Source organism: Mchenga conophoros, linkage group LG16 (assembly GCF_057382185.1).
Source record: "Mchenga conophoros isolate Kocher_MC1m ecotype Shallow Benthic linkage group LG16, M_conophoros_male_GT1.1, whole genome shotgun sequence".
Classification (NCBI taxonomy): domain Eukaryota; kingdom Metazoa; phylum Chordata; class Actinopteri; order Cichliformes; family Cichlidae; genus Mchenga; species Mchenga conophoros.
The window spans coordinates 10,808,860-10,953,038 of record NC_140541.1 but is presented as its reverse complement, the minus strand read 5'-3'; the positions used below and the strand labels follow the sequence as shown (position 1 = coordinate 10,953,038).

At 40.8% G+C, this 144,179-nt stretch overlaps 5 protein-coding genes across 8 annotated transcripts; 2 read left to right on the top strand and 3 right to left on the bottom strand.

Annotated features, from left to right (window-relative positions):
- Positions 1–43,750: 43,750 nt before the first annotated feature.
- Positions 43,751–75,580, bottom strand: sucla2 (succinate-CoA ligase ADP-forming subunit beta). 2 transcript variants are annotated; one of them, XM_085248420.1, is made up of 11 exons: positions 75,442–75,580; positions 72,355–72,550; positions 68,233–68,332; positions 66,742–66,904; positions 61,040–61,168; positions 56,676–56,814; positions 52,354–52,515; positions 51,086–51,228; positions 50,829–50,949; positions 47,250–47,338; positions 43,751–45,968 (listed from the first exon to the last, which is right to left on the bottom strand). In XM_085248420.1, exons 1-11 carry the CDS (start codon positions 75,523–75,525, stop codon positions 45,894–45,896), a joined length of 1,401 nt encoding a protein of 466 aa, XP_085104546.1. In that variant the 5' UTR covers positions 75,526–75,580; the 3' UTR covers positions 43,751–45,893. The 2 variants fall into 2 exon arrangements, with proteins under 2 accessions (XP_085104546.1, XP_085104547.1); XM_085248421.1 differs by lacking the exons at positions 72,355–72,550; positions 75,442–75,580 and adding an exon at positions 70,290–72,334.
- Positions 75,581–76,873: 1,293 nt separating this feature from the next.
- med4 (mediator complex subunit 4) lies at positions 76,874–80,575 on the bottom strand. Its single transcript, XM_085250186.1, has 7 exons — positions 80,316–80,575; positions 79,528–79,594; positions 78,762–78,932; positions 78,349–78,406; positions 78,157–78,243; positions 77,941–78,072; positions 76,874–77,562 (listed from the first exon to the last, which is right to left on the bottom strand). Exons 1-7 carry the CDS (start codon positions 80,384–80,386, stop codon positions 77,390–77,392), a joined length of 759 nt encoding a protein of 252 aa, XP_085106312.1. The 5' UTR covers positions 80,387–80,575; the 3' UTR covers positions 76,874–77,389.
- A 2,376-nt stretch (positions 80,576–82,951) lies between these two features.
- itm2bb (integral membrane protein 2Bb) lies at positions 82,952–104,199 on the top strand. 2 transcript variants are annotated; one of them, XM_085248615.1, is made up of 7 exons: positions 82,952–83,200; positions 99,222–99,380; positions 100,478–100,546; positions 101,622–101,765; positions 102,139–102,249; positions 102,948–103,098; positions 103,349–104,199. In XM_085248615.1, exons 1-7 carry the CDS (start codon positions 83,117–83,119, stop codon positions 103,435–103,437), a joined length of 807 nt encoding a protein of 268 aa, XP_085104741.1. In that variant the 5' UTR covers positions 82,952–83,116; the 3' UTR covers positions 103,438–104,199. The 2 variants fall into 2 exon arrangements, with proteins under 2 accessions (XP_085104741.1, XP_085104742.1); XM_085248616.1 differs by having other exon boundaries at positions 82,953–83,200; positions 99,222–99,353.
- A 2,477-nt stretch (positions 104,200–106,676) lies between these two features.
- nek5 (NIMA related kinase 5) lies at positions 106,677–133,972 on the top strand. 2 transcript variants are annotated; one of them, XM_085249273.1, is made up of 24 exons: positions 106,677–106,790; positions 107,533–107,660; positions 108,209–108,305; positions 108,385–108,482; positions 111,376–111,459; positions 112,194–112,264; positions 115,363–115,449; positions 117,339–117,393; positions 117,655–117,768; positions 118,150–118,236; positions 118,813–118,909; positions 120,105–120,217; positions 120,557–120,615; positions 121,447–121,611; positions 122,318–122,396; positions 122,654–122,767; positions 122,925–123,005; positions 123,157–123,258; positions 124,245–124,325; positions 124,517–124,615; positions 124,864–125,038; positions 125,139–125,249; positions 125,353–125,491; positions 133,071–133,972. In XM_085249273.1, exons 2-24 carry the CDS (start codon positions 107,538–107,540, stop codon positions 133,363–133,365), a joined length of 2,526 nt encoding a protein of 841 aa, XP_085105399.1. In that variant the 5' UTR covers positions 106,677–106,790; positions 107,533–107,537; the 3' UTR covers positions 133,366–133,972. The 2 variants fall into 2 exon arrangements, with proteins under 2 accessions (XP_085105399.1, XP_085105400.1); XM_085249274.1 differs by lacking the exon at positions 133,071–133,972 and having other exon boundaries at positions 125,323–125,452.
- Positions 133,973–135,393: 1,421 nt separating this feature from the next.
- On the bottom strand, positions 135,394–139,344 carry LOC146556328 (GDP-Man:Man(3)GlcNAc(2)-PP-Dol alpha-1,2-mannosyltransferase-like). The gene is made up of 6 exons (XM_085249275.1): positions 139,194–139,344; positions 138,693–138,914; positions 138,184–138,386; positions 137,684–137,852; positions 135,883–136,502; positions 135,394–135,722 (listed from the first exon to the last, which is right to left on the bottom strand). The coding sequence occupies exons 1-6, from the start codon at positions 139,247–139,249 to the stop codon at positions 135,439–135,441; spliced, it is 1,554 nt and encodes a 517-aa protein (XP_085105401.1). The 5' UTR covers positions 139,250–139,344; the 3' UTR covers positions 135,394–135,438.
- Positions 139,345–144,179: the final 4,835 nt, after the last annotated feature.

Here is a 144,179-nt window from a genome sequence, read left to right as displayed (position 1 = left end):
CTTGTATTCTTTGCTCATTTGTATAACTGCCATGCTTTCTTTGCTTGTATTTGTCTTTTCCTTCCTAGCGTGTGTGTATTCCTCATGTTTGTTTTGCTAGTTGGTGTTCTTTGTTATTTATTGTTTGTTTGTTTTTAGGTTTCCTCATGTGTATTTGTTCATTCAAAGTTATCTCCTTGTGTGCGAGCTCTTGTACTGTTTTTGGACTTTGCTCTATCCTCAGCACCTTCCTGTCTTGTTTGCCAAAACCGCTCCCGGGCGATGAAAGTTTCAGTGCTTGAATATTACTTTACCTTCAGGTGTGTTTCGTTTCTTCCTTAGGCCCCATTTTTGTTTCACTAATGATAACTCAGGAACAATGCATAGAAGGTAATTAAAACCATATTAAGCACACATTTGAATATTAATGAGGTAAATTAAGAGTATTATGATCACATGAGTTTTGGCCATGGAGATCGCACAGAGACATAAGGCAGTCCTTCTTGTTAACTTTGGTTTGAAAGTCAGCATAGTCCTGAAAGAAGGACATGTGCACACCCATGTGTATGTGTGTGTATGTGTGCACATGTGTGTGTGTGAGAGACAGCTCTATCAGCAGGCAGCCTCATTTATCTATATTTATGAAGGCAGGGTCCGGTCACCCCTTTCTTCTCTCTTACACTGAAGCTGAGAGAAAAACAGTGCAATGACTCATCACACACTCCTCCACCTGCAGAGATCCAGAGAGGATGAACAAGCTTCCCTGATGACCAGTGAAGGACAGCGTGTAATGGCTTTTTCATTGAAGAAAACGGCTTGCTGTTGTTGAGGATGACAGCTTATCACGAATCACATTACGATCAAATACTTGAACCTTTATTGGCCAGAGACACACTGAATTATGATATTGAACAGCCTCCTTTTGTTGCTTTCAGTGAGCGTCCAGGTTGGAAAGCAGCTACTCGTCTCACAGGCCAGAGTGCAGAAATATTTTGTGTGGCCTCAGGGTATATCTAATGACTTTATCGATCCTTTGAGTTTTATGTTCCTGTGCTGTGGACAGAATCATTAGGGTCTTTTCGGATTGGTTATCTGTCCCACGCTTGTGGATGTGCTATGTTTTAAAAGTCTTGAGGGAATTTGTTCAGATTTGGCAAAGACATTCATTGGATGACAAAGATGATTTGAGGACAGCTGTTAAAGTTGTTAAAGTTGTTAAAGGTCAAGGTCACTGTGGCGTTATCACGTTTTAAGACAAATAAATAGACACGCTAAAAATGCATTTCACACAAAAGTTAATTGGATGAAATATTACTGTGATATCGTTTTGGCATTGTGGTTTTTTTAGGTCATTGTATGTTTTGCAACTTGATCTGTATAGTTTCCAATAAGATCGACTATTGTAGATAAATGTAGCGAAGTTAGAAGAAGAAGATTTTTTTTTTAAATCTTGGTAGATTAAACAAAAATGTATTTAATGAGATTTTTCCAATGCCTGACTAAAGCTGGCAAGGAAACAAAAAAATTGTCTGCAGTTTGTGGAAAATTGTTTATTTATAGAAGTGTAAATGCAAAACTAAATGGAAACTTCAGAACCTCCAGTCCATCTGGTCTTCTAGCAGAGCCCTGGGAGTTTGAGGGTTTGTCAAAGTATTTTAGCTGTTTCTAGGTCTGCCTGTCAAATGCGGTCTTCTGCTCCATGTCAGCCACCACTATGTCTGGTTGATTAACCAGCAGCTGATTGTCTGTCTGGAACTTCCACAGGATTTAGCCCTGCTATTCTTAACCATCTTTTGTGGGATTCCCCATCAGGACTTGGAGACTTTGAGTCCATACGTGCCGAAGATATTTCTGTACATTAGTCCAACCATTTGGTTGTGACTTTCACTGTACAATGTCCCATCTTATATTCTGCTACTATGTGCCGGATAGTCTCCGGTGTAGCTTTTCATAGTCTGCAATTTGGGTCCTGTCGGCTGTGGCAGACTCGTTCCTCTATGGCTCTGGTGCTTGAGGCCTGTTCTTATGTTGTCATGATCAGAGCCTGTACTGTCCTCTAAGCCACCCTTTTTTAGCCACTTGTAGGATTTCTTTATGTCAGCCACTTTCTCTAGCTGTCAATGGAAGATCCTATGTAGGGACTTGGTTGCCCATTAGAGGTTCCTCCACCTGTTCCTCATCACAGTCTGTCTTCAGCAGCCTTCGGTATTCTTAAAGCAGCTCATCTCAGGGGCCGTCTTTCTGATGTATTTGCAGATGCTCTGATTTTCATCCTCTGTGTGTGTGTGTGTGTGTGTGTGTGTGTGTGTGTGTGTGTGTGTGTGTGTGTGTGTGTGTTCCTGTCTAGCTATCTTTGTGAGGACGAAAATTTGCATTCTACTATACTTGTGAGAACCAACAGTCACTTGTGAGGACACACACACCGGTCCTCACAAATCTTAAGGGCTTTTTGAGGCTCAAAATGTGGTTTTAATGTCAGGGTTACAATTAGGTTACGGTTAGGGTTAGGCATTCATTTTTAATGGTTAGGTTAAGGGGCTAGGGAAAGCATTATGACAATGAAGGACCTCACTAAGATAGCTGTGTGTGTGTGTGTGTGTGTGTGTGTGTGTGTGTGTGTGTGTGTGTGTGTGTGTGTGTGTGTGTGTGTGTGTGTGTGTTGCTTCTACTTCCCCACACCACTCTTGTGCGCCATTCTCCAAAATGTCCTTTTCTTCTAAAAATAAAGAAAAATCAAAGCACTGATGCATTCAAACTCCTACAGGTCCATGATCTAAAATTATGTTTCTAGGTATACAGCACATTACTGGAGCCTGGATTATTATAAATTATTCAATACAGCCTTTTTAAATTAAAGGAGTTTAGAAAGTCTGGATGCAATAACCCAGGGGAACCAAGAGCCTCCTTATGTGACAGCCACTGACCTCTCCACACACTTTGAGGTAGACAGTAGAGATGGACCGATCCGATATTACGTATCGGTATCGGTCCGATACTGACCTAAATTACTGGATCGCATATCGGAGAAAAATTAAAAATGTAATCCGATCCATTAAATATCACGAAAGCACCTCACAAAACTTGCAACACGCTGTAACTCACCTCAGAACGTTAGCAGTCGGAGCAGTATGCATCACGTGATAGAGCGGCTGTGGCATGCGGGACCTGTCGGTGGTCTGGATAGCATGTGGAGCTTCGCTAGCAACCCGGCATTTCATCTCCGACAAAGTTATCCCCGAGAGAAGTAAAGCAAGTGTGTAAGTCCATCTCTGAATGTTTGTAAAGCATTCCCACGTTAAGCTTAACAAGCGACTGCCTCTCGCTCTCCGGCTGCTACTTCAATCATGAAACTGCTTAATGATCAGCTGATCGGCTTTTCTGTCGCGAGTCCGTGTCTCTTGTTTGCTTTTGGCCCACTTTGCACCAGAAAGAGGAAACCAGCGGCTGAACAACAGCAGCACGTTTAAGCTTGATCAGCTGTTGTTAGAATGTATTTAATATTACTTTCTACACCAGGATCCTTTTCTATGTAGCTGACGCTGGTAACTGTGCAGGGGCGCATCTAGCAACGTTTAGCCAGGGGGGCCGATAGGGCATTAACAGGGAAAAGGGGGCACAAAGACATACTTTTCTTTCTTATTCTCATTTAAAATGTCTCGCTTTTAATTATTTAATATTTATCTGAATCTTACACCTAAAGTTTTAATCTGATGTAAAATGTATAGAAGTCCATTACTGCATATAGTAACTGTTAAGTCTAATATACCCTAGTAAGCTATAGTACTTTTTCCTTTGGGAAGGTACCATCTGTGCAGTCTGCAATTTTGTTGAAGAAAGATGTTGAATCTATTTAATATTTCTTGAAAAAGAATTGATTTCTGTGCATTTTTTTTCCACACTGCATCAAATTAAGGTTGATTACGTCGATTAAGCATCATGAGGTGGAGCGTGAGGGGTGGTTCCCTATTTTTTATTTATTTATTTTTGTTGTTGCTGGGAGTTGGAACCCTATTAGTTAGGTTGCTTAATATTTATGCTAAGTACTCTTTAAAATACCAGAATAGGGAGGATGATGTAGGTTTAAGTTTATTAGATTGATCAGTATTGCTGAACTATGAAATATTTTTTTTTTTTGCATACAGGTATAACAGAATAGCTTTAGTGTAGTTGTTGTTTTAAACTTGAGTATGAACTTATACAAAATGCAGCAAGATATTTAAAAAAAACTGTTTTGTTGATTAAAAAACACTGTATCGGATTCATATCGGTATCGGCAGATATCCAAATTTATGATATCGGTATCGGTATCGGACATAAAAAAGTGGTATCGTGCCATCTCTAGTGGACAGTAGACAGTCTATCCAGGGTCTACTCTAAAATGAACAAAATCAGCCAAAAATACACTTACTGCCACTTCATATAACCGAAAAAGCAGGTATATTTAAATTTTCATGCATTTTTGTCTCCAAATTCTGCATGTCTACATTTTTTTAGACATTTCTTTTTTTAATTAGTGAGTGATGGTTTACCTGTAATTGCATTTCATACATAACGTAGGCATCTTCATTACTATCTTCTTCATCTCACTGTCTTTCACCGTCTTTAATAAATTCAAACCAATGTGACACTATTAAATATGATTTAATGAGGCACCGTCTGATGAGGCGATGTTAAACAGATGGTTTTACAATCCCATCAGCGAGGAAACATCTGGCGCAGTGTCTGCTTTCTCATCCCACCGATCACTGTCTGAATGTTGGCAGAGAGCTGATGAGAAGATGAAACAGAGTCACGCGAGCCATGGCATCTGCGTGAGCAGAGATGCTAGCATGAGATGGAGTCATCATGGTAGCTGGTCAACCGTCGGCCAAAATCCTGCACGTCTGAAATGCAACAACAAAAATCCACCTGTGTATTAATTCTAAATAGAAAAGTAGAACTAGTGCTTTCTATTTATCAGTCACGCTCCGATGGATGCAACAGAGAGCAATTTTTTGCCCAAGGATATTTGGCACACAGCCTGGAGCAGCCAAGGATCAAACCACCAACCTTCTGATTAGTAGGTGACATGCTCTACCTCCTGAGCTACAACCTCCTCCAAAACGGGGAAAACTGTAGCTCATACTCTGCGAGTTTAAATCATTATACAATTAGATCCAATAGAAGTTCAGACTTTCAGTTTGTTTGCCACTTTTTTCAGCTGTTCCTCTCTTCTGTACTTTTTACTTTTTTCCTGGGTTTGATCTGTCCTAACACTTCTTTGTCACAACAGGGTTGTTTAGATGTTTTCTACCAGTCTGCTCTTCTTGTTCTTGAATCTTGTAACCCAATTCATTCATGAAGATGTCTTTTGAACGTAGACTATAGACTGTAGATATGTTTAGCTTGGTTTTATTACAAGTTTTTCTCACAACCATGGAAATAATGTAATCATACACTTTGTTGTTTTGTGTGGTCTGTCATGGATTGCTGTGTGGCAGGCAGGATGAGGACCCAATCGCAAAACTCACAGACTCAGGGGATGAACTCAAAAAGCAGCTTTATTGCTGACAAAAGATGACCGGAAATACAAAACTAAACTGGGAAAAACTAACATAAAGCTCACCAAGGAACACAGGGGAATCACACATAACATGAGGGAGAACGCGACCCAGAACTGAGGGAGACGCAGACATAAATACACAGAGGGTTAACGAGGGAAGTAGGAGCACATGGGGAACACAGGTGACACTGATAATCATAACGAGACATGGCAGGAGTGAACACAACACTGACGGGAGACGGGCGAAGTAAAACAGGAAGTACAGAGGTTCAGACAGGAGGAGAGAGAGCGCAGGGAGAACACAGACATAACGGGCTGGGGAAAAACATAGAATAAACACAAAGAGAGACGAGGGCTCATGAATACCCACACTGTAAAAAAGAAAAAGTTGAGAAAACTTTAAATTTCAAGGCAACATGATGCAAGAGATTTTTGAGTTTTCTCAACTTCTGCCAACTGTAGTTGACTTAACTAATATTTTCATGTTCTGCCAACTTGGATCTACTTGTTCACCTAATTAGGATAATCCTGTAAGTCTAACAAAGAAATTCTGGTTTTAATGCCATGTATTTCTGCCTTCACCAAACAAAGATATTCCTGTTGAATTAACATACAATTATTCCCTCCAAGGCCATGTATTCCTAAATTCACCAAACACAGATATTCTTGTTGAATAATCATACAATTCTTACTCCAGTGAGTTGAAAATTTACCAATATTAATAAAGAAAAATGTATGCTGTTATCGTACTTGAAAAAACACTCAAACAGATATAGAATAAAACAAAGCACAACTGAATGTTATGTAAAAACGTATTTATTTTTTTCAACAGTGCTTTCAGTATATTTCAGAAGGTCATGGGCAGTGGGGTGAATTTCTGTAAAAAAGCAAACAAACAGAAAAAAACGTGTTGCCAGTTTCTTTAGGGTGCTTTGAGCACCCCAGCAGAGACATTAAAATTCCAGAGTCCAGAAAAAAAGAAAAGTGTCCAGCAGCTTAGTCATTCACGTTCACACCCTGACTGTCCTGTAAAAGCTTAACTTAACTATTGCACACTAAATAGGGTAGTGCAACAAACAATTGCCTATGTACCCAGACATTGACATTTTACATGGGCTTACGATGATGAACTACAGAAGTCAAAAGTCATTAGAAATGTTACCATCAATGAACAGCGAACTATCAGGTAAAATACCAGTTCCATGCTTCAGGTGGAGTGAAAAACACTATAACAAATCTTTTAAAATCCTACAAGACAAAATTTCACCATAGATTCTCAATAATACAGATTCATCTGACTAATATTTACATTTCAAATAATCACTTATTCACTTCACCTTCATATTGACCGACCAGGTCAAAATGAACCATTCTGTTTTGACTGTTCCTTCTTTTCTCCCTTCTTCCTTTCCTCCCTCTTTCCTTCACTTATTCGTAATTAATTTTAACAGTTCAAACACTAAATATGCAACTCTTTGTAACAGGTGAACGATTATATAGAGGGAAAGGGGTTGAACTACTGTTTTTTTTTTTTGTTTTTGTTTTTTTACATGACTCTACAATGCACTTGAACATGTTTAAGAACAAGTTAAACTCATGTCTGGCTTCCCCATTAACAGACACAGCAAAAGCTTTGTTTTTAGAGACCTTATGCGCTGTGAGCATCGAGAGCCACCGAGTTCAAAAAAGATGCCCTGAATTGCTTCAAAGGTAAACTCATCTGCTTTGGATAATCAATGTTGAGGGCATACAGAAGGCCAAAGAGGTATGCCAAGGCAGTAGAGAGGTCTGGAATGTTATGTAGCACGATGTCCCCTTCCAACACAACAGCCTGTTCTCAAACAGAAGTATTGGCATCATCATCTTGCAGGATGGTCAGGATGGCAACTGATGAACCGTTCAACACTGGTTCCAAAATGTCAGTGTCCTGAAGAGAAGAAAAGTAAAATATGAATTATTGAAAGCTAAGAAAAATTAAAGACAAAGTACATTTCTAAAGATCTTAACTTTAACCTCTATACCATGATGCTCATTTGACTCATGGAGGTTTTAAAAAGAAAAAGCTTATTTTCCTTTAATTAACGGCACAATATCTTTCACCAACCAACCTTGTGCTTGTGATGAGTTTTGTACAAAAATATTTTCTGCTGTTGAACTCCCACTAAAAATGCCCAGGTGCTCCTCAGCAGGAAAAAAAAGCAGCGAGAGTTATGACAACTGCAATCCTCACCATAAAATTATCTGGACTGCACTGAGGAAGTGGACATTTCCATTTTGGATTAAATCATCTTTTAAAAACATCTCATAGCAATTAGTTTTGCTTGCATTACTTTTTTGTACTTACTAAGCACTTCAGGAAAACCTGTGTTGCATCCTCTCCGAGGAAAATGGGCAGGCCTCTCAGTGCTGCTGTCTTTCGGTGGGACACAATGTCAGATATCTAAAGAGTATTCAGTGGAAAACAAGCATTTAAATTAGTATAGTAACATGGTGTACCTACACACAATGCAAAATCAGAACTCTTATAGTAATGAAAATAAAATACAGATCAGGCCCAGCAACATGTAAAACTTAAAAAAACAAAACACCATTTTAACGATTTTACTTTCTTTTTACAAATTAAATAAAATACCGCCAAATAAAAACAAAGTAATGACTGATGACATTCATTTCCATTGATGTGTTTTGGCTGAAGCCAACATTTTTTTCTGTTATGACCAAGGTATACTCTCTTCTAAAAATGTCAGGTAAAGGAGCACTTACCTGTTCATCAAGTTTATCCAAGATGTCTTCCATGTCCTCACCAAGAGCTCCCTTCTTAGACCGGTATAGTTTCAGCAGGCCAGGCACAAATTTGTCGAGGGATGCATTGAACGTCCCCAGGAGGTCTTTGCTTGTGATCCGATGAAATTCTTCAGATATCTAAACAAGACAATAACCAAAATATTGCCATTTATTCAGCACAGAAAATTTCTGGGTAGCTGCCTTGTACAGTCTGCACCATGTTGTATGCCTGACTGTGTTATCAACCGCAAAATCTACTTCAAAAATCTCTCATGAATACACATTTTTCACAGGAATAGAAACACCCTCCACAAAAAACAGTATCAATATGCAAATACATATTATGTTCACACTGAAATGTGGAATTTTTGTGGATTTTTACTATTGAGTGTGACCTTGAGAGGTGTGATCGTAATGCTCCAGGTGTTTTAAATACACATACACAGTCTGTGTGAATGCATGGCCAATGTGCACCTTGTCCGTGATGAAGGCGGAAATGTTTCAAAAGAGTCTCTTGATTGGAGCTTGTGAATTTGCAAAATCGGCATTGCATGAAACCCACCCCTGAAACACAAGAGACATAGTCAATTTTGCCAAAAGCACTTTTGCAATGGGATAAAACATCCATATCTAACACACAGAAGGAATCCATAGATGCAGGAGCTGAATACATCAACAAGCCAAAACCAGAGACATCATGAAAAAAATATGTAAGGAATCATATTAACTTACATATAACCACTTGTCTACTATATCAAGTATATGATTGATAACATACATGACATGTAACATAAATGCAAGCTTGAATTCAAACATTTGTTTTGTTACTATGTTAAAAAAAATGCAATAACTCTAGAAAAAATAATACTATCTGTAACACAATATACATCAACAACACACAATCATTCCTTAAATATTGTCTCCTTCCCCATTATGTAAAAAGCTCTGAAAATGTAGCAATCTTATAATATAGAGCATGAAGTACAACTTTAATTTGCGTGTGACAATTAACTTACAGTACATTAGGCAATCTTACACCAGCTGACAAACTGTCAAGTCAGCTTTAAACATTACTTTAAAGTAACAGTGCTATTGAAAAAGTGAAAAAACAATATTAGACAATATGCAAGTTACTTATATCACTGTCATATAATTGGCGCACATATCCTACACCGACCCATGAACGCGTCTCCATGACAACGCGTGCTTGGCCCAGTTTGTTGTCAAGGTTAACATAACGTTTTCATGCAAAGATAACATTGAAACTGGTTACAAAACGGGTAATAAGCTAATAAGTTTTACCATGGCAGAAGTGCTGTAAAAAGCCAGTGTGAGATACCGTCATTTAGTGATGTCTGTCTAAATATCAGAGTGTTTAACATTAAACATTACTTTTTGCGCTGGGCCACTACTCTGAGCTAAAACCTTCAGAGGCTGCTTGTAGCCCGATTACGACACAGCGGCGCCACGAAGGCTGCCCAAATTCATAGTGGACTCCTCTAAATGTGTCCGAGAAATACGTCCTCCTTACAATAAGCATCACTTAAAATGTTTGCAATATTGAAACATTTCAATATAATGTAGAAAAAAAACGAGAAAAAAAAAGTACGGATCGGACTCCCCGATCCTTATTGCGCATGTGCAAATTCTACCTGTGGAATTAGTTTTAATATTACTCTTTCTGGGTCACAAAATAAACTTTTAAGATATTTTCAGGCGTTAATGTAGCTGTGTAAATTGCTAATATCTGTTCAGTTTATTAAGACAACATATGCTTGCAAAAGCGCTCCGACGTTTTCGGAGACGTCTGTTACCCACCAGCTCGATAGCTAGCCGGGGGGAAATCAATTAAGTCACTTAGATAACTTAAAAATGCTATTGTTGGCCTTTTTCAGTGTTTTACTAGTTCCATCCTCCCGGGTCCTCAGGAGGATGCAGCCTAGGTGCTTGTAGAAAATCTTAATAACACATGTAGTTAGCTTACCTGCTAGGGTAAATGGTCGGAGCTCCAGCACCTGTCCAAAAGAATTATACACTCCAACTGCAGAAGTGAAAATCCTCAATGGTCGAAAAATTGCAATTTACATCCAAATCTAGCCACGATGGTTCAAATTTTCTTAGGAGGTTTTTAGTCTAGAACACATGGTAAACCACTATCACACAGCTCAGGTCTGCTCAGGCTCAGTTGAAAGTTCGTTTGGTTTAGTTCAAACTTGTTCAGACCACATGTGCCAGTCATCTACGGGGTTTCCCACTGGTTCCCAACTTGACTCAGAAACTCTGCTCAAAAGTTGATAATCTTTGTTATGCTGTCTAGAAAATCTTAGTTAGGACAACAATGAAAGAAATTTGTTGGGTAGACAAGCTTTTTTAGGTTGTAAATGGAAAGTTTTATTTCTAAGTCAGTTTAATTTAAAAACTTTAGTGAAATCAACAATTGCTAGTTATCGTTTTTACAGTGCAGAGGGGCACACAGGGGGTAAGAGTCATGAAGGGAAAACACTTGGGGAACAACACACCAGGGCAACTCAGGAAACATGGCCTAAATAAGGAACAAAATACAAGGGCTGGCTCCCAAACCCGAGAACCGAAAGACAAGAAAAAAAAGGAACAACCCACCCAGGGCGGGAGGCGGGGGACCAGGATGGAGGGAACAAAACCAAACAAAAGACAAGGAGCACGAGAACAAAACTGAGTCCACAAATACACAAAACAGGGCAAAACAGGGAAGCAAATGTCCAAAGAGGTCAGAAGGTCAACCCGGGAGGTGACAGCGCAACAGTTCAGTTCGGCTGTTCCGGGGGCCGGCCACGTGTAAAGTGGCAGTGGCAGCAGAGCAGGTCCGGAGGCCGGCCGCGGGGAAGACTGCGGCGGCTGTAGAGCGGGTCCGGAGGCCGGCCGCGTGGAAGACAGCGGCGGCGAAGGAGACGACGGAGCAGTTCAGGGGGCGTGGAAGACAGCGGCGGCGGCGAAGGAGACGAGGGAGCAGTTCAGGGGGCCGGCCGCGCGGAAGGCAGCGGCGGCTCTCCAGTGTCAGGCGTACTGGCCGAGGCCCGGTGGGCACAGGACCAGTCGAGGCAGGACCAGACGAGGCAGGACCAGACGGACCAGACGAGGCGGGACCAGGCGGTGGCGTGGCAGCCACAGGCGAAGCGGGGGCCGGACCAGGCGAAGCGGGGACCGGACCAGGCGAAGCGGAAGCAGATGCTGGAGCTGGACCAGGCGAAGACGAGGCTGAAGCAGATGCTGGAGCTGGACCAGGCGAAGCTGAGGCGGAGGCCGGACCAGGCGAGGATGCAAACTCTGATGAAGCTGGACCAGGCGAAGACGGGGCCGGACCAGGCGAAGACGGGGCCGGACCAGGCGAAGACGAAGACCCGGCGGCGGCCGGACCAGGCGGAGCTGCAGAGGCTGGACCAGGCGACGGCGAGGCGGCCGCAGGTGGCAGCTGGACGGGCTCCTCGGGCCCTCCAGCCGACGTGGCGTGGGGCTGAACGGGCCCCTCGGACCCCCCAGCGGAGACAGGAGGCTGAACGGGCCCCTCGGACCTTCCAGCGGAGACAGGAGGCTGAATGGGCCCCTCGGACCCTCCAGCGGAGACGAGGAGGTGCTGGCCGGGCTGACCAGAGCCACCAGCGGAGACGAGGAAAGGCTGGAGAGCTTCTCCTGAACCCCCAGCGGAAACAGATGCAGAACCAGCAGGTGCGGGGACCTCTGGCTCAGCGGATGCTAACTGTGGCGGCACAGGGCACGCAGTCGGCTTAGGATGCAACGGCTGGGGCTGTGCAGGGCAAACAGTCTGTCCAAAGTGTGTCAGCACCACGCAGTCCCCAGCTGGCGGAGAAAGCTCACCAAAGCTTCCAGCTGAGGTGGGCAGTGTCTGAATGGGTTGCTGAGCAATGAACTGAGCTGATGACTGTGCTATCGATTGAAGTGCAAGTTGTAGTTGTGGTTGTAGTGATGGTGGGACAGCAGGTAGTTGAACCGGTGACTGAACAGGTGACTGACTCTTGGCTGCTCTCCTCCGAGGAACAGGAACGGGTGCTGGGCCTGGCCGAACACCAGTCATCCCCACCCGAGAAACAGATACGGTGCAGGGACGAGATGGGCTCTGGCTGCCTTTACCCTGGGGGCCGGTGTAGGTGCAGGAGCTAGCTGGACCTCTGCTGCTCCCACCCGAGGGACTGAGACGGGTGCAGGAGTCGGCAGGGTCACAGTGGACCTCGCCCAGGGAACCGGAACTGGCGCAGGCATAGGCTGGGCGTCCATCAACCCCACCCGAGGGGCAGGTACGGGTGCCGGGATGAACGGCGCCTCTGCCAGACTAGGGACAGAAGCAGGGACCAGCGGGACCTCAGCCACCCTCACCCGAGGAACTGATACGGGAGCAAGGGAAAGCCAGGCCCACGCTGCCCTGGTTACAGGAACTGGAGGCGGAGAGCGGAGTTCGGGAGCAGTAACAGACACTGGGAAAATCAAGTTAGTGGAGCCAAACACAGTTTTAGCAAACAGAGACTTATGGTGGGCTGGTTCTAGCAACTCTGCTGTACTTAAGTTGTCCATGTCATGATTAGCAGCCTTAGAAAGAGTGAGTTTAGGAGCAGTCACAGGTACTGGAGAACTCACACAAGCAGCATCTGGATAACCTGGATGTGAAACAACACTACACACAGTTGTACAGAATGTAGTCCGAGACGTAGCACACACAGAGTCCATGGAACTTGGCCGAAAAGCATGGCGCACAGAGTCAAACTGACATGACCAGGGAACAGAAAAGTTAACCTGTGCAACCAGCTCTGCAGTGCTCAAACTAAAATCCTTTGCCAGTCTATGTATAGCAGATGAAACCTTGCGGCTCTTAACCTTAGCAGGCATTGAATACACAGTTTCAAGGAGTCCACGAGGAAAAACAGAAGCAGTCTCCTGCTTAGCAGGCACGAGAGAAGGTGAGGTTACACAGGTAGCGTCCGAGTTAGCACTTTCAAGTTGTGGCACAGAAAAAAACCACAGCCTGAGAAACTGAAGGAACAACACTGGGAGTCACAGATACAAGAGCTGGTTTAAAGAGTAAACTGCTCATAGCAGAGGAATGGCTAATAGTCTCTGTGTCACCTGGCTCAGGCAGAACGCTAGGCGTAGACTTTAAGTTGGCTGGCTCAGCAACACAGGTCTCATTCTCAGTAACTCTTTGAGGAGCTGCGAAAGCAATGGCTGGTTGAGGAGTTGGCTGAGAAATACCAGGAATGTCTAAAGACAAAATAGGCTGGAACATGAAACAGTCACTAGGAGGAGCATTAGCTATAGAACACACGGTTTCAGGGGGTATGTGTTTCTCAGCATGCACTGTTACATCTAGAGCTGATGATACTGGTGGTGTGTGGCTGAGCTCAGACTGGGAAACCTCAGAATCCAAAGGCTGAGTAAAACAGTTCTGCGGGGCTACAGTGCTAGTAGCAGTATGTACAGTGGGGCAAAAAAGTATTTAGTCAGCCACCGATTGTGCAAGTTCCCCCACTTAAAATGATGACAGAGGACAGTAATTTGCACCAGAGGTACACTTCAACTGTGAGAGACAGAATGTGAAAAAAAAAATCCATGAATTCACATGGTAGGATTTGTAAAGAATTTATTCATAAATTAGGGTGGAAAATAAGTATTTGGTCACCTCAAACAAGGAAAATCTCTGGCTCTCACAGACCTGTAACGTCTTCTGTAAGAAGCTTTTCTGTCCCCCACTCGTTACCTGTATGAATGGCACATGTTTGAACTCATCATCTGTATAAAAGACACCTGTCCACAGCCTCAAACAGTCAGACTCCAAACTCCACCATGGCCAAGACCACAGAGCTTTCAAAGGACACCAGGAAAAGTATTGTAGACCTGCACCAGACTGGGAAGAGTGAATCTACAATAGGCAAGCAGCTTGGTGTGAAAAAAATCAACTGTGGGAGCAATCATCAGAAAATGGAAGACATACAAGACCACTGATAATCTCCCTCGATCTGGGGCTCCACGCAAGATCTCATCCCGTGGGGTCAAAATGATCATGAGAACGGTGAGCAAAGATCCCAGAACCACACGGGGGGACCTGGTGAATGACCTGCAGAGAGCTGGGACCAAAGTAACAAAGGTCACCATCAGTAACACACTACAACGGCAGGGAATCAAATCCCGCAGTGCCAGACGTGTTCCGCTGCTGAAGCCAGTGCATGTCCAGGCCCGTCTGAAGTTTGCCAGAGAGCACATGGATGATACAGCAGAGGATTGGGAGAATGTCATGTGGTCAGATGAAACCAAAGTAGAACTTTTTGGTATAAACTCAACTCGTCGTGTTTGGAGGAAGAAGAATACTGAGTTGCATCCCAAGAACACCATACCTACTGTGAAGCATGGGGGTGGAAACATCATGCTATGGGGCTGTTTTTCTGCCAAGGGGACAGGACGACTGATCCGTGTTAAGGACAGAATGAATGGGGCCATGTATCGTGAGATTTTGAGCCAAAACCTCCTTCCATCAGTGAGAACTTTGAAGATGAAACGAGGCTGGGTCTTCCAACATGACAATGATCCAAAACACACCGCCCAGGCAACAAAGGAGTGGCTCCATAAGAAGCATTTGAAAGTCCTGGATTGGCCTAGCCAGTCTCCAGACCTCAACCCCATAGAAAATCTGTGGCGGGAGTTGAAAGTCCATGTTGCTCGGCGACAGCCCCAAAACATCACTGCTCTCGAGAAGATCTGCATGGAGGAATGGGCCAAAATACCAGCTACTGTGTGTGCAAACCTGGTAAAGACCTATTAAACGTTTGACCTCTGTTATTGCCAACAAAGGTTATGTTACACAGTATTGAGTTGTATTTTTGTTATTGACCAAATACTTATTTTCCACCCTGATTTACGAATAAATTCTTTACAAATCCTACCATGTGGATTCATGGATTTTTTTTTTTCACATTCTGTCTCTCACAGTTGAAGTGTACCTCTGGTGCAAATTACTGACCTCTGTGCAAGTTCCCCCACCTAAAATGATGACAATCGGTGGCTGTCTAAATACTATTTTGCCCCACTGTAGATGAGTCTGGTGTGAAGCAACAGTCCTAGGTTCAGCTATCTCTGCAGGTAGGGTTGCCAACCGTCCCTTAAAATACGGAATCGTCCCGTATTTAGAAACAAAAGTACACGTCCCGTATTGAGCTAATAAGGGACGCACTTTGTCCCGTAATACAGTGAGAATCAAAAGTAGTCTATAAATGTTTATGGAATTAACACTTTGTTTGAAAACATAATTCCCAGCCCCTCTCCTGCTTTGTGACCAATGAGCTGACAGCACACTTATGACAATTCGAGTATGACAATTCAGATTACCGCTCATCTCATTGGTCGAGGAAAGGTCGCTTGCGGAGAAAATACCGGAAGACAACAGATGACCACAACAAGAAGCATGGCCAACAGGGAAATAAACGCCGACACTGCGGTGCAAGTCTCGGATGTCAGTACACCTAATGCTGGGCAGACACTGTGCGATTTTTTTTCAGTCACGTTATTCAGCTCCTGCTCAAACTGCACGATTGACTCGCAGGGGTTAGAAGTTGGTAGGTCACGATGCAGGTCTCACACTATACCGCCCGATGCTCTGATGCGACCTGAGTGCTCACACTGTGTCTCCATAAAATGAAGGTTATAACAGAAATTCTGTCGCTCTCTCTCTCTCAGTCTTTCACTCACACAGACACACCACCACCATCAACTTTGCTAAATTGCTAATGAAAAACATTGTTCAGGCAGCTGTGATTGAGCAGCAATGTAAATCCAACTATTTTCACGGTTGTTGTGGTCGTGATAATTTTGTGATGCCACATCGAAAAGGCTCGGATGAGCTTTCCAAAGTTTTCCAAGTTGTGCCTCCATCGCTTGTGTCCAGATCACACGCTGCACAGCCGTGCTGCAACGTCTTTTTCATCGACGTTTACGTGTTTGCGCGTGAGCAGTGTGAGCGCCTGCGGTGACACCCTCACGAGCGATTGATGATCGGGAGCTGGTCGTGAGGTGTTAATCACTTCTCGTTACCCCACGTATACTACACGATGAAGGCCAAAATCGGGCCGATCACTCAAAAATCGGCTCAAAATGGGCCTAAAATCGCACAGTGTGAGCCCACCATTAGAGCAGCAATGTTTGTTCCCCTCAGAGAAAGGGAAGAATGGGAAAAGGAAAACACCTGGCTGGAAAAAGTTAATATGGGCATGTGCAGTGAATATCAGCGCTATGTGGCCAGAAGTGTGATAATATAATTTATTTTGTGTAATAAACAACTGCAAGGATAGATGATTACAACAAATTGATGACTAATACATAAAAGTAATACATAGATGAATAATGATGATGAGTTAAGATGCGTAATCATGGGAACAAGCGGGTTTTCAAACAGGAGCAGCTGATTAGCATTAGAAAAGCTGAAATAATACCTCAACTGAAGCCAATTGTACTAAATGCACTAAATGTGCACTGTTACAAGAATATTTTTCTTTCTATTGTTTTCTATTATTTTAAGTTAAGCAGGACAGAGTTCTTTTAAAGAAAGATTTACTTATATTCTCAAAAGTTAAGCATGACAGGCTTCTGTTTAAGAAAGAGACCTGTTTTATTGTGTTAATGTTGTAATTTTGAGCTAAAAATAAATGGCTAAATGATCATTTGTTTCACATGTGTTCATATCACAAAGAATAGAATATGCATCTACTTAAATCAACTTCAAGTCAAATGGTTAAAAAAATAATTTCACACACAAAAAAAGAGCTAGAAAATTCACCACACTGGGAAGGGTGAAGACAACTGGGTCGCCCGGCCCTGGCCACGAGGTGTCCCTTATTTATTTTTCAGGGAGTTGGCAACCTGCAGGTGACACATTCATATCAGCTAAATCAAAGCAAATACTGTGAGCATTACCAGAATCAGAGGGCTCAAAAACACAAAGGCTACTAGCGAGAGCAACCGGTGAATGATCTGACACTGAGGTGCCTCGCTGTACAGTGTCTCTGGAGTCCAAACATAAGGTGACGGAATTATCCGAGTCAGGTAACACAATGGCGGGCAAAACAGAGTTACTCACAGTAGTGCATAGGTCATGAAGTCCGGGATCAGAAAACTTGGGCTGCGAGTGTGACGCACAGTCACTCTCTCCCACAGGTGCAGCCCGCTCAGCAGTACTGGCGTGACGGCGCGACGGGTGTTTCGGTGTTGCTAAGCTGGGCTATGCTTTCACTCTGTTTCTAAATGCACTAGTTTGTTTATTTGGCCACTCCTGGAATTTTTACTCTCTCTCCCTCATGTGTGGTGTTGGGGGGGGTTTCCAGCCTAATGCCGTCTCCCTCCCTTTCACAAGCATCTCTTTAGGACACATATTTAAAATAACAGTGAAAAAACTCAAATAACTTTGAGCCTCTAAAGATCAGGGACTATGGATAAAAATGACTCTAATTCCTAAACAATCAACACAATACTTTTATTAAAGCCCTTGAATTAAAGCTGAAAGTCTGAACATCAATCACAACTTGACTATTTAATTTATCCACCAAATCACCAGTGGTGGTGTAGACAGGCAAAACTAGGGGGGGGAAGTGTCTTTGATCAACAAATTACTGACTTATCTGTAATAAAAACACACCAGACATATGTATAATATGTACAGGAACACTGTGACACATATGGAAGATGAATTTAAAAAATACCTGCACAAATCATTACTCGGGTATGTATGAATGACATCACAAAGCCCTTTAAATGTCACAGGTCTTAAACAGCTGATCAAACACACTGTACAAGATCAATGATGTCTTGGCTGGAGAACTTCCAGCCTTACTTCATACTTTTGATAATCACTGCTGACACCTTTGTGGTTAAATGTATTTAATGTATTTTCCGCATTATAAGGCGCACTTAAAAACGTTTAATTTTCTCAAAAATCGACAGTGCGCCTTATAATGTATGAATTCTGGTTGTGCTTACTGACCTCGAAACGATTTTATGTGGTACGCGGCGCTCAAAAATCTGTCAAACAATGTTTTAGTATGACTTTGTTAAGATACAAAGCCGCACAGCTTGATGGATTGTCGGAGCATTATGGCTACTGTAGTCAGGAGCCTCACGGAGTAATCTGGGTCCAAAACACTGTCAATTTCAGGTCCCAAAGTTAAACAAACACTGCAGCATCACTGAGAGTTAAAAACTGTCTAAATTCTTTCATCCTTAATAAAATAATCAGTGTTGCTGCTTTACCAGGTGTAACAATTAAGTTAAAACATCCAATCATCCATTAAAATAGAACTTATTAAATTTAACAGAGTTAAAAGTTAGCAGGAAGTTAGCTCGCTAGTTTCCACCTATAGCATGTTCTGACTGAGAGATTTCTGAAAAAATTAAAATGTGCAGCTCTGCTATCACTTTCAACATGAATGAAGACAGAAAACTAAACAGCAGTGACGTTTGTAGGGTTACTGAAGTTGGGCTAGCTGGTATATAATGATGTGCTACATGATCACTAGCGACACAGCTACGTTAGCATAACATAAACACAGTGGAAGGATGCTAACTTTTTACCATTTGATAAAAGTTAACGTGAGGGTTCCCGATGGTTAGGGACAAATGCAATCGCATGGCAGGATGCTATAAACCACATGTGTCAAAGTCAAGGCCCGCGGGCCACATCCGGCCCGGCGTACATTTATATCCGGCCCCGAGATCATTTTATATAGATGTACTAATATTGTTATGCATGGCCCGGCGATATGAGGCGCTAATAATCAGTGTTGGGACTAACGCGTTAATAAGTAACGCGTTACAGTAACTACGTTATTATTGTGGTAACGAGCACGGTAACTAGTTATTATGCCAAAACCAGGAACGCGTTACTCGTTACTGGGATTTAGATAGGGTCGTTACTCGTTACTTCGTGTGGTGGCTATCGCGGAGCTTCCACAGATTCAGTAACATTAGCAAGTGGTGGAAGCCAGCAGGTGGATGAAGGAAAAGGGACACAGAAGGAAAAGAGACCCGAGGCGGCCGCCGGTCCAAGTGTGAACTGAACTTCAGGTAAGAAGTTATGACCTGCAGTCTCTCTGGGTCAGATATGAACCAAGTTTAGGTGGAGTTTATTTTCGTTATTCTGACTTTTTCCGTACTGCGTGCTAGCTAGCATGACGGAGTTTCTATACAGCTGGGTGGTGCTATGAAGTTAATGATGTTGAACTTTATTTTGTTCATAAGTTATTAGAGTTTGGTATTCAGAGAAAATATTATGCGTTTCTTATTGAGGTGAAAAGGAACAGTTTGTCCCGTAATTCAGCTACAATGGAAAAGGCACAAAGCTGGAGTTATTCTGTGTTTACGCTGCACAGCTGCCTCTTCTTCTCTCATTCTCTCCCCCTCCCTCTCCTGTTTCTACTTCAATCATTAAACTGATCAATGATCAGCTGATCGGCTTTTCTCTCTTGTTTGTTTATCGCTCACTTTGCGCCGAAAGAGGAAACCAGCGGATGTCGCGCTAAACAACAGCAGCACGTTTAAGCTTGATCAGCTATTGTTAGAATTTATTTAATATTAATTTCTAGTATCAGCTGATGTTTGCTGGAGCCACAGCTGCAAAAAAGCTGCTGGTCAGGATGTCAGTTTGGATATGTGGTGAGAGGGAAACATGAAGATGAAACCAGGAGATGTCCTTACTGGATCATCAGAGCTGAACAGGTGATGGAGAAACAGGTTTACCTTTTAGGTGACATGAATGAGTTGAAGGGAAGTTATGAACTGTTTCTGAGAGACAAATAACCCCAGGATCCTTTTTTAGGTAGCTGACAGCTGGTAACTGTGCAGGTGCGGATCTAGCAAAGTGTTGCCAGGGGGGCATGTAGGGCATTAACAGGGAAAGGGGGGCACAAAGAAATACTTTTCTTTCTTATTCTCATTTCAAATGTCTAGCTTTTAAAAAATAATTATCTGAATCTTACAACAAACGATTGATAGATTGATGCATATATACCATCAAAACAGTGCACATCACTGTCACAACAGCGTTTGTTTTCATTCAAAGGCTTTATGATTTTTCCTATAATGGTGGGCCAGTCTCTAGTCAAAATGCCCGGGACGATTTTCTGTCCCAGTCCAGCTCTGTATGCAGCTCATCTGCAGTCTGGTGTTACCTACATCTTCCTATTCAGAAGGCAGAATTTCCGAGTTCTGAGTACAATCGAAAGCACCACGACTGCAGTTTTTGTGTTGGATGTAAAAGACGCACATGACACTGTGACGTAGGCTAGAATCATGGCAGCAGTCAATGACGGTCCAGGTGTGGGATTTCTCTCGTGGAAATATGCACATTATCTTTTCCTTTCTATTGGTAGGTGGCACAGTGCACTTGTGGCAAGTAAGCAAGCTAGAAGACTGGCAAAGTTATGGAAGAAACACATTAACAAGAGAATTCTGAGTAAAACCAAAGTTACTTTCCCTAGTAACTAGTTACTTTGAAAGTAACGAGTAACTTGAAGTAACTGAGTTACTTTTGAGAGAAGTAACTAGTAATGTAACTAAGTTACTATTTTAAAGTAACTTACCCAACACTGCTAATAATATACAAACTACAGATCCCATAATGCAGTGCTGCAGCCTCCTTACTGAACGCTAGGCAAACTTGGAACAGTCCCGCGTCAATCAAGTCAAACTTCTGTTATTAGGAAGCTAGCTGCTCACAATGGTGGAGAGAAAAGTTGATTCTGAAAAAAGAGCCTTTCAGCGCCAGTGGGTGACTGAATATATGTTTACAGACATTGCTGGTAAACCATGTGTCTTATTAGTGGAGCTTATGTGGCTGTAATTAAGGAATTTAATCTACCAGACAAAACGTCAGGATCAGAGGTGGGTCGAGCACCCAAAAATTGTACTCAAGTAAGAGTAGCATTATTTTAAAATATTATTACTCAAGTAAAAGTGAAAAGTAGTCTTCAAAAAAGTTACTCGAGTAAGAGTAAAAAAGTACTTGGTGAAAAGACTACTCAAGTAGCGAGTAACTGTTTGAAATGTCCAATTTATTTTATAAATAAATGCTATCAGACAAACAAAAATAAATAAATATACAAATTTGAGTATTTTCAAAAGGAATATATGTAAAAAGATCAACAAAATAAGGCACAACAATTCTAATTTCAAGAATTTTACAACATTTTTTACAACAGCTGTAACTGTTTAGCAGTGAACAGGAGTCCTGCATGACTGAGAAGTCCTTCACAAGCTCCAGATGCAGGAAGAGCTATTGATTGTGATGGACAGCTTCTTGATATGAGGAACGCCATGCAATAGATCCACACCTCCAGTGAATGGACATGAAAGGTACCTCTCCAGCTCCCTTGCTTCTGGCTTTCCTGACCCCATGGATCCATCATCTTAGTTGGTTAGGCCGCTGTTTGCGCTGGCCTCATCCAGCTCTGTGTCTAGGTGATGTCTGATAAAGTGGAGACCTGTGGAAAGATGTAAGGTTTTCAAAAGAATTAGGTCTGGTCATTATAGTGCTGTATACACTGCAAAGCTGCGGATGTTTGGCAAGAAGATTTGATCACACTGGAGATATTTTTTACTAACTCTTGTAGAAAAACAAAATCTTGTCATTCATATCCCGCACAAACAGTTTGCAATGAATTCCAGATTAAGTTTAAAATAAGAATGCGTGCAAGGCTAAGCAGTGCTAGCCAATAGATCCTCCTGTTTGGCTGTTACTCTGTGAAAAGACAAGAAAGACGGTGATGGAAGCGTGACTGGAGCTGTGATGTAGCCTATATAATATTTATATTGTACGAACGTGATAATTCTGTATATTGTAATAACGTGATATTATATTGTTCAAACGTGAAAGGTATATTGTTAGAACAATATACTTTTCACTTTTCTATTTATCTTTTGCCTGGGTGGCAGCTCTATGCTTCCGTACTACGCTTCCGTATCCAAGGCTTTTCAATGTGGCCTCACAAAATTATGATGACTACAGCAACCATGAAAAGAGTTGGATGGACATTGTTGCTCAATCACAGCTGCCTGGTCAATGTTTTCCATTAGTAATTTGGCAAAGTTGACGGTGGTGGTGTGTGTGTGTCTGTAAGACAGAGAGAGGGAGAGCGAGAGACAGATTTTGTATGATAAGCTTCATGTTATGAATGCACAGTTTGAGCACTCAGGTCGCATCAGAGCATCAGGCCGTGTGAGACCCTGCATCGTGACCTATGAGCTTCTAACCCCTGAGATTCAATTGTACAGTTTGAGCAGGAGCTGAATAACGTGACTGAAAAAAATCGCACAGTGTTTGCCCAGCTTAATGCAGACTGTTTAAACTAAACAAGCTGCTGTTTCACATAACAAACCCTGTCAGCCGCAGTATTGCCTTGTGTTTTAACAGTTAAAGCAGTAGAGACGAGCTGTTTGCATGTGCGTGGAACTCTAGCGTCATTAACCATGCTAGCTGTTAGCTTATAGCTCACGCTAGCTAACCAGCGAGCAGTTAAAAGATCGTCCTCAGATCATCTCATTATATTAGCCCCGAAGCATTGCTTGGAGTTAAATTACATCTACCTGATGTGGATGTAGCCGGATGGGCTACTCGCCCTTCTTTTTCTCTCTTTCTCGCTCGCTCTACCACCCTCGTTCTCTTTCCGCTGCACTCGCTCCTTGTATCCTTGTATGGTTAATTAGGAACCCACCTGCATATTGATTACAGGGTGGTGTTTACCTGTATAAAGGGAAGCCGGTTTTTTTGTTGGATCATTCCTCCCGAGCTTCTGGTGCGATACAGCAGTAAATGCTGGCCTATTGGTTAATTTACCGATACGATCGGATTGTGTGACTGCTACAGGTAGGCCTCCTTTCGACCTCTGATTTGTCTCAAAAGTCGGTAACTAGTAGATTAGATTAGATTAGATTAGATAGAACTTTATTAATCCCTCGGGTGGGTTCCTCTGGGAAATTCGATTTCCAAAAAAGCACAGCACCGACAGAAGTTACAGAATTACAGAATATTATATATATATATATATATATATATACACACACACACACACACACACACACACACACACACACACACACACACACACACACATATATAAATACAGAGACAATATAAATAAAATATACGAAGGGGATAAATAGAAGAAATAGGAATAAAAAATAAAAATACAAGTGAATTGCACATTTCAAGTATTGAGTCTATTGCACTGTTGACTATTTACAAAAGTATTGCACAAAGGGTATTGCACAGTGAGGTGAAGAGGCACTACAGCTTAGTTGTTCCCCCCTCCTTTGTCCCCCTGTTTCCCCTCCCTCTCCCCTCCAGAGAGGAGTTAAACAGTCTGATGGCGTGTGGGACAAAGGAGTTTTTAAGTCTGTTAGTTCTTGTCTTTGGGAGAAGCAACCTGTCACTGAACAGACTCTTCTGGTTGTTAATGGCCGTGTGCAGAGGATGCCTGGCATTGTCCATTGTCCATAGTAGTCATAATTCTCCGGCCCGCTACAGCGCGGCTGTTTCTCTTTTCTTTACTCCAGCTGTGGTGGAGAGACGCGTGAGTTGCGTTCACCGTACAGTACAGCGCCTCCAGTCTTGGAGTAAGCCGCTTATATTATAGCTGCTAGTATTTGTAAATTAGAGACGATTAAGGTTATCTTTGCCTTTTTTGTTTGTAGGGTTTGATTGCTGCCGCACCTTCTCAGGGACCAACTGCCTGATTTTAAGCAAAGAGTCGAGACACCTGCCTAGCTGCTGTCTTGTCTTGCCCTGTTTTATCTTGTGTTCCGATCTGTTGGCCGTCCAGTTTTGTTCCTGCTGCTGGCCTCGCCTCGCCCCTGGGGGCTTTGGGTCTCACGCTAAGCCCCTTTTTGGACTATCGTTTTACTCCAGCTTTCGCAGCTGGTCGAGGCGATCTTCAGCTGCATATAGAGATTGAAAATGTGACGTCATTCAGGGGTAAAACCGCAAAGAATTCTGGGAACTCGTGGCAAGAGGTACTAGTGCACGCAGGCTTTCAATTGAAATCAGTTATACAGCGATAAAAAGAAACCCAAAAAATGGCAAGAAGCTGTTGTATTATTAACTGCAATAGCCGGTCGCATGACAGCCACGGGAAGCCGACGGGTAAAGAGATCGGTTGTTATCGGATTACGTCGTTGAAGAGAAATTGTTCGAGCCATGTTTCCGAAGTAACAAAGAGGTGACGGGTGGCCTGGATTGCAGCCATTCAAAGACAAAATATAACATCCCAGAACTCTCCAGCTCACAGGTTAGTCTGCTCCAAGCATTTCCACAAAGGTCAGTCTGCTGTTGTAGTTAATGCGTCATTTTTCTTAACATAATTGGTGATATAGGTTACAAGCAAGTCTGGCGCTGAAAAGAAATTGTCGCGCTATGCTCCTTTGTTTATTGTGCATAAATAGTAAATTGTCCTGACACAATATTGCGTTTCGCTTCTTTTATAACCATGGTACATTGACAAAAACATATACTTTTATTCACAGGATAAAACAGGTTTTTTGTATCACTAATTGTCCAGTACGATTACAACATACAATATTATTGTCACTGCTACATTTCTGTGATGCTACCAGAAATTATTTCCACTACTAATTAATTACCGTTGAGCTCAAAGGTCCTATTAATAAACGGTTAACGAATGTGTATTCATGAAGACGACTTGTGAGACTGGTAAACTTATGATACATATGATGGTCTTTCGTTCTACACGGTGCCTTTCAAGGTCCTGTACCCATCCGTCGGTAAACTGGGGCTTGTTGCAGTGACCTGAAGTTACTAAACTTCACGAGTGTATGCCCTCACTCCAAGAACCGTAAAATTATAAATATGAGCGTGGTGAAGTTGGGCAGCACGCTAACGTATTTTGTCTCTCTGTGTGCTCGTAAGGGTCTGACCCTTTCACTGGTTTGATTTTTTTCCTCGTATCTTTTCTTTGACTTTTCATCAAGTCTGTCTTTGTACGGACCGGCATTGTTCTCCTTCGTTTTGTACATACCTTTTTGGGGGGCAAAGAAAAATGTAACTCGTTACTACCCACCTCTGGTCAGCATAAGCTGAAAAACCTAAATGCAGAGCAGAAACTACAGAAAGTAGAAGAGCTAAGGAAGAATCTAACATTTCAGCAGACTTTTTTTCACCAGAGCAAAATCACAACGTGAAGCTGTTGTGAAAGCAAGTTTTACTGTAGCAGAGGAGCCAAATCAGCCACTCTGAAGAGCTGCATGATGAAGCTGTGCGACGTCTTGTGTCCAGACAAAACGCAGATTTTGGCAAATGTGAGCCTGAGGAGAAATACGATTGCTGATCGGGTTTGTGAGATGGCCACTGATTTAAGAACACAGTTGTGTGAAAGAAGCAAAAACTTTATTGCATACTCTCTTGCTGCTGAAAGTATAGACATGATGGACATTGCACAGCTGGCCATCTTCATCCGTGGAGAGGAAATATTGAACATTAAATCGATGCACGGGACAACGATAGGAAAAGACATTTTTTAAAAACGTATGTCAAAGTGTAACTGACATAAAAACTGCCCTGGGACAAACTTGTTGGACTTACATATATATATATGCTTGCTTGGAAGTTTAGGGGTTTTTTCGCTGTAAAAAGAAGTTTTCTTCCCACGCACGATGGACGCTAATGTTTTTGTCACTTTTTATGGAATCAAACTCAAAGTAAGGTCAGTACTTCCACGCTTTAAACGCTGCACGCTCATACTCTCTCCCACAATCGATATGTGATCCATTGTTGATCTGCAGACAGCTGTTGTTACAAACGGCGCACTCGCTTACATCACTGTCATGAGACATTCTCGCAAAAAATCAGGTTTTAGTAACGCAGTAACGCAGCGTTCCTACGGGAAAGTAACGGTAATCTAATTACCGTTTTTGCAATAGTAATCCCTTACTTTACTCGTTACCTGAAAAAAGTAATCAGATTACAGTAACGCGTTACAGCCCATCTCTGGTGGTAAAGTCCTAAAAATGGAGCATGTAATGATCACCGTAACACAAACGAAATTTTATTTGAGCTAAAAGTTAAATCACCGTCAATTTCAGTCTTTTATGTGGGAAATAGATTCAGAGTTTGCCAACATTCCTTATCATACAGAGGTACGTTGGCTGAGTTGGGATAAAAATTCTCAATAGAGTTTTTGAGCTCAGCAAGGAAATCTGTCAGTTCATGGACATGGCATGTATGAAGGCATTTCATGTGTAGCTGTCACAAATGCACCAGTACAACCTGCCTCACTTTCCCTGTTGCCAAGTAATGCTGAACCAAGTCAGCGGACTTTGCTGAAACTTAATATTATATCCACTCAGTCGAGCAGGGATGGCATCAAACATGTGCAAAAACTATGGTCATTTCTGAATTTGGTGTAATTAATAGAAATTTCTAAGAAATATTTTGGCATGTTAAACATTTACTTGCTCATTAGGCACCCTGCCTACAAGCTTTTGAAAAGCTGTTTTGCTCTGCGGCAGTGGTTTTCTTGCAAATTATAAACTGCTCATTTCTCACAGGCATCTCTCCAGCATCATTAAAAACTGCAGGCCACTCCTGAAAAAGAGAAATCTGGATGCCCCACTAATAGCATCCTTGACAGATTTTAATCAGGTCTCTGCTCATATTATTGTAAATTCTGGACTTACTTACCAAGGTAACACATTAATGCTTTCTACAACCCAAAATCACTTCAAAAGGACCACGTGGTTATCATTTATTTTTACCTCATGCTAACATGCTTTCACCTTGTCTCATCTTGACTGTTGTAATCATGGCACAGCCAGAAGGTCGTATCCAGCTCTTGCTCATCCAAAAATCAACTATCAGACTGTAAACAAATTTAAAATGATCTTTTGAGGTTATTTAATAGGAAAACGACTAATAAATATATATACAATTTTCATATATGATATATATATATATATATATATACATTTTATAACAAACAGATGCTTTTTCATAAGTTTATAACTAATTGATAAAAATATATAGGAACAGGTTTGCAATTTTTGAGAGCCTTCCCCATATTTTAATACAGTGGCCGTGAAGGACATCTCCCTTCAGATTAATAGCAATTTACGCACATGGCTAGAGGCCAGCAACAGATGGTCACAACAAAGATGAAAGAGAAGCTGTAGGCATTCATGTGCACTGGCAGACCGTTCTCACTCCCGAGGCGTAACATCCCGACGTTTTGTGACCTTCCGCGTTCTTATGGTACGCGCCGGGTTATGGCAGAAATCCAGTGGAATGACGGTCCCGCGGTAATAGACGTTACAGCCCTGTATTCCAGCCCTAAACCTAACCTTCTCCCTAACGCTAACCATAACCTTGTTCCTAAGCTTAACCACCACTTTAATGACGTTAAATAGTGTTTTCCCAAGCGATTTGAAGGAGAAGAGTAAACATGTGTAGATTGAGTCCAAACGGTTGTCATAGGTCCTCAGTTTTCCGATGTCGTCATGTAGGAACGTGTTGGGTGCCCGAAAACGTAATATGTTGACGATTTGTCACCTAGCGTAAAATGTTACGCTTTGGGATGAGAACGTGTTGGCACTGGAGGGGCATTTAAATGAATGCCCGAACCTTCAACCTCAAGATATGTAGGTCTCCTTGAACTAAGAAGCAAAAACATGAAGAAAAGTGACAACGCCACTGACATCTTCATAAAACTCTTCCTCCACTCCTCAAGCCTAATGTCCTGGATTAAAGTCATAGCTCTAACAGAAAAAATTGCTTAAATATGTTCATTTATTTCCAATGTTGTCACAATTATGTCTCATCAGTAGATTATACATGTGACCCTCCCACCTCCGGACAGCTGACAAGAGCCAAGCAAACAACAACAAAAGGAGGTTATAAGCTAACATTAGCCTAAAAATCCCAATTTCCCTCTGATAACAGTTTGTTTGCATTCTTGCATCATATGAGAGTTTATTAACTAAGCATCAGAGTTCAGCTATGTCACATCCACTTCAAAGACAATTTCACTAACGCTAACAGCGGCTAACATAGGCCAACAGCAGCTAACCGAGGCTAACAGCAGCAAAAATAGCAGAGCTACCAAAAGTTCACCATATCCACAATCCGATCCTGTCTGGTCAGTATTGGATGTAATGACCCAGCTCACATTGCTCAAAAGGATCAAGGCTCTTTGCCTCTAGTCACTCGAGCTCGGCAAGTTCAGGAGCTCCTGGATCTCTGTAGCTTTTTCAGTTCAGAGATACTTGGGGGCTCAGGATACTCAGGGAGCTCAAGAAAAACAGTCAGCTAGAAAGCTGGCACAGTAAGCATGGGGGCTCAGGCAAGCCAGTCTCTTAGAGGGTATTAATACTAGGTGCAGGAACAGTCTGGGCCCTAGTGACCTTCCTCCTCAGAGTGGGGAAGAATTTAAGAATTTAGACCCAGCCCTGGCTGACCCAGGCAGAGGAATAGACGTGGACCTGGCATCAGTTGTCCTCAGCAGTAGAGATAAAGGGGTGCTGGGACAGGCTTCAGGCATCTCAGACTAGGCTTGTGTGCAGGGTTGCTGGGCTGCTGCACTAAGGAGGAACAGCACTGCCAAGGATGCTTCATCCTGAAGAAGGTGAAACAGAGGAAGTGGGCTCAGGCAGGCAGGGGCACATGCCTCAGTAGGTGGCTCACTGACTTCATGCTTAACCAGCCCACACTGACATGTGAGGACAAGCTCCCAGTGTAGAACATTAAAGCCAAAATGGGTGCTGCTTAACATCCTGCAGTATTTCATAAGACTGGCTTTATCTTTGATGATATTTTGGTAAATTTATGCAAGGTCACAACTTTTAAATCCATCCAGACATTACATGAATTTTTTACAAAAGTCTGGGTGATGGGAGAGTCAGACCACTGCGTAAAGTCATCTTTAGCCCATCCCAAAGAAATCTTGATTATTATTATTATTATAAATCTTTATTATTATTATTATTATTATTACAATTATCCCCAATATAAAGATTCTTTAAGAGTTATTCCTCCAAATCAAAGGTCATGTGCTGTACAGATGATATTATATTATGATATTAATCAGAAGTCACTTGCATTGAAATATATAGTTATATATATGTGTGTGTGTGTGTGTGTGTGTGTGTATATATATATATATATATATATATATATATATATATATATATATATATATATATATATGTATATGTATGTAGAGAGAGAGAGAGAAAGAGAGAGAGAGAGAGGCACCAGATCTGATTATTTATCTCCTTGCTGTTTAAAAAAAAAAGCCTGTTTCCAATTAAAACTGGGTTGCATAGCTGTGCTAATGTGCAACTTTTATGTTGTAAATGTGCCTCGGGCTCCCAGAAGGTTGATTCTGTTCATCTGGACGTAGCGTTTTCAGTAGTTTCTTTAGTCTGTGAGGTCTTCAGTGAGACTGAAGAAGTCACTTGGATGAGTGACAAAACATATCTTCCACTGAAAATGCTACGTCCAGATGAACAGAATCAACCTTTTGAGATTTACATACCTTGATGATTGAGCATGAATCAAGACGTGCCTCGGGTTGTTTGAGGTTTTTTGTGTATCAGCTTGTATTTTCTGACTGTGTGTCAGTATTCAGGGCTTTCGTCATCAGTGAGGCCGTGTACTGTGAACTAAAATGAACTGTGTCCTTTGTCTGCAGCAAATGTTCTGATGTAAAACAGTTTTCACTTTAACATCTCAACTGATTCCGGCTGAAAATGATGAGCCTCGCTTGAATTTGATAGTTTTATTAGGTCACAAAAACTCAGATAAACAGTTTTCTTTCCATCTGTGCTCCTCCTCTCGTCCTCTTGCTCACTTCCCTTTCTCTCCCTGCTATCTCCACGCTGGGTGCAGACAGTGATGGAGTTCCAGCAGTGTGAATACAGGTGGCTTGGCTCCCTGGCTGCTTGCTCTCAGCTGGCGTGCTCTGATAAGGTTCAGAGTTTACAGAAGTTGTGCTGCTGCTGCTGCCAGTTCATTTACTTAACTTGTGATAAGGCCAGTCAGCTGCAGCGAGCTGGGTGGGATGGAGGTGGCAGGCAGTTGTTGGTCAATTTAGTCCATTCATAAAAAAAAACACGCTGTCGTTCTGTGATGAAAATGAGTATATTTCACCAAGTTTCCAGACTAAGCCAAAAAGAGAAATCTACAGTGGAGTGTGTGTGTGTGTGTGTGTGTGTGTGTGTGTGTGTGTGTGTGTGTGTGTGTGTGTGTGTGTGACTTAGAAGAAGTACATTTCAAATTCACTGGAAAAATAATACACATGTATCAACACAAATAAACATATAATCAGAGCAAAATCAAGCAAATTGCTTTGGATTCCACTTTATAGTAGGAAGTTATAATAAAACATTACAAAATGTTGCCCACAGTCACAGCCGCTCTGTAATGCAATGCACGATAATCATCTGCATCATGAAATCTGTGTGTTCAAAATAGAAAAATTAACAGCTTAAAAAAAGACGAAGGCAAAAATGGTTTTTTTCCTGCATTGTAGTGTGATTGACTTTTCATTATCCAATTAAATCATTCATTGAAATCAAGGTTATGTTTGTGTCTACTCTTATTCAACTGTCCAGTGTCCACAAGTAAGTTGTGTTCCTATCTAAGTATATGAAATTTAAACCTTATTGTAAAATAATGATCAATTTTCTTTGAAATGTAGGTTTTTTTACCAAGAGGAAACCTCAAAAAGTGGCCAGCTATCACTCACCTCATGTCTAGCCCTACATAGATATCCCATAATGCCAGTTATTTATTAACGGGCGTCTTAAAGCAGTGAGGGTTCACCTGAGCAGTCAGCCTTCTTTCTCCATTCTCTCTCATTTCTAATTAAAAGACCCTTTTCTTCATCATTTATGGCTTATGCATGCTGAATGAGTGACACTTTTATTATGACTTTCCTCTCCTGATATAAGGGTCTCCCCATCACTGAGCCCTACAGGAGTCTTTAAGTTTTTTTTTTTAATTTTGAATTTAACAATAGAGTACAAAGGTGATGCAAAGTTTTTCTGGTATTTTGGAAGTGGAATACTGTGTATTTTGCACACAGCGATCAGTATCAGGCAATAATAAATAACTCTGCTGCCCAGAGTGACAAACCAGTCAACCAAAGTCTTATCATGCTTTACAGCATTCACTGAAATAAGACTTTAAGTAAACATGTGGTGCAAAACAATTTCTGTTTCAGCTTTTAGCAGTGACGTCAGTGGCAGATTGACCATCAAAATACTAGCTGATGTTGGAAACAGTGACAGACTAGAAGTGGATTTGTGGCTGAAATAAGAGGTTGGACCGTTATGAACCCTATATGTCTCAGATACACTTATGTGACAACTGGGGCAGAAAGCAATCATCTACCGGTAATAGATAATATGTAAAGAGAAAAAAACCCACTTGAACTAATGGTACTGAAAGTGATATCTTTGGATGAAAATAACAGGTTTCCCACCCAGCAAGAGGTCTTTGAAAACATGTGTTTGGATTTGACTGAAAATTGAAAGTTGAGAAGATGGATTTCTCAGATTGCTGTAGAGGTGTCAGGTTTATACACATAAATGCACTCAAATTCGACAGCTTCCGAATAAAAGAGATAGGCCAGATCGGCACACTTTTTGTTTTTGTGCTTCTACACAAATACTGATAACTGTAAACCTGTGGGGGGGGGGGGGGGTTTCAGGCTGTTTTGTTTACCAGAACACTAAAAAGTCAAGATTAATATCACTGTGTAGTTTATGTCAACCATTTTTACTGTAACAGTTAAGAGACCCATTATTTATGCTGTAAAGCTGTCAAACCAATGAATTTCCTAAATAAAATACCTTTACAAAATTTTTACAAATTTGCTAAAATTGGAACAGTTAGTTGAAAACAACTCATATAGGTCTGCAAACAGTAGTGCAAGTGTATAAACCATGAAAATACCATTAAATAATAATTATGATAACTTAGCTTACGTAGCTGCGTCCTCCATTGGTCCAACAGGCAATCACACACTAATATAACAGCATGTGAGTTCTAGGATTCTGACATGGGAATAGATAAACATTGTTTCAGCACCACTGACTAGCCTCCACATTTCGCTATCCCACTATAACAATTTCAATTCAGTTTTATTTATCACAACAACAGTCACCTCGAGGCGCTTTATATTGTAAGGTAGACCCTACAATAATGCATACGGAGGAAAACTCAGCAATCACATGACCCCCTATGAGCAAGCACTTTGGCAACAGTGGGAAGGAAAAACTCCCTTTTAACAGGAAGAAACCTCCGGCAGAACCAGGCTCAAGGAGGGGCGGGGCCATCTGCTCCGACCGGTTGGGGTGAGAGAAGGAGGACAGGATAGAAGATGACATAAAGTTATGAAATATAGTCTGTGATAATCACTGAAGTTCTTTTGTAAAATGAAAAAAATATGTAAAATTCACTTTTTCCAATAGATTTGGTCAACAAACACACGTTTCCCTGATCAAAGACAAAGCTAAAACCTTCATTGATAAATATATATATATATATATATATGTCCAGCATGAAGGAAGCAGACGTGGGGTTTTTTATAGTTTTTTAAATCTTTCACAGCATTATTTTACAATCTAGTTGTATAATAAGGTTTATTGTTTTTATTCTTTAATTTACAAACTTTCATCAGGCTCTGTTTTAGTTTACACACGGTACATGCATGCAAGATTAAGGACACATTAAAAATCAACCCGGACTCTAAAGGGTTCCTTCCTGCTGCTCTTCCCTCACTTCTGCTGCAACAAAGTGAGCAATGACCAGCCAGAGGCGTCAGGATTCACGTGTGAGCAGCAGCACGGTCGCCTCTGCTGAGAGAGTGGGAGTCCCTGATGTGATCCGTGCTGACACTTCAAATATCAGTGGTGGAGAAGCCTTTTATTTTAGGCCATGGCATAATGTGTAAAAATAACCCATTGTAAGAATTAAGATTTTCACAAATTTCGTCAGTAAAATGCATCATGTCGGTGCCGGTTTTATAGTATTTTAATACACTTAGGCCTGTAGGTTTGGGGACAGTGACAGTGTTTTTTTTCTGTACACAACCACAGTAGATTTTAAATAGAACAACTGGGATGTGATTGAAGTCACAGCTACTGTAGGAGGGAAGAAACAGTTGGTTTTGGTGAAAAAATAATTAATAAAACTAGTTTAAGCATAGATAGCCAAGCTATCATCTGTAGATCATATGACCCACATTCATTCTTGAAGATCTAGCTATAGACCTGTTAATAGAGGAAGTGTGGTTTTGTATAAGGAAGTCAGGTGTCAGAGAAGTATGTGAAGCTGGTGCAGCACATGTTGAGAAGTGGCGGGATTGTCCACCCTGAATGACTATGAGGTTTGCAGATGATGGTGAGCTCTGTAGTGAGAGTAGGAAGCAGGTGGGAAAGAGCCTGGAGAGGTGGAGGTATGCTCTGGAGAGAAGAGTAATGAAAGTCAATGAATAGCAAATTCGTCCCGCAGTCACTCTATGGAAAACAGTGGTTGGAGATTTTTACTGCAGCCATGTGCAGTGAAGTTCTTGTTGCTTTTCACGTGGTTTGTTCAAAACAAACAAACAAACAACCTTTATTTGTCACGTACACAATTATACAAAGTATAACATGTAGTGAAACGCTTGTGTCCGAGCTGCAGACATAGCCGCACAATTCCAGGGCTTGTTTTTTTTGTTTTTTTAGCATGGGGGTCGAGCCAGGACCCTTACTGGATACCAGGTGGGAATCGAACTTGTGATTCCTGCTCCAAAGGTGTGTAGTCTTATATTAGATTATTCTGTTATTATATGTTACCTTATATATGTAATCAAAGTAGTTGAATTAGAATACTGCTGTAGATCACATTATACCCTTTAATATAGAGTGTGTGAGCTGTATGTAGTTTAGTTCTCATTATACTTTTGAGTTAACAGAACATATTCACATATTAGTTCATTAGATAAATGTGCATCACTCTGTATCCTTGATCTGCTGGGAATGTGTTACACTGTTTTCTTGACATGCTTAATTGTTGAATCATGAAGAGAAGGTTGTAAGCAGGAGACTCTGTGTCTAAAGACAGGGGAGATAGATAGACCACATTCCACACCCCCACCTTACAGAAAGCAGAGAAACAACTGCCGAGGTCATAACTTAGGCGCTGTAACAGAGAAAAAATGTGATGTTTTGGCTTTTACGACTAGCTGGGGGCCACTAGAGACTATAAAAAGCTGAGCAACACGTCACCATTTTGAGACATGTGCCTGACCCTCTGGTAGCATCTCTCCCGTCCGGACGTTGTAATGCTCTGACTGTTGAATTGTATGGAAATAAATGATTGTTGATTGAGCATTTATACACCGAGTATTGTCCCTCCTTCAGCCCAAAGATTCAAAGAATTGGGAGAATTCAACACTTACCACTACATGGAGCAAGTCTGCAGCCAGTTGCACTCAGCTGCTGTCTTCAAAGTGTCTTGTTGTCTTGTTACAGCAAAATGAGTGTTAAAACAGCAATAAGACACCTGATCAGTCTGCTATCACGCTGTGATTTAGCTTACATAGGGTACATGCATGCAAGATCAAGGATAGATTAAAAATCAACATGGACTCCAAAGGGTTGGTGGCTGTTTTCAATTAATGGGGTCAAATTGCTTATTGACTGTAAAAAAAAATCCTCGAAAGTCATAAATCTGTTGCACTCTTCATACACAGAAATTCAAAACAATTACAGGAACACTTTTTAATCAGAGTACGGAATCAAGTCAAGTAAACTTGTGGGATATTGATATTGGGTTAAGTAGCAGAGGGGTTGTTAATGAAAATGTTGATGAAACTATAGCAACAGGTGCACTAAAGGGACAACAATGGCACAATCCCTAAAACAGGAATGGTTTTACAGGTTGTACAGGTAGTCCAGTTCTTCCAGGAGTTGTCTATGTACACAGAAAATCACATTATATAATAAATAAATTAAATTAACATGTGCTACTTACATCCAAAGTCTAGACACTGATGTACAATACTGATGTTGTTGCCACAGGATGGTTAGTTGACAGGAAAATGGCATAAGCACTTAGAAACATTGCTTTTTTATAGGAATATGACCCATTGGCAAACAGTTGAGTCGTCCCCCATAGCAAACAGACAAATTACAACATGTTGGCAACTTGTCTATGTTAACAGAATAGTCCGCAAGTACCAGTCTGTGTGAGAGTGACTGCAGCAATTGTTTGAAGACACATCTCCATCTCCACCAGGAGATGTATGCAACCCTTTGGGTGATGTTATTTTAATAAAACACAGGGTTTTAACTTTTCTGTTTCACAATAATTTAAAAAGATAAAGGCAACAATTTAGAATTTTTGAATGCAATGTAATCCAGCAGGAAACAGACAAACTCTCAAAGGTTATAATCTCACAGAGAAAAAGCCAGAAAATATAAAATGAGTTTGTGGTTCATGCAGGGGTTTTTCTCTGGCATTTCTTGCTGTAATTTCTAACTGTGATCTCCCAGGGCTGGATTCAGATGATGTTTTCTGCTCATGCCAGGAACTATGAAGAATTAGAAAAAAAAATCCTTCATGTTTTTCTGTGTTCTATACTCAGCTACTTTGATACATGTGTGATGGTTACACCTATGATTAGGTCTCGCAAGTGTTTGCTTTATTTTCATACCAAGATGCTTTACACAGAGTTTGTAATTATACAGCAAAAATAAATTCATAAATGATACATGGTAAAGTCAGACATTCCTTAATCATTCTGACCGAGCACTTAAAGCTTCTCCCCCTCAGACAAGATCTGGGCTACACCGTGTTTAACTTCTCCATTGAAATATCCATGTCAGCACAGTACAAACTCACACCAAACTCAAGAACTCAGGTATTAGAAACATTTCATTCTGATGATTATATTCTCATTCATCTGATTAGATTTTGATTAGATCTATTTTTGTTTCTGAGCAGATTTAAGCATGATTCATTATTAGCATAATCACATACAGATAAAATGCTGTAGCACTTTGTATCACTTTAAATAAAAAAGCTGGATATTAAGTCCTTTGATCCTCTCTCAGATGTAATGAAAGATAAGCTGGGGGACTTCCCACCCCTCTCAACACTTTCAATCTGTCACTGAAAGCAAAAAACTGAAACGAAATGCCATAATTGTGTCTTCCCTGTCACAAGGAAGTTACTGCCCCAGTTTTTTTCTCATGTGAATGAGCTTTTCCTCATAACCCACCTTTTCTACCGTTTGGTCTCACTGATTATGTTGCAATTCATATATGTAATGTGTTTCAAACCTACAATATTACTCTTAGAGACTTTGGTAATCCTTGCGTTTAGTTTGTTAAAAGTTGCTGTACATCTGCAGGCCACTTTGGAACCCACCTCAAGCCACAGATGCCTGCTCCATGTTCTGCTGGGGTCTGTTCTCCATACCAAAGACAAATATAAATTATGCACAGAGTTTAAAAAAAACCAACCTTCTCCTGGTTGAACTGAATGACTTAGCAATAACCCACACACATACACAAAAAAGGAAAAACAACACCAGATTAAAAGTGTTGGTTTGGTTTTGAGATGAACAAAGCTAGACTTAGATCGTAGAGAGCATTTGTTTTACTTTGACCACCCGCCGTAAGTTTATTAAACACTGCACAAGTGATTTTAGTAAGGTACTGCTACATTTTTCCATTACAGCTAAAATTACTCATGACACAGATTCAGTGCAGTTTGTCCCGGCTCCAGCACAGACGCTGTGCCTGCCACCCACAAACACACATTTAGAAAATTAAAAATGTGTCATCGAGTTTCATATTTTAGTTCCATATTGCATACAGTGCATCCATGACAAATCAGAGCCCAGCTTACCCCTCCTTTCCCTCTTAATTAGTTTTAGAAAGAAAAAAAGGTCCATTTATCACAAGATTTTTGGCCTCCGCAGACTTTTCATCTCTGGAGAAACATGGCAGGGAGAGATATAATGAAATGTCTTGTGTACAATCAAAATCATCTCTTCTACCCACAGGGTGGAGATTTGAGCCTGGTGCTACAGCCAAGGAAATCGTAGAAAAAGAGGCTGGAGCAAAGACTTCACAACACAAAGCGCAAACACACTGACCTACACCACCAAACCATCGCACACACCAACCTGTAAATGCTCTTTTGCACAATATTATTACTAGATATATATTTATTTTTTTTTTTTTTTTTTGCACTAACTTGTCTTGTAGCACCTTGGTTCCTGGAGGAACGTTGTTTCGCCTCACTGTGTATTTTTAAACTGTATATGGTTGAAGTGACAATAAAGTTGAACTTGAACTTGACTTCAAAGCTCAGTGTGAGTGTGTGTTGTGTTGGCAAGGTTTAATTTGAGTGAAGATGTGAACTCAGCAGGGAGTCCTCTGATGACTTAACCCAGCTTTTCATCTCTTCTACAGTGACACGGCCTTCCAGCGCTCAAAGGCCATATCCACATTCAGCTTTAAAGCAGTGACTTCATCTCACCGTCCATATTAAAACAGTGCTGCCCTTGTGGATTTCAGCAGCAAAGAACTGCTAGAGCTTGTTGCCTGAACTGGAAGAGGGCACGTGTGGCTGTGTGCAGATTGACTGATTGGTAGATCTGCTGCTTGTGAACGTCAAGCACCTGCATTTTAGCAGCTGTCTGACCAACTGTATAGTAAATGACTTCACACTGCACATTATGAATCAGTGTGTCATTCTTTAAGAAGTGATTTTATATTTTTTGCTTGTTTTGGCATCTTTCACAGATTAACTGGTGTGTTCCTGTAGAGGTTTTATTTAGATTCGTTACCAGCCAGAACACACTCAGACACATACATGCACACAGGAAAATGAACTCACAATGTGACAGTACAAACTCTTGCTTGTAGTTATTGCGGTTATTCTTGTTGTATCGACTGATTGGAAGATATTACTACCCTTGTTTTTTAAATATGTGTTCATAAAAATATAACAGAGGTTGTCCAAATTTGCTGATTGAAGATCTGGTGTCAGTAGTCCAAAACCTTTGACGCTAGTTTATATGAATTGCAAAAGAACAATAGTCATGTAAGAAAGAATGTTTTCACCAAACTCTATGCAGTCCTGCGAAAAACTAACTACACCTTATGATTCAGTATCTTGCAGATCCTCGTTGAGCAGTAGTACCCTGAAATAATTACTGGCCCACTCTTCTTTACATCATTGCTTCAGTTCTTTTACAAATATTTCTTTCTGCACAGGTCACACTACAGCATTTCAATTCTCAATTGAGTTGAGGTCTGAACTTTGATTAATATATTGTAAAACCTTGTTTCTTTCCCTTTTCAACTGTGATGTATGTCTACGATCTGTGCTGCACGACCTAATTTGGGTCAAATAAATGACTGCAAGGTCACCAGGGCCTGTGGCTTCAAAACAAGCCCAAATCATCACCCTTCCACCACCATGCATTGCAGTTGGTATGAGGTGCTTGTGCTGATATACTGCGTTTGGTTTTCATCAAACACGGTGCTGTGCACCATAGCTAAACAGCACTACTTTGGCCACATCTGTCCTAAGTCTTTCTAGAAGTCTGATTTATTCAGATGCTGCTGTGCAAAGCTAAAAGCTGTCAAAATTTCAGAGGTGAACACGCTCACTGATAATGAATTAATGAAGAGCATTTGATTATTAGCACCTGGCTGTTACTTAGTTGCTATGGATACAATAAGCATGAACTTACATAACTATCATTAAATAAATAGATTTGTTGATCTTAAACATGGGCGGCACAAAACACAGGATGGTTTGAAGTCCCATTATAAAGCCTCAAGCTGAGTGTTTCGACTTGTGATTGGCAAGCCATTAGCCAATGAGCCGGCATAGTTTACTGGGATAAGAGAACAAGGAAGCTGAGGGTCGTAGACTTCTATAAAACTGGAAGGCTTTCTGCAACCCACTGCTGGTCATTAGGAAGAATGCAAGTTTAAGGCTTTTCCATGTTGGCTTCAGTTTTCAGACCCATAAACTTCATCCATCTTCTATACCATCTATGATTTAAACTTGTATCATCTGGCATGTTATTGTAAACCTATTCAACAGTTGATTGGTCAAGCTTTGACTATAGGACACACTCTTTCTTTTTTAGTTCCATTTTGGGTCTTGACCAACTCAGTGTGAGTGTGTGAAATATCTAACTCCTTATCCGTTTCGTGTCCTTCTACAATCTCAACTGGTCTCTGTCCTCTGACCTGACTGATGTTTGATTTTCTCAACTTCAGAGCAGGGTAGCTGAAAGACGACAAAGTGCCCACATTAAACGTCTTTTCTTTTTAAATGCATTTGGAAAACTTCTACCTTGTTAAAAAACTAAAACAGGGTAATCTTCAAATGTTAACCATGTGTGAATGTTCCTCCAGTTTTTTGTTTTTTTTACTTGACCAGAGTTTGAATCATCATGTGTTGTTTTCCATCAACATAGTCAAAAGCATTTTAACCTGCTGTCAAGAAACACCCACTCAGGTAATCAACCTGCCATTACAGCCAGCGTGGGTGACTCTGACAGAACCTGCAATCAGAGAGCGCTCGCTCAGTCGTTACAGGCCCAACACAAATGGAAATATGCTTACAAAATTATTATTATTTAAACACCAAAATGATCCTGCTACATACCGAGCAGAATTGTTAGAAAATAGCATCAAACAAAGACCATAGTTTAAAACACCATTCAGATGGGACTGAGATTACACAGGTAAACATTAGAAAACATATTCCCTGTTGTTTGTGATAGTTTAACTCATTCTGAGAACATTTTTAACCTCAGCAAAATTACAGAAAAGGGTTTGATTGATTGATTGATTGGTAATTTATTTCAACATGTGAACAATATACAAGTACATTTAGAAAAGAAATGAGAGAAAAAAAATATACTATACAAATTACATACAAAAAAACATTCTGATTAATTTACATGTTGAAAGGGAGTGGGAAGAAGTATACACTTATTTAATCCCACCCCTGTCCCATAAATTATCAGTGAATATTTAGTCAGCTTCCTTACTGATATAATTTGTAATAAAAATAGTGAACAGATTTCTGATATACTATATACTATAATATCACATCATGAATTTTTTGTTTGTTTGTTTTTAAATAGAGACATTCACTTAATTTAAATATTTTCCTTTTCTTTATAGATCGAGAAGATCATATTTTTATAACTCTTTTTGAACTGTTTTATGTTTGGACATTGCTTTAACTCCATATTCAGTTTGTTCCATAGTTTCACTCCATGAACAGAAACACAAAAGCCTTTTCTTGTAGTACGTACCTTCATTGTTTTGAAGTTACAAAAACCCCTTAAATTATAACTTCCTTCTTTCAAAAAAAAACATACTCTGAATATTACCTGGCAGTTCTTTATTTTTTGCTTTGAATAGAATTTGTGCTGTTTGGAATTTCACTATATCGTCAATTTTCAATATTTCAGACTGCAAAAATAGTGAGTTTGTATGTTCCCTATAACCTGCATTGTGGATGATTCGAATTGCTTTCTTTTGAAGAGTAAAAAGTGAATGTAATGTGGTTTTATAGTTATTGCCCCAGACCTCTGCACAATAGCTTAAGTATGGTGAAACCAGTGAACAGTAGAGAATATGAAGTGATGTTCTGTCGAATACCTGTTTTGCCTTGTTTAGTACTGTAATGCTTCGTGATACTTTGGAATGAATATATCTTACGTGAGCTCTCCAGTTAAGTTTTTCATCTATTATTACCCCCAGAAATTTATTTTCACTGACTCTTTCAATATCAACACCATTTATTTGAATCTTTGCATTTGTATTTAAAATTCAAATTCAAATTTTATTTGTCACGTACACAGTCATACACAGTACGATATGTAGTGAAATGCTTGGACAACTGCTCGTGACCTAAAGAAAACAAAAAAGGAAAAGGCTATGAATAAGATAGGAAATAAATATGAAAAATTAAAAAGGGTAAATTTAACTAGGAAGGAATAAAATATAAATTAAGGTTAAAAATGAAATAACTGTACAACACAAATTAGAATGAAGGGTAAATTTAACTGGGAAGAATAAGAAAAAATATATAAATTAAAGTTGAAAATAAAATAACTGTACAACAAAATACACAATATAGAACTATATAAGAATGTATCAAGAAATATAAATATAAATAAATATATACACAATAACAGCAGCTGTACAAGTATTAGCCGGAAATGAAGAATATAGTGACCAGTGTTGTGCAAAACCAAAGTCCAGAAAGTCCAGTGTGTGTGTAAGAACTGTATGTGTGGGTCAGTACTGTGTGGTGGTGTGATTGAGAGACCGTATCGCCTGCGGGAAGAAGCTCCTCCTCAGTCTCTCTGTGTTGGTCTTCAGGGAGCGGAATCGCTTTCCCGACCTCAACAGAGAGAACAGTCTGTTGTTGGGATGGCTGAGGTCCTTCACGATCTTCCTGGCCTTGGTCCAGCACCGCCTGCTGTAGATTGAGTGCAGGTCAGGGAGCTCTGAGCGGATGGTGCGCTCAGCTGACCGCACAACCCTCTGTAGAGCTCGTCTGTCCTGCATGGTGCTGTTCCCGAACCAGGTTAAGATGTTTCCCGCCAGGATGCTCTCTATGGTGCACGAGTAAAAGTTCCTGAGCACCTTGGAGGGCTCAAGCCAGAACTTCACTTTACTTATTTCATTAGTCATACCCTCCAATAAATTCTGCAGATCATCACCAGAGCAAAAAATGTTTGTATCGTCAGCAAAGAGAACCATTTTTAATACTTTGGACACTTTACAGATGTCGTTAATGTACAAGTTGAAGAATTTTGGACCCAAAACTGACCCTTGGGGTACACCACAAGCAATGTCCATACATAAGGAGCAACCACCATTTATTTTCACAAACTGCTTTCTACGTAACATTAAAACAAAAAAAAAACAAACAAGTAAAAAAGTCTTTTTTTCCTACTGACAGTAATCTGTATATTCATGAATAGAGGCTGTACAGCGTGGGTAATTCGATAAATTTAGAGTGAATATTAGTTGTTTTCTGTAACTGTGACTTACTTGGTGTCATTTGTCCTCTGTTTTCCAGAGCAGTGCAGAATCTTTTTTATTTTTTCTGGCAAAGTCTAATCCTCTGGTATCCTTTGTAACCAGTGGTTTGCACCTTGTTGTAAACCCTCTGCATTTCCACTCATGAAGGTGTCTCTTGACAATGAGCCACCTGCACCTGCAGGAAAGAATTCTGCAATCGTCCAATTCATTGGTCTTCCAGACCTTTTGATGTTGCTAAACTCACCAGTGCATTCATCCTATCCAACACTGATTTGGCCACTCTTTTTGGTATACTTGGAATCAGTTCAACAAAGACTAACAAGGGAACAGGTTTTACCTCTCCAAACCGCTTGATCAAACCAACACTCATCTAGAATGTCATCTCTGCGTTTTGCAGTTGTCCTGCTGGTTTGTTCAGGTGGTGGCCTCCAGCGAGCACTGAAGCAGTTTGCAGCAGAATGTGAGGCGGCAGGAACAAGAATTGGGACCTCCAAACCTGAGGCCATGGTCCTCAGCTGAAAAAGGGTGGAGTGCCCACTCCGGGTCAGGAACAAGTTGCTGCCCCATGTGGAGGAGTTGAAATATCTCGGGGTCTTCTTCACGAGTGAGGGGGGAGGGGAGATTAACAGACACTTTGCAGCCATGCCTGCAGTGATGTGGATTGTGTTCCAGTCCGTCATGGTAGACAGAGCTGAGCATAAAAGAGAAGCTCACCATTTACCGGTCCATCTACAACCCTACCCTCACCGATGGTCATGAGCTTATGTAGTGACTGAAAGTACGAGATGGCAGATATCAGCAGAAGCAAGCTTTCTTCAAAAGGTGGCTGGACTCTCCCTTAGAGAAAGTGGTGAGTTCACTCATCTGAGTAGGGCTCAGAATAGAGCCTCTCCACATCGAAAGGAGCCAGCCTAGTAGAATGCCTCCGGCTGTAGGTGTCCCTGGCACACCGAGGACCTCCTGCCAAACTAAGCTAGAGGTGGTGGCTGGTGAGAGGGAAGTCTGGGCCTCTCTGCTTAGGCTGCTGTCTCTGTGACCCATGCCCCGGATAAGCAGAAGAAATGGGTGGAGGCCTGGATGTATGAATAGTATTCTCCACTATCTCACAAGACTATTGCAGGTTCTTGATTTCAAACTCATACAAAACATTAAACAGTTGCTCTTTAACAGGAAACTAAATAAAGGCTTCTGAGGCTTTATGGTGCCACTACATTCAGCACCAATTAGGCATTTTTTGGTAAGAAGATTAAACCAAAATAAATGCTCAGCTTTGTACAGTGTCCAAGACAAAACACACCGGAGACAAGAAATTCAACCAGGGAAAAGTTGGTGTTCTCTGTATTTATTCTTTTCTTTTTCTTCCTTTGCTGTGCTCTTTGTGAGGAGCATAAATATTTTACAGAGCGAGAACATCAGTCTGGTTATTTACAAGATAAAATAAATGACGTACAACTCACAATGTCGGCTTGTGTTTGGAGAGCTGGAGGAGGAGGAGTAAAGGGAAGGAGGAAAAAAAACCTACAGCCGTTTTACAGTTTGACTTGGAGTACCCCAACCTCGACTCTGACTTCACAAACAGAAACAAAAAAAGGAGCTAATAGACTGTGGCGCGATGGCACGACTGAACACACGGGAGCAGCAACTGCAGAGGTCTAAACCAGTGAATTATTCCATAGAGAGAACAAAGCAGATAAATAAAGAACGACACAAAATTCCAGTGTCTTCAGCAGTCATCAGTCCATTTCTGGTGACTTTCATGCTCCGGGGGGGGGGGAAGAATTATGGCAGTAGTTCATTTAACAAGAAAGTTGCCTACAATGACCACTTTGAACACGGTGATAAACCTGCAATCGGAACCAGTGACTTTTCTGTCCTCTTCAGTTTGAGCTCAACCGGAAAAACTTGTGACTTGTGAACGTCAACCTTCAGACTTCCTGGCTGCCCCCTTTAGACAGTATAAGCAAGTACTGTTTGGATGACAGTGGAAGTGCTTGCGTCCTCCTGTTTTGTGCAGTTTCAATTTGGAAAATAATCTCAATATTAAAACACGAAGACTGCAACTGAGAACTTTTTGCATTTTCTGTTTAATTATTTTCACACTGCCCGGGAATACTTCAAATTCCTTATTTGGATTAATTAGCAGCTCAAAACAAAGATCTTAAAAGTATTGTCATGAAAGACATCAAAACAACGGCCTTTTTGATTTTCAGATGGTCACAAGATGTGAACTCCATCTGGTTGAAACCTGGCAGGTAAGCAGGAGCAGTTTCCATGGGAACAGGAACGTACACCAAGCTCTCTTGATTTACTTTGAGATCATTCAACTTTTGATCTCCATGTTCCTTCCTGGCAAAACTTGAGGTGCCCAACACAAACACTGAATAATTCATTTATTTTAAAAAAGAAAGTTAGCTGTGATGTATCACCTGTGTTCAACATACCCACACACGAGCTCCACCACAGCTGGGGCACAGCCCAAACGCCAGGCCCACTCATCAATACTCGCTCAGATCCTGACGTCGATCGATACGCCCGCAGGTCTGGTGTCTAATAATTCAGGCAAACAAATGCGACTCGTTCAAACCCGGGTTAAACAGGATTGAGCCGTTCAAACCTTCAGGTAAAGTCAGAGATGAACCCGAAGACCGTCCGTGCCGAGTGTGCAGTTTTGAAAGGAGGAAACATCTGCTGTGTCAGGAGTAATGAAGGAGGCTGAGGAACTCATGCCTACAGGAGGTACAGAAATAACACTGAGGCCTGCATGGAAAATAAACCCCACCAATATTAAATCAATGCTGCTGATTCTCCATTAAGGAGAAAACTGAGGTTGTTTCCTCATGCCAGTGTCAAGCTTGCCAGCATGTTGTTTGTGTGTTTGTAGCTCTTCACTCACACACAAAGAAAATCGTGAATGGAGGAATACATTCCTATTTAGAGATTGAAAGGCACTCGTGCTAAACCGTGTAATGGACAGCACTAGTGGGTCCCAACTCACAAGCATTCAGCTGGAAACAGGAAATGATCCGACTCAAAAGAGCCCCAACCTGAACACCGAGTAACAAGACAAAGCTACTGTTTTTATTCTATTATTGTTTCAAAGTAGGTCAAAGGAAGTGTTCGCAACAAGTACCAAAGAAGACAGAAAGGCTCACCGCGAGTCTCCCTCTCAGGGTGGAAGAGAGCGAAAAAGAACGAGGAGGAGGAGGAGGTTTGTGCGTATCGACTCAAGTGCAACTTAAGGGTATTCTCTGGGTTTGAGACTTTGAGTAAAGGGGGGGGGGGCTGTTCAGAGTCGTGTCATTGTGCCACAGAGCCAGAAACAGGTTCAACAAAGGGCTAACCTAATGTGTCTTCTCTCTAGCTCATGTTGCTGTTTGATTGGGTAGTGGAGTGGCGTGTTGTTGATAGGCTGACCCAGGGGTGTGAGAGAGGAAGTGCTTGGAGGAAGAGATCTGAAAGGTTGGGTTTCTTAGATGGGCAGCTGGAAAGTGATGTCCACTTGAGCTTCCTTTGCAAGGGAGACGATTTCAGAAAGCTTTACAACCTGTGGACAGAGCAGAGTGGGCTCATGAAATAAAATTTAACATAACATACTTTTACAATTGACCTTTATTTAACCAACAAACCCGTGTTTTTAAAAAGGAGACCTTTTTTTTAAGACAGTCAATACAGAACAGATGACACAAATGATACAGGTCTCTGAAGTCATGCAACTGTTTCAATGGGATCCCAATCCTCCTCCTGACTGTGCTTGAAAAGTCTGAAATTCAGGTGTTATGCAGGTATTCTGCTTTCAATTTAGGATTGAGACATAGTGCACTTCAGGTTTGACAGCTGACATCCCCATCACTCACAGCAGTCATGCTTCACTTCACATCATTACTACCAACTTAGCCGCTGACGTTCTACGTTTCTAAAACTTTTTCTAGAACTTTTACCGTGGGAGTGGGCCGCCCAAGTGTCATCTAGAAGACGCATATTTTTCTCTCGACACACGCACACCTCAAACTCTACTTGAACAGTCACAGAGCAGCTGCACATGTTAATCAGCTGATTGCACATGTGCAGTCTTGTTCTTGTGGTTTGTGCACTGAGACACACGCTGCAGTTTCATGCCATATCATGTCATACTTGTCTAGTAATTTTCTCCAAAATCATATTAATTCTAAAGTTTAAAAAAATTTTTTTTTAGTTATTTTGGCAGAACAAAAATACCAAACACGACAACTACTAATACAGGTGACTGATACACGTTTCTTTTCCTAATCTAACAACAAGGACTCTCCACTCACAACAATCTAAAGGGTTTTCATTCTTTCTCATCTTTCCTGAAAATCTTTTGTATTCTAACTCCAGAAGAACAGAACAAAGGCTTTCATTTCCTCGCTAACTCACATATCTAACAAAGCTGATCCTGCTCATCACTAATATCCTGTTTTTAGATCAAATACAACCATTTTCCACATATATAATCATTACATGAAAGCTGGAATCAGTCCACTTTTAAGCAATTAATCAAGCAGCTTAATTGGATGTGAAAAGTGTTTAGAACAGAGTAAGATTTAATAAAATGTTATCAAACTGCCTCCCGGCACACCTGCTCCCCAACCCTGTTCTCACATACGCTTTCACACTGTTGCTGCTTTCTGGTTACTTTGTGCTATAAATGTAAAGTGACGTTTTTCCTCACATTGGTTCTCTCACACACACACACACCCTCCGCCTCCTCGCATACAGCGACACATCTAAAGGCAGGTACATGTCAGCCCTGCTCTCCCCATTTATGACGTGAGCATTTGAGTTGAACGTGGGTCTTTGTGCGTACCATTTTTGCAGCTTCGTCCAGGTCGTCGCAGGCCAGGATTTTCAGCGGACTGGCAGCAATCAGAGCTTTGGCGTCGTCCACTCTTGTTCCTGAGAACAAACAAACAAAAAAAATAAATGAAAAAAAGTCAGTTTTTCAAAACAGCAGTACCTTTGGCCACCCTACAGCTGTGTCACTGTCAGAACTGAGAGTTTCTTGATACGGCAAACATTCATTTGGATGCTGTTGAATGTTTTTGAACCTCGAGGAAGCTAATAACCTCCTTGTGGTTTTCTGTGGATACCTGTGCCTCCTGTACTGTCCACCCTCAGACCACAGTTTCCATTTGCACTCGGGAAAAACAAAGCTGAATGTCTAAAAGGTCTTTCCAGAAGTTTGGAGAGCTGATGAAGTTTCTTTGATGAAAAAGAAAATGTTCGCCGGACCAAAGTGAAAACTCAATTTCCCTAAAACTGCCCTATAACCTCCCAGCAGACAGTTTTTATTAAAGCTGCTGTCACACAGCAAGCCGTTGCCTCCTCCTTTGTTTGGTGGATGCCTTCACACTTCATGGTTCAACTTTTTTCAGCTTGCCTCTATGGCTGGTGTGCAGCCATGGCAACCACAGATACAACCATAGGGGAAAAATGGTAACGGAGGCTTATTTTACAAATCAATGGAGATCAACAACATCTGCTTTAATGCCTGATTATACAGACAGACCTCACAACCCAGAAAAGAATTACAAACAGAGCAAAGCAGACACATTACAGAATTAGCCACTGACACAAATACACAAACCCATGAATCCAGGATAAACCAGGAAGCAGTCTTAGACACGAAAGAGCATGTATAAACATACCAAAGTAACTTGTCAGTGTGTAGACAGACACACACAGTATATTTATTATTTAAAAAAAAAAAAAACATTAAAATTTTAAAAAAGAGCATGTTCCTGTTTTGAAAGGAGAACGTGGTCCAGTCAAGTTTCCAGAGTCGAATTAGGAGCTGTGACCCATCTGATGTATCCGAGTCCGGCCCCGATTAACAAGTCATTTGGTCACACGCACATTTGTGGATTGGCTCACAGGAAAAGCGTCTTTGTGCTGATGTAGAGCCTTACAGAGGTGCTACTTGTAGCTCTGACTTAAAATCCATGAAGCATTTGAGTTTCAAGCTCATCAGTGTGATGCTTAAAGTTTATCAAAGTTAAAAACACCGCAGATGTTTAAGAGGTTACAAGACAGAATTTAATAGCTTTGGAAAGTTATTCCAACTACTTTCTTTTACCCTTTACCACTAACTTTAGAAGATAAAAGCAGATGAAGCATACATGAAGGAATTCTTGCCAAATGAATCAAATGCATCTGCTGCAGTCCATCTTACCCTGTACTGCAGAGTGTTAAAATTCAAATAGTCTTCAGAGTTTTAGACTAACAGCAGAGTATTTAGTTTCAGATGACTGAATGACTGAGTACTCTGAAGCCTTACAGTATCAACCGCACTCAGTCAATTAACTTCATTTTGAAGGTAGAAAAACAAACCACAGTATTTAATCACATCGCTATAGGTTATCAACAAAATCTCAGTTACATTCAACCATGTCCAAAAACTTTGTGTGTGAAAATACTCCCTGAAGAAAATATAAAATACACAAAGTTTCTGCTATGGCCAATATTAATGAGCAATTTTTTAATTGTGCAAGTATGTTAAGTATGTCCAAACCTCTAAAGAAGCACACATCACTACAAAGGAACTGAAAACATCTGCTGCAAACCATGAACTAGGATGTACTCTGCTAAAGAAGGCAACTTCCTCTGTTGTTGAACCTTTCACGCATATCTTATTTTCTCTTTGAAACAGATTTTATACAAAGTGACCTTAAAGCAGCCCAAGTCCATCTCTGTTCAGGTGACTCCAACAAGGAGTCATCATCCAAAGCCTTGTGACACTGCTGATCATAACATCCTATAAAAAATAAAAAAAATACAGCATGCAAGGAGCAGCCAATCAAAAGAAAAGGAGGGTGGCATTAACTTTTTAACCTTTGAAAGCCAATCAGCAGTAACAATTGAAGCTTTTCAGAACTGAGTCATTTCTGTCATATTTCAGGCTTATAGAACAAAATGAATGGGTGTGCATCAGAAGTTAGCAAGGGCCTGGGTCTCTGACTATGCAGCTACCCAGAAACTATTATAATGGTGATCAAACCATGTCTTTGACATATACTCAGTCAAAACTCAACATGCAAAGCTTCCCTAAAATTAAAAAAAACAAAAAAAAAAAAACACCAAAACTACCTGCCCTGTTCGTCACCAGTGCATTTACACTTGCAGACAAGACCACAGAGGTGCTAATTGAGATATAAGACAGAACTACCTAATGACTCCAATCCAACTTCAGAAGCGCTTCTACATCTTAGATTATAAAATGTGTAAAGAATAACTTTTAAAAAAACTGATTAAACATGTAAACAGAAGGCAGCGCTCCTGTTTAATTCACGTAACGTGTCTAAAGCTGCAGTGCAGTTACAGTCTTGGCGCTGGAACGCAAACCTCAGCAGCAGCATTTTGAGGTGACATCCTCTCGTTTCCAAAATAGAAAACAGGAGCAGAAAATGTTACCCTGAGGAAAACTGAGAAATGTCAGCTCTGTTTAGGCTCCAAATACAAGCATGCACCATTTCTTTGTGCTTGCAAATTTCACTGCCTTGCACTGACGAATGAATAAAGATGAGAAAACCAAATTGGCAGAGGAATTTCACCCAGTGAGGGATTCAGCTCTCTGGAAGGCCACAAAGGACCAGCAAGTCTTTGTATTCAACACTTGGCCTCCTTTGATAATATAGAGTATGAATGTACATATGCATATATCACACGATATCACAATAATTCACAGCTCATTTGTGTTTGTCGTTTTCTGCGCGTTTCCAGGAGCCAGACTTTGAAGTAGGAAGCATCAAATGAAACGGACACGAGTCCCCCCCCCCCTCAGCACTGCCAGCTGCTGCCAGTTAACCCGCCTGACAAGGTGGGGGAGAGTGTGTGTTTCCACTGGAGGGGGAGCCTGTGGCTGTGGTTGATCCAGAACATTACAACACTGTGTTTGGGCCCAAACCCCTGTCTATTTCCATTTCCTTTTAAAACAAGGTTTAGGCTGTTGGTCAGGTTGGTAATGAAATCTGCGTTACAAATATCTGTACTTGTTTTCAATCTGAGATACTGTGCTGGAGAGTTGTCGGGATTTCCTTGCATTCCATAGCTCACTAAGATCAGACATCCCTGAATTCAGCAAGATCTTCTCATGGAGGGATCCTGAGGGGCTCCTAGTGCAGATGAGATATATATAATCTCTGATCCTTTTCCCAAATCACTTCAACTGGCTGCTACCAGATGTCTGAGGTCGTCATCCTTTCGTTCAACATTCAGAAGGAGGGAGGCATCAATCCCCCATCAAATTCATGGGAAATTATTTAACAACAGTAAAAATTCAAATAAGGATAAAGTCAAAGCTTCAATTTAACAAGTTAATGAATACAATGCCACATTTTAAATCCTTTTAAGAAAATTAAAAAAAAAAAAATAGCAGTTTGTTCCTCACCTTGTAACCGCACAACGATGGGTATCTTGAGGTCCAAGTCTCTTACAGCCATGATGATACCCTGGGCGATGACGTCACACCTCATAATTCCTCCGAAGATATTGACCAGGATAGCCTGAACCTGAGGAAAAAAAGAAAAAAGAAACAACTTCATCAAAAACTGAATGTTGACGAGCTCAGAGGGGTGAGCTACATCGGGCTTCAACAGTTTCCTGTTTAAAACCATGAACAGCCTTTGGAAGCTGGCATCTTCTTACCCTCCTGTCAGAGGTGATGAGTTTGAAGGCCTCCGTCACCTGATGAGCTGTGGCTCCTCCTCCTACATCCAGGAAGTTGGCTGGTGTGCCGCCATGGAGCTTGATGATGTCCATGGTAGCCATGGCCAGACCTGCTCCATTTACTAAAACAGACAAAGCCACTGGTCAAATGATTCAGGCAGACGATTTTCTTCTTTTGCACTGAATATGTACTGGAAAAAAAAAACCCAAAAACACTCATTGATAATAAGACTGACATTAAATGGAAACGCATTACATTTAAATCACAACTAAAAGAGCTCCTACTACGACAGTGCTGTCTATACACTCAAAGTCTGGTCTGATAGTCGTTATAAAAAGCCAATTGGTGATAGGCTGGTAGGTTTTAATGGCTGATACTGATGCACCACTTTGAACTAAAGCAGCTCAGGTGTGTACTTCTAGGTCTGAAACTAACTGTACTTCTTCCTTATGTTATGTGAAAGTGGTTGGAAATGGTTTAATATCCATTTTGAAATCTTTAAATGATGACAAAACATTACAGACTCTCACTAAAAATAGTTTTTACACATGGAAACAAGACTTGGGTGCCACTGTGCTGTAAAATACCACCCCATTGTATTTATGAGTCCCTCGCACTTTGAGCCAGTAGAAAGTGTTAGAGCCAACAACAAGCTACTGAGTTTGGATATTTTTAAAGACATAAGAAAGAGGGGAAAAAAAACACAGTGTATGATCTGCTTTTCATTGTTAAGAGACAGAATTGTGTCAGATAAGCTAGCACAGCACTGGACACAACACAGCAGCTCAGCTGGACCTGTGAACTGTTTCTGAGACATTGTTTAAAGTAAGTCAAGAAAAACAAACAGTTCCACTAAAAGGCCACAAGGTGTCTTATTTGGTGGCTTTATGTTGTGGGATGCCGTGTATGGAGTTGAGGTGGCTAGAAAGTTGAGGGAGAAAAAGACAGTAAACAGGAGACTGACAGACTGCAGGATATCGCAGACAAATTAGCAAGCTCCTTTTTTTAATCTATAGATATTCATATCTTGTCCAGTTTGGTCATATTAATATCTCTGGGTTACCATTATAACCTATAACGTTCATTTTCTGTCTGGCATAACCGAGCATTATGGGAAATGCAGTACCCAATCAGGATTACAACTGAGAACATATCTCAAAATGACCACCAAATAGGTTCAAAAGCTATAATAAACACAAAAAATGAAACTACTAAATAGCTTTTCTGACATTTCGCTTGGACTGACCCAGACAGCCGATGGTTCCATCAAGACCGATATAGTTGAGGTCAGCCGTGGCGGCCTGCCGGTCCCGCGGGTCCTCTTGAGTCCAGTCCCGCAGTTCGAACACTTTCTGCTGGCGGTACGCTGCGTTGGAGTCAAAGTTGATCTTGGCATCCATGCACATTACTGTTGACAAGGAGACACATAAGATTTTGACATTAGAAGAAGATCAATGTCAGCTCATCTCTCCATCTGCCAGAGAGCCATGCCATGGGGCACTGGCACCAGGAATGTAAATGTGCAGCTGAGTTCTTTTTTTCTAAATGCATATCACCTCAGAAATGATCAAATAATTGAATATGTTGAGGAAAGAGTTTTGCTTATTAAAGAATAATTCAGGAGGACAACTTATTTCTGGCTACACTTTGTTAAAATGTCTGCCTTTGATTATGAGTACAAGGAAAAAGAAACACTCTGAGCTTCACTCAAACTACAGTGAAGGAAGCTAAGGAGCTTATATATATATATATATATATATATATATATATATATATATATATATATATATATATATATATATATATATATATATATATATGATCATGCAGAAGGAGGACCTAACAGCTCATCAGGCGCTCAGCATAGTGTTTGGCACAAAGGTCAGCGGTCTCCTTTCCTCACAACTGTGTTTGAGAGCTGTGATTCATGCCTGAGGAGCTCATCACTGTGCATCAGGCAAAGCCATTAACTCTGACTCACTGACAGAACAACACGCACACCTCAGACTGAAATCAATCTCCTCATCATCTCCAGGATGCTTTCATGGACAAACCCCAGTGCATTCCTCCTTGCCAGAGACCCATAAGTCCAGCTAAATTAGTCTGTTCCGCAAAATGAAAATGACCTTTAGAGGCCAAGAGCTGCACAAGCATACCAACCACATCTCAGTCAGCAAGACTGCAAACCTGGGCAAGACTAGCATGGCTCCATCTTTCTTTAATGTCAACTAGGCCCGGGAAATTAAAGAATCCTGATATTTCTCAAGTGGTAAATTCCCCAACTAACAATTAAACTGACAAGTCGTGTATGGTTAATGTCTGTCAGGGTCAACCCTCTTGAGCAACATGACTGTGCAGCTGAAAAAAAGTGCAACTCCAACCAATCTTCCGGAAGATTTGGAAAAGAGTGAAAGAGTGAAAAATGCAGCAAGAAGCTGATGCTGCTTCTCACTTATATTTAGTAAAAAAAGAGAGCCTAGGCACATTCATGTCGACAAAAATGATTACACAATTCAGTCCAAGTACATATTTTTCTGAACAACATGACTGATAACACAACAGCAGTGAAGAGTTGTAGTTTAATGTGGAAGTAAAGCCTCTCTTTGCTGTGTAGCATTCACAGCAACAGCGCTTGTTACTATAATCACCATGAAAGCATTTCCTGGTAAAACAAAAGCTAGCAGAGCTTTTATGATCAATCCACCTGTGCAAAAAAAACAAATAAACAAAAAATGGTGGTTGCCCAGTGATTGCATTGAATATTTTACTTTAAAGAAGGGTTGCAAACATTTGCCAAAAGATTTGGTCAGTCTGCCAATGAGGTGAACTCGCTGATGAGTCTCTTTGCAGTAGGAGACTCAACTAGTCACCGGGCAGCTTGTATTCTGGTTATATTAAGGTTACCAAGCACCAAGTCACTTCCCAACTAAACAGTCGTCCTGAAGCAACTATATCACTATTTATTAAAGGTGATTTCTGTGCATGGAGATGACCACAGGTCTGTGATTCCCAGGGATTTATCACAGTTAAATGGCATACTATCACAAAACAACCCCATTCAGTTGCAAACTGATAGCAGTGTCTTGATTCAGTTTTATCACCAAAGGTCTTTAATGTGACAGCCAACTGTGACCGGTCACAGGTCTGATCCTCATCTTCAAAGCAACCATGTCCAAGGTAATCATCATATGCTACTTCATTGCAATAAATGTGGTTTTGCAGCAGCCTCTCACCACTGTTTTCCTTAATAATATTATTTTTGGATTAAGACATAAAAAAAATGTAATTAATTTTTACGAAATGCCATCAATGAAATGAATGGCCATTTTTTTAGATTACCAGATTTACAAATCCTTAAAAAAAAAAAAAAAAATTCCAAAACTAAATTTGGGCACCTGCATGCTTTTCATTTGAATACATGCTGAACTGTTCGGTAAGACCAAACTGGTTTTTACTAGGGGTGCAACGATATTCGTATCGATATTGAACCGTTCGATACAGTGCTTTCGGTTCGGTACGCATATGTATCGAACAATACAACATTTGTAATTTATTTTATCAACTTTCCTTCTGACGATGCTGTCTGTGTTGAGCGCTCAGTGAATCTGCGTTCGACTACTCCGCCTAGGCTGCACTGTCCAGCGCAGATCCACTGAGCGCTCAACACAGACAGCATAGTCAGAAGGAAGAGCGCAGGGCAAGCTAGCGAGACAGAAGTTAAGCTCTCCTTTTAACATGGACCTCCCCCACCCTCATTCAGATCTGGCGTTTGGAATTATTTTGGTTTTCATGTGACGTATGACCCTGAAGGTAAGCGCATCATGGACTAAAGTAAAACAGTATGTTGGATGTGCCACGCAATGCTCAATTACATTGGTGTGAACTAGTGTGTTAGCGCAGTTAGCTCGTTAACGTGTTGGCCGTCCAGCCCCATGCACGGAGCGATCGGCGGTAGCTCGTTAACGGAGATTTGCCGTATTGTGGCGTTAAGGTCATTTCAACGAGATTAACCTGAAAGCACTAGTGGGAACACGACGAATATGACTGCACATTTACGCCGACATCATCGTAGTGCAAAGACAAGTGGAAGCAGACAAAAAAAAGCAAGCATGCTACTAACTTTAGCCGAGTCATTTAGACAGCTGTTAGCACATGATTCTCCTTATGCTGCTGAGAATATAGCCCAGAAGAAGCGGATAGTATAGCTTTTATTTTGGAAAGAGCCATTTCTCTGTAATAAACTCTCTTTTCCAAAGATGAGTTATTCCTCAATCAGATACAGGGCTTGCAATATCGCTAGCCCGACGTCCCGGAGCTAGCGATCTTTTCAGTCGGGCTACCAAAATCTATCTCTTCCCTGCCCGTCGGGCTATTGTAGGAAAAATATATGTCAATGCTTTTGCATTCTTTCAGAAATGTAGCTGGGTAATTATGTCATTGGCATCGGTGAGCCACTGTCAATATGTGACATATTGAAGTCGCGTTTGAATTTGCGCTTGTTTTTTTGCTTTCACTTTGCAATCGTGCGAACTGTGTATAGAGAGCGACAGCACTGATCTGTGAGTGATGATAATTTGCGCACCAATTCCTCTGACATCGTCTTATTAATCGTTAGCTTACTATGCAAACATGACAAGTGAAATCTCCCGCAGCTTAAACATGTGAGAGGTTGATCGCGCAGAGAATCGCTGAGCTTATGTGAGTGCGTGTAAAAGCATTTCAGTTCTGCTGAGCCAAATAAGACAGGTCAGGGTGAAGAAGTGACAGCCAAAGAAAAGCTTACCACAAAACGGAGAAGTTATGATAAATCAGACTATAAGGCAAAAAGAAAGTGCAGCTTTATGGTTTCATGGACAAAAGAATTTCTGTGGCTGCGATATGACGAGCTAAATAACCAGGGCTGCACATAAGTGGTCCGCAGGTGCGCATTCGCTGTCAAAATAAAAAACACGCACAAGGGTTAGGGTTAAATTTAAAAACTGTACTTTTGAGTTAAAATATATATTTATAATTTTAATAAATGACAAATTAAAAAGGCATAAACATTTTTTTTGTATCGAAAAAATATCGAACCGTGACACCAAAGTATCGAACCGAACCGAACCGTGAATTTTGTGTATCGTTGCACCCCTAGTTTTTACATTTATTAAAATACCATAAAATAATGCCATTATATTCCTTTTTCAAGCTGTATTTCCTAACCTAACAGTGACTCTGACTTCATCTCTGTGTTCAAAGAGGATGTTTTCTTTTTTGTTCTCCAGACCACATGATTAAAAATTCAATGAGACAGAATGTGTGTGATAGAGAGTGGAACAGTGATGTTATGACTCAGAAGGGAAAGATTAGTCTGTTCTAACTCAGGTTGCATCTCTGATGGATTTTAACAGTTTCCTGCTACTGAAAGCTTAAAATGTGCTCAAAACAACTGTAAACACATTTGTTTGCCCACATGATCAGGCTATACATCACTCCAAACAGCTGGGTTAGGTTAGGGGAAAAGGCTAGACAAGACCCAGCACCACCCTACAAGGACAGAAACAGACAGGTGCATGTGTGTGCGCCTACCAATGCCAGAGGAGTCTTCCACCATGGGATTGATCTCGACCATTGACGCGTCATACTTAATGAACAGATTGTACAGTTTGACCATGGTCTCAGCTGCCTCATTCATCAACGCTGGAGGGAAGCCCATCTTCTGAGCAACCTGCAGACAGATGTACTTTGTCAAAAAAAATAAAAATAAAAAATCAGCAGCGAGCTATTTTCAAACAAATGGCAGAGAAATGCCCAAAGAATACATGTTTATAGCCGCGATCAGGGGGTCAAACATAAAGCCCAGGGGCCAAAATCGGCTTGAGAAAAGACTGTACTCCGGCTTTGGAGAATGTGAAGGAGGAATTTTATACTTTTAGGTTCACAGCATTCGCTACAAAGTAATTAAGTAATTAGAAAGAAATAAACTTTCAGTATTTTCATATTTTTTTGAATGATCAAATATCTTCTGTTTTATAACTACGAAGCAGCTTAAATTAAAGTGTACAGCTACAGAAAAAGTTCTGGTAGGTCATTGCCGAAAAAGTCTTGCTGACAGATTTACTTACCACTGCAGCGTTTCTTTATCACGTAGAAACACTGAGCTTGTGTGGTTTACTTACATTAAGATTTGTCGGGAATTAAATGTGTAGTAAAACTTCTGTACACTGAGAGAAAGGGAGTTCTGATCATTATCAACAATGGCATAAGAATTATAGCTTGATTTAAGCATCTCCTCTAACTGTCCTGATATCTTTAACATCTTTCAGCTCATTGTTTTGGTTTTCTTGGTCACATATGTAGCACTTTGTCTCATTCACTGCTCCCACAGAGCTTAATCCTGTCGACATTAAGACAAAAGTGAAATTTCAAACAGAAACAGTAGCTTCGACAGGTCTCATTAGAAGCACGGAAAGCCTGCTGGGTCTGTAAGAACATCACGTTGTTTGAAAAATGTGGTCTTGGCGGACAAAAATAAATGCAGCGAAGGAATATCAATGCCGCTCCATCTAGTTTGAGAGCCCTGCAATCAACACCTCTTCTCTCTGTCAAATATATTGAGTCTCTGCTTTCACTATGACAACCAACATATTCAATATTCAGAGCCAAAGAGATGTGCAGCAACAGGGGAACAGGAATAAAGTGGAAAGGAAAAGAAAGACAGTCAGAAGTGAGACAGGGTGGAGAAATGAGTACATCTGTAAACAAAATAAATCAAGTCCACCAAAAACAAGAAAGAACTCCAGCATTAGCTTCTGAAAGTCAGCTGATAGAAAAATAACGAAATTCATGTTTCTTTTAAAGGTGATTAGAATAATTTCTTCATGAACTGTGTTCTGTTTGAATGATTTTCTTATTACTACAATTCCTCTAACTTTGCTTTTAGAGAACTCAAGTCTAGAATCAGTGCTTAATGTTTCTGAGGGGAAGAAGCCATTGTTACTTTCATTTATACCAAAGCAGGTGACACTGGGTCTGTCCTGTTGTGCATCCTAACTGGACAGACTGATGTCCAGAGGTTTAACCGACTTGGTGTAAGACTGCGATGATCAAGTGTTCCCTTCATTTTATTTTGAGCAGTACATATTTACAGTGGTAAAAGACTGATGGCAGCTTCCGTGAGAAAACCCAACAAGAGCCGTCCAGATACAGCTTGCAACTGTGAAAGCACTCCTGCTGATGTAAGAAGAAACAGAGGGAGAACCTGATGAAGCCTTCTGTAATTATGAATTCCAAGTTGATTTATGTCAGGAAACAAGCAGACATAACGTGTCATGGCTACAGGGCGATCACTTCATCTTTGTAGTTTTTTTTTTTTTTTTTAAATTGAAATTATTATTAAGATCATGTTTCTGTGTTAAGCGCATTTTTTTTAAGATCGGTCAAGAAGAAGCTTTTGCAACGTGCAGATGCCGTGATAATGATTATTAAACATGATAGTTTTGTGAAAGCTGTAATGTTTTGAGTTTGTTCAGGTGATCTGGAAATAAACTACAGTTAATGGAGTTCATGATCCAAGTGTGATTGAGTGAACACACCTGAGCGCTCAGCTCAAGAGTGCTGAATTTTCCCCCTAGTGCTTTTTACTTGTTCGGTACATGTAGCAGGAACATTCTCACTCTCTCACAAGTAGCTGCTCAAGTAGCTGTAAAGTACAGCAGCTACATTACAAACACTGCAGCATCATCTTGTTGACAAAAGGTAGACCACAGTGCATCAGAAAGTATTTGCAGCGCTTCACTTCTTCCACATTGGCCCATAATGACAGCAATAGTGATGATGAAACAAACATAATGACACAATTACAGCCTCAAGTCATTTGTGTGTGTGTGTGTGTGTGTGTGTGTGTGTGTGTGTGTGTGTGTGTGTGTGTGTGTGTGTTTTTTTAATATGATCTGCTTCTTTGCAGAACGTCTCAGGCTCTATCAGACTTTATGCAGAGCGTTGGTTGGCAGCCCTTTTCAGATCTCTCCAAGATGTTGAATTGGGTTCAACTCTGGGTTCTGGCTGGGCCACTTGAGGATATTCACAGAGTGCTCCTGATGCCACTCCTTTGTTATCTTGTCTGTGTGCTTAGGGTCATTGTCCTGTTGGAAGATGAACCTTGTCGCAGAGCTGAGCGCTGGATGTGTCTGTACATTGCTACATTCATCTTTCCCTCGACTTTGACTAATCTCTCAGTTCCTGCTGCTGAAAAACATCCCAGCATGATGCTGTCACCACCATGCGTCACTGTAGGGATGGTATTGGCCAGGTGATGGGCAGTTATGAGCGTTTGATCTTTGTTTCCTCAGACCAGACGATTTTGCTTCTCGTGGTCTGAATCTTTCAGGTGACTTTTGGCAAACTCCAGGGGGGCTGTCATGTGGCTTTTACTGAGGAGTGGCTTCTGTCTGGCCACTCTACCATGCAGCACTGATTGGTGTAGTCCTCAGAAATGACTGTCCTTCTGGAAGGTTCTCCTCGCTTCACAGAAAAATGCTGGAGCTTTGTTAGAGAAACCATCAGGTTATTGGTCAGCTCCCTGACTAAGGCCCATCTACCCTGATGGCTCAGATTAGTCAGGCGGCCAGCTCTAGGAAGAGTCCTGGTGCTTCTTCCACTTACAGATGATGGAGGCCGCTGTGCTCACTGGGACCTTCAATGCTGTTTTCTGCACCCTTCCTCAGATCTGTACCTCAATACAATCCTGTCTCAGAGGTCTACAGACAATTCCTTGGTTTGTGCTCTGATATGCACCTTTAGCTGTCGGACCTTATATAGACAGCTGTGTGCTTTTCCAAACAACGTCCAGTCAACAGAATTTACCACAGGTGGACTCTAGTAATGTTGTACAAACACCCGACAGGCGATCAGTGGAAACATAGTCAGAATCAGAATCAGAATACTTTATTCATCCCGAGGGAAATGCACCTGAGCTCAATTTTGTGTGTCACAGCAAAGACTGTGAAAAATTCTGTACATGTTATATTATTAATAAACTTGCAAGAATTGCAAGAAAATGTTTTTCACTTTGTCATTATAGGGTATTGTGAATAGAATTCTGAGGTAGAAAATGAATGTAATCTATTTTGGAATAAGGCTGTAATTTGACAAAAGTGAAACACTGGGGATATTATCCTGATGCACCGCAGGAATACCCAACCCTACCTACACAACCTGTTGTCCTTAAAAAACAAGCTTACTCCTTCATAAGGACTAGAGCCAGTGTCTTATTGAGACTATTTTAAAATTAACTGATAACATTTCTTTCTTCATCGCCGTTATTGTTTGTACATCTCATGTGAAAATCTGATTCTGTAAAAAGCTCCAGCTGAATGTTTGTAGAGTCATCTTTGTAAATAAAGCACAACATGGAGCATTATTTATCTTGCTTGGCACATCATCTAAAACAGGATAAGGGTTTTTTTTCCCTCTAACAGATTATTTTAAAGGCAAACATCAGACTGAAAAATAAAAAAAAGTATGATTATTCTAAACCAGGCACCAATTTCATACTGTAAACATGAGAAAATATCAGTTGTTTTCTATAAGCCCTGGAAAATGATTATAACTTAGGCTCAGAGGAAAATTTGGGATGATGGGCGGAAATTTGTCATTAACGGATAACAAACTAAAAATTCGAAAAACCTTAATTATATCAAAAAATAGGTGCAAAAACACGCTAAGAAGAATGCAACAATTTCTCCAACCAATGACCTTGTTTAGATAAGAGTTAACCTTCTTTAAACAGCAAAGAGCCCCTTCTGATTTAGACATTTTGGCACTCACTGCAGCATGAACGCACACAAACACACTCCCCTTTCTCTTCCTCCAAGTCTTCCTGCAGCCCAAACTACAAAGTGGGTGCACCTCAAGTCTGTTTCGTGACTTATTACATCTACCATTGATCGCACCTTGACAGCCTGCTCCATCTTAATACCCTCCACGATGTCGATGGGTTCCTTCACAATGGCATCTGGATTTTCCGCTGCAACATCTTCGATGTTCACGCCACCCTGTGAGCTGCCAATCAGCACAGGGCCCTGTGGGACACAAGTGGGAGGGATGGGGATTTAAAATCTTAGAGTTACTGCAACATTTTTGTTTCGAAATCTGTGAAACCTAAGCCCCGGATAGACACCTTTACAAAGAAAACGGGTGATTTAATAAGAGTGATTTTATGCAAGGAGGTTTTGACTATCCTCTCCCAATAATTACAATCAAAATTACCTTCTGTTTTTTTACTGACCTGGCTGCTCTTCCTGTAATTTAAATCAAATCTGAAGCCACATCCTTCAGACTTCCTATTTTTCTGTGTAAAAACTAAAAGATGCTATTGCCATGAAAAAAAAAAAAAAAAAAAAAAAAATTCCAATGTCTTCAAACCTCTCATAACAAAAGCAACAAAGTAGTCTGTGCCTGCACAGTAAAATCACCGTCCTCATAATAAAATGCAAAAGACAACAATAAACAATTTTATAATCATGTCATTTATCTTCAGATTATTTTCTCAAACCCTCAGATTTTCTATTTAAAGTCGTGTAAAACAGGAAAAAGAAGAAACTCTCAGACCAGAGTAAGTAATTTTCATTGTTGTTAGAAAAGCAACACTAAATAGTTTATAAAATATGAAAATACTTATTAATTTCACATTCATCTGATTGTCAATAGGCTAATCACTGAGCGCGCTGATTGCTTGCAGCAGCTTCATAAACACAGCTGCATAGAGAGAAAAAAATAAAAAGGTTATCCACACAAGTCTTCATGACTGCACATCCTAAGGAGGCTCCTCAGATCACAAACCCTGTTTAATACAAGGTTTTGTTCCAAAGACTCCTGAGCTGAGACCTCCTTATTTCTGCTGTGATGACGGCAAAATACTAAGAAGGAATTTCTGTGGTGAGCAGCATCTTTATCCCTTTCTCCATACAGTAAGAACATGTGGAATACATTACAATAAGAATTTTATATACTATATACAACAGTGTGAAAACGTTTTAAACACATAAAATTCTTGCTCACCGCATAGTTCATGATCTATAATCAAGTTATAGACACAATCGACTCAAATGTTAGCAGCTTTGCCTAATTATGAATAAAAACCTGAACATCCAGTCAAGCATACAGACTCACTGAACCCTGAAAAAGATCCAGTGAAAGTGTTAAAATTCTTAACACATGTAAAAACACTGACTTTATCTTCAGTATTGTGCTGCCATCTAGTGGACAAAATCTGTTAACTGAATCACAACTTTGTTTTTTTATGAGTTCAATGAAGATGAGTCAAGATGCATTTAAGCACTGACAGATGAATCTGTGTGTGCTTTGCTTAATTTAGTCATCTGAATGAAAAGATGTGGAGGGGAGGTGCGATGTACAGTTACATTACAAAAACAACAGTTAATCTCATCTAAATCTTTAATTTCACATCTAATTTTTGTAGTTTATAAATTGCCTCTAATTTTTTCAGAGCTGACTTTTCTTATGATACAGATCTTAATTTAAATGAATGAGTAATGTGTTTAATGTGTTTAAGTAAACAAACAGCAGCAGCTTGAGCTTTTCACACTAGGCTTGCAGACTGTCAACAGCTCAACTAAAATGATCTAGAGCTCATTCAATGCCACGCAAAAACATCATGAGATTACTGTAGTGTAAGTGTACCTTCCCTAACACTTAGACTAATACTAATCACCTCTAACAAATCCAATCCAATTTTATTTATAAAGCACTTTAAAATACCCAGCACAGGAACAAAGTGCTGTACAGAAAATAAGTTAAAACAATAGAATAACAAAAAACAGCAAAATAAATAAATAAAACACATAAAACATAAAATTAAAAACAGCCCTATGTTAAAACTAGGGCTGAACGATATATCGCATTTGCGATAATATCGCGACATGATCAAGTGCAATTTTCTAACCGCAAAGGCTGCGATTATACTCTGGACATGTCCAAATTCATGGGCTGCATCCTCCTGAGGCCGCATTTGTAGACCGATTACGTCACAGCGACGCGCCGAAGGCTGTCCAAATTACTACCATATCCCAGAATTCATAGCGCGGCCCAGCCAAACTCCAGTTTCCAGCAATGGCGGCCGCTACTAAGTTTTAAAATTACTCATACTAATCTTTCTGGGTCACAAAATAAACTTTTAACATATTTTCAGGCGAGAAAGTAGTTGTGTAAACATCAAATATCTGCTCGGTTTATCAAGATATCCCATATTTGCAAAAGTGCTTCGACGTTTTCAGAGGTGTCTGCTACCCACCAGCTCGACAGCTAGCCGGGAGCTCGAGGGTTACTGATGCGGCCGAGAACGGCACAACTCCCGGCACATCATTTTCAGATCACCGCGGAGTTTCGCTGCTCGGGTTAAACGTAATATATAAGTCACTTAGACAACCTAAAAATGTTATTGTTGGGCTTTTTTCAGTGTTTTGTTTGTTCGTGAGTAAATCGGTTTGGCTGAGATTAAAGTTATTAGATTAGATAAAATAAAACTTTATTAATCCCCCGGGTGGGTTCCTCCTTGGTTTTCACACAGCTGACTAAACGTCAAACAGAAAACTTATTAAACAGAAGTATGAGACAGTCGAGAATTTACACCAGTGTCTGGTTATATTTTAGATAGCAAGAAGCAGACGGCCGAGTTTATTAAACTCCACCGAGACAGCGGTGACGCTAATCAGAACTAGACCGTCCAATTTCACGCCTTTAAATTTTAAAGGCGTGTTTGTGTGTGTGTTTATACAATTGCTATTATGTTTGCACTTTATGTGTAATGTTACTGACTGCAGAGATCAGTAAGATGTGTGTATTTTTTATTTATTAGTTTTATTTATTTAATATTATTTTTTAATTGAATGACTGTCTAGTAGTTCACAGATGTCGAAAAACTGAGTGTGGTAAAGCCACTGATTTTTTTTATGTATATTTCTGCAATCTGCACATTGTACTGACTTTCATTTTAATGTTTACACCAGGGTTCCTTGTCAGCACTTTATGCTCAGATGTTTGTAAGCTAAAAATAAACTATTGTGTATGTTCAAATATACTGTTGTGATTGAAGAAGTTAAATAAAAATGTCAGTCATCAATTCATGCATCACCTCATGTCATCATAACAGAGGTCTGTCTTCCAGGAAAGAACAGTTTAAAATTAATGTAATATAGTATTGGCCATACTATATGATGTATTGCTTGTCTTTGTTTAATAATAAAGAAGACAAAGACCTTAAAAAATAATCGCATATCGCATCGCAATCGCAATATTGGGGCAAAAAATCGCAATTAGATTATTTTCCATAATCGTTCAGCCCTAGTTAAAACAAAAACAAGATAAAACAGCATCAAATCACCTAAAAACAACTAAAATAAAAAACCAACATCTCACGTGGTGTCAAAGGCCAGGGTAAAGAGGTGGGTTTTCAAGAGTGACTTAAAAACAGATAAAGAAGTGGCCTGTCTAATCTCTAAAGGAAGCTCGTTCCACAGTTTTGGAGCTGCTAAAGCAAAAGCACGATCTCCTCTAAGTTTACGCCCAGTCCTGGGTATCTTCAGGAGCAGCTGATCAGCTGACCTGAGAGAGCGGGTGGGTGTATAAGGCTGTAGCAGCTCAGAGAGATAAGATGGAGCTAGGCCATGGAGAGCTTTAAAAGTAAATAAAAGAATTTTAAAATGAATCCTAAAAGAAATGGGCAGCCAGTGAAGTGAAGCTAAAACAGGGGAAATGTGCTCAAACTTTCGAGTGCCTGTTAAAAGACGAGCTGCGGCATTTTGCACCCTCTGTAGATGACTAATATATAATGCACTGAGCCCAATATAAAGTGCATTACAGTAATCCAGCCGAGTGCTAACAAAGGCGTGGATCACTGTCTCAAAGTGCTGCCGTGAAAGAATTGGCTTTATTTTTGCCAGCTGCCTGAGGTGAAAGAAGCTAGATTTTACCACTGCCTTAATTTGATTATCAAACTTCAGATCACAGTCCACTTTGACCCCCAGGTTTGTGACAGTTGGCTTAACATACTGTGCCAGGGAATCTACATACACATTGGGGGTCTCAGTGGAGCTACCAAAAACCATCACCTCTGTCTTTTTATCATTGAATTTTAAAAAGTTAACAGACATCCAAGTCTTAATGTCATCGAGACACTGAAGTAATGGCTGTGTAAGGTATCTGCCTTTTTTCTTTAGAGGGACATAGATCTGACAGTCATCAGCATAAAAGTGGAAAGGAACAGAGGAAGCAGATATAAAGAGAAGAGGAGGGGGCCTAGAACTGAGCCCTGTGGGACACCACACAAGAGGGGAGCGGAGGACGACACATAGTCACCAAGGCTGACACAAAAAGTTCGCCCCGTCAAGTAGGACCTGAACCACTCCAGTGCTGTGCCCCTAATGCCCACCCAGTGCTCCAAACGAGAGAATAAAATGGCATGATCCACGGTATCAAACGCAGCTGTCAAATCTAAAAGCACAAGAACAACACAGTCCCCAGCATCAGTCGCTAAAAATATGTCATTAAAAACTTTTAAAAGGGCTGATTCAGTGCTATGAAAGGGTTTAAAACCAGATTGGAAAACCTCTAAAACATTTTGCTTTTCCAGGAAGGCCATTATTTGGCTGTAAACTACCTTTTCAAGAATTTTGGAAAGAAAAGGTAGTTTGGAGATAGGCCTGTAATTTGCAAGAACCGTAGGATCAAGAGCAGGTTTTTTAATCAGGGGTTTGACTACTGCATGTTTAAAATCTTTAGGGACAATACCTGACATCAGACTATGGTTTACCAGCTCAAGAACCAAAGGACCAACTGTAGGTAACACCTCTTTTAAAAGTCGAGGAGGGACAGCATCATTTGGAGACCCTGCAGGCTTAAGATGACCAACAGTCTCCTTTAAAAAGGACAGAGTCACAGGCTCAAACCTGTCAAAGACAGCAGAGCAGGAAACAGAGAGTGAGAGGTCATGACCACAAGGAGAGATCTGATCCCTTGTGGAGGAGACCTTCTCAATAAAAAAGTGTAAAAAATTTTGACAGGCTTCTGATGAGGGCTCAATACAGTCAGTATACGGTGCATTAAGAACAGAGTTAATAGTTTTAAATAAAATACGCGGGTTGTGGCAGTTTGACAAAATAATGTCAGATAAGTGTTTTCTTTTGGCATCTTTTACAGTTCTTTGATATTGACGCCAACAGTCCTTCAGCATCTGGAATGACACTTGTAGTTTGTCCTTTTTCCACTTGCGCTCAGTTCGATGGCAGTCGCGCCTGACAGCTCGTGTCAAGTCGTTCAGCCAGGGCTCAGGGCTCTACACAGAGACTGATGGGTTATTAGTAACACTAAATCTGTGATTTTTTGGGACCATTTAGGGGAGGAGCAAAGCCTGAACACCATTCAACATAAAAAATTTATCATCTCCTCTAAAGGTTTGTTTGAAAGGTTAATGCATGATTTACAAAACACAAAGAAATGGGCATTAAGAGCACTCCTTTTGAACTTTTCCACCTTTGTTGTTTTTTTTTTTAAGGAAATTCATTTCCCGTGAAAGCATCGTTCTCAGCTGAGCAAACACATCATTTGGCTTCTTGTGGGTGCGCCTGTGTTCCCTCACCTGAAAGGACCTCTCCATGGTGATGGCAAAGTAGTATTCTCTGCGTGGGTACCTGCGCTCGCAGATGAACACCTGGTTGCAGATACGACCCGCCTCCCCGGTCTGCTTGGTGTACAGCTTTCGACCAATCATCTGAGATGAAATGTCTCGGGCTTCCTCTGGCCTGGAGATGAGGAGAAGACAGGAAATTGAAAACTTTTTAATGCATAACAAGTTAATTAGAAAACTTATGAAACAAATAGATAAAAACCTGTAAGGACAATACAAACTAAAATTATTAAACAGATACTTGAGTTTATTAACATTTAAATCATATCTGTCAGCACTACTTTCCTGAGCTAGTCAGTAAGCAGGAGAATGAGGATGGACACAGTTACCAAGGTTGTAAGTGTAATCTGCTCCGTGTATTGTACGGTGTGAAAAAGTTAATTTCCACTCTTTACAGCCTTTGTCCTCTAAACAACAGTATGCAAAGTCTGTGCAGTAACTTCTGAAAACAGACAATAGAACAGGCTTGTCAAACTCATTAAGAGGAAATGAATAGTCCAATTAATTATTTTGTTCTTCAGATGAAGTCTGGAGTTCATTTTCATCCATTTTTCAGTATTACTGCAGTTTGTTGCTGCCATACTGGAGACACTTTGCCAAGTAGGCAGCATTTTCCAATTACACAGCAGTCAGCTGTGCTAAATAAAAATTAATGAAGCACTTTGATGACTACAGCAGCTCAGATATTCAATCAGCTCTACAATCTGTAGGCATGAGAAAGACCCCTCACAATTTTCCAGCAGTGGAAACAGCCCAGAAAATCCTCAGCAAGTGCAGACTTAGCAATGCTAAGAAACTACAAAAAACACAGGAGCTACATGTCAGACCCTACAGACCGTAGCTAGCATGTCAAAGTTCATGATAGCACAGTTGTGATGACTTCAAGTTTTTTACGTTATTGTTGCTAAAGATCTTTTTATAAGCTATCGAATCGCAGGCTGTTTTTCACAGAAGTGCATAGAGTCGTGGGAAAACATTCTTCAAATGACTGCATATTCACTACTCAAGGTAGGGTAGGTTAAATTGATTAGCATGTAAACATGGTCAAACATCATTAAGGTCTCTAAACACAGCACTGTTTCTTCATACAGAAGGAGCTGAACTCCCTGGTGTCTTCCACCTCCCTCTTCATGTATGTGTTCTCCTCTCCTCCTTTCTGTGCCACAACATGATGAGGAGCTAGGGTGATCGTTATTTACCGTTATCTCTCCTACAATCTTTCCACTCCCATGGCCAACACAAACATTTCCTGCTGATCCTGTTTCATGTTAATAATCTTAAACATGGGTTTTACTGTGAAGCAGCAAAACATACTCTTTGGTACACGCGTAAGTGAGGACAGGATTTTATCTAAGATGTGTTTACATATAGACAATCGTAATTTAGCCGATTTGTTGCCAGTAACGACTTATTTTGTTTAATTATAAAGGGTGGGTTACTTACGAGTAGACGATCCTCACTCCTCCCTTTAGTCCACCTTCAAACGTCCCTTTTCCTCTGCCGCCAGCCAGAACCTGAGCTTTCACCACAAGGTCCTTCGAACCTAACACACACACACAGTGATATTAAATGCACTAAATGTCATAGTAACTAATCAGTTACATGACAGACTGGCCAGAAATGAAGTTTGTACATTGTTAATATCAAGTAAAAAAATATCCTGGTTTTCTGTTAATATTTACACTCACATATTTCAAATGTGTTTGCGCTGCTTTATACATAAATGTACCAATCACTGCTCTACTTCAATTTTGATATTAACAGAAACAGACCTCCATTTGTATGTTTTCTTTAGTGACACAACGTTTAGATGGACTAATTTGATCTTATTCTCCTGTCACGCATAAACAATATGGCCAAAGGCTTACAAGACACCATGAGGCTTTTGCAATAATGGCTGAGTTTAAAAGTGAGAGGAAGGACTCCAGTTGGCAACTAACGCACCCATGACCGTTTCAAAAATATGCAGTGACACAAAGCTCTGGGTCATAGTTGAGTTTTATTTGAAGGTTTGTTCACAAGTTTGGCTTTTGAACCAGTTTTCTTCAAATCTAGGTGGCAACTTATCACTAACTGTGCTAATGTCTCATGATAATAGTAAATTATATACACATTTAGCTTTAACTTCTTTAAGAACAGCATGGCATGCTGTAGCACACAGCATGTTTCAGTTTTTTTCCATTAATTAGTACTTTTGTTCATTTTCATCAATACACAGTTTCATTCTGGGACTGGGGGGGGGGGGGGGGGGGGGGGGCGTAGCTCAGTTTAATCATTTCCTTTTATCTTATACTTGGCCTTGGCCACACCCTATCACAGTTCATCCTCTGTCTCAAACAAGCTCTTTAGAGCAGTCTGTAAAATTTCTTAAAGATTTTGATGAAATTAGAAAAGTGGAGGACAAAAGAAGACGTGGCAGCAGCCAGTGGAACCACTCAGCCTCCTAGCAGATACACCTATCGTATAAAAATTTTACATCGTCTTATTCTTGAGTTAGTACATTCACAAATGTGGGCGTGCAAGCCTCCTCAGAAATGGTCTCAGTCAAAGGGGTAGCTGTCAAGGAGTCATTCTTAAAGAACATAAACAGCAAAATCAGACAAAAGCTGTACTGAAAATCAGCGGCAGCAGGTCTTATGGAGAGATCAGTCCAGATTTTACATATTTGGTTCAAATCATCATTAATATATACAGGGGAAAAATACAACAGTGAATGTCTACAGCCATCTATAGAACATAGTGGAGGCTTCGTTCGTCATGTTTTGGAGCTGAATTTCATCCAGGGACGCAGGAGATCTTGTCAAATTGGTGGAATCATGAAAAAGTACCATCAGATTTTGATCCACTGCAAATTAACATCTGGAAAACATCTGACTAGCAATAGCTTCATTATCAGCATGACAATGACCACAAACACACTGCCAATCCAGTGAAAGCATGCCTGTATGGACAAACAGACAGTGGCCTCCCAAGAGCACAGACCTTAAAATTACTGAATCAGTGTGGGATCATCTTGTCAGAGAACAGAAAAAAAAATGTCAGAAAACATGCAAAGAAGAGTTTTGAATGTCCTTGGACAAACCTGGAGAACAATTCCTGAAGACTACTGAAACACATGACAAGCAATCTTCCTAAGAGAGTTCAAGCTGTGCTGAAGAATAAAGGTCTTTATACCAAATTTTGACTTTCAAGCTTCTTCTTTTTGGCTTGTATACTGTATTTCCATGTATGATTGAACATGTGTCAATAAATAACTGCAAACGCTTCCCATTTTCCTAGCAAAATAAAGAAATTAGGGGTGGCTAAAAACTTTTGCAACATACTATATATGCCCCCCCCCAAAAAAAAGCAGTAGAGGACCAGCTTAGCTAAACAAGTCTTATCATATCACATGTCTCCTTACTGATAGAGGAATATAACTTCACACACAGGCAAAGTAGGAGTAACATATGAGGAGAAAAAAAAAAAACATGGCATGCAGCTCCTTTCATGTTACTTACAATGAACAAGAAACAGGGTGTGTATTGATTCCAACAGGTGCATCTTCTTTCTATCCAAGAATTGTGCACGCTGAGTGTCAACTGATACCACTGAAGCAGGAGATGGCTATGTATAGACTGGGTGTGCGAGAGTCTTTCTCTGTCTGTCTCACTCTTACACTCACTCACGCGCACACACACATGCACGCGCGCACGCACGCATACACACACACACACACAATGTTAGAAAAGCTTCCAAGTGGCATTCAGGTCCAGAGGGGTGATGAAAGAGTTAGCAGCATAAATGGATAGTCACGCCACTGGGTTTGTCAGAGAGTAATAGCGTGGTTAGAGTCAAAACTTTCATTCCATCTCTTTAAATGCTTTCAAGTCTAATGCAGAGCAATGGGGTCAAAATGTTTAACACCTGCATCTTTAAAGTTTTTCATTTCAAACATAGCTCTAAACAGTGTTGGTCAAGTTACTTGAAAAAAGTAATCAGTAACTAATTACTGATTACTTCCCCAAAAAAGTAATCCCATTACTTTACTGATTACTTATTTTCAAAAGTAATTAATTACTAGTTACTTAGTTACTTAGTTATTTTTTTAAAAACACGATTTACAACCTGAATAGGTGATAAAGCGATAGCTCTTTCAGCCCAATTCTACTTTTTCTGCATAATCCATCATACAAAATGTAATCAAATGGAAAAGTATCTTTTTTTTGTTTTATCAGTTTTAATCTTTTAACTTTATGCATCAAGCAAAAATTTAATTATATGCAACATTCTCTGACTTGAATAAATTAGTTTAACATTTAAAGCTATTTTCTACACATTCCAGCACATAAAATAAAATATTTTTTGTGTTTACATTCACTCTTTCAAATAGATGCAAGTAAAACACAGCAGAAAATAAATGAAGTCAAAGACTCAGCGGTCCTTTTGCTCTATTTTCACCTGTAAAGCAGGAGTGGCGTAGGCGGAGGTTTACCCTGGTGCAGTGGAAGAATCCGCGAGTTTCCTCTGTGAATTTCCCATTACGTCGTAGCGCACTCGGTGCTTGTTTAAGGGTTTTTTTCGCTGTAAAAAGAAGTTTTCTTCTCACGCACAACGGACGCTAATGTTTTTGTCACTTTTTATGGAATCAAACTCAAAGTAAGGTCAGTACTTCCACGCTTTAAACGCTGCACGCTCATACTCTCTCCCACAATCGATATGTGATCCACTGTTGATCTGCACACAGCTGTTGTCACTAACGGCGCACTCGCTTACGTCACTGTCATGAGACATTCTCGCAAAAACAAAAAAAAAAAAAAAAAAATCACGGTTTTAGTAACGCAGTAACGCAGCGTTCCTACGGGAAAGTAACGGTAATCTAATTACCGTTGTTGCAATAGTAATCCCTTACTTTACTCGTTACTTGAAAAAAGGAATCAGATTACAGTAACGCGTTACTGCCCATCTCTGGCTCTAAAGTCCTCTTCTTGCTCATATAAGACCAACCAAAGAAAATCACCACTAGTAAATCCACAACAGTGGCTTGGTGGTGGACCATTAACAGATAAAACATTCATAACACTACTAAAGCCCACTGCATTTAACATGGTAGCTAAATTCAAAGGTCTCCAGACTGAAGTTTGACAGAACAGAGTTTAACTACAGCAACTCTAAATGTAAGACTTCTGTACTTAAGTCAAGTTTGTGAAAGTGATGGCTTATACAATATGAGATTGTTTGGAATAGAAACAGTACTAATGTAATTTGGCTTCTTACAGACAAGGTTGTATTATGATTTATTTAAAACGTTAATATTGCCACAGTCAGTTCACAATCAAAGCATTTGAAGTTTAGCCTGCTGGGCTTCTCAAGGCTTCTGTAATTAAATGCATATACAACATCTTCAAATGTCAGTGCCTCTTTATCCATTAAAGTGTGAAGCTGTGCATCTTGACTGAGGTTGGACATTGTCTTTAAAAATCACTTAAACTGTTCTAATAACAGAACTACAGTTTTTGTTTTTTTTGTCCTTTAGTAAAGGACAGTGAAAGTGAACTTGCTTGTTAACGACTTGTTCAGCCTTACCAATCTGCTTGGCCACAGCGTACGCCTCCTCTGAGGAGTTAGCCACCATGCCGGCCGGCACAGAGATACCGGCCTCTTTCAGCAGGCCGATGCTCATGTACTCATGTAGTGAGAGGTTCCTCTGCTGCTGCTGCACGTGAGGGGGCTGGGGCTGGGACACATGGCCGCCAAACAGACCTGAAGAACCACCAAGAACCTGAAGGGACAGAAAGAACAAGCACAGGAAGCAATGAACTTAAAACCAGTACATCTACCATCTTCAAATGTCAATCTAACCTACAAATAAACAATCTCTTTTAACTCAAAACAAGCAGACACATCATTGTGTTGTCTTTTGCTCAATATTGCTAGAGCAACATGTGAAAATCGCAGACACTAAACCCACGAGATAAAATTCCTACAACACAAAACATAACCATCCTTGGAGGAAGAGAGAATCGTTCACAGTCCGTAGGACCACAAAAGCAACACTGGAAACTTCAGCAAGGATGTGAAACAAAGTGTTACTCAAAGCATATCAGCTGGACATTAGACAATCACGTTTATTTCCTCAACTAAATCAGTGGACCAAAAGAAAAATCCAACATTTCATTTTTGGTCAAGAAAAAAAAAAAAAAAGAAGACAACTGGCTGCTTTATTAGGCACACCTGCTTCACATATTTACTTATTAACACAAATATCTAATCAGCATTTAGGCAAATAGGCATGGTCAAGACAACCTGTTAAAGTTCAAACTCAGTATCACACCAGAGACACAAAGCGATTTAAGTAACTGTGACGGTGGAGTGGTTGCTGCTGCCAGACAGGCTTTGTCTGAGTACCAGAAACTGCTGATCTGCACTCTAGGGTTTACTGAAAAAAGAAAACATCCAGTGAGTGGCAGTTCTCTGGGTAAAAATGCCTTGTTGATGTCAGAGGTGATAGGAGAATGGTCAGCTGCTTTGAGCTAACAAGAAGGCAACAGTAGCTCCAATAACCACTCAGACTAAAGCAGCAGAAACTCACACCAGGTGCCACTCCTGTCAGATAAGAACAGGAAGTGAAGCTCACCGAAAGCAGTCAACAGAATGATGATTCTGGATTTTTGCTGTGATATTCAGATGATAGCATCAAAGCTAACCGTAACAGGCTCCATCCTGCCTTGTTTCAATAGCTGAGGCTAATGAGGTGGTATAATAGTGTTGGGAATATTTTCTTGGAACATTCTGGGGCCTTAAGTACAAACTGATCACCATTTAAAAGCTCTCACTGTACTCAAATGGCCTCCACGGTCACCAGATCTCATTCCAACAGAGTACCGTTAGGATGTGATGGAACAAGAGACTCACACCATGAATGTGCAGCTGACAAATCTGCATCTGTGTGATGCTCCATGTCAATATGGACTAAAATCTCTAAGGAATGTTTCCAGCCACTTGTTAAATCTGTGCCACAGACAATTAAAGCAGTTCTGAAGGCCAAAAGCCCCCCCCCCGGTACCAGTATGGCGTACCTGTGACTGAAGTAAGTGTTTAGCTAAAACAGAACAAGAAGAACTAAACCTGTTGCGGTTTTTGAGGTTTCAGATACCAGACAATTAGTCAAACATTACTTTGTTCTGTTACCTTTACACACTATATAAAATTATATCACAAGCAAAAGTGTGTGTAAACAGACATTATTAACTCTAATAGGTGTGCACACACTATCAAGATTATAATGAACAGAAAAAAAAGGGAGCAACTGAAGACTTTTTGTTGGCTACTCAAGTAAGACTTTTAAAGTCCCTCTTGCAACCACATAAAGTGTAACACATGTATTATTTCACTGTTACACCATCCAAAATGAAAACCCAGAACAATACTGCAATTAAAATATACATTATATCACATTTCCAGATGGATAACTCAAAAATTCCTATTGATGAATACAAATGTAGGCAAACGGAGTCCTGACAGGTAGCCTAAAAAGAATGAAACAATTTAAAGATCACCGGTCTTTTTCGTTAATCTATATTACACCTTTCAACCATCTTTCAAACCAGTATCCTATAAATTTTTTTAGCTGAAAAAATGCTAATATTGTGTCACTAAATAGCGTATTCCGAGTTTTGGACAAAAGAACTGAATTCAGTGCTTTTAGAGAGCTTCAACAACCTGCAGATACCTTTTTAGTAAAACAAATGTAAAGCTTTGCTGATGTTATCTGAACAATGTGTCAAAATAAGTTTTACAAGCATTTCAAACTTTCACCTAAGATGACACAAAGACTTCTGTTAAGAATGCTGATACGTTTACCACCGATAAGACAAAACACTAAAACCAGCTGTTTTGTACTGTGTGGGTCCTCTTCATGCTTCCAAAACAGCTCCGGACTGCCAGAGCACAGCCATGAGACCACTGAGTTTGTCCTGTGGTGTCAGGTGTCTGCAGCAATGTTTAGGCTGGAATGTCGAGACCCAAAGCCTCCCACCAATACGACATAAATAACGTAATTCTGCTCAGTGTAGAGTATTCAGAGTTTTGCTGGTCAGGCTCTATCTTATGGGGGCCCTGGTGTAATGGACTCCCGGTTGAATTGCGCGCTCTTCCCGGTTAGATCTCTTCCGTCATTTTATCTTGCTGTCCCCCCCCGTTGTATATTTACAGCGTATCTCTGCAGTGAAAGCTGTTTATGCTTCCGAGCCTGAGCGGATTTGGCCAGATAACTTCCCAAGAAGACCCAGCGGGACAGATGTCATGGGGGAGGAATCGCTGGGATGGAAGCTGTAGCAGCTGCCGGTGGAGGTCACTGAGCTTCACTGAGCATATCCTCCACCAAGAATGCCGTTCACAGCCACACGAAGTGTACGGCTACAGAAAAGACTAAGGGCACAGTGATTCTTTGGCCGTTTACTGCTTAATCTGCAGATTTGACAGCCGGCCGTGCTAACTATGTGCTAGTTAGCGTGTTAGCCAAAATAACGGAAACTCAATCGAGTTGTGCTAATGTCAAATTTGACCCTGTCAGATTCGTAGAACTTTTAACCCTCGGGGAAGGTGTGGTGCCATAACAGACACATTCCACGAAAGCCCAAACGTTGTCTTCCGTTGTGGATACACACTTACCTTACAAGCGGAGCTAATAGTGTTTCTAGCCCCTGAAGTTCTCAGGCTAGCCGTCAAACGGCCGCAAATCAGGGACGTCGCCATGTCTCCCTCTACAGCAAAGTGGATTGAACGCGCACGCGTAGTGCGATTCCAAAGACGCCCTCCCCTCTGGTAATTTCAAATGCTGTCGGAACGTTCAGTCCCATGAAAGGAATGTTGTGGCCAAATACATACATACGTAGAAACACACACACACACACACACACACACATATATATATATATATATATATATATATATATATATATATATATATATATATATACACACTATTTTTGTAAAAACTAGGAATTAGTATTTTGAGAATAAAGTCGAAATGTAGTAAAATCGTACTTCAGAATTGATTTATGTTACAAGTAAATTGTTTATTTTTAACCATAAACACAATGTGCAATCTCCACATTTCGCCTTTTCCCCCTCAAAATAGTTTTTCAAGTGTAATGTCAAATTTTCAACCAAAATCTGAAAATGAACACAATTTTTTATTGTTTTTTTTAAATCTGGCCCTATTACTACCATTGTACAATGCTTAGGATGAAGGACTCAGGGTTAGGTTAGTATACTGCTGGTGTGTGTTCAAATATCTGAAAATATGCGTACTTACTTTAAAGAATAAAAATGAGCATTTAAAAAGTAGCTAAATGTATTTGTTTTAAATATCCACTTCGTGACTATTTCCCCTTTTCATAACACTGCAAAAACTCAAATAGGCTACATCACATAATTTTAATAGCATAATGCAAAAACAAATCTTTATTTCAATCTTTAACCATAGTATACAATAACAGTGTTTTACAGTGAGCTCCTGAAGGCAGCACTATCATTGCCTCAACATACTGTAAATAAAGACTCCTTCCGCCCTTTAACCTAAATAAATACAATTCTTAGTGTCAAGTATAAACTTGTAAATGAATAAATGAAGTCATATCTCATGGCTCATTTTAAAAACAACAACAACATGTAGGCATCGTGTTGCACTCTGACATTAGTTCCACTTGTATGCAACAAGAAATGAAACCTTTTCTACCCAGTGCTAATTTCTGGCTTGTATCTCTATTATCTCCTTATCTTTCCACTCAAAAAAGTGATGTCAAATGCAAGATGGCCCTGATGTGCTTATTGCTCTTTTGCATTATGTTCTACTTCCACTTCCAGTGAGAAATAGTGTTCCAGCACGTGTCAGTTCAGATTTTCAAAGATTTGATAAATAAAAACATACAGCAAACACCTTGCACCATGAAATGTACTGAATCGTAATGGATGAGATGACCTCTGACTGTATCTGCTTCCATCTAATGCTGTTCAGGAACATTTGAAAGTTGGTGTTCCTAAACATGAATAACAAAACAACAAATCCACAAATCCAGACACAAAAAGAGTAGAAAAAAAATTGTATTCAAAAAGTATTTATTTACAAGACTGAGTATTTACAGGCATATTTACACAACTTATACTACACTGCAAACATTCTGACCGTGACCAACTAAAATTAGACATCAAGTCTCTCACACACACGGTGTCACCAAAGAGCAAAAGAAGGCAAATTATTGTCTTTGTTTTCTGAAGGATATTCTTTGGTCTGTCTTCTTTCATGTAGGAGTCCAGAATGACACGTTCTTCATTTTTGCTAGTTCTAGTTTATACAGTAGTTTCACTGAACTGTATAATAACGCCAGTTAGCCTGGTTCTGTCCAAAGGGAACATAATCCACCTACTAACACCATAAACTCACTAATATTCAAAAAGGGTACATTTTAAAAAATCAATTTCTCAAAGGCACAATAAATGACTGAAGCTGAAGATGCCTGCTCAGATGTTGCTCGCTGGTGAGCTTTAAGTCGAGCAAACAGACACGCGCGCGCACACACACACACGTCTCAGCATTTCTTGACTCTGAGACACACTTTTAGTCGGAGTCACTACTGCTGCTGGAGGAATCTGTGGACATGGCCTCTACATCATCTTCATTCTCCTTGTTGTGACCCGGAGGCTCCAGGCCAAAGTCATTGCCGTGGTGAGGGGGCAGCATCCCCACTGAGACATCAGACGACTGCCACGGGTAATGAGGCGTCAGGACGTCTGAGGTGACACGAGAGAAAAGTGATTATTCTGTGAAACGCCAAACACTGACTGACACTACTTATCTCAGCCTCTCTCTCAGCTCCCTTATATAGTATCTGAAAGCTGGTACTTTTTGCCAAGTTTCTTATGTTACAGAGCTTGATGTAGATGCAGTCTGAATGGCAACAAATAAAACCTGTGTTCAGTGTTTATACTTGATAAAAAGAAAAATAATGGATCCATCCTTTAACTTTTTAAAGGATGGATAAGGATGGATAATGATAAATTGATAAATGATACATTTTGAAATCACCGTAACAAACCTCTGACCTCATCTAAAATCTCTTTTCCAGGAGGCATGGGTACTCCTTCCTTTAAGTGCTCAGCTGAACTTACCTGGTAACCTCCCAGCAGCTAACGCGTCTCCTGGCAGATGACCGTTCACACCATTGGTGGACAGGTTGGCCATGTGACCAAGCATCCCGCTACGCATTTCCAGGTCGGTAGGGTACGGTCTGCGTGGATCACCTGTCAAGTATGACAACAGTGAATGAAGCTGAACATGAACTTTTACCAACACCCAGTGTGAGATACAGAGAGCCTGGCACATACCTGGCACCCAGTTGAGAGGAGCACACACAGCGTTACTGGCACTGATTCTGTGAGCATACTTGATGATTTCTTCTGATGAGATGCTTCCTGCAGAGAACATGTAAACAGTGTCAATTTATGGGCAAGCCATCAAAGAGAAAACCAGCCATCAAACAAAGCTTTCACCAGAACGTGTCGGGAGTGTTCCCTCACCTTTCCTGGCTCTTTCGATGGATTTCAGTTTCTCTTTTGCCTGGTAAACAGCAGTGGCCTGAAACAGATACACAGAAATATATCAATCCTCTTTATCACTTCTCACATGATATTAGAATTTAAAGAAGATGTAGTTTCTGTTTATTATGACTATTCGTATGCTGGCCTCATTATTTTAAACCTTGGCCATGTTTAATATGAACATCTGTAACACGGTATATCAGAAAAAGAAGAGAATCATAGGCCCCTTTACATTACAATAGCAACACTATAACCCTGAACACCTCTGCTGTAAGAGCACAGTATCAGCTACACCAGCATACTTAAAACATTTGAGCATTTATTTCAATCTGTCAGCGCTGCCCTGCTCTGGATAAAAAAAAAAAATACAACAAGAGACAAGCCAAACCCACCAGGATGTGTTCTGCTTCCTTCAGTTGTTTCTGGAGCTGCTGGATGTCACTATCTCTCTTCTCCACCTCCTTCTCCAGCAGTTGCATTTCCTGGTGAACCTTCCCCTGCTGCTGGGCCACCTCCATCAGCTCCTGAAACTCCTTGTCCCTCTGCACCAACAGCTCCAGGATCTTATGGATAAAGCATCAACACATTCTGTTATCAAAGATTTCCTATTTCATAGGCTTCATACAGGTTAGTGTAACTAACTAAAATCACTCATGTCTAACACAATAAAAGGTTCAAAAGCTATGAAAGATTTATGGACGACAGAAAATCAGTTGGAAGGAACTAGATATCTTCAAATGTGACAGCATTAAAATTAAATGCTTAAATTTAAAAAAAAATTATGCTTAGCAATTAAGCACAGGTTTGTCCTTAAAGAAACAGTGATCCTGTATCAGTGATCATGTCTCACCAAAACTTTAAAACAGCAAAAAACAAAAGACTGTGCAAATCCACAAAGAACTTGAAGATCAAGTACCAGAAACTGGAAAAATACAGACACCGAGTGGCAGACAAGTATCAAACTGGACAGTGTTTCACAACACTGACCAAATATATAGCTGGAGACATTTTAGAATAGCTGCCACATAGTGAGACTTGCTTCTAGAAGGCCTTTGATCACCACTAACCCTAGGACTACGCATGGTCTGACAGCCACTGTGATGGTCATTAGTTTGTTTAAATCTCCGTGTGTCGACTAAAGGCTGAGTGGGGTGTTACCTGCGTGTCCTCTCCAGGTTGAGGCATTTTCTGACTCCTGGACAATGCCAGCATCTCTATCAGCTCCCTGAAATGAACACACACACAATTAAAAATGGTCAAAAACCACATTTCAATCCAACAAATCAAATTTCTATGTTTATATATTTATTTACTTTTTAAAGCTCATACTGATGATCGTTTTCTGTACGCCTATGTTCGCTTTGTTTCTCTGATTAGTCATTTTGGCCATTCTTGTGGTAGTTTCCTTTTGAAAGTCTAAGGAGATTGGAAAGAAAAGCGCCTGGACTTCTTTGAGTTGCTTGAAGACGTTTCACCTCTCATCCGAGAAGCTTCTTCAGTTCTAAGGGTCCAATGGTGGAGAGTCCCAGTCTCAAAGAAGTCCAGACCCTTTTCTTTCCAAGCTCCTTAGACTACGATGACCTGGATGAATGAGAACCTTCACAGACATATTTCCTTTTGAAAATGACTATTAGCCGTAGAGTGTAGTACCTACAAACTCTTCAACAACCTTGTTTTATAAAATGGAGTCTTCTAACTGCTAACAGTTTCCAACAGAAAAATTAGAACAGTGTTTCAGGTTGTTTCAAATCCCAGAGCTCGTTATCTTTCTTTCAGAAAAGCCGTAGGCTCGGCCAATGAGCGGCATGTCTGCTAGTAATCAGCACAAACTGGGGGTGCTAGTTCACGGCTCCGAGTATTTTATCTCTTCACAGATAAAATACTGATAGCTTACCAAACAGTTTACACGAGACACGAGAAAACGCTCGCACGAAGTTTAATTTTACCTGGATAAAACCTCCAAATCATCCAGCACAGACAGCAGTCTCTCCTTCGTCGATTTCTCCGCCGCCGCCATGTTTACTTTCGTTCCTCTGGTTTGCGCAAGACAGGAAATGACGTTCCAAAATCTTCTTCTTCGTCGTCGTCTTTGTTGTTTTCGGGCAATTTGCGTTTTGGTCTCTAGGGTATGCTAGAGATATGACTCCTGTTCTCACTTCCGTAGCATTTATTGGCGTTATTAATATTATTGGCAGTCATATTCTAACCTAGACTTATGGTGCCTTATTTATATATCTATAATGTAATCTATAATTCTCAATAATTTGTACTCAGTTCATCTACTCCAAATAAATTCCTCCTGTTTTTTTTAACGTTTTAATGCACTGCACTTATTTATCAGACCTATGTTTTTAATTACAGGTTACCTCTCATTTACACAAGTAAGAGCATCAAATATTGTTTCTATTATCAGCGTATTTCACCTTCATTCAAGCGAAAAGCAACACCAAAAAAATAAGGAGTACATTAAGTTGGAAAGGTTGGTAATATATATATTATTATGACGGGGAATAAAGTGGAAATATTCAAGTAACGATTCAAGCGCTTGAAAATAAAAATGAGTACAGTACTTCTGGCATCCTTTTTTCACTGTTGTTGTGTGTGTGTGTGTGTGTGTGTTTTTTTTTTAGTATATCACACATTCCAGCTGGCGAGAAAGAATTGTATTAATCTTTTGTTTTGTTTTGTCACTGTATATAAATGTGTTCACACAGCTTTATTTTATTTTGTTCCCATATTCTCCGACCAGGGGGAAACAGCCGTTTCCCAGATGTAGGCTGTTTCCCCCGGTCAGGCCGTAGACAGCGCAAACCGAAACTGAAGAAACTTCCGGACCGTCAAAATAAGTGCAAACCTGCTTAAAATTTCATAAAAGTTTATGTAATGCAAGCATTTATACAAAAAGGGAAAAGTGCCACAGTAATTAAAAGATAAAATACATAAAACGTTTTTCTCTTGCAAGCTGTGTACTGTGATTCTGTATTTCGTGGTTGGATATTGTCTTTCGCAGATGAGAACTCACATTACAGCCTAATTTTATTCACGTGGTTTGTTGAGATATTTGAATCAAAGAAATAAGATATATTCTGAATTCATTATATAGCTCATCAGGTAAAACTGACAGTTCTTCTGTTTTTTTCTGTAAATCAAAAATGTGTATATTTCCTTGAAGCCCATTAAATTATTTAAATTTTGGATTTTTATGTTGAATGTTATTTCTTTAACACACTACCAGGTTTTAGTCATAATTTAAGTTCGTGTCGTTATGTTAATTTTCTTATTTTCTCTTATGTTATGGCAGGGATATCAAACTCCTTGTGTAAATATAAAGCCAGATTTGATCTTAACTGTCATTTCTGTCATTGCAAAAAAGTTTAACAACACAATACATCTCAGTTTTTCTGCATTACAGAGAAATACTAAAGTTTTTCAGCACAACTATTTGGGCTTAAACCGTAAGAAATAAATGCATAAATTACTTCCACTAATTACGTTAATTGTATAAAATTTACATCCAAATGTATTAATACAGAAAAAGTTCTATTAGCTTATGGCACAGATGGTCTTTTACTTATAAAAACAGAACATTTTTGTTAGTTGAAAGAATTTTTGTTTTTGTATTTTTCCTTTAAAGGCCACTGCAAAAATGATGAATTTGAATAACAACAGTAAAAAAGTGTCATTTGTGTTTTCATTCTTTATTTACTTTAGGTGAGTGGTCACGGGGGAGTTTTTTGATCAGTAATAAAACTCATAAAACTTATGAAAATACAGTTTAAAAAGTTGTCCCAGGGGCCAGATTGGAGAGTATTTGGCAACTGATTCTGGTCCTTGGGTATTTGACGCCCCTGCCTTACTTTTACCGTATTAATCAGTGTGTGTGTGTGTGTGTGCGTAGCTCGGATTGTCCCCCCCACCCCACTCTTTGGTGTTGATGGGTTGGTTATGCAAATATATCCCAGCAAAGTAATAAACTCTATAAATTATAGTCATAGTAATAAAGTCTTGAGTTTAGTGTATGTAATCCATTACATTTCGGAAGTAAATTATATAATATTTATTGACAGCTCTAGGTACTAGAGCAACAGTCGTGATCTAATCACTTTCATAATATTTGCACAGTTTTAATGTTCTATATTTAAATAAAACATTTTAGTCTATTACTTGCTTTTTTTGTATTATTTATCTATTTTATTATTTAACAGCCATTTATATGTTCTTTTAAGTAGGTATAGTACTAAATATGTTAACTGAGTTTTTCGTTTATTGTTTTCTGCATTGTTTTATTTTGTTGTTTATCTTGCATTCCCATTGCCTGTGCTTCTCGGCCTATTGTAAATCGTTTTGAAATACATGTCGTACATAGAAGAGGCTATAAAATAAAGCATAATAAAAGCAAGTATAATAAGGTATAATAAAGCACGTAGATACAGATGTTTACATAGTTTCACATTGATGTTGCTTGTAAGCTAAGTTTTAAGCTTGGATTGTGCCATTTTGCTTCGTATTTCAGTCAAATGTCGGAACGTCTCAGACTAATCGTCGTGGATATGCTTTTATTTTGAAGGACGGAAGCGCGGTCACTCTAAGTCTAGCTTTACGTCGCTCTTATCACAACAACAGACTTGGCCGGGGAAGAAGTGCGACTTCTTTTTATTTCGGAGCAAATTCTCTTTGCTGTTGTTTGCTTTTTGTTGTGTTGCTTTTTTCCCACTTTCTGTCGGAGATTGTCACCACTTGTTTCAAGATGGTCAAGGTATCATTTAACACGGCTCTGGCACAGAAAGATGTGAAGAAGGACGCCGAAACTCTTATTCCCGAGGAGGACAAAGTGAGTAGAAAATGGCTAACGGCAAACTAGGTTCTCGGTGGGGGAAAAGGCGCAGTTAAGCATAAATGCGTAGAGACACAATACTGTTGTTTAACAGGGCTCCTGATATATTTCAGTTTCCCCACTCTTTGAACAGTTTTAAATAATACATTTTAAAATCATACAATATGTTTTTAAAATACTAACGTCAAATAATTCAGAGTTCGGTGGACGTTACTTTCTCAGGTGGCGTTTGTTTTTTTCACCTTTGATACTCTTGACGTTTCCGGTATTTTCTACTTGTTTCCATTTTTTAAAAATCTATTTTATACACTGACTAAATGCCACATAAATATAATATTTACACGTTTTAAGTTGGTCTGGCAATACTCTGAAAACGTTAATGTAAGTTTATGGGCTCTAAAGTGCAGGAACGAGCTTTGCTTGACTTTTCATGTCGTTTTAGAGGTCAGCAAGTATACTAGCTGGTTAAAGCGTGTAGTTTCCAAACCGATCAGTCAATAAACAGAATTTGATTTTGGTGTTTTTGTTTTTTTTAACCCCAAATCACGTGTAGATTTTTACCTGACAAATTTTAAGATGGGTTTTAATCTGGTTTCGTATTACAGGAGTTGTCAGTGTTCTCACCAGTTATTCCTCCTTTTTCTGCAATCAGTTCGCCTCAGACTTCAAGGACGTGAAAATGTGCTGAGGGGGGGGAAAAGAAAAGAAAAGAACACAACAGAAAATGCAGATGTTATGTTATTGCGTCTTGGTGAAAGGTGCCACTCTCACAAAAGAGAAAGCATAATAGGTGGGAACTTCCCCATCACTAAACTCAAAAGTCCATGCAAATTTATTTATATTTAGTCTGCACCTCTCAGCAATTAATGACGGCTTAGGAAGGAAAGGCTTCACAGGAAGGCATAAGAGTCTGTCACTTCGCCAACCTCTGTGGTCTGAAAGGTATGTATGTAGAGTGTCCTAGAAATGTCATTCATAAGTTGGAAAATCCCCCCCCCCCCCCCCCCCAAAAAAAAAAATAAAAAAATAAAAAAATAAAAATGCAAAAACCCAAAGTGCAGTATGGTGACACTGCAGTGCATTTCACACAATATTCACTAGAAAAGTGCAACTAAATGACAGTTTTGGAGTTGCAGAGTGGCTGTGACTGCTGTGTGATCTCAACCTGCGAAGGAGCTTGTTCAGCTGCTTTCGAGCTGACTTGTGGAGTTGAATGTGTGGGCTGCTGAGGCGTGTTGCCTCTCAGACGGTAAAGTCTACAAGATCTTCCCGCTGGCCTCCACCCTGTTGTAAAACGAGCTGTCTGTTGTTTCTGTTTCGTTCTGACTGAGGACGTCTGGGCTCTCTCTGTATGCAGAGAGCGCTGCGATGTCAACCGTGCTACATGTTGGAGTTGCAAACGCAAACAGCTGCTTGTAGTTTCAAAGATGTGCAATGAGTGACAAACCACAAAGTGTAATTCTCGATGAGAAGCTGTGAGAATATCTTATCTTGACTCGTGGTGAGAGTTCTGCATTAGCTGGAAACTTTCACACAATCTGCCTGCTTGGTTATTGTGGGATTAGACTGTATGAAGGTGGCATACACCTCCAACCCCCCACCCCCCTGTGTCTTGAGCTTCAGTGTCACAGACTTTTATCTTTTTAATCTTGATAATCAGAGCTTAATGTGCTCCTTCAGGGGGATTGAAGTAGAAAAGAGGCGATTCTGCACTTCGTTTGGGGTTGTGTCTTGGGGGATTTTCTAGCACTTGTGGAGAGAGCAAATGAGGACTTTGTGCCATGTGTCTCGTGCGTGGGGTTCAGTAGCATTTAGTTGAAATGTAATCCTTTGAAGTCCTTTACTGAACCTTTTTTAAAGTAGGGTTGTTGTTGTTTTAGAGTTAGATATCAGCCCCTATCCTCTAATTTGATTTAAATTAACAAAGTCTGGATAGGATAACAAGTGCATTATTGTCCCAAAAGTCTGAAAATTTCTTTGTTACAACCGCCAAAAATTAACTCAACCTGTAAACAAAAGAGTTCAAAAGAGTTCAGAAAACTAAAGTGAAGGCACTAAATAAGTAAAAGTCTAATGCAATAAAATACAATGCAAGTAAAAAACAAAACAAAAAACTTAACATTTAAATAAAATGTCAAAAAGTGGCAAATATATAATAAAGTGTCTGTATAAAGCAATATATCTCAAACTGAGGAAATCAGAACAAAACAGGATAAAGCTGTAGAGGAAGTCCGGTGCTCATGTGGAAGAACAGACATTTCTGATAGTGATTAATGATTGATTTATCATTGGCAAAGTCAACAAGTTCTTCATAAATGAGGACGCTTTACTAAATTTCTAAGACACGATTTAAAATTCTGCACTGTATCAGATCTGTTTTCGAATGTATTAACATGCCCTCAAAACAAAAAAGGAAAAAAAACATTCTACAGTCAAGGAACGAGGTGTGTGTCTTGTTGCTCAACAGGATCCAAAAACTGATAAAAGTGGTTATAAAATATAAACGTTGCAGGCTAAAGCTATTAGTAAGCAGCTGCTTTAACAGACGGTTAGCTGATTTAAATTAATCGCAACTAGAAAAAATCCATTTATCCCAAACCACCAACAGAAGTGGACAGGAGCAGAGATGGAACAGGAAGTTTTATTACCCGCATCCAGCACGCGAAGCCAGTCCTGTCTGTAGCAGTGAGAGAGCACTGGATCATATCTAATCTGATTTAAGTACCCCTGAGTAGTGGTCATAGGTGGATGAATATTAGCTGAATAAGTGAAAGACTATTAAGTCTTTAACAGCTCCTCTGGTTCTCTAATCCCTCATTAAACGTGTTGAACTTTGTTTTGTTTATGTGTAAAAATTGCTGAGAGGAACAGTATGCTAATACAGTACATTAGCCTTAGTTTAGAAAATAGCTTGGAAAAAATCATGATGTGATGTAAATTCAGTTCTGTTTTTAATTTGATTCATTTCTTCTTCAGAAAGTACCGATAAAAATACCATTAAAGTAATGGACTGATAAGCATTATCATTAGAAATACCATTAAAACCATTCACCATACCCATACCTCATTCTGTAGTCAAGGAAATATGTTGGAAAGTGTTTTCTAACATATTTAGAAATCAAAGAATTATTAAAAAAAAAAAAAATCTCCCATGGAGCAGGCTTGAGTTTATCACACCGTCATCTATTTTGCCTTCATGGAAATTTTCCTGCTGCTCTGCTTCCTGAGGGAGGAATCTGCTCTACTGGTCAGACCGCACAGGACCAAACAGGAACTAGCAAATGTTTTATGTTTTTGCTAGTTGTGTTTATGTGTGTTGGGGAGGTTATTTGATTATAAAAATAGTCAATCTGTTGAGGTCTTGGCTCCTGTTTGTTTTCTTTTCCTCGTTTCTTTTCCTCATTGCTCATGTGAACACAGACACTGTTGTAGTTCAGTGAGTTGCAAATCTTGTAAATGTAGCAGCTTGCTGGTTTACTGCCATATGTGCCGATTAGTAAACAACAGATGAGTTATGATACAAAAATAGGAGCTAGGATGCTTTAAAGTGCGGGATGAGCCAAGTCTTGCTGATACAAGGTGGCCTGATGGCAGACACTTGAATGTGCCATGAGTCTTGTGGTCTGACAGGCTGGAGACAGTGAGTTTGTCTGTAAGCCATCCCGTTCTGCCCTCATCAGATGTTTTGGTCATTCCTGCCTCCTGTTATAGCTGTGAATTTTCCTTGGATGTTTGGATTCAGATACAGTTATTAATCATTACTGATTGGGGAGAATGCCACATGATTATTATGTATGGTAGGAGGTCTCACAAGATCAGCCATTTGCTCCTTGTTGGTTGGTAGACTAAACAAAAGAATGTCTGCAGGAGCAAAGAGCGGTCCAGACAACAGCAGACTGTTGAACTGTGGAAGACTTGTTTCACAGGGAATGATAGAGATCCAATAGCTAACCAAAACTTTGATTGCTTGCCACTGGAGGCTGAGTAGGTGAAAGATCGACAGCAATCCAGTTAAAAATCCAGCACCTGCAACTGCTGATGATCACAAACTCAGCTACAGAACATTTTTCCAATTTTACTACTTGTGAATAGATCTTGTTAATTAAAGGCTGTATTTGCATCATCTTGACTCTAGCTGAACTAAGCAGTGAGTATGTTCTGGCTTATATTGAGTGATGAAGACATACTTTGCCAAAGAAAAAACTTGAATTTTGATAGTTTCTCTTTTTGTTGGGTTCCTCTTTACTCTCTGAGTCACTATCTGTCTGATAAACTCTTGTCTGACTTCCCTTTCATTTTCATTCTTCTTATATTTTAGCTCAGTTATGAGCAGAAAAACAGCATATTGAACTTTTGTAAACTTGAAAATTTATAGTATTCTTTAGATAAATTGAATAACAATTATCAGCATGTTTTATGATGGATACAGCTGTGTTTGCATCAAATACAAATTTCTCTAAGATTGGTTGGAAATGAATTAAAGGTGCTTGATTATGTATCTGCTCTGAGTAAATAGATGTTTTTTAACAAAGTGACTTGGCGTATTACCAGACAGCAAAAAGCCATGTGAATGAAACACATAGAGGTTCATGTATAACAGGAACAAATTTGCAAGCCTGTTTGGCTCCACAGATACTGCTTGAGCACTTGTGGTGTATTCGGGGACAGCTAAACTAAGCATGAAGATATGCTTAGCCTAAATATTTAGCTTGACCTATTTTCCCTCTATAGTTGTCTCAGTGACTGTCGTTAGTATGAGACACACTCAGGATTATTGGGGATTGTTTAACCTGTTAAGGTCTGATAGAAACATCCTTGCACAGCAGTTGAACTGAAGGCCATGACCGCACCTACAGAGCAGTGTGCTGTTTGTGATGTGGCTTTGCAGCCCTTTATATTGTCTGCCTGATTGTGTTTACAGTCTTTCTTTTATACAGGATGGCTGTGAGCCATGCACAGTCATAGTGCTGGACTTGCACCTTTATACTTTCGGTGTTGTTCCTAGTTGCTATATAAGAGACAGCTGCTGTGTAGCCACCATACACTGCATTTGGTATAGAACAATGTCAGTGTGTGTGTTTTATAGCAACCTTGCAAATAATTTACAGGTGACCGTAAACACATTAGGAAACTCAGCAAGTATTAATACCAGCTGTAGCACCCTGTGTCCAAAACCAGAACTTTGTTCATGTCCAGTGAAAAACCTCTCATACAGTCAATTTATCCTATTATTTAATGCACAGAAAATAATCTATCATAATATTTCTGAGTCTGAGATGGTAAATTCAGCTTTAGCCAACAGATTGGTTCCCCCCCCCCAATTAAAACGTTTGAAACAGTTATTTGACTTACAAGTCGGCAGAATAATTATTGCAAATTTAGTAAAATCTTTATGCTTTTTGTCCACTTATTGTTTATTTCAAGTGTTAATAAATATACTATTATGTCTGCTTTACAAAATTGCAGCTTTGTGCAAATTTAGAGCGTTCTTCAGTTAGATATTTTCTCTTTAAAATTTTCTATTTAATAAATTATCAGTTTTATTGACCAAGTGCTTCAACAGCACACTACAGGATTTTCATCACATTAAGATATTGTCATTGAGACAGTGCAGTTTTGCGTTTGTAAGGCACATTTACACAACAAACACATTATTAGTACTTAATGTTAAGATGAGAAAAACAAGGCCAATATATGATAATTTGGTTTTAAATGACGAAAACTGCTTAGATGGTAAGGCAAATAACTTCCAGCTACCTCAGCTTAACTTTGGATGGAGGAGCACCTGTGCTTACCTCACAGTTGGTGAGCGGCAGTGTTTGAATCAGGCTGTAGTGCTACAGCAGTTGCGGGTGGTGCTTATTAAAGATCAGCTTTCACATCTCTGTCCTCAAATCAACTGCAGCCGTGTCAAGCTGAGTGTAGAACATCACAGGAGGAAACCACTGCGCTGAAAATTTCACTCTCAGAAGAGTCTAGTGTTTAATTTCATGCTTAAATATAAACGTTGAGTTCTCCTGACTTGATGGGCTTTTTTTTTTTTTTTTTTACTTTCAATTATATGTTGAGAAAAAGTTTGCACGACTTAAATTATATTTTTTTTAAATAAGTAAAACACAGCCAGCTACCAAGAGACTTTTTTTGTAGTGATGAGAAACCACTTTTGTCTTCAAGTCAGGTTAAATTTAAATGAATACATTTTTAAAAAGTAACAATCAAGACAAAGCAGCCAAACCACTCCCCCATTTATTTATAAATGAGCAAGTTCCTGGGACCAACGTCGTGCAACCTCTGTGTACTGACTGTGCTACAAAATGGCTTCTGCAGCTGCGTTTGATAATAAGTTTGATTTGTCAAATAGAAGAAATGAGTCTTCAAACTATGCATATTGCAAAAGTGTCAAAACCGTCTCAGTGTGCGTCTCCATCCTCTCATTCTGTGATGAGTGAAATAGATGATAAGGTTGAACTTTGGCCTGTGCGTGTCAGCTAATAAAGTGTCTAAGCTGAAGTACAGATAAGAGAAGTATACAGCGGTCCCTCGTTTATCGCGGTAGTTACGTTCCAAAAACAACCTGCAATAGGTGAAATCTGCAAAATGTTTTAAGATTGTAAAACAACTCACTATAAGCTTTATACACTTTTCTCAGACACACATGAACATTTTCACACTTCTCTCTCTTGTTTAAACACTCTCAAAGTTCAAACCTTCGTAGAAAAAAAGTCCAGTATTATAGAATGAAACCAAAGGAACCCGCAGGTGCCTTTGAGGGTCCAAAACGTTTCGTTGACATTGTTGTGTTTGTTTGGGAGAAAACTTACAAACATACAGTGCAGCACTTCAGAGTCACACTGCTAGCGATTGAAGATTTATGTAAATTTGACCAGCTGAACACATACTGTACTGTACAGGAGACGCAGCATGAGATTGATTGACAATGGTCTACAGCCAATCAGGACGCAGAACACAATGCACTGTTAAAAAAAAAAAACAGCATGCAAAATTGCGAAACAGCGAGGCCGCAAAAAGTGAACCGCGTTATAGCGAGGGACCACTGTATTCCGAAGATTATGAAACTAGACTCCTTTTCCCGTATATAGTCTTTTTGAACATCAACGAAACTAGACAGTATTAGAAAATAAAGAGTGCTAAGTTGTTTTTTTTTTTAATCTCTAGTTGTAGCATTTCATTTGTGAACATTTTTTACTGTACTTTAAACAAAGTTCTGGTACTTTGTAAAAATATACACTGCTGTCACCAGCTGTCTCAGGCTATGTCCATACGTACACGGGTATTTTTGAAAACGCAGATTTTTCTATGCATTTGGCCCTTTCGGCCAACACACAAACTGCGTTTTGGGTCATTGAAAACGCAGATTTTTAAAAACTCCTGCCAAGGTAGAGATTTTCAAAAAACGTTGTTTTCGCGTTTATGCGTGGACGAGGAAAATTGAGATTTAGTCATGCAACGTCAAAGGTGTGCGCCTTTTTTGGCGTCACGATGTGCGCCACGTTTTTGTTTACATGAGATGAATTTCTACAACAGCAGATAGAGACAAAATACTGTTGCTGTTAATCTTACTATCTGCAGTTTTTACACGCTTGCGTATACACACGCAGATACTGTTCATCCATTTAGAAAGACGGAGTTGTCAGAGTGAACTTCGGACGGGGCTTCTACATTCAGCACAGACGCTCTCGCAACCCAAATCCCGACGCCAACGTCATCGTCGATTTTGAATAAAATAATGTTTTTTAAATTAAATGTTTATTTATGTATGTTGTGTGCATTTTGTCCATTTCTAAGTTGTGAGTCAACACCAGCCAAAATACTGTTTTTAGTCATTAACATTTGAAATGATGAAGGCACTTTAAAAGTAACACAAAATTAGCAGTCTTCCCAGAAAAACCAAAAACTTTTCAGAAGTGCTTAAAGTTAAAATCCTGTTTACTCTTTTCCTTCCAGGTTCCTAGACTTCTGATTGGCCAACATACAACATAAACGGTTAGGATTTGGCATGTTCTTGACACCGTTTGACTTCGTTTTTGGCTTTTACATGTGGATGGGATTTTTTTTTTTTAAATCTCTGTTTTCAAAAATACGTGTGGACGTGGAGTTTAATAAACTCAGCCCTCTGCTCCTTGCTTCCTAAAATATAACACGACATTGGAGTAAATTCTTGACCATCTCACACTTCTGTTTAATCAGTTTTCTTTGTAACATTTATTCAGCTGTGTGAAAACTATAACTTTAATATCAGCCGCACCGATTTACTCAGGAACAAATAAAACAGTAGCGAAAGACTGCGCAGGGTATGAAAACGGCATAGCACTTTTGCAAATATGTGATGTCTTGATAAATCGAGCAGATATCACCTGATATATTGGGTGATATCTTGAAAATTTTGTGACCCAGAAAGAGTAATATTAAAACTAAGTAGCTGCCGCTTTATTGTTGGAACCTGGAATTGGCTGGGCCACGCTATGAATTGTGGGATACGTTGGGCCACGAAGAATACCTCCAGCCCATCCTTCAAGTCCAGGGAAATGAAGGACACATTTGTCGGCCGCATTTGGAGGAGCCTTTTAATTGCAACAGAATTTCCCTCGGGATAAATAAAGTTCTTCTTATCTTATGAATTCAGTCTTTAAATGTTTGAGCAGTTGTATCTGCCGAGCCTCACAGTTTGGGTGTCATATACTTTGAGTGTATGTGGTTTTATAGAGGCTGAGCTGGAGCAGTTACATGCTTACACCTGCTGTTTATGCAGATGCTCAAAGGAACCTGTGGTTGTATCTTGTTGACGTTGTGGGCATTTTGAAGCAAAACTTTATTGCAGTATTTAGGTTAAGAGCTTCATGTACATACTTGCTGTGCTTTGATTCCTAATTTCAGCATGAAACCTGGTGAACCTCCCTGCCCTGTCTGACGACAGTATAATCAGCTATGGAAGTAATCATTATCATTAGTAGTCTGTTGAGATTTAAAAGGTCTCCTTTTTACGTAATATTGATTTTCTTTTCCGTCTATCACGTCTTTCAGCAAACAATCGAATGAAAATAATGTTTTCTCTCAGTTTTGAGAAGGAGCTATTCCACATGTGCCAGTAAAAAATTTTCTTCCACCTTCACATTCATCAGTAAACCTAATTACAGATTTGGATTACAGACCTAACCTTTCCTCTGTTGCTCTCTGCTTGTTTGTTCTCTGGTTGGTTGTTGTCTCAGACACGTGGGCTGCTTGAAAAGGATTACAGTGTAATCAGTCAGATGGAGACTCAGCCAGAGAGCTTTAGCTGCCTCCCACAGGACGCTGCCGACCACTGAAACTCAAGAAGAGGGAGGATTAACTAAGCAGGCACATATATATGACAGCAGCTATGAAGCCCATGCACATTTACATAGTGCACACCTATCTGAATGGTGTGCACAGCCACTGCTTAACGTAGTGAAAAAGTGTAGGGTTGCGTCCCACCATGATGCTATTAGTATTATATCTGTGACACATATCTAAGTCCTAATGTATGTTTACATACTTATAAATACACTGTGTGGTGGAGGATCAACATTTAACCACCTGTAATACACTTCAGCCAATGGTAATACACTTCATGAACCCCTAATAGGATTTCAGCTCTTCCCTTAAATGCTTCTGTAAGTACACCAAGAGCTACTTTTAAATCTATTTCCATTAGAAAATCCACACTCTTTTAATTTCTTTACGTTGGACATGAGTGCTCTTATTCTGCAGTGGGTTTTGTTGTTGTTTTTTCCTTTAAGCCAGTGTGACACACTTGCTGACTTTGGCTTTTTAAACACAAAGATTTGCTGCTTTCTTTTATATTCCTTACACTCTTTCTACTCTTTCTTCTTTCGACCTAACGTTACCCAGTTACTGCCTTCACAGACACGCTATGTAGCTCAGAGGTGAAGATAAAGTTTCATGTGTAGACTGAAATAAAACCCGCCTTGGACAGTGATACTCACCTGTATCCACAGAGATGGAAACACAAGCCGTCCTCAGGTAGACTGATGCTTATGGACAGCATTATCCGCTTAAGACATTTACTGAAAGACTGAATCGTGCTTAGGATCACAGGGAGTTCTAAATAGTACTTTATTTGCATATTGATTATTGACAAGGAAAATGCCACAATACAGAACATGAAACATATTTGTTGAGGTGAACTGAAAAAGTGTTAAAGCTTTCAGTATGCCTGCAAAAGACAAAGAACTGCATTAATAGGTAACCAAAGCCTGACAGAAATGGAATATATGCATAACTAAAATATTCCTGAAATAGTAGTAATAGTAATGAATTGAACATAAACACACACACGGCTGCCAGTGGTTTACATTTAATCATGAAGTTGCTTTCAAAGCAAAAGTACTTTTGCTTTTCAGTGAATTCTAGCTTCTCAAATGAGCTTTTCCTCCTCATCTTTATACTGTCATACATTTAATATCTTTATGCTAAGCATAAATATCAACATTGATCCCCTAGTTTAATTTACTTCATGTCTTATGTTACATTAAGGTGTAAAAGGCAAAAAGAACTTCTCAGATTTATTTCTGGAGACTTGATCGTCTTTTACTTTCAACAACTAAGCAACACTGTAAAGCTTTTCTGTAGGATTTCCACTACTTGTTGACCACTGAGCACAAACATCATTTATTTTTCCTGGCTGTCAACTTTAATTCTGGAAAATTAACTGGGTTTGTTTATTTTGTTGTTGTTGGTTGTTTTTTTTGTTTTTGTTTTTTTTTTTGTGGGGGGGGGGCAGGGTTTGTGGCCACAATGACTCTAAAGATCTTCACACACAGATTAATAGCTCTAACCATGTGAATCCACAAACATAATTAACTGGAAAATGTTTGTTTGTTGTGGTGGGTTTAGTGTGGTCAGCCCGTAGGTTCATCTCAAAGACACACAAACACCGTCATTGATCCCTGTGGTGTTGTGAATGAAGCCCAGAGGACACTTCAGCACAGTGTAAACCAGCAGCCTTCATCCTCACAGCAGCAGCTCAAACCTGGGATTTCTGTGGCCACCAGTGTTGGGTTTGTTCCTCAAAAAGAGTGCCCTATTGTGTAGTGTATTACACAATTCTCATTACTTTTCTCAAAAGTAAGGCTGTATGTTCATTAATTACTTACCAGAGAAAGTAACTTATTGCACTACTGTTGCATTGCTTTTGCATTACTCTATAAATGACTTTGTACACAATTAACAATATAAACCACACTGCAACACAAATCCCTGTCCTAATGAGGACACACAATCTTTCTTTTAGTGTTTGCACGAGAACACAAAAATGGTAACACAAAGGACAGTCGAAATCCAGCCCAAAGAGATTTCAAAGCGATTGCGAGTTATATTACTGTAGAAACATGTGCAGGTACTGAAATGTAATCTGATTACATTAACCTCACACTTTGGAATGTGCTACACCCATCACTGGTGACCACCAACCACAACAAAAAGCTTACACAATAAGTCGTTCCTGGCTTAAGAACAAAAGAGGACGTGTCATTTAACCAGACAGCACTGAGAAACAAAAATATCATTGTGTATAAAAAGATGTTTGTGTTGAGAGTTGGGCCAGCTCAGATATGTTTCAGTTTCATATACTTCATAAACATTTTTAAATGTAATGATACAATTAATAATCTGTAGGCCCTCAAATAATGATGAAATGATACAAATTTTGAGTGTTGAGTGTAGAGTTTTTGACTGTACATATTGTTCTCATGACGTCGGCATGCTTTCCCGTGTTGACATAGGAGTGGTATAATGAGGGTGCGTGTGTTGGAATTATGAAACGTTGGTCTGAAGGCCTGTTGGGTCTTGTTGTTGGTGAGACTTTAAGAGATGGTTGTAAAACTGGAAAAAGACATAGCAGTGCTCCACAGCAGAGGTCCTGATACAAACTTTGTCTTGAAATTTGAAAACGTTTTTACTTGGTGAACTTGCTACTGATGCTTCCTCGTCATGCTTGATGGTCTGTGCATTAAATTGTTGTTGGAGAGTAGCGAGCAGTTTTCAGATTGTATGTTACCACATGCAGTTCATCCTTCATTAAAGACATGAACCAACCATAGACGGTCAGCTGCAGTTCAGCCGCAGACCAGGTCTGACATATATGTTATTAGTAACATGCATTTCACCATTTCAGGGAGAAAGTCGTCATCAGTCCTTATTTAACCTCACCCTTAGTAAACTTATTGCAGCTTTGCCACTGGAGCCAATATTCACACCCTTTTTGGACAGCACTACTCTACACTTTCCTGCTTTAGTTTCCTTCCTTCTGCTCTGTTCAATTGTGGAGAGCTGTGAGTACCTGTGAATGAGCTTTTTGCTTGGGTTAAGTCTCTTTCGTGATATTGAATCAGGATCCTTAAAGTAAATGTTTTTTAATTAAACTGCAATACATGCGTCCTTCCTTGAAGGTCTCAGAACTCTTTTGTTCTGTTTGCTATAGAGACTTCTGCTTTTTATGTTTTGCTAACTTTTTTTCCCCCTTCCCTTAAAACCAAAAAGACATGTCGGTGATTGGAGCAAACCCCTTATTTAGCAGAGGTGACCCCAGCTATACAGCTGATGGAGAAAAGCCTGAGGAAATGTTCCCAATTTGGTGTCTTTCTGCCAGGCAGTGGTGGTATTAAACTGACTGCATCTGACACTAACATGTTGCTGATCTGTCAGCCAGTGTGTACTTTTTAAACGGTCTCACCCCCCACTTCCTCTTATTTGTCCGCATATTTGGTTTCATGCTAACGTCTGCTTTTTGGTTCCTTTTTTTAATCGCTACCGGTATTTCTGTTCATTCTAGGAAAAATGTTACATTCTAAGAGTCCTCTCCTGCTTTCTGTACTTTGACTTGTAGATCTGAAAGGGCTGACTATCTATTTCTCAGCAGCCACCCTGCTGCTGCTTTAAAAAAACAGAAAAGGCTCTTAACACTCTTCTTCTCTACCCGATATGCTGAAATGCATGGTAATGCTTCACTGACCAATCAAAAATGTAAAAACAAGCTTTAAACTGGAAGTCAGCTGTTCTCAAAGCAGATAATTCATGCTGACAAGTCTTGTTTTGTGATGACACAGTATATCTGCAGGCCACAAAAGATGAGGATGTCCTAAAAAAAATTTTATCCAGTGTATAAATGTGTTAAGTTCAAGTACTAAAACATGAAAAAACAACTTTAACATTTTAGTGATTAGCGATCGTGGCTCAAGAGTTGGGAGGTCGCCTTGTAATTGGAAGGTTGCCGGTTCGAGCCCCGGCTTGGACAGTCTCAGTCGTTGTGTCCCTGGGCAAGACACTTCACCCGTTGCCTACTGGTGGTGGTCAGAGGGCCCGGTGGCGCCAGTGTCCGGCAGCCTCGCCTCTGTCAGTGCGCCCCAGGGTGGCTGTGGCTACGATGTAGCTTGCCATCACCAGTGTGTGAATGTGTGTGTGAATGGGTGGATGACAGGTTGTGTAAAGCGCTTTGGGGTCCTTAGGGACTAGTAAAGCGCTATACAAATACAGGCCATTTACCATTAACTACGATCAGTGTGACAAAAGACTGTGTTTGTTCATTTTATAAAATTTACACATGTAGTCTTGACCTTGGTCTAACCAGGATGATTTAATAACCATAATATCCCCTGGGTTTGATTATATAATAATAATAAGCATTTTCCTGTCAACCCTTGTGTTATTGTATACAGCACACTGTTGAACTGAACCAGTTTTAGACCAATAAGGATTTAGGAAATTAGCAAACACACTCTGTCTGGAAATGCATGCTAAATATTAGCCTTTTTTGATCATTTAATTGTTGCATGGGTGTACATGCGTGGTTTACATATGAACATAGGAGACTTGGATGTTCTGCTTTAGTTAAGACAGAAGGATGGGCCTTTTACATAGTGCAGCACTGTGAGCAATTTGTCTTTACGTTAAAATGTTTGGTCAACCAGGTTAATTATGAAAGCAAGCATAAAGCATAATTATGTAATATCAGTGCCCCCCACCCCCAAAACTGCCACAAAAAAAGATTATGAAATGTTTTCGTCTGTGTTTCTGTAACGGAAACCGCACAATTTATTTTCAGACTTAACAGGAAATTTAAAAAAAGAAAATGGTATTCACAGGAAAGCAACAGATCAGCTGTACTTCAGACGTGTTCCCAAATGTGTTGGAGGTTTTTATCCTAAAAGAACGTGCCCGGCTGGAGTACACAGTGTAGGTTTTGTTTGCAGCTAAAACCCCTGTTCTTTTCATAGCTGTTGAATTACTTGCCCATAATCCCATAATCTTCATTTCTCCTCTCGGCTCACGTTAGAATCTCAGTTTCCTTTGTTACGTTGTTCAGAGAAAGTAACTTTTATGGCATAAACAGAAATCGCTATTAAAACAAAAATGCCAGCTGGACTTGCATGCAATATCATGTAGTAATGTTGCCACGCTTGCAGCTTGGTGAGCCTCTTCTGGCAGAGCGTGACTTTCAGCTGATGCAAATATAACAACTTCTCATCCTCACAAAGGCAGTATTATTGTGTTGGTGGTAAAGCTGCCCCTTGAAGTGTCCCGGCATTTATTGCTACTCAGCAAACGAACGCGTGCAAGGTTCTCCACAAATGTGGATTGTGTTTTCTTCCTTTTAAAACATTTGGACTTCAATAAAAGGGGGCTCTAAATGCCACTGTACAATAGCTGCTCAGGAGCAAACAAGAGAACTGGTTGGAAACTGGTAAATAAAAGAAAGCGGAGGGGAAAAAATCAACATTTGCTGCCTTAAAGCTACCAGGACAGCTTCAGTGCTTCTTGTTATCGGTTCTTCCAGCCTTTGCAACTCGATTCAAATCTAATAAAAGAACATAGCATGAAGAGATCATTCCAGTGACACGAGAAACCAGAACAAGAAAACATGCTTCCTCACCTTGCCCAGATTTTTTTTTTTTTTTTTTTTTACTGCCCACTGGTCAGAGAGAGAGAAGAAGAAAATGCAAATCAAGTAGAAGTTTCTACCTGATTGAAACTCCTTTTAGTCACTATTCAACAAACAGAAAATGTAAATCGGATATTATTGTAGTTTCCTCTTTCCTGAAGATTCCAGTGAAGTAATAACAGAACGAGTTGAGAGCCACACTTTCATCTCTGTTTTCGTTTCTTTTCACATTTTTAGGTATTTTTTCACTCTCTCTGTTTGTTTCCCCCCTCTGTGATTCGCATCATGATGAGTCACCCTGATGCTGTGTTAGTCTGAAAAGAGATGTTGAGCCTGCTTCATCTGATCTCAAGAAAGCCTTTGTTTTCTTACACACACACACACACACACACACACACACACACACACACACACACACACACACACACACACACACACTTTCCTCATCTCACACCCTGGCCTCTGGATTAATAGTTGACGTAGTTCAAGATATTTTCCCGGCTGAAAAGCTGGTGAAAGTTGGGACGGGTTCTGATTTTTATTTGAGTCTAAGTGCATTTGAATTTATTTAAAAAAACAAAACAACAAAATGTGCACAGTATTCAACCCATACTGCTGATTTTTGCTTTCAATTAATGTAATGTGGAGTGCTATTAAGTACATTTATATAACCGCAGTACTTGGTGCGTGCACTGTCCTACATGAACTTAGACTTTACCTGAGTAGGTCCAGCATGGTAAACTTTTCATATGTGGTACTCAGCATTTTTGTTCCCTGCGTTTATCCTTAAGAAAGTGCTTCTCCCCAGACCAGCTGCAGTTTCATCAGTGTATTTGTTTTCTGGGAGGAGGCCCTGCCTTGAAGGCTAGGGTGGTTTTGAATGCTTAATGCTTAAAAACTCAGGAAAATGCATTTGTGAGGGTTTGAAATAATAGGTATGTGTTGAAAATCATCACAAGTATTTAACGATAATAACCAGATGCGTACTGATCCTTGGGGGATTCTCTCAGATCCCTGAATGTATAATTGGAGGCAGTTAAACTTAATCGTATCTAATCAGTAGTTTGCCCTCTCCTGCAGGACGCTGAGGCTGCGGTGCTGGTGCGTCACCAGTCTCGTGCCTGGTGCTGGTGCATGTGCCTCGGTCTGGCCCTCATGCTGTCTGGAGTGGTGGTCGGAGGTGCCTACCTGTATCGCTACTATGTCATGGAGGTGAGTAGCGAGCCTGAGGACAATTTGGTAAGTATCTCATACAGCGCATGGAGCAAATGGTGCGTTGTTAAATATGAAAGCAGACAGGTAGAAATGCAGTTAACAACATTACAACAGAATGTCACAGATGGCGGTGGCTCAGGAAGAGTTGATCATCTATGATTAAAAACTAATGGCCAATGGTGACACCACTTTATCAACTTCATAATGGAATATATAAGTTTCCACATTTTCTGTTTAAAACAGTGACAGTGATGAACATAAACATGCATATGTATGTTACTGCAAAATTGCATATAATTTAGGATGTTATTGTCCTTCCATGAACAAAACCACCCTTATTTAAAGCGCCGTGCTCAGCTGTACTCCTGCAGCTCACACTGACAGTGAAGAGCAAAGCACATGGTACAAATTTATATGTACTTTTAAACACTTTTAAGCTCCACTTTCTGAAGAAAACACATTCAAATTTAATTTCTGTTCATGACATGGGTAAGAAAAGGCATGAAACTTGGATCAGAAATTGCAAAAGTAAATGTGAACTGACACAGCGCGACAGGTCAGAGCATGTACGCCACTGCCAGCTGTTCTTGTCACGTTAAGCTCCGCCTACAGCACAGTGGCAGTTCTAGACACAAACTAGACCAAGCTGTTTTGAGTTTATCAACTTGAGCTCATCTTTTGTAGCTGAAGACTGAATAAACCCGTCGCTGATCTGAACAGGCTTCCTGTTTACTATTCTGTAAATGGCTGTGATGTGGCTGAATGTCCTCTTCTATTTTTATTAATCCAAATTCTCTCTAAATTTAAAGAGAATCAAATTGTCTCCATGTCTGTCACATTACATTCCTTAAGGAAATGCGAACATGCGCTGTTTCTAAATTCAGAAAAACTTTGTGTCTACAGAAGTATCTGTTTTTATGCATTTCTCCAGAGAGAACTAAACTTTTAACGTCAAAAACTGATGTTATTAGTTATAACAAAATGCTGTGAAGCAGACGAAACTGAAGGACTCACTGGGAATAAGACTTCCTCAAATTTGAGATGTATGTTCTGTTACGCTTTATTTGTCAAAAATGTCACATCTCTGTCTCCTTTTTTCTTTTTCTTTTTTTTAACCACAGGAGGGCCAAGTATTTTTTTGTGGCGTCAAATACCGCGAAGAAGACTTCATGATCCAGGAGGAGGATGAGGTATGGCAAAACTCTGGATATAGTATCTTTTCCTTATCAGAGGCCTGTGTTATGAAGCAGGATTTGGGAGCTCAGCGAGGTGCTTCAGGGTTAACCCTCGGCTATCAGGGTTACAACAGGGGTTGATTTGTTAGTGGGCTACATCAGTATGGTGGCCATTCGAGATGGAAACCTGATTTGCTCTGGAGCATGATATGTCAAGGTTGGAGACCAGCGGGTACGAAATCACTACCCACTGACCCACTGATCAGTTCTCTGGAGAGTATTTTGCTCATTTATTTAAAAAAAACAAACAAACAACTTCTTGACCCCAGAGTGATAACAGAAGGGCCAGCTGGTTTTAGAGACAGAAAAAAGCTTTTGGTTTTCTCTGCATACCCATCAGGTATCACATTTTTAGGAAAATTGGGTTTTTTTGCTGCAGGCATCTTCAAATCGAAATCATTGCTCTGTAAACCTGAGCCTAAGCCTCGTACTTGGCGATCTTAAATAAGATTGTGAAGAATTATGCCATAATTTCTAGCACATTCCTTATTCCTCGCTCTTTCATGTGTGAACGGGTTTGTGGTTAGATTGTGAAACTCTGGGTTATGTATCGAGTTGAAAATCCCCAAGCGTTATTTGGTTGGTCTAATTGAAGATGCGAGGGTAGGTGAAGCCAGATAAGGACGAGATACCATGAGTATGATGAACTCCCTTGCAACACAGGCCTGTGTTTATATGTTTGTGTTCAGTAGATGTGACACTGGTTCAGTGTGTCTATTGTTTTCATTTAATCATTACCGATTGAGTTACTGATTAATGTCCTGAGTTGGTGACTAACTGACCTCTGCTTGCAGGGCTCTTTTAGGAAAGTGAGCCTAGTCAGTTTCGCATCACTGCCATAAATCAGTGTATGAGCTGACAGGCCTCCAAGCTTTGCTCCATGTGGTTTTATTTCTGTACCAAAAGTATTTTTTAAGAAAATATGACTTGATCCAAAAACAATTCTGAATTATGTTTAGGTAGAAGGAAAGCGTTTCACTGAGTAACCAGTGACTGTAACTTATTAAAAATGTTACGCACTGGTTCATAGGTGGAGGTGGAGCTGCCAAACCACATGCGTCAGATGTCAGAGACGATCCGGGTGTTGGAGACAGAGCAGGTGGAGCTAATCAGTGTGCCAGTGCCCGAGTTTGAAGATGGAGACCCAGCTGACATCGTCCACGACTTCAGCCGGGTATGTACTTGAAAAGATGGAAATAGTGATGTTGACGCAAAGCTACGGTTGCACATTTAGAGGGATTCAAAGTAGACCAAACATCACCTGGAATAACATTCTGACAGCTTTAGAATTTTAGGAAGAACATGTGAGTTGTGAGTGATGCAGTGTCTGCTAACCAGCCAGTAGGAATTCAGCCTGAGATGATTTACCCATCTCCCAGCATAGGCACCTTTATGGGAAACTGTATGCAGATATATTTAGCTATTTAACATTTAGATTTTAAAGATAACCAACTCAGCTTTCTATTCCGTTACTAGGTAAAGAAGAAAAAAAAAAAAGCAAATACCAGTTACTTTTCTGTTTTCTAACTGTATTCCTTCTTTCTCAGAGGCTGACTGCTTACCTGGATCTGTTTCTGGACAAGTGCTATGTCATCCCACTCAACACCTCCATTGTCATGCCTCCCAAAGACTTTTTGGACCTTCTCATCAATATCAAGGTAACTGTGCAGGGTTCAGACCTATTTGTGTTCCTGTGCTGGCTTAAGCCTGGATTATATTTCCATAAATCTGCTGAGGTCCAAGTAACAGTTTCATCATCAGACAGTGAATTTGAGGGTCTGTGTGGATGTCTACATGTTTGCCTTTTTTTTTTTCTTTTTTTTTTTTTTTTTCTTTTAACCTGCAGGCTTGTCCCCACAGAATTTACATTACAATGCACCAACTACCCATGAGAAAGAATTTTAACAGGAATGGCTTCTCGGTCATCAGGTCTCCTTCTGTCCGTTCCTTCATCCACTATGGAGTATAATCTAGGTTTTAGATGACATGATTTATAGCTGTCCTACATGCTCAAATTTACCATTCCATACTTTCCCAGACATGTTAAGGAAACTAGTTCCTAACTGATGCTCGGGGAAGATGCTTTAACGTCTTCCTCGTGTAAAACACTTCAAACTGTTCCAAACAGCTGGGACCAAAATAAATGAATTGAAACCACCAAGCTGCCTGCTTTAAATTGATATTTGCCATGGATCTATTAATACAGGTTCCAGTATTAATGACGATTAAGCAGAATCTGGCACTCCTCAAAGAAAAGAGATGTCCAAAAATTGAAATACAGACCCAAAAAGCGCAAGCTCTTACATATTTGCACCATGCTTTAAATAATTTGCATTTGGTTCCTCCCTTTGCCCAGGCTGGCACCTACTTGCCTCAGTCTTACCTGGTCCGTGAGGAGATGATGGTGACCGAGCGCCTGGAGCACGTCGACCAGCTCGGCTATTTCATCAACAACCTCTGCAAAGGCAAAGACACCTACAAACTGCAGCGCAGAGACAGGATTCTGGGTAAGCATGTCAGGCTTTCATTTAGGTTTAAACATACAGAGATATAAGACTACAGATGCCAAACAGGAAAGGCAAAGACAAAATGCACTGCCATACAAATGTTTAGCAAGCATTAAGAGAGATTGTAAATCATTGCAACCTTTAATCTGTGTATTTGAATGTTTGGAAGTTCTGTGTACTCTTTCAGCAACATGAGACACGAAATGCAGCCATACAAGTTTATATAAGAGATTCTCTGATCACCTCACAGGTATGCAGAAGCGCGAGGCTCTGAACTGCCACAAGATTCGTCACTTTGGGAGTCAGTTTGTGGTGGAAACCCTGATCTGTGAGCCTTAAGACGCCTCGTCGCCTCACGACGTGCTCTTAAAGTCACTGGCGTGCAGTGAGATTGTGTTTTTAATCCGCACCTGTCTATTGTTTCCTGTTCTTTACTTCAGGTAGTTTGAGTGAGTGAGCGTGGTGAAATGTGATGCTGTTGGGTGAATATTCAGTGATCCTAAAATTAAAAAAAAAAAAAAAGTGAAGCATTGCGTTTTTTGTTTTATTTTCCAATTTCTATACAGAAATTATTTTCAGAGATAAATTAGCTTACAGCCAGCTGAGTATACAAAAGTAAATTATTTTAATCAAATTAACTGCAAACATAGTATCAAGCTCTTCATTAATAGACGTGGGTAAATATGAGATTTCCTTGCTTTCAGTTCACATATAGCATTTTAAGACAGGGCGACTTTTATACCACTCAGTCCACAAAGACTTTTTTTGTATTTTGTCTGCTGTAGCTGTTAATACACTGCACTTGTTTTCTTAACTGGAAAATGATCTTAAAATAAGAGTGTAAATGCGCGCTTCTGCTGCTGAGCTTTAAAGTGTGTGAAATCTGACCGAAGAACACAATATTTTCATTCAGATGAAAGACAGCTCAGAGAAATAAAAACACGCTTATATTAAAATCTTTTTCACAGGGGTTGTCTGTCTTTTTATGAATGTGTAATTTTTTTTTTTTTTTTTTGGATAACTCTTCTTGTACCAATTTGTGTATATGATCTATAAACATAAGCAGACATACAGAATAAAGAAAATGGTAGAAACTATAAATGGCGTGTTGTGTGTTTCTGTGCCAGAAGCTTCAGAAAAATCCTATAAACTTTTAATTGGTGTATATACACTAATAATTATTTTGACTGTATTTCTGTTATTGAGCAAAGGATCAGACTACTTGAAACCAGCAGTACATGTTTATTTTAGTGTGCCTAGGGCTGCCGCGATTAGTCGACTAGTCACGATTATGTCGACTTTTAAAATCGTCGACGACTAATTTAATATTCGACACATCGTTTGAAGCTTTGTAAGATCCCAAAAGACGCAGGAATAAGTAGTAGGATTTAAGAGTAAATCGGCTTGGCTGAGATTAAAGTTATAGTTTTTACACAGCTGAATAAACGTCAAGCAGACAACTGATTCTCAGAAGTGTGAGATGCTCGAGAATATACTCCAGTGTCCTGTTATATTTTAGATAGCAAGGAGCAGACGGCTGAGTTTATTAAACTTCACCGAAACAATCTGCAAATTTCATTAAAATTTAATAAACTATCATCTTGTCTTTATTTTTAGTTAGCACAGACCTTAAACACTTAAAGCTGTAAGCTAATGATAGTTATATAAGAGCAGATGCTGCTGGTGCAATAAGCTGAACGTTTTACATCCAATGGATGCATGACCTGATTAGTCGACTAATCACAAAAGTAATCGTTTGTGGCAGCCCACTGTGGGCCACACTGGTGCATCAGCGCTACATCTTTTATGGGTTCTTTGACTTTAATGAAAGGTCAGATTATTTCTTCAGTCAGTGTACTGTTCACCACACAGTTTGTTTTCATCATACAGATCATAACTCATGATAAAGAATGTGACTGACAGTGTCAGTGGCCATGCTGTTTACAGCGGTGTCATCACATGCAGTCGTTACCTCAGTGAACTAACATAGATCAGCTGTCACAGTGGGCTCTCTGCCTGTGTGTCATAGGATCCTGGTGGAAATTTGTCTATGATTAAAGCACTAATCAAGAGAGCCCTAACCCAGGGGGCTCATGGGGAAAGCAGTGGATGGAAAGTCACCTTGATGGAGCAGGGAGGTGTTTGCAGACAGGTCATAAAAGCTGAGGTTCGTACAGTTACATCTGCTCTAAATACTGGACTGAAAACTATTAGATTTCTTTGATGTCTGTTTTACGTGTTAAACCTTCATTATTGTTTCACTCATGTTTGCTAATTTCAACTTGTGCCTGCTTGTACTGATTCAGTTTAGGTCTTTTAGAGCTGCTTTCCTCTTACCAACCTGTGCCAGCCTGAGGCCCTCAAACAGGAGCCTACAGGGTGTTTGTGGGTCTACATCAGGGGTGTCAAACATAAGGCCCAGGGGCAAGAATTGGCCCTGAAAAGACTCAATTAAGACCCACTGGCCAGCTTTCAGAAATGTAAAAGGGGGGTATAAGTTTTGTTCCTACTGGTAAAGACATCCCCTATAACTATTCTCACTACACCAGAGTAATAAGTAATAGTTAAACAACCAAAGTTCCTACTTTTTTTTTTTTTTTTCAATAATATATAATTTTTTGGGGGATTTTTGCTTTTTACAGTACATATAGAGATTTGTATTTTACATTTGCTGCATTTCACATTTATTCACAAATACACATTTTTCCAAAGGTCTAGCATCTATCCTGAACACGTCTATCAGTTTGTTTTTGCCGTCATTACAATTGGAGATATGATTACCTAATACCCCGTTCATAACTGAAGATGTGAGGATCCATTTTATATTGGAGCTATTCAGAGGATTACATCACCTTTTTTCAGACGGAGCAACACGCACCATGAATAACTACAGACATGATGGCTGCCTGGAATATCAATCTGGGGTGTGAATGCTAAAATCTGACAAGAGAAACATGATCCGCCTTTGGCTCTGATCCCAAGTGGCAGACACCCAGTCCACTACATCTATTTACTGAAACATTTTTAATAACTACGCAAACGTAGTATAAATAAATGTTCTTATCTTAAAAAAACATCCAAAATTATACAGGTAAACATAAGATTTTTAGATAACATTACAATGCAGGTATACCAGCAAGTAATCGAAAGTAATATAAAGCAAACAATAGAAAATAATCTTCCTGTGTCCGTGTCCTGTTTATGTGTAAAAATAAAACCGAGTCTAGGTCGGGTACTGCAACAGGCGTAATTAGAGTGTACAGGAAGTGACATGCAACAGCTGCTTTGAACATTTTAATAGATAACCTGTTGAAAGTTAGACTTAAACGAACCTTTTATATAATAATAATTGACATTAACATAATAATAAGAAATCCCCTTATGGCCCAAATGTGTTGCAGTTTAAGTAGTTTACTGCGCAAATAAAAATGAACGAATGAATTAATGAATAATAGGTGCTGTAACACAACACTACAAAATGAAACTGCTGAGCAGCTTGGGAAATATAAAGGCGAAAGCTAATGGCGAACTCGCCTACAAAAACTACTACTCCCAGCATTCTGCGTGGTTTCCTTTCGCGCTTACCGTAGTTCAACACTTCTGAAGACAAGCGCTTCCTCTAATGACTTTATAAGTAATTTGCAGCCGTTTTCTTTCGCAATGTGACTTCTGCTTTTGCTACTTTTGAAAGGGTAAGTGCAGAGCTTCTGTGTCGCTATAAGAGAGAAAAAGTGAGCACTGTCCTCCTCTTTGGTGAACTTGTGTTAAACGTGCTAAATTGAATGCTAGTAGACTGTGTTTCAGTCTCCATGGCAACGGCCTTAGTTCCGTCTGTGTTCGACGGCGACTTAATAATTAAGAAAAATGAACGCGTTAATAGTTGTTTAAACTTATTCCAAATTGTTTAACCCTGTCACGCATAGTGGTCACAACAGTGGACAGCTATTCAAAGTCTGTTTTCTTGTATTTGTGTCAGTGTTGATGGTATACTTGCACATAAACCACTACATTGGACACTGATGTGTCGCTCCATACCCTGCCACCCACTGGTCAGCAAGGTTTCCACCTACGTGGACATGTAAAAAACTCTTTGAATAGTACATGTTTTAAAAAAATGAAGTTCAAAAATCTTTTTTCATGCCCTAAAGATGAATAAAAATACTTTCAAAAGAAAAAATCCTGATTGAGGTTGCCATAATTCATGCATGAAAGGGTTAATAATACTGATTCGTTTTTTTTAAGGCGAGGGCATAGGCAAATAGCTTACACGCATTTATTTTATTTTGTTTTACCACCGTTTTAACATTTTCATTAATTTTTAAAATGAGAACAAAAAGTTTACTATTTTACTTTTTTTTTTTTTCCATTATTACTCAGTCTCAGTGAGTTTGTGTTTCATCAGCTAAACTGTTTGCCCCTCATATTGTCTTCCAGGGGCAATGAACGACTATGAGGTTATCAGACAGATTGGGCAGGGTGCATTTGGAAAAGCCTTCCTGGTCAAAGACAAAGGGGGAGGTGGAAACACACAGTGTGTGGTCAAAGAGATCAGCCTCAGGAAGGTACAGCAGCATAGCTCAGTTTCCCTACCTGCAGTGCTGCCTGGGATCAGGAAAACGATCACACTATATTGCTCTCTGTGACTTACACATGCATTCAAGCAGCTTTGTAGTGTCTCAGCTTTGTAATGTATGCTTCAAGCACAAACTAAGCTTATCTAATATACAGGCACCAGCTTAATTTGAAGTAGAATCAGGTTATGGTAAAACAACTCATATTCTGCAGTCAGTATAGACTAAGACAAGTCTTAAATAAGCTGTCTTTCTCACTGTGTACATTAGATTATGTCTTTTGTATGTCACTACAGCCCTTGAGACATTCTACATCTCTCAGCTAAAAATCGTGTTGCTTAAGTGTTATTTGTTACAAGAGTAACTTCAGTAAATAATATACTTACATTGAAAAGCACTGATGATGAATGGTTAGTTGCAGCCCAGATAAAACCATTAGAGCTCAAGTGATCAATTCTAAACTATATTTAGTGCTTATTTAGAAGTATTTTTCCCAAGAACACATTACTCCTTTTATTTTTGTGTGTTTTGCTGCTCAGATGTCAGCAAAGGAAAAGGAATCATCCAATAAAGAGGTGACGTTGCTGTCAAAGATGAAACATCCAAACATTGTCACCTTCATCCGGTCCTTTCAAGGTATGTGTGGGCTTCAGAGTAGAAGATGTAATGTATCAGTTTATATCAGTGTTAAAGTGTTTTCTGGATGTCTGTATAGAGAGAGGCAGCCTTTATATAGTGATGGAGTACTGTGACGGAGGAGATCTGATGAAGAAAATCAACATACAGAGAGGAGTTCCTTTCACTGAGGAGCAGGTATACCTCACCCTGGCCTTAGCTATTTGATAAAGGCTGATCAGATTTTCCTCACTGTGATAGTTTTGCACTGAAATATGTTCACAAACACACTGAAGGACATTCAGTCTCTGTTATTACTGCACGCAAGAAATAACAGTACAAACACACATCGATCAGACATAACATTATGACCACTGAGAGGTGAAGTGAATAAGACTGATTATCTCTTCATCATGACACCTGTTAGTGGCTGGGATATATTAGGGAGCAAGAGCCCTCAAGGTGTAAGGTTTGGAGAAAAATTGTGATGGCTAGATGACTGGGTTAGAGCATCTTCAAAACTGCAGCTCTTGTGGGGTGTTCCTGGTCTGCAGTGGTCAGTACCTAATCAACAGTGGTTCAAGGAAGGGACAGTGGTGAACCAGCTACAAGGTTATGGATGCGTGTGAAGAGCGAAGGCTGGGCTGTGTGGTCCAATCCAGCAGACAAGCTACTGTAGCTCAGATTGCTTAATGTTAATGCTGGTTACATACAGTGGCTTGCAAAAGTATTTGGCCCCCTTGAACTTTCCCACATTTTGTCACATTACAGCCACAAACATGAATCAATTTTATTGGAATTTCACGTGAAAGACCAACACAAAGTGGTGCACACGTGAGAAGTGGAACAAAATCATACATGATTCCAAACATTTTTTACAAATGAATAACTGCAAAGTGGTGTGTGCATAATTATTCGGCCCTCTTTGGTCTGAGTGCAGTCAGTTGCCCATAGACATTGCCTGATCCCTAATGACTAAATAGAGTGCACCTGTGTGTAATCTAATGTCAGTACAAATACAGCTGCTCTGTGACGGCCTCAGAGGTTGTCTAAGAGAATATTGGGAGCAACAACACCATGAAGTCCAAAGAACACACCAGACAGGTCAGGGATAAAGTTATTGAGAAATTTAAAGCAGGCTTAGGCTACAAAAAGATTTCCCAAGCATTGAACATCCCACAGAGCACTGTTCAAGTGATCATTCAGAAATGGAAGGAGTACGGCACAACTGTAAACCTACCAAGACAAGGCCGTCCACCTAAACTCACAGGAGTTTGCAGCCAAGAGGCCCATGGTGACTCTGGACGAGCTGCAGAGATCTACAGCTCAGGTGGGGAATCTGTCCATAGGACAACTATTAGCCGTGCACTGCACAAAGTTGGCCTTTATGGAAGAGTGGCAACAAGAAAGCCATTGTTAACAGAAAACCATAAGAAGTCCCATTTGCAGTTTGCCACAAGCCATGTGGGGGACACAGCAAACATGTGGAAGAAGGTGCTCTGGTCAGATGAGACCAAAATGGAACTTTTTGGCCAAAATGCAAGACGCTATGTTTGGCAGCATCATGCTCTGGGGGTGCTTCTCTTCAGCAGGGACAGGGAAGCTGGTCAGAGTTCATGGGAAGATGGATGGAGCCAAATACGAGGCAATCTTGGAAGAAAACCTCTTGGAGTCTGCAAAAGACTTGAGACTGGGGCGGAGGTTCACCTTCCAGCAGGACAACGACCCTAAACATAAAGCCAGGCCAACAATGGAATGGTTTAAAACAACATATCCATGTGTTAGAATGACCCAGTCAAAGTCCAGATCTAAATCCAATCGAGAATCTGTGGCAAGATCAGCTGTTCAGGAACGCTGTCCATCTAATCTGACTGTGCTGGAGCTGTTTTGCAAAGAAAAATGGGCAAAGATTTCAGTCTCTAGATGTGCAAAGCTGGTAGAGACATATCCTAAAACACTGGCAGCTGTAATTGCAGCAAAAGGTGGTTCTACAAAGTATTGATTCAGGGGGCTGAAAAATTACGCACACCCCACTTTGCAGTTATTTATTTGTAAAAAATGTTTGGAATCATGTATGATTTTCGTTCCACTTCTCACGTGTACACCACTTTGTATTTGTCTTTCACGTGGAATTCCAATAAAATTGATTCATGTTTGTTGCTGTAATGTGACAAAATGTGGAAAAGTTCAAGGGGGCCGAATACTTTTGCAAGCCACTGTAGATACATAGAGCATCACAGTTTGTTGTGTGTGGGGCTGGATAGCTGCAGACCAGTCAGGGTGTCCGTGCTGACTCCTGCCCACCACCGAAAGTGGCAGGAATACGCACGTAAGCATTAGAACTAAACCATGAAGCAATGGAAGAACGGGGTCTCATTGGACAAATCATGTTTTCTTTTACCTCATGTGGCTGCCCGGGTGTGTGTGACTCACTTACCTGGGCGAACACCTGGCAATAGGATGCACTATGGGAAGAAGGCAAACCAGTGTTATGCTTTGTGAAATGTTTTGCTGGGAAACGTTGGGTCCTGTCATCCATGTTGATGTTACTTTTATATGAGATACCTACCAACGCATTATTGCAGACCAACCGCACCATTGAACCAGTACTCCCGGATGGCCTTTTCAGCAGGATAATGTGCAACAAAACAAAAATGGTTACAGAAATGGTTTGAGGAGCACAACAAAGGGTTTTAACATGTTAACTCGGCCTCGGAATTCCCCAGATCTCAAACCAATTGGACATTGATGTCTCTGTGAGGCATCAAAGTTTGTCCAGCACATCTGGATGTGCTGGACAAACAAGTCCAATCCAAGGAGCCCTCACCTTGCAACTTAACAATTAGAAGAGCTGTTGTTGGCATCTTGCTGACAGATACCACAGCACACCTTCATGCCTCGATGGGTTGTTAGGCTGAGTTGTTTTGGCAGCAAAAGGGGGACCAACACAATATTAGGCAGGTGGTCACAATGTTATGCCTAATCGGAACATTAATTGTGGAGGTTTTCATTTATATTCTTCATTAGGTGGTAATTTGCTCTCTATCCATATGAAAATGTCACAGTAATAAAACAGTTGCATGTTTCTTAGATCGTCGACTGGTTTGTTCAGATCTGTCTGGGCCTCAAACACATCCATGACCGGAAGATTCTCCACAGAGACATCAAAGCTCAAGTATTTAACCTGCTTCACTACAGCCTGCAATCACATATAAAGCTAATTCATTCAAAACAAGCTGTTCTGTCTGTGTTCAGTATTTGTAAACTATTTTGAACTTTTCAACAAATTACACAAAACAGGTGGCCTTATATAGTAATGGTGTTTTTTCAAATAATAGTGATCAAACTTGCACATGCATTCACCTCCTCATGAACAGTTATATGTTTTTATGATTTACATATAGATTTTGGACTAAGATGTGAAAGAAATGCACGAGACCTGTTATTTATTTCTGTAGTCTGTGTCCTGACAACAACCAATGTAAGTCTGATTATCATTTTTAAAGACAAGGATTGTGATCACAGTCACCTGTCAGAACCAAACTGAACAAGTACCATCACTTTACCTGAGCTTTACAATGCAGAGTTTACATCATGCATTATATTCATTATTGGACATTTACGTGGTAAACATTACCCACAGAGACTGAGGTTGAGTTTTATAATTATCTAGTGTTATCATTGCACAGTATTGTACAGCTGAACTGTCCTGAGGTCAGCTTTGCATTGAACAAAGACCTTGCTGTATGCCAGCTCCAAGAATATCTCAAAACAACTGACCACAGACTACTCATGGCCATCACTGTCTATCATCAGTCTTATCCGTTTACACACACACACACACACAATGTTAGTGCCATCCTTGTTGAACACAGACATCCTTTCATTCTTGCTCTCCCTCTGGTCTAGAATATCTTCCTAACCAACGGAGGGATGAAAGCGAAGCTGGGTGACTTTGGAATCGCAAGAATGTTGAATAAGTAAGTCAGTGTCATCTTCACACACACACACACACACACACACACACACACACACACACACACACACACACACACACACACACACAGCTGTGCAGCTGTCTGTCGCTGAGCCCTCTGTAAAACATGGATGACTTCCAAACAACTGATTATCATTCCACAAACCGTCGTCCCGGACATGTAAACAAATGGCTGTGGAAATAATGGTCTGTCTGTAGTTTTTTTGGCTGCTTGCAGAGAATGATAAAAACACATCCATGTCCTGTAAATAACAGTCTGTGCATGCAATAATTTTTAGACATGACTGAAAATAGCAAACATGTTTAAAATGTTTCAGCAATTGGACGTTTGATGAACATTTGGGCAGAAAATCATGGCTCGCAGAGAATGAGTCCTGATGCCGAAGAATATTCTTTGACTGATTTTCATGAGAGCCACCAGCAGGTTTTGATTTACGCTTTGTAGGAGTTCAGCCAGCTTCCACTTGTACGACTGACATTCATTTATCCTTTAGCTTCACTTCAAGATCACTATCTGGTGTTTTTCATAGATTTGCAGGAGAGCTGAGAGAAAATACAGAAAAAAAAAATAACTACAAATTAATTTTTTATTCTATAAAAATATATTTTACTGATACACAAAATTAAATTAGCCAGACAACTCTACATCTCTGAACTGAAAACCAGTTTAATACTGCTTTTCTATATTCATCCACTGACAAACTACTTAATCTCTCCAAAACCATACCAACTGAATTTCTTTCAATAAATAAATGTGACAAATTTCTTTCTTTCTACAAGAGCAATGTTCATGATATCATAGGTAATATCTTAGTCTGTTACAGTAATTTACCTAGCAATGCCTCATATTCTCAGCTTTAAATTTTAAAGATCAGGAAGGAATTATTCATCAAGTCCTACACCTTGTTCCTTGACTCCATTCCCATGAAACTATTCAAATTTGTAGCTCATGTTTTACAAATCATTTAGTCAGTATCAATAGTTCTCCACATACTGGCATCTTCCCTGTTTCTCTAAAATATGTAATAATCACACCACTATTTAAGAAAAATAATATTGACATAATTTCCCTTTTCTAATATTTTATTCTTCCCTTTCACAAAATTTGGAAAATTTGTTTACAAACAACTGAGTAAATATATATTTAACAGTCTTTATGATAAGTACCAATCAGGGTTCAAATCCACTCAGAGCACAAAAACGTATGACGCCTTTTGTATGGCCTGCTTTAACAACGTACTAACCTTATTTACAATCAATATTGTATGGATGTAATAATGGTGCTAAAGATACAGAGGGCTGTTAAAAAATAAAAAGAACATCAATAAACATCAATAATGGCTCACAAAGAGTCTGAGTTTTAGTTCTATCTGAACTCACTCCTGCTTTCAGCACCACGACATTCTAATTCAAAGGCTTCATGACACAGTGGGTTTACCAGGTCAGGTTCCTGATTGCATGGATGGATGGATCCTCAAGGCTCAGTCCTTGGTCCATTGCTGATTAACCTTTACGTACTCCTACTTGATACTATCACGAAGAATCATAAGATATCCTCCCATTCTTATGCAGATGACACATAGTTGTGCTTATCCTTTTCCTCTGATGAACTAACCTCCATTCACAAACTAATGAGCTGCACTGATGACATTAACTGCTTGATGTCTGGAAAGTTTTCTAGAGCTGGATAGAAACAAAACAGAAATATTTGTTGTTTTTCCAAAAAGTCAGAGACAGAAAATGCTTTCGTATTTATCCACTCTGTCTCTCTCAGTGAGCAAGTCTGGAGTCTTTCAGTCATTCTGGGTTTCAGTTTTGATAATCGCATCAATATCGTCTCAAACTGACTCTGAGAAATTGGTCCATGCATTCATATCGAGTAGGATAGATTACTGTAATGCTCTGTTTGCCAGATTATCCAAATCATCAGTAGGGTGACTTCAGCTCATTCACAATGCAGCAGCCAGAATCCTAACAGGTACCAGGAAATGTCATCATATTACCCCAGGGCTGAAAGCACTCTGTTTGGCTCCCAGCACAATATAGAATAGCCTATAAAATGCTATTACTTGTGCAAACCATGCTTCTTTAATGGCAGTCCATTAAGCTTAGTTGCCAATTAACTCGAATGTGTTTTTCGTTTTTTCCCCAGTAACAAAATACAGCAGATAATTAAAGTAATGGTTCACATTAGACGGATAGGGGAGACGGCTAAAAGCTCTTATATTAAAGCTTTTGCAAAACTTGCATTTACATATGATTTATTTTCTAACAGCAGAGTTTGCTCTGATAATCCAGTTCTTCAATCTCAGTGCAGGCAATGTACGGTAAATGGACTTATTCTTATATGGCCCTTTTCTACTCTCCTGGAGTACTCAAAACAATCTATACAACATGCTAAATTCACCCATTCACACCAACACTGGTCTAAACACCGTGTCCCAATTACTGGTGAATATACGCTCACCAACCACTTTGTTAGGTGCACCTCAAAATCTGATGATCTACTGGGATTTTCCCATAAAAACAATTCATAAAAGAGAAAATAACCAGTGAGCAGGTGAAAATGGCTAAAAAATAAACACCAGACTTACGTGTTAGTCTTTGTAAAGAAGAGAAACAAGTTTTCTACAATCTAATTAGCCAGTTAGATAACTTATGATACATATTTTCCTGATCACTTAGGTTCATAGCTTCATGTTCTTACATTTTGACTCACTGACAAAAGGAGCTTCAGTTTAAAGTTATGTTTGGTCTTGTTTGTGTTTACATTTTTCCAGAAAGTCATTTCATTTGCTTTTCTCCAGAACATATATTTAATGTTTCTCGTCACCACTAATGATGACTTCCATCTTACATGGCTGACCAAAAAAACAAAAACAAATGCTTCCTTCAAGACTTTGCCTCAACCAACTGTTTTCACTGAGTGCCCTTACTAAAAAAACATTTGTATGAAAAACACCCATATTGCTTTATGAGACCACTAGTAATTTAGTGTATGTTCTTTGATAGCATGCATATAAACTTGTATTTACAGTTAATTTATTTATCCTAATAGTGTTGTTTCTGTACATTGTGTAGTACCATGGAGCTGGCCAGGACTTGTGTTGGGACACCGTACTACCTCTCCCCAGAGATCTGTGAGAATCGGCCCTATAACAACAAGACGTATGTATGTGTGGTTGCCAGTATGATATATATATATCATACTGTTCAGATTGTTCTGTTATACCTGTGCAACCAGTAAGCTCCATAATATAACCTCTTTTTGGATATTTATTTTATTCCATGATAAGCTACAGAGGCTTGTTGTGCCCACAATTTAATGTTTAAAGAAAAAGTTATACAAACCAATTAAAGGAGGGGCACAAAAATAGAGCAGATATGGTAAAACTGTGTTTTTGTTTTGTACCTCACATGTGTGGGGCTGAAGCTCCAGTTGTGTTCAGCTCTGAAACCAGACATCTAAATGTCTGCACAAATAAATTGATCTGTCATTAACTTTGATCTTTTTTAGCAGTGGAGCCAGAGTGTAAAGTCTGTTTATTAGGAGCAGCTTATGTAGGAAACTACATAAAAAGAATTTTCTGATAATTTATATGTGAATATTTGCTTTTTTAAATGTTGTAGTATGAAACAGTATGTCACAATGTAGTTTTTATCATCTTTCTTAGTTTTGGTCCCAGGTTTTTGAGTTGTTTTGGAGTACAGGAAAACCTCATAGTACAAACTTCCTTCTTCATAGTACAGTCCCCTGCAGTCCTCTGCTATGTTTTTCAGTCTCTTGAAAGTAAAAAATCCTTCTAACCCTTAAAACTATTATCCTTAAAGGCCCACAGTTTTCGAAGAACACAGTTTTTAAATTGCTCTGTTTTAAAATTTACTGTCTCAAAAATTGACTTTTATTTTTAAGACATCTTTATCTTGAGGAAACCGCAACACAAGTATGCAGCGTGCATCACACGGAATCAGCCACTGAAGCCTAAAACCTTTTTTTGTTCCAGGAAATCATTGGTGAAATCATTGTGATCTTGAAATCCCTGCTACACCTTGTTTTTGGGGACTAAGCTGTGATTGGATGTGGGAGGGTTTAAACAAATAGCTGAGGCCAGAATGAGGAGGTTCCCTGCTAGAACCTGTGGCTGTGGATTAGCTTTGTGGGTGTAATAATAGAGCACAGGTGCTGTAATCTTCCAGTCATGATCTGCTCAGGCTGCAGCACCTTCACTCGTGTCAATGTGTTGAAACACATACACAGAGAGACACATACAGGCCTGCCAAAAGCAAACTCACACATGCAACATCTCAAGCTGATGATTCGTCCTTCCTCCATTCTTTTTTGTGTTTTTGCTGCACTCTTCTGCAGTCTTATTTTGATACAACTGAGGTCAAAGTTCCTTCCTCTTTCCCACACACACACACACACACACACACACACACACACACACACACACACACACACACACAGTTTTCATGGCTGACACCCCTACTGACATGAACTAATTCCAAACTCCTAAGCTGTCCTTTCAGAAGAAGACAGAAATGCCTTTAACTTCTCAACGCTTAAAAGGTCCCACCAAACTGCGAGAGGACAAACACCCCACACCCACGCTTGGCTCTGAGCCAAGAAAGCAAATGCCTGAAAAGAATTTTTACTATTGGCAGCTATGCTCTGATTAGCTGCTTCAGTGCTCTTAAGATTGTGGTGTTGTTCAGCTCAAGCGGACTGGAAACTTAAGTTTCACAAGGAAATATTGAGTTATACAGGTGAGGTGTATCAGAAATAATAATTTAACATGCTTTGCAAACACACTTTAGTAAATAAAACCCCCAAAAATCAACACTGAGGTGAGAGTGGTTTGTAATAAAGTCTATGTCTCACTAGAAAGTTGATGTGGTTAAAATGATGTCCGATTGCTTTTGAAATCTTTCCTTCTAACCTTGGTCCGTGTGTGTGTGTGTGCGTGTGTGTGTGCGTGTGTGTGTGCGTGTGTGTGTGCGTGTGTGTGTGCGTGTGTGTGTGTGTGTGTGTGTGTGTGTGTGTTTCCTTCCTGCAGGGATATCTGGTCTCTGGGGTGTGTCCTGTATGAACTCTGTACCCTAAAACATCCAGTAAGATGCCCAACGCCCTGCACACCCAAAGCTGCTTCACACACTCAGCTTCACTAATCCTGTCTTAATGCTAACACTTACGCCAATGCTGGCCTCTGTGTAGGAGTGCAGTAAGAGAATCAGAATTAGACCGAATAGGAAACTGACACAGAATCTGTTTTGGTCGTCCAAAGTAGAGATCTTTACATGAACTCTCTGTGTGCTGCATATATATATCCCATGGGGTATTTGTGTGTGCCTGTGTCGACTTGTCTCCTGCAGTTTGAGGCCAGCAGCTTGCGACAGCTTGTCAGTAAAATCTGCAGGGGGCGCTACAGCCCAGTACCCAGCCGCTACTCCTACGACCTACGCCTGCTGGTCACCCAGCTCTTTAAGGTCAGACACTCTCATGTCACTTCCAGGTTTTTCATTTGGTCTGTGGATATGAGTTAGATAAACAAGTGTGCAAAACCAACAAGTATGAACATGAAGCTGGTCTTTTGACTCAGACTTAATTAGTAATGAGTCAGACTGTAATTAGCAGGGAGTAGAACAACTGCTCCTTTGGGCTAATATCTGAAGTGGTTTGGTCATGTGACCAAGATGTCACTTTGGAGCAGCTAGTCTGGATGCTTCCTACAGGAAAGAGACTGCATTGGTAGACCGAGATGGTGTGTCTTTGCTAAAAAATACCTTTGGATCTCCCAGGAAGCGCTGAGTTTGTACTTTAATTGTGCATACACATGAAAGCAAACATTTTTTTTCTTTCTTTTTCAGGTCAACCCACGAGACCGTCCCTCAGTCACTTCAGTCCTCCGACGTCCTATTTTGGAGAAACATATCAGCAAACACCTGGATACTCAGGTTTGCAATCAGATTGGTTCACAGATTATTGATGTCATCAAATCGTCTCAGTAAAAGGAAATTGTTCATGTTTACAACATAAAAAAGATAGTTTAGGAATAAGATAATATTAGCACTGTCACTAATTCATGAAACAAAATCAAACACATAAACCAATCAATCAATCAATCAATCAATCAATCAATCAATCAAGATCATACAAGCACAGCAAACAAATTTCTTAAAAAATAGTACTATATGGGCATAATACTAAACAACTACTTAGTTATAAATATTTTAAAATATTTTTTCAGTGCCCAATATATTTGTCAAACAGATTGAAACATTACTAAATATTAATTGAGATTAATTGAGATTTTAGATAATTCAGATTTCAGGAATTGTTTTGTTTTTCAGACAGAACTTCACGGGTCATGAATTCAAACAGATCTCACATTACATAAAATGATATAGTGTGTTAGTTTAAATGTTTGTAAATTCCAGGTATTGACTTGGTCATAAAAATCTCTGACAGATAAATACATATATGAATGTGCAGGTTTGCTTCTGTTTTTGTGATTTCTTGTGTGTGAGCAGGTGATGCAAGAGGAGTTTAGCCACACCGTGTTGCATAGAAACAAAGCTGTGGGGTCTCAACCAGTTAAAACAAGAGGGGGAGCAGCAAAAACACCAGGTGCAGCTGGACTTACAATACAAAATTTTAAATTACTTGGAAGGCAGCTTTTTTCCCTCACACATCTCCTGGAAAACATGCTTTGATTTTTTTTCCCCTTCTGATTTAGGTTCTGTCAGTATCTTCTGCCTATTCTATTCCTAGACTGTGTCCATGATGTTGAGGTCAAGACTCCTTACAGCCCAGACCATCTGCTGCAATACTTCTGCTTGTACTTCTTTTTCTGTTGTGTTGCTCAAGATAGTTCATTATGACTTGGACCATGTTGTTATGGTGCAGATCGAATTCAGGGGCTTCAGATGTTAGTCTGATGTGTTTATTGATGGTTATATGTTTTAATTTACTTTCAAAATAATTTAAAGAACATAAAGCATAGCTGTAGGGATGCCTCTGTATGCTGTGTGCACATATCAAACATAATTCCCTGTGGTGTCTTTCCAGTCACTGTCTATGATGCAGGAGTGTTTTTTTCCAAAACTTTTTGCATTACTTTTTATAGTACAAGCACTAAGAGTTGTATTAGATAAACATCAGCAGAGCCTTCAGGTATAAGAGCAGTAAGAGAATCTCTTAATAATTTCAGTTCTGTTCTGAGTCTTCAATTGTGTATACTGTAGTGACACCCAGTGGTAGCTTACCCACACCACGACTGTCCTTCAACACATCTGATAAGCTGCAGGGAAACTCCTGTCCGCTCGTATCACTCAGTAACTGTTGGGGAAGAGCTGGAACCTGATTGGACTAAATGTAATCACCTTACATCCTGGCTCACATTGTGTTTTGATAACATCAGCGCACAGCCCAAGGACAAATCACTGAGGGGGTGTTTATTTTCACTTTCTCCTTCACAATGGTTACCTAACTTATTTGTCTCAACACTTGCACATTATTTTTACCTGTTGTGTGAGTGGTTTAGTCTTTTTCTTTTAATCGATAAAGCAGTGCATGAAAAACTGCATGCACTGTCAAAGCAGTAAACCCCCCCCCCCCCCCCCCCCCACTGTATACACGTATAAACCTACATTTATGTCATGTGTGAAAGTGACACATTAAAAACACAGAAACCAAGAAAAGTGAACTTTATCTGTGAGACAGCGACCATCAACAACAATCACAGCGTGTGACTCTGTGCTCACAGACAGCAAAAAACAGCCCACTCCTTGTTATTCTAACTCAAGATTCTCATGTTTTCCAGGTAAGATTCAGAAGGCTAGAGTAGCCGAGAGGCCGGGGAATGCCAACAAGCGAGTGCCTGCTAAACCAGATTGGAAAGTCCCTCTCAAAGCCTACACACCCACCCACCATAAAGTAATAACATGGAAACAATATCCACAGTTTCACTGATTACCACCATAAAAAAGTAACTTTGTAAGTTTCAGCGGTTAATGACTTGCTTGACTTGCTAGCTTATTTTTAACTACTGTACCTCCAGTGGTGTGGAACTGCTGTACTTAGCTAGTAGGTGCTTTTTCAGATTTGGAGTAGAGCTCGTATCACCCAAGCATGATTTTTGCTTTACTGGAATTCTTTGTTCTTTTAACAAAGCTGCAGTAAAGCAATGGAAGCACAGCTCAGTCGGTATAATACAGTTCTTTAGTTTTTCTTGTATTTCTGTTGTATTAATACTGCATTTGTTTGTAATTGCAGCCTCCTCAACGTAGAGAAGCACAACTAGCAGCCAATAGAGAGTTTCCAGGGATCCAAAGGTTTGCTCAGAATGATGTGAACGCATAGTAACTCCTTTGGTCCTATTCCCGCCTGATATTGACACTTCTGTTTACAGCTGTGTAACCTGACCAGCTTTAAGTGCATCTTATTTCAAGATGATCTGTAAAAAAAAATTAGAGCTTATAATAGCTAGCCGCAGCCTCATATGAACATGACATATTACATCCATCTATCCTTTTTCTGCTTATCCAGTTCAAGTTTGGGTTGGGGTACTGGGGAGCCCATCCCAGCTTCATACAGTGAGAGCTGGGGTACATCCTGGACAGGTCATCAGTCTGTCACAGGGCTAATACAGAGAGACAGACAACCATTCACTTTCACATTCACATGTATGGCCAGTTTAGCATCACTAATTAGCCTAAACCCAAGAATGTTTTTAGACTGTGGGAAGAAGCCGGAGTTCCCAGGGAAAACCCACACAGACACGGGAAAGCATGTAACCTCTGCACAGAAAGTCCCCAGACTGGATTTGAACATAGACAAATTACACCATGTCATTATATATTTAACAAAAATTAAGCCAAAATGCAGAAGCAGTGTATGACAAAGTAGACCCTTAGCTGATGCAGAGGGAATTAAGTGGGTAAGTAGCAGCCATGTGCTGTTAATCAAATGTGCTTGATTTAAATCATCATCATCAAGTCTCCAGAGCTCATCAAGTTATGTCCTGATATGTAAAACCTTAGAATTGAAAGGATGTACTTTCTTATACCTCTATTGTACAGATCTCAGGTTTGGTTAATCAACCATTAGCTTCACTTAATGATGATGGTTTATCATGCATGTATAATATGTAATATTAATTACAGGTTTAATGGTCAGCAGCCTGTCAGCCATTACCAGCATTACCACGCCCAGTTGGATGCCTTTCAGAGGAGGAACAAAGAGGATGTTCTTCCTCTTCCTCCTGTGGAAAGACCAAAGGAGCAATGTGAAGACCAAGCTGCTCCTTGTTCTGTGGAACCATATCAGCTGTGAGTGACCAAAGACCAGTACACCTGTAGCTAACAATTATTCAGGAAACAGTTTCTGTAAAAACTTTAAATTAAATCAACCAATAAAAACAATAGGATAGAAAGTACATCCAGCTATCATTACAGTAGCATAGCTGTCAATTGAGTTCCTCTTCATTAATGGATGATTTGTTTCAGCTGTACATACAGCCATTAAAGGTTCTTTTTAAGTACTTAAATGGGATAAAACGGTAAAATATCTTCTTGGTTAGCTCTGATTCCCTAGCATCAGGGAAAAGTCTCCAAAACTAGACCAGCCTTCATCCAGACGACCATAAATTTGGAACTGCACTCATACTAGGACCTAGCAGCACACTTTATGTAAATAGCAGCGACTCATAAAAACAGTCAGCAGCTGTTCAGCTTTCAAGTAGATAAGAGTTTTTTGCAAGGGAGAAGAACGGTCCTGCCCTGTCTTCCTGTTCTCACCCCAACAGGTCATGATAGATGCCCTGAGCCTAGTTCTTCCTGTTAAAAGGGAGTTTTCCTTCCCACTGTCGCCAAAGGCTTACTCAAAGACAGTGATCTAGTTGTTGGTGTTTTCTCTGTAACCCATGTAGGGTCTTTACCTTCAATATAAAATACCTTTAAGCACCTGTTCAGTGATTTTACGCTATATAAATACAATTGAATTGAACTAAAGTAACAGTTAATCTTCTTCTGTCAGTGTGGCTGCCGCTCGAAATGAATACCTGCAGAGAAGACAGGAGGCCAACGACTACAAGCTGAGAGCAGAGAAACAGCTGGTAGGACTAAGCTCTGTGCCTCCACACACTGTTGCTGGAATATCTACTCTTCTATTAGTGTATTAACTATAAGCGGAGCTGTAGTGTTGTGGTTAGTGTAGTGGAACACAAGTACATCAAAACTGTTCACTATTAAACTGTACTAATGCACAGTAGAGTTTATTACCTGTAAGACTATACTGTAAGAAATGAAAGTGGCACAGTTTTCACAACGATTAGCCACTTTTACCTTTAGCCTTCGCTTTTCTGTTGTTCAGGGTCTGCGTCCATGTACAGCTGAGCGCAACAGCAAGCCTGGTGGTCAAGAGCAGGAGGTGGGCAAACCTGAACACCAACATATGCCTTTGGACAAGAGACAAGGGGGTCAGCAGGTGGGACACACTCACAAGACACAGCAGCCATTAAAGTGAGCAGTTATGTTTAGTATCTAAATGAAGGACAAAAATGTGTTTACAGAAATAAAGAAATGCAGAAAAACTCTCCTAGGAATGTTTTCTAGTAGCTTTTAGAGTGTGTGTGTGGTTGCAGGAGTACCTGCGTCAGCTCGATCTCATTAGACAGCAATATCACCTGGAGATGAAACAGATGAGGATGAGAGCTGAAGCAGAGGTACGTACAAACTCCTGAACTCTTGAACTTACCCTTTTACACTTTGGGTCACTTCAAAGGTTGAATCAACCTTCTGCAGAAAATACACATAATAGCAACTCTCAGTCAATAATGAAGAGCATTAACATATTTTCATCCTGTCATGTTTCAGGCCAGGCCACAACACAAACTCGAGACCTTTGTGTTGGAGCAATCCAAGGACATAGAACCATCTGTCGACAACAAAGAGCCCCAGGAAGCAGCACCTGCACTGGTGAAATAGATTACTGGATAGGAATCACAAATACTTTCTTCATATTGATGATATTTTAGTAATATAAAGCAATTTTCTAAAGCTAATTTAATTTCTTTCAGAGGCCAGTTAATTTTCTGCTTTCCTGTAGCGTGATATTTGCAGTGCAGTGCCCCTCTTTTACTCATATATGCAAACCTCCAGAGAGGAAAAGGGGCAAGGCTTTACATTTATTCAGACCAGCAACAAACACTTCATAAATATGTGAAAATATCTCTGTAACATGTTCTGCACCATCATGGACTGCAGGCTCTAACTTGTGAATGCAGTGTATGATGGTCAAGTTAGGGTTGGTCTTTCCACTGACCGTTCCTCTCTAACAGCCCATCACAGCAGCGTCGCCATCAGCTGCCAAACTAACAAACTGTAGCCTTTCTTCACATCAAGGCTTTGTAACTGCAGGATGTGAGACAACAGACACCGTGCATAACTGAATGAATACAATGGAATGAAATACGAGACTATAAATCTCACCTTTTTAGGGAATGCTGATGTAGATGACCAGGCATGCGTTGGACACCCACTGTAAATATTTGTATTGAATGTCCTGTAAAATGTGACACTCTAAATCTTTTTATTTAATTTTTTATATTAATAATGTAATAGTTTTGACTCTGAAACAACAAGTTGGAACAGAACAGAATCCAGATTGTTCACGTCTTTGCAATATCATTTCAACTATCAAAGCGTTGCCAGTGCACAAAGTGTTGTTTGTACTGTAGATCGATTAAAGGTCCATTTTCCTTGCAAATCACACCCTGTGGCTGCATGGCATATACCTGTATTATCTTCACGAACTATTACAACCCTATAACCATACTCTGACAGTATATTCTGCTTTATTTTTAAAGCAATCACTGTAGTGTTTGCACACATATTTAGGGATACAATATTCATTCTACAGAAGAATTCATAACTGTAGTTTTCTCTGTGTCTGGTTTCTGCAGGATGTTGAAGCAGCTCTGAGGCAGATCAGAGAGGAGAACAGAGACCAGATGAGAGCTTTGGAGAGAAAACACAAAGACAAAGTGAGTTTATACCAACAAAAACAATTCTGCAGAGGTTTAGTCCAGTAATTCTACTTGTATACCTGCATTCAAACTATTTGAATATTGAAGACCTTTCCAGATTCAACAGTGGCATTTAAGTTGTTGACACATCTGAAGCACTGAAGACTACTGTATCTTTTGCTCTTTTTGGGGGTTTGTGACGTCTACAGAGGGGAATCATGTTTGAGATCCGATTAGATAATGAAAAGCTAAGGGAAGACGAGGAGGAGGAGGAGAAAGAAGAGGAAGGAAGAAAACAGGATGACCAGGTGAGAGACAGAAGATATCATCATCATCATCATCACCTTTATTTATAAAGCACTTTAAAACAACCACAGCTGACACAAAGTGCTGTACATAGGAACTATATAATAAAATTACACAAGATATCAATCAAAGCCAAATAAAAGAAAAGGTGAAATAATTAATTAAATAAATATAAATATAATAAATATAGTCTTTAGTATCTTTCTAACTGCCAATCTTCTTCTCACTCTTACGTTCCTTTTCCATGCAGGAAGTGGATCCACTGAATCGAACTCTGTCCTTCCAGGAAGGAGCACAGCTGAAGCTCAAGGATTGGCTACAGGGGAGGAGGGGGTGGAGCAACAGGACTCCTCAGACTTTGCTGAACGCGCTTGGCAACATGGACATCAACTCAGTCTACAACACGGCGGTCGAGGCTGGACAAGGTGCAGCATACCCACAGAACAGCTGGGTGGTGATGCTCAAAATGTTTATTACAATTAGTCGGTTTTTGCTTCTCTGAATAATGTCGATCTATTGGACAAGGTGAGGAAGTGGCAGGTCGTAGGCAGTGGATTGACGAGCCCCCTAACACCCTGCTGAGAGCTCTGGCTCAGGCTGAGCTCACATCATCAACTCTAGATTCAGTGGCCACAGGTGAGACATCACACACTCACATCTGATGGGTGTTGAAACCAGCAGTGTAAAGGGTGAAATGTGCTGTTCTCAGTGGTCCTGGAATGTCTATAATGTGAAAAAGATTTAGAGACACAGCAGGACGGAACAGAGGAGGAAATTAACCCGGACAAAGTGGAGGAAAGGGATGGTGAAGGAGAGGAGGAGTCTGATGTGGAGATGGATGAAGAGCGTCTGGAGCCGAGGTCAGATGATGATGACACGTAAGTCAACACTTCTTTCTGTTCACATTCTAAATATACTGCGTATTTTTACTCCATGCTGCCACAGTGAGCTGAACCAGATGGAGTTACAGTTATCAGATATCAGTTTATTACAGTATTGTACAGAAATTAGAGCAGGGGTCCCCAATCCCAGTCCACGAGGGCCGGTGTCCCTGCAGGTTTTAGATGTGTCCTTGATCCATCACAGCTGATGGACCAGTTGCTTGGTAATGAACTAATCATGTGATTCAGGTGTGTTGACCCAGGGTGAGATCTAAAACCTGCAGGGACACCGGCCCTCGTGGACTGGGATTGGGGACCCCTGAATTAGAGGATTAAATGAAAGAGAATCAGATTGTCAACTATAACTTTGGACACATTAGTCAAATTCCAGAAGAATTTAGTGAAAAAATGCACCAAAAATTGCTCGTCAGTGTTGCTCGTCATGTAACAGCGCGGAGCTTTACATGTCTCTGAATTTCAGAGGGGGGGAATAGAACAATACCAGATATATAAGATATGAATGTATTATAGACAACAAAGTTACTTTTTACATTGAGCAATGATTTTTGCAATGCTTCATATTTTTAGTCACATTTCTACACAGAGGTTGAGCCACAATGTGCAGCGAGTCGAAAAGCCTCTACCCGTCTTTACTCAGCAGTGTACAATTCTGCAACATCACAAATCTTACTTAATTACTAGGGGTGCAACGATACACAAAATTCACGGTTCGGTTCGGTTCGATACTTTGGTGTCATGGTTCGATATTTTTTCGATACAAAAAAATGTTCATGCATTTTTAATTTGTCATTTATTAAAATTATAAATATATATTTTAACTCAAAAGTACAGTTTTTAAATTTAACCCTAACCCTTGTGTGTGTTTTTTATTTTGACAGCGAATGCGCACCTGCGGACCACTTATGTGCAGCCCTGGTTATTTAGCTCATCATATCGCAGCCACAGAAATTATTTTGTCCATGAAACCATAAAGCTGCACTTTCTTTTTGCCTTATAGTCTGATTTGTCATAACTTCTCCGTTTTGTGGTAAGCTTTTCTTTGGCTGTCACTTCTTCACCCTGGCCTGTCTTATTTGGCTCAGCAGAACTGAAATGCTTTTACACGCACTCACATAAGCTCAGCGATTCTCTGCGCGATCAACCTCTCACATGTTTAAGCTGCGGGAGATTTCACTTGTCATGTTTGCATAGTAAGCTAACGATTAATAAGACGATGTCAGAGGAATTGGTGCACAAATTATCATCACTCACAGATCAGTGCTGTCGCTCTCTATACACAGTTCGCACGATTGCAAAGTGAAAGCAAAAAAACAAGCGCAAATTCAAACGCGACTTCAATATGTCACATATTGACAGTGGCTCACCGATGCCAATGACATAATTACCCAGCTACATTTCTGAAAGAATGCAAAAGCATTGACATATATTTTTCCTACAATAGCCCGACGGGCAGGGAAGAGATAGATTTTGGTAGCCCGACTGAAAAAAATCGCTAGCTCCGGGACATCGGGCTAGCGATATTGCGAGCCCTGTATCTGATTGAGGAATCACTCATCTTTGGAAAAGAGAGTTTATTACAGAGAAATGTCTCTTTCCAAAATAAAAGCTATACTATCCGCTTCTTCTGGGCTATATTCTCAGCAACATAAGGAGAATCATGTGCTAACAGCTGTCTAAATGACTAAAGTTAGTAGCATGCTTGCTTTTTTTTGTCTGCTTCCACTTGTCTTTGCACTAGGATGATGTCGGCGTAAATGTGCAGTCATATTCGTTGTGTTCCCACTAGTGCTTTCAGGTTAATATTGTTGAAATGACCTTAACGCCACAACACGGCAAATCTCCGTTAACGAGCTACCGCCGATCACTCCGTGCATGGGGCTAGACGGCCAACACGTTAACGAGCTAACTGCGCTAACACACTAGTTCACACCAATGTAATTGAGCATTGCATGGCACATCCAACATACTGTAACGATGGTTAAGTGTTATTGTACATGTTGGTTATCTTTGCACACTGTTGTTGTTCTTTTAAGATTCATGTTTGGTTGTGCTGCAGGAAGTAGGGAGGGTGGTGTGGAGGAAGGGGAGGGGGGACCTGGGTTCTGTGTTGTGTGGGTGCCAGGCTGAAGAGAGGGTAGCACGAGGGCGCTCTCCCCTGAGTTAGCAACCCGCTTGCTTGTGCCGAATAAACGGACAAACTGAGACCCAACCGTCTGGTTCTTGAGAACGTTACATTGGTGTCAGAAGTGAAGGAAGAAAAAAGGACCCCAGAACGCCCGACACCCTGTTGCTGGCGACGCTTGCCGTTACGAGACGAGGATGTTGCCGGGCAAGATTAAGAAGGAGACGGAGGAGAGGGAGGTTCGTCCGCGCTCGCCCGCCCATGGAGTGAGGGAAACGGCGCTGCGGCTGTCTGCCGAGGCTGGATTTTCTCCAGGTTTGACTAGGCTCGGGAACTGTTCGCACAGCGGCCGCGATTCCGGCGGGAAGGAGTCGACCTCGCTTGGCGCGCCGTCACGTGATGTAAACAAACATGGCGGCGCCCAGCAAGCTGCAGCGAATATAAAAACGCCTAAGTTCAGCGGCAAGACGCCATGGGAAGTGTTTATCGCACAGTTCGAGCTGTTAGCTGTTGCAGCTGGCTGGTCTGAGGAACATAAAGCTCTCCAGTTGGCTTTGTGCCTGTGTGAGGATGCAGCTGCATGCCTGCTGCTGCTAACCGGGGAGCAGAGGGGAGATTATAATGCTCTGGTCGGAGCACTTCAGAGGCGCTTCGGGCAGTATAACCAACCAGTGCTGCTGAGGTCGGAGTTCCACAACAGACGCAGATTGCCAGGTGAGCCCCTCCGCATTTTGGCCCATGAAGTCGAGTGCCTTTGCCGGAGGGCGTATGACAGCATGCCACCATCAGTGCAGGCGGAGTTAGCTCGGGACCAGTTCCTGCAGGCCCTGAGCCCTAAAGAGCTCCGTATGCAAACTCAGCTTGCTCGTCCGGCCACACTCAGTGCAGCCCTAGAGCTAGCGTTGGAGAGGGAGATGCTTGCGGGATCCTCTGGGGGCGCTGATGACGCACACGTGGTGAGGGCTGTGTCAGCACCTGTGGAACAGACGGAGACGCCAGCGGGCCTGTGCAGTTTGGTGCAGGCGGCTTCGCTGCAGTCGCCTTCCCCTCGGGCTGGCCCACACCGCCGACCGCAGAGCTGCTGGGGTTGTGGACAAGTCGGACACCTCATCAGGCAGTGCCCCAAGCTTGCAGCGGTTCAGGGAAACGCCCATGGGCCCGTGTAGGCGGGAGTACACGGGCCTGGGAGAACGACATCCCCACTCCACCGCCACCCCCACCTGGTGCGGCCATCGCTGTGGGCTGGACCCAGGTTGGCGGCTTTTGCCATGTTCCAGTGACGATTGCGGGGGTGTCCTGTACGGCCCTGCTGGACACGGGGTCCAATGCAACGCTGGTCCGACCCGATGTTGTCCCACCCGGAGCTGCTGTGCAACCGACTAATGTGCAACTTAAGACTGTGACCGGTGATCTGGCCCCAATGAGAGGGAGGGGAGTGTTCCAGTTCAAGGTGGGGGACCTCGGTGTGTCTTATGCTGCCTGGGTGGCTGACGTGCAGGACGCCTGCATCCTTGGGCTGGATTTTTTACGAGCCATTGGTGGTGTACTGGACTTAGGCAAAGGCTTCCTCGCACTCCCTGATGGGAAGAAGGTGCCGCTTATTCCCCCCCCGGTCTGCACAGCATCTGCCGCGGCGTCCACCTCCACCGCAGAGACCCCTGCAGACCCGCCAGCAGAACAGCGAGCGGAGGAGGAGGAGAGGCTCTCAGCAGTGAGGAGTATCTGGTCAAAGAACTGTGAGGGGCTGACTCCACAGCAGCAAGAGAGTCTATGGCAGGTACTAAAAGAGTTTAGTGACATTTTTGCCCTGAAAGAAAGTGATGTTGGCTTGACACACTTGGTAGAGCACGTCATTGAGACCGGGGATGCCCAGCCTATTAAAGTGCGCCCCCGCCGCCTGCCCCTGGCTCATCAGGAGGCTGCAGACAGAGAGTTGTGTGAAATGATGAAGGCGGGCATCATAGAGCCATCTGATAGCCCATGGGCCTCCGCGGTGGTGATGGTGCCTAAGAAAAAAAGTCCTAGGATGCGTTTCTGTGTGGACTACAGACCACTCAACAAAGTGACGAAGAAGGACTCTTACCCCCTTCCCAGGATTGATGAGTCTCTCGACTTAGTAGCCGGGTCCTCCTGGTTCTCCACCCTGGACCTGCGGAGTGGCTACTGGCAGGTGCCACTGTCCCCGGAATCCAGACCGAAGACAGCCTTCTGCACTAACAGGGGACTATGGCAGTTCAAAGTCCTGAGCTTTGGTCTTTGCAATGCTCCTGCGACCTTCGAGAGGCTTATGGACAGTGTGCTGGCTGGCGTCCCACGGCAACGGTGTCTGGTTTACCTGGATGACCTTCTAGTGCACGGGAGCTCCTTTGATGCTGCCCTGGATGCCCTGAGACAAGTGTTGGAGAGGGTGGCAGCTGCAGGCCTGAAGCTGCACCCCGACAAGTGCCACTTCATGAGGAGGGAGGTGGAGTTTCTGGGCCACAAGCTGGGTCGTGAGGGCATCAGCACGTTGGAGGAAAAAATTCACACCATTACCGAGTGGCCCACACCAGCAGACCAGAAACAGCTCAAAAGCTTCCTAGGGCTGGCGTCTTATTACAGGAGGTTTGTGAAGGGCTTTTCCTCCATAGCCGCACCACTCTTCCACCTGCTGCAGAAGGACCGTGACTTCATCTGGACCCGGGACTGTCAGCAGGCGTTCGACACCCTCCGCAGATCGCTGACAGAGTCTCCAGTCCTTGCCCCCCCTGACCCCACCCTGGCTTTTGTCCTGGACACTGACGCAAGTAATGTGTGGCTGGGAGCTGTGTTGTCGCAGGTTGGGCCGGAAGGTGAGAAGGTGGTGGCGTACTTCAGTCGGGTCCTGAACAGGAGTGAGCGGCGCTACTGTGTCACACGACGAGAGCTGCTGGCTGTGGTGGCAGGGGTGAGACACTTTAAGTACTACCTGTGCGGCACAGCATTTGTTATCAGAACTGATCATGCTGCCCTTCAGTGGCTGATGTCTTTCAGGGAGCCAGAGGGACAGGTGGCTCGCTGGCTGGAGGAGCTCCAAGCCTTCAATTTCACTGTGGAGCACAGAGCAGGGACGCACCATTCTAACGCAGACGCCCTCTCTCGCCGCCCATGTGCTGCAGCTGGCTGCCGTTACTGTGAGAAGCGAGAGGAAATAGAGCGGGAACTCACGACAATGGACGGAGCAGCACAGCTCGCCTGCAGGGCTCTTCTGGTGGTGGATGCAGCGGAGTGGAGGGCACGGCAGGAACAAGACACGGACCTGCTGCCGGTCCTGCAGTGGCTGGAGAAGGGGGAGCAACCCCTTTGGGATGAGGTCACTGGGTTTTCCATCTGTACCAGGGGGCTATGGGCCAAGTTTGCAGCTCTCAGGCTGAAGGAGGGGGTGTTGGAGCGTGCCTGGAAGGATCCTGCCACGGGGGAGGAGAGGTGGCAGGTTGTGGTGCCAAGGTCGCTGAGGTCAGCTGTGCTGGAAGCCTGCCATGGGAGCACTGGCTCCGGCCACTTTGGGGTCTCCAAGACTCTCCGCCGCCTCCGCCAGGGCTATTACTGGGGTCAACAGCGGAGGGACGTGGAGGACTTTTGCCGCAGCTGTGATGCATGTTCCTCACACAAAGGGCCACAGGACCAGTCCCGGGCTCAGCTTCAGCAGCAACCAGCAGGAGCCCCAATGGAGCGAGTAGCTGTGGACGTCATGGGCCCATTTCCTCGCACAGACAGAGGAAACCGCTATGTTCTTGTGGCCATGGACTATTTTACCAAGTGGCCGGAAGCATACGCCATCCCAGATCAGGAGGCTGAGACGGTCGCTGATGTATTAGTGGAGGGGATGTTCAGCCGCTTTGGAACAGCAGAGACCCTCCACAGTGACCAGGGGCGTAACTTTGAGTCCAAGGTATTTGCTGCCATGTGTGAACGCCTTGGGATTAAGAAAACCCGCACCACCCCACTTCACCCCCAAAGCGATGGGCTGGTGGAAAGGTTTAACAGGACGCTGGCCCAGCAGCTAGCCATCCTTACCTCAGAACACCAACGGGACTGGGATTACCATCTTCCCCTTACCCTCATGGCCTACAGGTCGGCAGTACAGGACTCCACCCAATGTACGCCTGCCCTGCTCATGTTAGGGAGAGAGCTGAGAACTCCTGCAGAGTTGGCTTTTGGGAAGCCCCCGGACGCGCCAGAAGCACCACCAGGCCGGGACTACGCAAGGAAGCTGCAGGACCGGCTGGATTCTGCACATTCCTACGCCCGGGAGCAGCTGGCGAAGGCAGGCCTGCGCCAAAAGAGGAATTATGACATCACCACTAAGGGGAGGCACTTCCGTGCTGGGGAGCTGGTGTGGGTCTACAGCCCAAGAGAAAGAAGGGACGGTGTCCTAAACTGGATAGCAGCTGGGTGGGGCCTTGCAGCGTCCTAGAGCGAGTGGGGGAGGTTGTTTACAGGGTGCAGTTGCCTCCTAGGGGGAGGATAGTAGCGCTGCACAGAGACCGGATGGCCCCCTACAGAGGGCAGTCCCTCCCCTCCTTTCCAGAGGGACGTGTACAGAGCGTCCATGACCCTGCTCAGAGGGACCCCCGACCGGGGCTGCGTTCCCCTCCCTCGGACTCTCCACCCCAAAGCCCCGAAGCTCCGCGTCCACCTCAGGGGCTCAGGAGGTCAAGGAGGGAACGTAGGCTACCACCCCGCCTCAGAGACTGTGTCGTTCCCTCGGGGACGAGGAACTTATTGCTGGGGGGGCAGTGTAACGATGGTTAAGTGTTATTGTACATGTTGGTTATCTTTGCACACTGTTGTTGTTCTTTTAAGATTCATGTTTGGTTGTGCTGCAGGAAGTAGGGAGGGTGGTGTGGAGGAAGGGGAGGGGGGACCTGGGTTCTGTGTTGTGTGGGTGCCAGGCTGAAGAGAGGGTAGCACGAGGGCGCTCTCCCCTGAGTTAGCAACCCGCTTGCTTGTGCCGAATAAACGGACAAACTGAGACCCAACCGTCTGGTTCTTGAGAACGTTACAATACTGTTTTACTTTAGTCCATGACTCGCTTACCTTCAGGGTCATACGTCACATGAAAACCAAAATAATTCCAAACGCCAGATCTGAATGAGGTTCAATTTGCCTGTTGCAAGGAGAGCTTAACTTCTGTCTCGCTAGCTTGCCCTAGGCGGAGTAGTCGAACACAGATTCACTGAGCGCTCAACACAGACAGCATCGTCAGAAGGAAAATTTATAAAAGAAATTACAAATGTTGTATTGTTCGATACATATGCGTACCGAACCGAAAGCACTGTATCAAACGGTTCAATATCGATACGAATATTGTTGCACCCCTATTAATTACATCAAACATTTTGGTCAATGTGTGTTTGTTTTTAAACTCTTACATGTCATTAAGTGTTAATTTTTTCCACTCTTTCTCATTAGGAACTTTGAGGAGTCAGAGGATGAGCTGAGAGAAGCAGTGGCAGACTCCATGAGGAACCTGTTTGTCATGGAGGACACGAGCTCAGACGAAAAGGAGCAGGAACGCGAACCACTAGCTGATAGGATGGAGGAGGAGATGGATGAAGGTGCAGTGAGCTCTGGAGATCCTCAACAAATCCAAGCAGAGGTCCAGAATTCAAGTGAAGAAGCGGGATCGTTCAAGGTATTTCCTGCTGAGCCTGAGTCCCACAGACAACATACCACAGCTTCAAACGAGCAGCCTCAGACTCCTTAACCGCCTGCAAACTTTAACATTTTGATTTTGTGAGAGTTGGAAAAAAATGTAAGAGTAACTGGAATCTGATAATAAAAAGTGATTGTTTTCATGATGTGAATACATGACTCTGTGAAGGATTGTTGTTAATTTAGGTTGTTTATCTGGCGTAACAACAAGTCACACTTTCTCAGTTATCTTTAACCTATTCCAGTAAATAGCCCAGTGGAATAAGATGTTAAGCCTGAATAATGTGCAGTTACGTGAATGTGTGTGTGAGGAAACATACACTATTAAAAGCACAAGAGTTTTTGTGAAATTTAAGGCACTTTGGCTTGTAAGAGGGGAAAAGCACTACTAAATTAATACAAATGGGTATTATCGGACACTCCATGATACTATAATATGACATTATTTCACTGACATGTTATTGTTTGATGGTGATGGACCGCAGGACTCAGCTAAGCAGCTAAACTGGCTTCATAGTACAGGTCTCATATATGACATTTAACAGATGAGTTTTTAATCATGTTTGGTAATGTTTTACTTTTGCGCACGATATCTCGTCTCGTTTATTTCATGTGTGTTTTTTTTTACAACAGGCTGGTAGCACACAACAAATCTGAAGTGTTTCGTTTATTGCAGCATTATTTAATTTAATTGCAGTTTGCAAGTGAAACAAACTCCAAACAGCCTTTTTACATGGACAGACTTAAATAGTTCTAATTCATCTTTAAAAATAAAGGTTAGTCAGCCTTTTACATATAATAATATTTCCATGCCTGGACCTCATCACAAACAGGAATACAACAGCTGAAAAAACATTTAAATTAAGAGTGCTTTGGCCATGGTTTAAAACCACAAACCTGTGGGTTTAAGTGCTTCTTGTGCACACAGAAAGCGTTACAAGAAATTCTTCATCAGACAACATTTCCACCCTTCCCTTCACGTACATTTACAAGCATGTTGCTAACATCACACCACTGCAAAAAATAAAATCAAACTATATCAGTATTAACTGGACATAAATCACTTCTACACGCTTAAAAGTGTTGGAGCTTGGAATGTCACTCTCCCCGCAATATTAAATTATTTAACGAAATACATTTTGAGAAACGTGAGTGTTCCTGTGGTCTTTCTCACAATCAGTTTTCTCTTCAGCACAGAGATGCAGCAAGTGTGGCTTAGCTTAGCACGAACACAGAAGCCTTAGCTCCACCAACAGTGAAAGCTCTTTAGAGCTGTTGGATTTGCATGTGTCTTGTGAGTTTTATCTACCAGATTCGATCTGTATTTTTAGTTTACTAATCACAAAAGGTTGTTAGCACATATGGGGCGAAGCAGTTATGTGGATAACATCCAATCTGAAACTGTAAAGATATGAGGATGAAAATAAATCACGGGAATTAAACGTTCATCCGGGAATGTTAACACCTCTCTCGTCTTTATGTGAGAACTCCGTTAATGTTCTTTTTCATTGTTACCTAGCTTTACCTTCCGATGACCTCACCTTATTGTTGTCTTTTTTTTAGCTTTTATGAGTGTCCATTGTTGCACATCCTAACAAAACCCAGGTGATCTCCGGATTGCCTAAATTGTTCCTGGAGCAAATATGACAGAGAACATAAATAATAGCTATAATTATGAGATTAAAGAGGATATTTCCTGAACCTCAAGGTGTCTTGTAATTTTTTATGTAAAGTCATATGAACACATGACTCAGTTTGGAGGTGAACAGAATGTGATTTTTCACCCGATTTTTTTTCCCATCATCGTGCTTCCAGCTCTGCTGTCACTGAAGACTTTCACACAAGTTTGACACACGCACAGTCCTACACTCTTTGTTGGTTTTGTTTATTCATCCCAATTATTTCTCTGGGTGTCCACCCCGAATGTGTCTTGATGATGTTGACTTGCTTTGTGAGATTATTATGCTGAAAATGATCCACCCCATCACACTTAAACCTTCAAGCTTAAGCCATTTTAAACATACACATGACCCTCACTGTTCAATCCTATATATGTGTGTAGCACTATTTAAAAGACCAACAACGTTCTGGTCCCTGGTGGACTCGGCACCTCATCTGTTTTAACTCATCGCTCTAGAGTACCCATCAGAGGCTCCATGGCAGCCAGGAAACAAGACTCAAACTCCTGGTCGGAAAATCGTTCCACAGAGTCCCTGGCGTTACGGCGCATTTCCAGTCGAGCGGTTGGTGACAACGACAGGATGGTTTCCATGGCAGCTGCATAGCTGTCCTCACTGTCAGCCAGGAAGCCCGTCTGCCTGCCTTCGTACGGCACCACGATGTCCAGCTTTGGACCTCCAGACTTGTGGGCAAGAATGATGGTGCCTGCGGCCATACACTCCACCACACCTGGAGACAAAGATGGAGGATTAATGTTCAGACCGGCTGATCTGATACAAAAGTCGTACTGTTAAGTTTTTCATTGGGTCATTTCTGTGGAAAACTGTGTAGTAAGTACTATTGAAAAAGAAATACTTTTTACGGTTTTAGTAACACATGCTGTCCTCACCGATGCCGAAGTGTTCATTCCACATTGTGTGCAGACCAATGGTGGCGTCCACCAGCTCTCTCTTCAGCTCCTCAAAGGGGATATTAAGTTTGAATTCGACATAGTCGGCGATGCCCAGCTCCTGACAGAGTCCCCGCAGCATCAACACCCTCTCCTCATCCTCCTGGTTCCTGCATCCGCCAATCAGCACCAGCCGTAGAGACTCTCTCCCCCCTGGGCCGTCCCCTTTCCTGTCTAGCAGTTTGCGAAATGCTCTGATCTGGAGCTGGTGATCCTTCTCTGGCCTGAACTGACCCACCGACACAATGGAGTGGCGCTTCCTGTCCCCTCTGCCGCCGTCCTCTTCTTCTCTTCCAAGCTCCTCCCAGCCCTCCATCTCGTCCTCGTCCTCCAGCGGGACATCTAGGAAGGCCCTGATGTCACAGGGAGGGTAGACGATGCTGGTGCGGCTCGGAGAGCGCCACAGAGCGAGGATGTGTCCCAGCGTCCAGGTGGAGTTCACCATAATGACGTCACTGCAGGAGCCGGCCAGGCCGTACAGCAGAGCAAAGCAGCAGTAGTACACCACCTTCAATGCACTCAGGATTGGGTTTCTTGAGATGAAATCAGCATTGTTGAATCTGAAATATAAAGACGAAGATGAAAGGTAAGGTTTTTGTTTTTTTTTGGGCAAGAGTAATCACACAACAGAACATTTACAGGTCAGGATTGGATTAGCCTCAAATGCCTGGGACGCTTTCATACAGCACAACTGAATAGCTTAGGGCAAATCTAGTAACACACTCCACACTGAACACATCGTGTACGTAGCAATTCTCTGTTTTCATTTTACAGAAAGGCTGGATGATTTTTTTTCAATTACTCTTTCTGTCCATGAGTACCACTCAAATTACAGGTAGCAATGAAATAAACTACTAACTCTTTTATGCTACGTCCACACCTACACGGGTATTTGTGAAAACGCAGCTGTTCCGTCCAAACGTAAACAGCGTTTCGAATCACTGAAAACTGCGATTTTTTTCAAAACTCCCTTTTTGCGTTTAGTGTGGACAAGGAATACTGAGTTCCTCACGCAACGTCAAAGGTATGTGCCTTTTTTCACGTCACGCTGTGCGCCACGTTATTGCTTACATGAGATGAATTGCAGAATGGCAGATAGAGACAAAATGTTAATCTGACTATCTGCAGGTTTTACACGCTTACATACACACACGCAGTTACTGTCCCTCCATTTAGAAAGGCAGAGGCGTCACGGTGTGATTATTTTACGTGTAGTTGTTTTTAGTTCCTGTGTAATAATATTCAACATTGCTATCAATACACTTCTCAAAAAATGCCTCTCTGTGCAAAATGGGTTTAAAAACATCAACAGCTGTGGGATACTGTTTGAACCGGGGGAAGAAATCGTGGCAGGATCAGCCTGATGTTATTTGTATCCCACTGTAACTTTACTGTATACAGAGCTAACATCTCCAAAATGTCAGGAGTAGTTAGTCATTACAACAAGTGTTTGTGAACTAAAAATCAAGAATGTGGGATACTGTTTGTCCGTGATTTGAAGAGCGCAGCGCTGCTCCCGACGAAGGGAAAACCAATTCTGCAGGGGAGACCTACCTCGGCACTTGTGCAGGTGAAACCAAAGGGCAGACATGCTTCACCATATTTTCTAGTCTTTGGCTTAGAATGAAGTTGGTTTGGAAACACATTCAGCTATGCTTCATCTCCTGCTTTGCCTTTGTGTGGGCGCTAATACTTTGGGAAGCTCTGGATTAAATGGAGCTGTGTCTAAATGCAGTTTTACCCTGGGTTCCTTTCTCTGACCACAGACAGCATGTCGGTGCTGACAGTGGGATAGTGAACGTAGCTTGCCACTTTACAGCCTCCCAGGTAGCGGAAGATCGGCAAGGTGAAGGCGTAGCCCATCGAGTCCACATACAGGTCAGGAACGAAGGCCGTCAGTGCCTCCCACCCTAAAACACACACACACACACACACACACACACACACACACTGCGTCACTTCAACTTACAAACCTGTTGATCCCACAGAAAAGAATAAATTCAGTAAAATTAAAGACATATGATCCACAGCACTGGATCACATCTATATGAAGGAATCACATACACATCATGTGTTTCATGTTTGCAGAAACGTTAGCAAAATAGGGTGGAGACTACAAAGAAAATGTTAGAAATATACATCATCTTGTTCCCATATATTAAATCAAAGAAAAAAAATCTTACTGTAATATAAATAAGTACTTGAATTTATTTAGTCTCTCCATTTTAGCCCAGATCTTACCCAGGAACATTGAGCCTGCGCTCTGACCCAGCAGGGTGAAGTGAGGGTAAGAGCTGGCCTCCACGAGTACACGGTGACGCAGGAAGACAAAGGTGACTGATCGAGGCAGCGTGATGTGGAATCGCTGCCGGGCTCCCTCCAGAATCTGCTCACCCGTCACTCCCTGGTCACCCGTATAAACCACAAAGGAGACGCCGGGATATCTGGGATAAAGGCAGAAACTCTACATTAGTGTTTAAACTTAGGGTTTATCTCTGTGGTCTGAGGGTCAGCTTATGTTTTTAAAAGCAGTCACTTGTACTATACTATTTGCTAGAGAGCAAAGAAGCTGATCTAATGGTCTCACTAGATGGTCTGTGGGTCTTGGAGACAATAGTAGAGGTAGTTTCAACCAAACATAGCTGTGAAATCAAGGACAGAGCTGGAAGAGAAGTGACTTCCTCGCCAACCTACAAACAACAACAAACATGAAACATACTTTCCCTTAAAATTATTTTTAAATATTTTACCGGTGCATGAGGGCCCTCAGGGAGCACCAGAGGACCCGCTCCCCGCCTCCTCCCGCGTTACAGTAGGGGTGGAAGAAAGCCACCGCCGGGCCATCATCCTGAGCCCGACGGGCCTTGCGGCGCCCCTGCAGCCACATGCGGACCCCCAAAAGGAGCAGAAGGAGGACGAGGGTCAGGATCAGGCTCAGGTAGAGGCATGGCACCAGCAGCGACCACAGCAGCCTGCGGAGGGACGGAAAAAAGAGGACTGGCAATGTGTGACACTAAAAACAAGCTCTACTCAAGATAATTATTAATCTGTTACTATCGTTACAACCGGACAGGCGACAGTAAATCTGTTATTACTGTTGATTAGGCTAATGATAAGTCAGCTAGCTGCTAGTTAAGCAAAAGTTAGCTTGTCGCGTGTCTCAACAATACTTTTCCTGTTTGTTTGGGGGGTTTAGCACCAGCTCTTTGTACACCATTTTATCACTGAACTGCAAATAAAGCAACACATACCTCATTAAATCGCAAAAACACAGAGATAAGTGGTGGTGGTGGTTGTCGTGTCCCATTTTGACAACACAACTCCGTGACACTAGCGGAAGTAACTGTCAGCTGCCGGAGTTCACCGACTGTGATTGGTTCAGCCTTTGTTTACGTACACGTCATCGACACGTGACTTTCCTGAGTAGCAACGGAGGTCAGAGGAGGGGAGTTTGCGCGGGTATAATGAATGTACCATTAAACACTGGGTGGTGAACTTTGAGTTCATATTTTGTGAGTAAAGAGGGACTCGCTTCTCCCTGAGGGAAACTGTGAAGAGTGCCCGCAAACGAGAAACCATTAAAGTTGTCCTTCAAAGTAAAAGTCGCACCTGTTGGAAATTTGTTAGGTGCAGGAGTTAGGCACAACTTTTATTCTGAAGGCTAATATCATTTTCCTGTTTATGATACACTTCAAAGTTTCATTAAAGCTGGGAGAGCAGTCGGTAGTGCTGTGCGATACTGCAGAGGTTAGAATCGATCCAATACCAAGTAACTACAGGGCTAGTATTGGCAATAACAATACCAATACTTTTAACTTAGAAAGGCAGCTTATGTAGACCGGATAAATATAAATATAAATCAGTATTTTTAAATTCTGAACACAATTTAATGACCACTAAATCACTGTGATTACTCATTCTACAGTTATTTCTACAATAATTTGTTAGATCAAAAGAGAGATTTTTTTTTTAGTAGATGTTACAGCACACAAATTTCATAGTGTGTGTTTGATTTGTATTTTTTAATTTACCCCAAAAATTAATTATTTACAAAATTCAGTGGGCTATATATTGAACTTGATTTTAGAGTATTGATTGGAGTATCAATGCCAGGGGTGTAATTTCCAGGGGGGTAAGGGGGGTCATCTGGAATCATCTGGGAATTTACCCAGATTTATTTATTTATTTAGGCAGAGATTTAGAGACATTAGAGACATTAAAGCTATTCTATAGTATAATGTATTATATATAATATTGATACTTTAACTTATCACTATTGCAAATAATATTTCTTACTCTTCTTACTGTTGTGGAACAACTGTGACCATGCTGTTTCCTCTGGGATTAACAAAATATTTCTGACTCTGATTCTGAACAGGCTAACTCAGCAACTCCAAAAGGTGCGAAAGAGCACAGAAGACAGCTAAAGGGGATGATTGGAGAATTTCTCCCTTGATTAAGAACAAAACCTTCAAACAAGCAGACAGAGAAGCAGTAAAGGCCTGCCAGAGCATCTCAAGGGAGGAAACACAGATTTGATTGGGTTTTGCATTCAAAACCAGGAGCGTCTTCCTGTGTCTGTAGAAAAAATATGAACCAATCTGGTGACAATCATACTGTATGATTATATAATGGATAATAGGTACCTGCTGTTGACACAGGAAACATGCTGTGTTTCTGTGTTTTGTTGCTTTGTGTGAAGGAATGTAATGCTTTCACTAATCTACTGCTTTAATGATTTCACATTTATCTTACATTATTATTATTGGAGGACCATAAAATTCACAGCGTTCTGCTGTAGGTGCTTCAGGATCATACAGTAGTAGAATCTCACACTGATCATCTCTCCCTATATGCTCCCAGTCATGCTTCTGACTTGTTCTGCTTCCTTCTGGCCACTGCAGACTTTTTAGTTTTCAGGATTCAAGCCAGAGATCTCAGTCTCATTACCAGTGATGCTCCTCCACACTGAACTGGGTCAGTTTGCAAAAGAAACCCATGTTTCCATGCTGCGCAAGTTTGAAGCCCACGAGTGCAGCTAAAATGAAAGTGGTCAAGAGATGCACAAGGAGCCAACCTGGAAAGGGAGATATCAAATTTAAATCAGGTATGGTTTTTGATATTTATAATCAGAGTCCTGGAAGTCGTACGATACTTGTTACCTTCCAGGTTTAGATCTTACATGAAAACAACCTGTGTATAAAATCTGACACTACTACAGGCTGAACAGAATGTCTTAAAGAGAAACCAGTGTCTTCACCTACAACTGTAGTATGTAGTATGAACTGTCAGTTGATTATGAATGCATATTAGTGTTTACCAGCTGGGTGTAGAGTACGTTCTGAATGTAGCAAAGAGTTGCTAATGTGATACTAACAGGCAATGGGATATTGTGCCTGAAAGTCCAAATTTTTCTAGCGAGGTCAGACCTGAGGCGACACAGGCTTCATAAAACTTGTTAGAAACATGAAGTGCCTCTACTGTAGAGGTTCAGTAGGCTTACTCTGAGACATTTCCAGGGGAATCCCAGTGTGATGGTGGTGGTGATGAGATAAGAGGGAGCTTTTAAGTCAGATAAGGCAAATATAGACTATTAATCAAACACATATTGTTCATTTTACAATATAAAGTGTTAATTTGGGGCACTGTGAACAAATTTGACTCCCTGGTGGGTGAAGTAGTCTGGGCCTACTTATGAAAGGTGCAGTATTTAAATCCATCAGAATATTAGTGTAAATACAACGTCATGATGTAAGCTGGAAGCACAAACAGCACAAAGGTTAGGACTATTCCTGGTTATGGACTATGAGTCTCTGTTGGTTCGCTGCATGTTTATCCAAGATCAGTCCATATTATATGATGCAAATTAGCCTTTTTTGATAAACATTTAGTAAATAGTACCCCAATTAACAAAACATGATTAATCAATAGTTTATGTTGGTGATTTTTCCTGTAGGTAAAATCTCTGGGGTCCGAGCCGAGCATCTTTGCAATTATAATTTAGCAAAACAGCAACTTTAGTTAGTTACTAGCAACCGACACCTTCTCAGATCAGGATAACAGGAAGCGACACATTGCAATGACACTTGACTTTGAGTTTTTTGTTCTTTGGAGGAGTGGGGGTAGGGTGTTTGCAGTAGTTTGTAGTGGAAGCCCTCAGTGACTCTGTTTGTGAGAAGGGTGCAAATGTGGCCCGAGGGCTGCTCCCGGACGCGGGTGTGAACCTGCTGCCTGACGGATCCCCTCAAACCTGCCCCACTCACATTCAGAGGTGTCAAAGCACCTGCTGCCATGTAGGAGACAAAAAGCAATGTCGCTCATGCTTGAGTAGATTCAAAAATACCAGCTGTGTGCACCCCACAGTGATCAAAAACCAACACTTACTGTGCCCCTCCTGCACTGCAGCCTGTGAACAAGCAAAACCAGGTTGTACATTTATACAAATGCAAAAATTACTTGTGACTTAGGATCTGTAAATATGTGAAATTTCAAAGCCTTGCAGTTAATTTATGATTTATAAATGTATCTCATCTATTGACAAATGAAAGAAATGAGCTCATTAAAACCTTTTTCTTTGCCTTCGTGTTGACACCAGCTGTTTCCTTGAGACAAGCAGCAGGTGGCACTAACTGTCCTGTCCAGTTTAGTTTCTCTGACATGAGAAAGGTCACAGTTTCTTTGTTGCTCCATATGGATCTGATGCTTTGGCTGATCTTCATTCCATGTATGAACTGAAAATGTGTATTAATAAATGTGCATCTAAACACAAACAGCCTTTTCATAGCAGCTGTTCTGACATGTCAAGGCAGGAAAAGCTTCATCACTTACTGGGACATTAAATAAAAGTGACTCATTAATGCTATTTATTCCATTGGTGTCTTCTCTGATATGAAAGGGTAAAATAAAAATAAAGGTATGTTGAGAAAGAGGAACAGAACGTGCTCAGAGTTTAGACACAGATATTGCGCGGTGCACTTCCTGTTATTTATGCATCCAAGAGTCTACTTTAAAAAAATTACACATGGCTGCAGAAAATGCAGTTACTACAACACAATTTAACATTGCTCATCTATCACTTCTTTCTTTTCTTCAACACCAGCCAGATGTTGACCTGACATCATTACCATGTGATGCTCCATTTTGGGTTGGATGTCACTGACTCACCAGACGACTTGAAATGATCCACTTAATGCTGCTCAGACCAGATTTGAGCAGCACTAAGTGATTCAGCAGTTTTGGTTTGAATTTAGACAACGACATTTGTTTTTTTTTGTTTTGTTTTTTTAAAAGGAAGATTTATGTATGTGAGAATGTGCTCTGTTCCTCTTTTGTATTCCTCTGGTGACCACAGCCAACAGCAGGCCATTTCTTTTTTCAAGAGAGTTTTCCACTTGACAATTTGTCCATTGAAAAAAACGTATGTATTTATAACAGCAGCAGTCAAATCACAACAACAGGTGCTTTGTATTATAAGGTAAAGGTCTTACAATAATACAGAGAAAAACCCAACAATCATATGAACCCCTTTGAACAAGCATGTGGTGACAGTGGGAAGGAAAAAGACAAAAGACACACTGTGGAAGAGAACCAGAGGTTAATAATAACTAACTAATGGTTAAATAATTGAAGTGACTACCAATGAGAGTGCAGAATACCATTGATTGACCTATAACCAGGTAATAACATCTATCAAGGAAAGTAGTGCTGGTAACTAAATCAGATATAGTGCCCTTAAAGTTACTATGGCAATAAGCCAAACAGATAAGCTTCTGTAACAGTGTGGCCAGGCTTAGGGATCACCAACAGTAATTCTATCATTTTTATCACCAGAACATTATTAAAAGTTTGAGAAACATTAAAAATATGATTTAGTTAGCATTTACTATAGTCCTGAGTTGCTAAGAACCTAGCCTAGCAGAATAACACACTAAGGCTTAAAATGGCATGTTAGTTAAGTTATGCAAAAACACTTTAGTGGACATATTATGTACTCCAGTTCTGTTTGTAATTAGTCACATCTTAAAATAGATGGAAACAGTCAAGTGGTCACCAGGAGTCCAGTGGGTGGCAGCATGTGGGCTCTTTGGAAAGTGTTTTTGTAAGAACATCCCTCTATGGGCACAGCTACAAATAGCTACTACACGGCACTACTTTGCTTAAGTGACCCGTAGGAACAACCAGGATCAACCAGCTGTTTTCACAATTAGATAACAAACCACACATTCAGGGGTAACGCA

What these genes read in the sequence shown, in the direction of transcription:
- sucla2 (XM_085248420.1), bottom strand. Translation starts at nt 75,525, where the DNA reads ATGGCGACGTCCCTGATTTGCGGCCGTTTGACGGCTAGCCTGAGAACT. An exon ending in CGCTGTGGCCAAGCAGATTG is followed by an intron (nt 68,333 to 72,354) that starts GTAAGGCTGAAC and finishes TGTGTGTGTTAG; the next exon opens with GTTCGAAGGACCTTGTGGTG. An exon ending in GGAGTGAGGATCGTCTACTC is followed by an intron (nt 66,905 to 68,232) that starts GTAAGTAACCCA and finishes CCTCATCTCCAG; the next exon opens with GCCAGAGGAAGCCCGAGACA.
- med4 (XM_085250186.1), bottom strand. Translation starts at nt 80,386, where the DNA reads ATGGCGGCGGCGGAGAAATCGACGAAGGAGAGACTGCTGTCTGTGCTG. An exon ending in CATCGAAAGAGCCAGGAAAG is followed by an intron (nt 78,244 to 78,348) that starts GTGAGGGAACAC and finishes TGTTCTCTGCAG; the next exon opens with GAAGCATCTCATCAGAAGAA. An exon ending in TCCTCTCAACTGGGTGCCAG is followed by an intron (nt 78,073 to 78,156) that starts GTATGTGCCAGG and finishes CATACTTGACAG; the next exon opens with GTGATCCACGCAGACCGTAC.
- itm2bb (XM_085248615.1), top strand. Translation starts at nt 83,117, where the DNA reads ATGGTCAAGGTATCATTTAACACGGCTCTGGCACAGAAAGATGTGAAG. An exon ending in TTATTCCCGAGGAGGACAAA is followed by an intron (nt 83,201 to 99,221) that starts GTGAGTAGAAAA and finishes CCTCTCCTGCAG; the next exon opens with GACGCTGAGGCTGCGGTGCT. An exon ending in TGATCCAGGAGGAGGATGAG is followed by an intron (nt 100,547 to 101,621) that starts GTATGGCAAAAC and finishes ACTGGTTCATAG; the next exon opens with GTGGAGGTGGAGCTGCCAAA.
- nek5 (XM_085249273.1), top strand. Translation starts at nt 107,538, where the DNA reads ATGAACGACTATGAGGTTATCAGACAGATTGGGCAGGGTGCATTTGGA. An exon ending in TCTGTACCCTAAAACATCCA is followed by an intron (nt 117,394 to 117,654) that starts GTAAGATGCCCA and finishes TGTCTCCTGCAG; the next exon opens with TTTGAGGCCAGCAGCTTGCG. An exon ending in GGATGAGAGCTGAAGCAGAG is followed by an intron (nt 123,006 to 123,156) that starts GTACGTACAAAC and finishes GTCATGTTTCAG; the next exon opens with GCCAGGCCACAACACAAACT.
- LOC146556328 (XM_085249275.1), bottom strand. Translation starts at nt 139,249, where the DNA reads ATGGGACACGACAACCACCACCACCACTTATCTCTGTGTTTTTGCGAT. An exon ending in CTGAGGGCCCTCATGCACCG is followed by an intron (nt 138,387 to 138,692) that starts GTAAAATATTTA and finishes CCTTTATCCCAG; the next exon opens with ATATCCCGGCGTCTCCTTTG. An exon ending in CGCAGGCTCAATGTTCCTGG is followed by an intron (nt 137,853 to 138,183) that starts GTAAGATCTGGG and finishes TGTGTGTTTTAG; the next exon opens with GGTGGGAGGCACTGACGGCC.